At 46.1% G+C, this 144,179-nt stretch overlaps 1 protein-coding gene across 1 annotated transcript; it reads right to left on the reverse strand.

Annotated features, from left to right (window-relative positions):
* Positions 1–12,380: 12,380 nt before the first annotated feature.
* COQ8B (coenzyme Q8B) lies at positions 12,381–102,638 on the reverse strand. The gene is made up of 20 exons (XM_068250785.1): positions 102,293–102,638; positions 97,921–98,104; positions 96,689–96,970; positions 89,396–89,462; positions 89,221–89,298; positions 84,003–84,125; positions 77,532–77,617; positions 77,303–77,443; positions 73,054–73,135; positions 68,877–68,970; positions 68,054–68,195; positions 66,182–66,289; positions 55,254–55,319; positions 53,943–54,029; positions 52,116–52,987; positions 33,134–33,240; positions 29,814–29,984; positions 14,695–14,741; positions 13,258–13,333; positions 12,381–12,615 (listed from the first exon to the last, which is right to left on the reverse strand). The coding sequence occupies exons 2-15, from the start codon at positions 98,095–98,097 to the stop codon at positions 52,682–52,684; spliced, it is 1,839 nt and encodes a 612-aa protein (XP_068106886.1). The 5' UTR covers positions 98,098–98,104; positions 102,293–102,638; the 3' UTR covers positions 12,381–12,615; positions 13,258–13,333; positions 14,695–14,741; positions 29,814–29,984; positions 33,134–33,240; positions 52,116–52,681.
* Between the last annotated feature and the right edge of the window lie 41,541 nt (positions 102,639–144,179).

The raw sequence follows: 144,179 nt of genomic DNA on the forward strand, positions 1-144,179 counted from the left end.
GTGAACTTTTAATGTAATTAGCGCCACCTGCCGGTTGCGCTCGGCTAACAGAAAAGTACCGAAAACTCATACAAAACCGATGCCAACTGACAGGACAGGACTGGGCACCTTTTTGTGTGAACCGACCTTACTGGTGGTACACCTGTTTCTGTCTAAATACATTTGTGCAAAAATTTGCTAAATCAATGCTGTGGATTGCAGAGGTTGCAAAGTCACAGAAAAAAACCCTCACACTTTATTTGCTAAACAGTGGTAAGTGATTTCAGCTGCGTCAGTGCCAAATTTTTAAACTTAACTGCTCAATAAATCTCCCCAAATTCTGAGGAGAATCTGATATATGGAAAACAGTCACGCAAAAGCTGGCTGAGGCCGCATGCCAGACACACAGAGAAACTTTATATCAGAACTGCTGACGGTGCAAAGAAAGGTTTGTGACAAGTCAGTTACATAAATTGGTTTAGAACAAAGACACAAAAGTGCGCTAGCAAAGAAAAATGAAACTATTTCTCTGACGGTTGTCATAAGAATTCTGAAATATTGCGCTTATTTGCTATACTGTCTGTACACAGATAAGAAAGCAAGCCAGTATGGGGACACAGAGGAAAGAAAACATAGAATTGGGAGAGAGAAGCTCTTGTTGTGAAATGACACCAGATGGGAACAGGTGGACAGATATTGTAATTAGCATCACAGCGGTCACTAAAGTTACAACAAACATGAGATGCCCCCTGCCGTATCCGACAATATTATAGTGAGTCAGGCAACAGTCCCATGTCTATGCCAACCTATACTAAGCTCTGGAGCTGGCCGTGGATGTATTTTAAATCTGCCAGGCTGTACAAATACTGTATTCCATAGTTATAGGTGTTCTAGGTTGCAATGATGTAACTACAATTCATTCCCCTCCCCCCAGCAAATCCTTGATAGGGCCGCCTCAACGTTCACACCCCATCTCTTGCCTTCCCTTGGTGCCCTGCATGGCCTTGGAGCCCATCTCACAAGGGTCATAAAAAGTGTGGCCATCATAATCTTAACACCCATAACCAGTGCACCCACAAAAACACCTGGTCTGACGTATATCGGAGGAAGGGAAGGATAGTAGTTGGGCCCCCACCCCGCAGCTCTGGGCCCCCCTGCGATCGCAGAGGCTGCTGCCCTCTAGTTATGCCCCTGCCAGTGTTGTAACTACAATTCAATCTCCCCCCACCCCCCACTGGTGCACACCATTAGGTTGATTCACTATCACTATACAGTAGCTCCCCTTACTGCGTGTGCTTATTATTTATTATTATTATTTAGTATTCATATAGCGCCAACATATTATGCAGCGCTGTACAGTGTGTATATATATATATATATATATATATATATATATATATATATATATATATATAGCTCACAATCTAATCCCTACCATTGCCATATATCTATATTATGTAGTGTAAGTACTGTAGTCTAGGGCCAATTTTAGGGGGAGCCAATTAACTTATCCGTATGTTTTTGGAAAGTGGGAGGAAACCGGAGTGCCCGGAGGAAACCCACGCAGACACGGAGAGAACATACATACTCTTTGCAGATAGTGCCCTGGCTGTGATTCGAACCAGGGACCCAGCACTGCAAGGCGAGAGAGCTAACCACTACGCCACCGTGCTGCCCTCTGATAAGGCTTAGCGTGCCTTATCAGAGTAAAATCCAATGGGAACCGCTCATTAAAAAAAAAAGAAAAGAAAACAGATACTTACCTAAGAGGAGGGAAGGCTCTGGGTCCTAATGAGCCTTCCCTCTTCTCTCCCGGTGCCCGTGGTGCTGCGCTGTCCCCGGGAGCAGTATTTGACTAAATTGGTCAAATACTGCTCCTTCCACCGGCAAAAGGTGACTTCAGAAAGTCTTCGGGAGCCCGAGCACTCCCGAAGACGGGCTGCTCCATGTTGCGCATGCGCGAGCGCCCTCTATCGTGCAATCGTGCATGCGCAGTATGGAGCCTCCTGGCTTCGGGAGGACTCGGCTCCCTAAGATTTCTGATGTCCCCCTCAATGGGGGATTTGAACGGGGGAGCCAGCGCTGCACCGAGGGCATCGGCAGAGGAGAGGGAAGGCGCATTAGGACCTAGAGCCTTCCTCGCCTTAGGCAAGTATCTGGGTTCTTCTTTTAATGTGCGGTTCCCATTGGCTTTAACATGCCTCATCAGAGTAGCATAGCAAGTGCTACGAACTTATGCCTGCTAATTGGCAATCACAAGAGCGCCACTCGTCCTGCCCTGAGCCCCTGCGGGTCCAATCACTTTAAAGGACATTATCCCCGCACTTTGATTGGCCCAATAGGCTGCCTGCCAAGTTTCCTGTCAAGTGACAGGCAGCCTGTGACTCTGATAAGGCATGTTAACTCTGATAAGGCACATGAACTCTGTAAAGGCACGCTAAGCGTGCAGTAAGGGGAGCTATAGTGATAGTGAATCAACCCCCATGTATTGGTGGTAAGGAGGTTCAACTCTCCTTCACCTGCAGATGAAAGGAAATCAAAACCAGGCTCAACTCTTAAATAAATCTCCAAAAATTTAATTTTAAAGGTGATGCGGTCATACAGCATAAGTGGAACAGCACTGTTGCACCAGTTCAGAACAAACAGGTCTGTAGACTATGGCCTCAATTCACTAAGATCATGCTGGAGATAATAAGGCAAGAGAAAACGTACCTCCACACAGTAAGAGAGTTATCTTATCTCTTCATTCCTTAATTTACCTCCTCTGTAGTTAATTTACCTCCTCTGTAGTTATTTTCACATGCAGTTAATGAACAGCCTGTCTTTAACTCTGGAGTCATTTTAAGGATTGGAGAGTTAACTTAAAGACAGGAGAGTTAACTTTAGGTTTGCCTCAGGTAAAATGTTTCCTGAATACTACATGCCTTATCACCATGGTGATAACTCTAGAAACGTTATTAAAGACAGGAGATAAGCTTAGTGAATTGAGGCCTATGTCATTAACATCGGCCTGGACTACATCCTTCCTCATCTAGGCAAACCGAACACCTATGCCAGGATTCTCCTCCTCGACTTCAGCTCTGCCTTCAGTACTACCAGCCCCAACATTCTCCACGGCAAGCTGAGACAGCTTAATGTGCATCCTTCCCTCTGCGTGTGGCTGAAGGATTTCCTCACAAACTGAACCCAAGTAGTAAAACTCAGCACTGTCACCTCAAAGGTGCAATCCAACACAACCTGACATACCACTGGTATGCTGACGACACACAACTATATCTTTCGTTCAAGGCAGGTATGACAGGCCCAACTCCAACTATAAACGCCTGCTTAGCCGAACTACAGCAATGGATGAGTGACACCTGGCTGAGACTAAATGCAGATAAAACTGAAGTACTTCTGATCGGAGAGCAGCGCATGACAACAAAACAACTTCACTTGTAGTCTTCACCACTGGGAATATGAGACATATATCTACAAAGCTCTTGGCATGTGCGTAGCCTGGGAGCTCTAATTGATGGGGATTCACAACTCACATCTTTGCTGTGGTGAAATCATCCTATTTTCACCTGAAGAACATTGCAAAAATCAAGCACCTCATCCTCTCAGAAGATCTGCCAACCTTACATCCCGACTGGACTACTGAATGCTCTCTACTCCGGCCTTCCAAAAAAAGGCTCAACCAGCCTACAGCTGATACAGAATACTGCTGCCAGACTGTTAACCAACTAACAAACCCCGTCATTGCCACTTAACACCAGTCTAGCATTCCCTTCACTGGCTACCTATAAAATGGAGGATCCCATTCAAGATCGGCCTACTGACATTTAAGTCTCCACATAATATGGGCCCTGGATACTTGAAAGAAATGTTGCAGCTGTGTTGCAATCCTTGCAATCTCAGATCCACACTCCACAGGTTCTAATAATCTAGTCATACCCAGAGTCCACCTAAAAACGTTTGGTCCCAGAGCCTTCTGTCATGCCGCTCCTACATTATGCAACTCCTTACCTCAGCAGATCAGGACAGCTCTATCTCTGGACGTGTTTAAATCCAGACTGAAAACCCACCTGTTCAGTTTGGCATTTGCAGAAATATAATTTTTGATGTGTTAACACTTCATCCTACTACCAATTATTGAATCTGAGAAAGCCTAAGCGCTTTGAGTCCTATGGGAGAAAAGTGCTATAGAAATGTTATTGTTAGTAATGTGACTTGACCATGTAGATAAGAATTCTAACATTCTAGGACTATTTTTTTAATCATATACTACAAATATTCACTTTCAACCTCACATGGAATCTTTTATAAAACTGACTTGCTTGTTCTGATATCAGAATATGATGAGCAAGATTTGGGAGTATCCAGGCGGGGGCTGCGCTGATAGAGTGGAGCCATCTAAAAGGACACAAAGCAGATATTTTTTCCACATTAGAATGACAAAACTAAAACCACAAGATGAGCCATTAATATTACAGTATGTGACTGGCTCCAACATTCCGTCTCTTCCACACTGCAGATATTAATATGGAGATTACTTAGCTAGATTGTTCAGCCTGCAGAAAGCATTAGTAAGAAATCTATATAGAATACAACTGAAAAAAAACCGTATTAGAGAATAGTAACCATAACTTGCAAAGGTTTCTTATGATTAAATATGAATTTAATGGAGTTCTGTGGATTATAAACCACCATGGGCCTGATTCAATTAGAACAACCACCAGAATTAAAGAGAACCCGAGATGAAAAGAACATAAGGATTTATAGTTATCTGGGGCATCCTCCAGCCCTCTGTAGCCCTGGGGGCTCCCTCTGTGTCTGTCTGCTCTCCAGCTGTAAGCCCTGGTAGTCAGAGACTACTGCGCATGCGGGGTCCTGGCCATGTGATCGCTTGGTCGTGCTCCCGTAGCTATGAGCATTCTGTGTTTGCAAAGTTAGTTAAGGGTTGTAATTGCGCAGGGGCAGAATGCTCCCGGCTATAGCATGACCATGAGGCGTGCGACCAGGGCTGCACATGCGCAGTAGTCCCCAACTGGTTCAATCTGGGGCGGAAGGCTGGAGAACGGAGGGCAAAAGATGGATTCCAAATGAGCCCATGGCCTACAGAGGGCTGGAGGAAGCCCCAGGTAACGATGCGATCGATTGGGCAACCTGCATTTTTTACTTGCTGCGATTGCGCCATGAACCTTCGAGAACTGAGCACAACACCAAAAACCGTGCAGCCCAACAATTGCCATTCATGAAAAATCCAAACAAGCTAATGGAAAATGATATGTAAAACAAAGCACAAGAAGAAACAGACGGGAGCCCCCAATAGTGTATTACTGATGGTATTTTGGGATCAATTGTGATTAACAGATAGAGATATACTCACAAACATGGGTTGCCAGGTGTCAAGCAACCACTCTTTGCACATATGGGGATATTAGGCCTGTCTCCACTCAGGCTAAGAAGTCGCTCTCTGTAGTAGGAAAAGAAGGGGTGTTCACACCCATCCACCAGGTGGATAACAGTATGCAGTAATTACAGAGGCGCCAGCAGAATAAAACAAGGACCAATATAAAAACAATAAAATCAGGCGGGTAAGGGTGGGCTTACCTCGCCAGAAGCCAAACACAACCACTGTGATTAGTATAAACAAAAATTTAATCTGTACTCCAGTAAAACAATTGCAACGCGTTTCGCTGGTCTCAAGCCCGCTTCCTCAGGCAAAATACAAGAAAGGAGCAGCTGTAATACACAAATAAAAATAAATGAGTCCAGTGATTTACATGAGAGGAAATCGGGAAGAGACAGCCAAGTCCACCTGAATGGAGAAGAGCCCATACATAAAACTCTGAGCCGTTTTACAAATTATTTTATGTGACTGCAATACTCTTTTATACCTAAATGTTTTGCGTGCAACAAAAAGTGGGCGTAACCATACACTAGAAAGTGGCTATCATTACCGGTCATGGGCAGGCAAAATAAACAATAAGGAGCTGTGTTATTCAAGCACAATGGGCTTTCCCAGCAAAACTTTGGATGAAGTCCTTCTCTTGTAATAAAAAGTAATGCCATAGTTACCATACATATGGCAGGGATTATATTCATTCAATAAGATTTCATGGGGTGCTTTGCAACTTGGGGGATGCTCCAGTACCGGCAAGTTCCCCCCCCTGAAGCCGCCGCTGACCTGAATTAACCCAAATACCTTCTGTTTTATAAAGGAAAAAATAATTTTAGCATTGATTTTTAATAGAGGGCTTTTTGGTCTCTAATACCTTTATACCTTCCAGGTGGTTCTAGGTCACCACAAGCTGTCTGCATATTCTTTAGTACTGGTCCAAGCCCTATCCCATAGAGACACATTAACCCATGCCATGTACAGAAGAGGACCATTAAGTCCAAAACTGGCTGTATGTATGATGGACGGATGTGGCTCTGTAAAAAAAAAAAATAGCCACAGGTTCACTATACAACAGCAGTTCTGGATGTGCAGCCTTGCTTTTAAGTGCATAAAGAGATGATTTGCATATTCTGAAGTGATGCATCATGGGAAACTATAGTTGCTCACTTACAGCTGAATTATCGTAAATACCTTCTATTTTAACAAGGCAAAATTACATCATTACCCTTCTCTCAGCAAGTGAGATTTTGAGAGGAACAAGGACTGCAGCACGAATTCTGAGCAGCAAAACCTCTCACAGTGATTTTGTGGCATCACAGTGTAAGCATTTCACTGTGCAGCAACTCCTCACAACTAGAGATGTCGCGAACCTCCGATTTTCGGTTCGCGAACCTTCGCGGAAGGTTCGGTTTGCGGAAAAGTTCGCAAACCGCAATAATGGGGAGGCGAACTTTGAAAAATAGAAAAAATTATGCTGGCCACAAAAGTGATGGAAAAGATGTTTCAAGGGGTCTAACACCTGGAGGGGGGCATGGCGGAGTGGGATACATGCCCAAAGTCCCGGGGAAAAATCTGGATTTGACGCAAAGCAGCGTTTTAAGGGCAGAAATCACATTGAATGCTAAATTGCAGGCCTAACGAGCTTTCAAACATCTTGCATGGGTATACATCAATTAGGGAGTGTAATTAGAGTTCTGCTTCACACTGACACACCAAACTCACTGTGTAACGCACCGCAAACAGTTGTTTGCGTAGTGGCGACCGTGCTGGACTGGTGCGCACCGTGGCCAGAGTGTAGGCCGTGGCGTTTTTAAAGCCCATATGGTCGCCGGGCTGTGGTAGCTCAATGATAGAACAACAGTGACTGTCCAGCTGATCAAATTTGGTCTGACCACCATGAAGCAACGACCTTATTATCTTTTGTGTGCCACCCCCACCCGAGACACTCAAATAGCCGGCGGTCATTGCTTCATTGTGATACGCAAGCCCCTTCACCGCGGCAAGGTAATGATCACGAAGGGGGATGGGCACATGTACATGTCTTGTTTTTTTGTTGCAGCCGCCCGCAGTGCAGCCAGAAAAATTAGGCAGGCATGTACACGCACCAGAAAAATTCGTGTAGCGGCCTTAAAAATTCAGGAATCCGCCTAGAGTCCTGGACCCTGTTGGTGGTGGCGGAGAAGGCAAGCGGCCTGCAGGCAGAGATGCTGTGTGTGGGGACTGACTTAGTCTTCGGTCGTGCAGTAGCCCTCCGGGATCCATTCCTCATTCATTTTGATAAAGGTCAGGTACTGAACACTGTCGTGACTTAGGCGACTTCTCTTCTCAGTAACTATGCCTCCAGCTGCACTGAAGGTCCTTTCTGACAGGACGCTTGCGGCAGTGCAAGAGAGAAGTTGTATGGCAAATTGGGACAGCTCTGGCCACAGGTCAAGCCTGCGCAACCAGTAGTCCAAGGGTTCATCGTTGCTTTTCGCAGTGTCTACATCCACACTCAAGGCCAGGTAGTCGGCTACCTGCCGGTCCAGGCGTTGGTGGAGAGTGGATCCGGAAGGACTATAGCGAGGAGTTGGACTAAAGAACATCCGCATGTCCGACATCACCCTGAGATCGCTGGAGCGTCCTGTCCTTGCCTGCGTGGACTTGGGAGGAGGAGGGTTACTGCCAGTGGTACCTTGATTGCGTTGTGCAGCCACATCACCCTTAAACGCATTGTAAAGCATCATCGACAGCTTGTTCTGCAAGTGCTGCATCCTTTCCGCCTTGTGTTGAGTTGTTAACAGGTCCGCCACTTTGTGCCTGTACCGAGGGTCTAGTAGCGTGGCCACCCAGTACAGGTCATTCGACTTGAGTTTTTTGATACGGGGGTCCCTCAACAGGCTGGACAACATGAAAGAGGCCATCTGCACAAAGCTGGATGCAGACGTACTCTCCATTCCTCTTGCTCTTCCTCAGTGACGGGATGCAACTCCTCTTCCTCCTCCCAGCCACGAACAATACCACGGGAACGTGGAGCAGCAGAAGCCCTCTGTGACGGCTGCCGCGGTTGTTCTTCTTCCGCCGCCTCTTCCTCCTCCAAAGAAACACCTTCCTCATCATCACCATCATCAGAGTCTGACTCCTCTCCTTCCCCACACGACTCCTCCTCTTCCTCCTCCTCCTCCTCCCCCCTCTGTGCTGCCACAGGTGTTGTGGGAACATCGGGTTCGGGTGTAAATGGCTCCCACGACTCCTGCTGCCGTAACTCTTCTCGTTCACGCTCCTCCACAGCTGTATCCACCACTCTACGCACGGCACGCTCCAGGAAGTAGGCGTAGGGGATCAAGTCGCTGATGGTGCCCACATCGCGAATCACCAGTTTGGTCACCTCCTCAAAGGGCTCCATGACCCTGCATGCATTTCGCATCAGTGTCCAGTTGTTGGGCCACAACATCCCCATCCTCCCAGATTGTGTCCTTGTACTGTAATGATACAGGTACCGGGTGACGGCTTTCTCCTGGTCTAGCAGGCGAGAGAACATCAGCAGGGTGGAATTCCAGCGAGTCAGGCGTCTCACCGGCAAGTTGTTTCTACGCTGAATGTCCGCAAAGCGTGCCATGGCCTTGTAAGAGCGCCTGAAATGCCCACACAACTTCCTGGCCTGCTTCAGGACGTCCTCTAAGCCTGGGTACTTGGACACAAATCTTTGCACGACCAGATTCAGCACATGTGCCATGCAGGGTATGTGTGTCAGCTTTCCCAAATTCAACGCAGCAATGAGATTGCTGCCGTTGTCACACACCACGTTGCCGATCTCAAGCTTGTGCGGGGTCAGCCATTGCTCCACCTGTTTGTTAAGAGCAGCAAGGAGAGCTGCTCCAGTGACTCTCCGCTTTCAGGCAAGACATGTCTAACACTGCGTGACACCGTCGTACCTGGCATGTAGCATAGGCCCTGGGGAGCTGGGGCTGTGTAGCTGGACAGGAGATCACGGCACCAGCCAAGGAGGAGGAGGATGATGACAGCGAAGCGGTGGTAGCAGGTGGAGAGGTGGTAGCTGGAGGCCTGCCTGCAAGCCGTGGAGGTGTGACAAGTCGGTCCGCTGCACAGCCAGGTACTCCCTGCTTGCTGCCATCGGTCACCAGGTTGACCCAATGGGCTGTGTATGTAATGTAGTGGCCCTGCCCGTGCTTGGCAGACCAGGCATCCGTGGTCACTTGGACCCTTGACCCAACGCTGTGTGCCAGAGATGACACCACTTGCCTCTCAACTGCACGGTACAGTTTGGGTATGGCCTTTTGTGAAAAATAATTGTGGCCTGGTATCTTCCACTGCGGTGTACCAATGGCCACAGACTTACGGAAAACCTCCGACTCCACCAGCTTGTATGGTAATAGCTGGCGAGCTAATAGTTCCGCCACGCCAGCTGTCAGACGCTGGGCAAGAGGGTGACTGGCAGACATTTGCTTCTTACGCTCAAATACTTCCTTCACGGACAGCAGGGTACTGCTGTGGGCAGAGGAGAAGGAACCGCTGAAGGGAAGAGGCGGTGTGGAGGAGGGTGGCTGTGAAGGTGCAAGGGAGAAAGTAGATGAAGACTATACACCTGAAGGAGGAAGAGGAGAAGGAGGGTGGCTTGTCTTTTGAGGGGTGCTGCTTTTCCTCAGGTGTTCTTGCCATAGCTGTTTGTGCCTTCTCTCCAGGTGCCTTCGTAAGGCACCTGTCCCTACGTGAGAGTTGGCCTTTCCACGGCTCAATTTTTGCTGGCAGAGACAACAGATGGCTTTGCACACGTGAAAAAATTTCCAAACCGCTGAGCCACCCTGGGTTAATGGCGCTACGGTGGCATCAGCAGCTGACGTTGAAGGGCATGTTGGCTGGCTGGCCATAGCTGGCAATACATGGCGCCGGACACTGCCCCCAGCTGTTTCTGAGGACGAGCTCCCTCTGCTTCTATCATGGAGTCGTCTCCTCCTACTCCTCTCTGACTCCTCCTCTGAACTGTCCCCCTGGTCATCTCCTCTACCGGGAACATATGTGGTATCCGTATAATCGTCATCATAATCCTCCTGGCCAGCTGCGCTTTCCTCAGACACCTCCTCAACTGCACCAACTTCAGGTGGTTCATCATCCCCCTCCTCCATACTATCGCCACCTAACTCAGACGTATGAGGTGGTGTACCTGTGCCTTCTTGTTGTTGTTGCAGTAGTGGCTGGGAATCAGTGATTTCACCACCACCACCAAATAACTCCTGCGAAGTGTCAAATGCAGCGGATGTGGTGCTTGTTGTAGCTCTAGTGGTTGCAGGAGATGAGGTGTTCTGTGTTAAATACTCAAGCACCTCCTAACGATTTTGGGAAGTGATGGCACGTGCCTTCTTCTGAGCACTGTATTTTGGGCCAGGTCCGCACGAAATCACAGCAACACCACCTCGCACAGCCACAGACCTGCCGATGCCTGGTGGCCTTCCTCTGGGTCTACCTCTACCTCTTCCTCTACCTGGTTTGTCCATTTTGTCCATCACGGGGGGATACTAGGTATATGCAGTGAGGTGGGTTCACTCAACACAACAGGTAGTTAGATGCAGTGAGCTGGGTTCACTGAACAGTAAAGGTACTTAAGATGCAGTGAGGTGGGTTCTCACTCAACACCACAGGTAGTTAGATGCAGTGAGCTGGGTTCACTGAACAGCAAAGGTACTTAAGATGCAGTGAGGTGGGTTCTCACTCAACACAACAGGTAGTTAGATGCAGTGAGGTGGCCAGGTGGGTTCACTCAACACAACAGGTAGTTAGATGCAGTGAGCTGGGTTCACTCAACACAAAGCTAGGTATATGCAGTGATGAGGTGGGTTAAAGGGAACCTAAACTGAATGGGGGGTAAAGAGTTTCACTTACCTGGGGCTATTACCAGCCCCCTGCAGCAGTCCTGTGCCCTCGGCACCGCTCTGGAATCCTCTGGTCCCCCGCTGTCACTTAGTTTCGTTTTTGACGACTCACCAGTCGCCGGCCACCATGCGTATTATTGGACGCATTCACCAATGCAATTAGTGCTATTGCGTACCGCAACGCGTACAAAAGTGACAGCGGGGGACCAGAGGATTCCAGAGCGGCGCCGAGGGCACAGGACTGCTGCAGGGGGCTGGTAATAGCCCCAGGTAAGTGAAACTCTTTACCCCCCGTTCAGTTAAGGTTCCCTTTAAGTAAACATAACAGGTACTGGGGTATATGCAGTACTGGGTAGTACAATGTGCAGCTCCCTGTCACACACACACAGGTAGTCACTGAATGTGCTGGGTTGCTGGCAGTGGCACACACACTATCAATTAGCAAGGCTGTGCATGCAACAAAAGTGTCAGTTTGACACACAGAAAAAAAAAATGTACAGGATGAGCTCTGAAAAGAGCTTTTGCTGTTGATGGGTGCTTTAAAAGCAATACTAATCAGTCAGGAGCAAGCAAAGCAGCCTAGAACCTAACTAATCTGTCCCTAGGAGAAAAAGTCTGCAGCAGCTGTCCCTTTCCTCTCTCTAGCAGGCACACGAGTGAGTGTAATGGCCGCCAGACGCTGCCTTATATAAGGGGGGGTGGGGCTCCAGGGCTTAGTGTAGCCTGAATGGCTACAATGTGCCTGTTGACTGTGATGCTGAGCGTCAAAGTTGACCCTCATAGTGCATTATGGGGCGAATCGAACTTCCGCAAAAGTTCGCCTGGGGCAGGCGAACGCGAACCCCCTAAGTTCGCCTGGAACCGTTCGCCTGGAACCGTTCGCCGGCGAACCGTTCGCTACATCTCTGCTCACAACACAAATCAAAGCTTTTGCATAGACAAGGCCCAAGAACATACCCTAATCTAAGTAGCGTGTGAAGGGTTAGGCTAACCACATCTTCTATAAGCCAGCTGTATGCTGGGAATAAAGCCCACAATTCCATGTTTACTTGAGAAACACCGGCATCCGAGGGCTATTAAAATATGAATGGACAGAGTTTAAAGAACATTTGGGGAAAGGGTCAAGTTCTATGAATTATAAACGTACGTCATGAACTGGGTGTGGTTTATTTTTGTTTGTTTGTTGTTTTTTTTACAGGCAAGGCAGACAAAGTCATCAAATGTACCAAAAAAAACACCCCATACTCCTTACTGACAGTCATGGAGGGGTTAAAGGATATTCCAGACACCACCGAAGTCCGCCAGAGAGCAAACGAAGGACACGCTATGTGCTTTTGTCAGGGTGTGTACCCCATGACTCACCTCTCCGGCTTGTGCTTAGTTCTGTGGAATGGATACAAGGGAACAGTATGAAAAGCAGGGCAAACTGAATTAAAGGGAAACAAAACAAAGAAACTATTAAACAATCTAATAAACTTTTTCTCTTCACATGATTGAAGCTGAATAGTTTAAGAAAGGCCTTAAAGTGACCCTGGCCATTGTAAATTAAAGCAAGCCTGAACTAAAAATTAAAAGTCAAATTAAACAAACACATCATACTTACCTCCTGTGTAGTCTACTCATCAATCTCTTTCTCCTCTCCTGCGTCCTGTTTGTCCACTGTGATCACTGGGATTCTCCATCCTCCATTTTAAAAATGGCAATGACCCTGTAACAGCTTCTGGGTCAGCACACTGTTAAACTATAATATTGCCCACTTGATCCATAGGGAAACATGGACATTACCTTGCACAGCAGTTGCCTTTTCAGCTATGACACAACTGATCTATTTCAGTTCTGATAAATTAGACAGCGGATTAGACCGAGACCGGCGGCGGGGAACGGAGCACGGTTGGAGGACGGTGTGGGACATTACAGCTGCAGGGGGCCGATAGAAGACCCAGGTAAGTGTCAGTTTTTATTTTCAAACACCTCCCCCCAGAACTCCTTTAAGCATATGATGAGGAAGAATAAACTGGGGTTTACCATTTTCCTTTGAGTATAGGTTATGGTTTGTTTCTTTCTCTTTGGGGACATTTCACCTTGGTAAGTTAAAGAGGACCTGAAACCAAATGAACATAATGAATAAAATTACTTATTTTTTTACAATATTCATTTTTTACATTATTTAGTCAGTGTTTACCCGTTGTAAAATCTTTACTCTCCCTGATGTACTTTCTGAAATATATGACAGGTGGCAACATTTTAGTAATGTCAGGTGATCTCTGCAGAATGTTTGTTTACTGAGACATGTAAAGCCTTAGTGGGAGGGCGGGGCAACATACTAATATACAGCAATATATGCTATAGGAAGTGTTTCTGATGCTAAAACCTGGAAAATTACCTTAAAAGGGGGTATCCTGAATAATTTACTGCATTCTACTTATAGGTCGTTACAGTGCCTCTAACATTTTCATTGGCCAAAATGTTTCTTACCCCGACATAGAGGGCTCGTTCACACTGTAGGCATTTGTGGCTTTTTTTTTTTTACACGCAGGCGATTTTTAAAATTGCCCACCAAACGCTTGTGCGATGCAGGTATATGAGAAGGTTCATATCAGCGCGGGTCGTGCGCTGTGCGGTCGGCAAAGTGGTGCGTGGGCCAGTTTTGGGGAGATTCCGCCTCAATGGAAAGTACAGGAGAAACGCAAAATGCTCACAAAATTGCTTTGTGTAGCGATTGCGTTCACATTTTTGAGAATAAATACATTGTATTTATTGTTTTCCGGGTCAAAGAGTTCACTTCCTGACTTGCGTCATGAAGTGAATTAAAAAAAAAATATCTCTCGGGAAAAGCGCGTAGAAATGCGCTTTGCACAAAAACGAATCACCCACCCGAGCGCCGGGAGAAGAAAAAAAAAATAGACTCCTTTCAAAAATGGCCAACGCGAACAGCCTTGCGAGTGGAACGCAATGTGAACGAGGCCCAAGAGCTGCTTTTTTCCATAATCTACCAGGGCAGTTTTGCCATCCAGCTGTCATTTCTCGCTGCAGGAAATTCGCACAGGATTTTCCCACAGGATTAGTGCAGTTTCCACCCCTCCCCATTCATAATGTAGATCTTGCTGCTCAACCGGGTGCCCCCCCAAAAAATCAGAAATGCTTGTTTTGTGAAAATTGTCTAAATTTATAGCTAACTTTAGTAATCTCAAAATATGACAGTTGTCACAGAAAAAGAAATTGGTAATAACGCTGCAGAGGAAAACACGCTTTCAGTGACGAGCTATGACTCGCCCTGTCCTGAAGGGGGCGCTTACCTCTCACTTCTTGAGCTATGACTCCCCTGTCATGAAGGGGGAGCTAAACTCTCACTTCCTGTCACAAGTCTGAGAATCTCCAGAAGGAGCAAAGCATACCCTTCCAATTGTACATTTGTATATTGCTCTACTAAAAATAATAATAATAATGTAACTTTAACATTACCTTAACAGATATAGGAGTAGCCAAAGAAAGTGCAAATTGGAGCGTAGCTAAAAATAAATAAATACGAAAAGAAAGACCGGTCACTTTGCTGTACCATCTCTCCTCCTATCCCTGCGACTACTGTACTACTGTACTGCGACTACTGCAGGTGGTATAAGTGTATGTTTTCTGACCAACCAAGCTTAGATCCAAAATAGTGGGAAAGGCTCAAGATAACCAGAGAAATTGGGGAAAACCATTCCCAGAGCAAATAGGGAGCGGAGACCGGGGCGGACTGACCATTAGGGCACTCGAGCATGGACCGAGGGCCCGTGGTCAGTGAGGGACCTGCTCCTGGTGTGATTGAGAGGCGGGGGGAGCGGGCATAGTAGTTACAACTCACCTTCCGCCGCCGATCCCCACCGCAGCCTTTGTCTCCCTTCCTCTCTCCCAGGCGTCCATCGTGTTGGGAACAGCACCTCCTTGTGATGAGGTGATATAGCATGTCATCACAGGGGGCGCTGTTACCAATGCGACAGACGCCGGGAGAGGAAGGAGATAGGTGCTGCGAGGGATCAGCGACGGAAGGCGAATTGTAACTACTATGCCCACTCCTCCCGCCACTGCGGGACACCTACCTATCTAACCTATACTGCAGGCACCTACCTATCTAACCTATACTAGCGGCTCCTATCTATCATATACATGGGGCACCTACCCATCTAACCTATACTCAAGGCACCTACCCATCTAACCTATACTCAAGGCACCTACCTATCTAACCTATACTGCGGTCACCTACCTAACTTATACTGGGGGAACCTACCTATCTAACCTACACTGTGGACACCTACCTATCTAACCTATGCTGGGGGAACCTACCTAACTAACCTATACTGTGGGCACCTACCTATCTAGCCTATACTGCCGGACACCTACTCTTATCTAACCTATACTGGGCGAACCTACCTAACATATACTGGGGCAACTGTACTGGCTACCTATATTGGAGGCACCTACGCCTCCGCTGCGCAAGCAGGTGTGGCTTGCAGGTGTATGGGGCCCCATAATCTCCTATTGCCCGGGGGCTCCATGAGCTGTCAGCCCGTCCCTGGCTGTGATATTACTAATGGTGGTAACTCCTCCAGGAAACTTTGTTGTGATGATGGAGCAAACTTCAGGGAGCCACACAGAGGAATGACCAGCGGAGAGGAGCAGCCTCCTAATTATTATATGTGTATTATCAAAATCATTTCGCCAAGTACATTTTTGTTTGTACAAAAAAAAAAAAAACATGATGATTCCACATATTTTGACTTTGAAAATTAAAATCTTGCCTGGAGTAAGACTTAAAAGCTTTTACCCCAGTTCAGGGGTACTTTATTTAATTAAAGCCCATGGTGCGTTAGATTACCTTAGACCAGGCATGTCCAAAGTCCATCCCGGGGGCTAAATGCGTCCCTCCGAGCCTTTTCTGGTGGCCCCAAAAGCTCTCTACAGTTGTTAATTCCATGCAGCCCGTAGCTGCTGTGCCACATGCAGGGGCCACTTTGTGTTGCTGCTCTGCCTCCCCCTTTGCTTACCTGTAGGTTATCAGCCACCACAGTAGTAGCCACTGATTAGCAGCTGCCCTTATGCCAGCAACACTAACAGCCACTGATTAGCAGCTGCTACTATGCCAGCAACAGTAACAGCCACTGATTAGCAACTGCCACTCTGCCAGCTGCAGTAACAGCCACTGATTAGCAGCTGCCACTGCGCCAGCAGCAATAACAGCCACTGATTAGCAGCTGCCATTATGCCGGCAACAGTAACAGCCACTGATTAGCAGCTGCCACTGTGCCGGCAGCAGTAACAGCCACTGATTAGCAGCTGCCACTGTCAGCAGCAGTAACAGCCACCGATTAGCAGCCGCCACTATGCCAGCAACAGTAACAGCCACTGATTAGCAACTGCCACTATGCCAGCAGCAGTAACAGCCACTGATTAGCAGCTGCCACTGTGCCAGCAGCAGTAACAGCCACTGATTAGCAGCTGCCACTGTGTCAGCAGCAGTAACATCCACTGATTAGCAGCTGCCATTATGCCAGCAACAGTAACATCCACTGATTAGCAACTGCCACCGTCTTAACTGCACGCAGTATATGGGTTATTTCTCATTGAAATATTTTATTTGACAGAATGTCACAGGCATATAGTGTACCTAACGGTATCAGCAAATATTTAATCGTGCTAGAGATGGCACTTGGTTCAGCAAAGCGCTCATTCAGGAACCAGAGCAAAGGCAGTGTGAAAGCAGCCATGCGTGGTAAAACTAAAGCCTTCAGTTTTTATGTTTATTTAATAAAATGATTAATGGTGTAGAAAAAAAAAAGTGGTAAAACTTAATTTTGCTCAACTGATTTAGTTCCACAAAACTTATCTAGTTCTGATTGTGTATGACAAATAAAATAGTGACAAATTGAACAGTGTGCAGTTACCTTCAGTCATGTCTTATTAAAATGTCACTCTTCATTTTTACGCTTCTTCCCTTTTTTAGTATTATTGCTAGTACAGTACTACAACAAGCTGTATTACACAGCTGTACTGGAGTTTCCTCTAGTGACAGCTCTAGAGCTCTGCATGCCTTCATTGCAATAGCTGCTTAGCATCCCCAACAGATGGTATTGAGATGGCAGCGATTACTCCAACTGACATGTACACATCCCCAGCACACTCGTGGGCGAGCAGCATCCCTCCACCGGCTAATGAATGTGTCATTGCAGGAAAAGTAGACTGTATGAGCGGGATTTGTGAAATGTTACTTATTAATTAGAATTCTGGATGTCATTTACTGTTGCCATGCATTTCCAGCAAGTTTACTGGGAAGTTTAGTGATGGCACATTATATGTATTTTTGTACTGAAGGGATATTCTTGGTGGAGAATGTTAGGAAAGGGAGTTTGTTAACTAACTAATTGCTGAAAGAGGAACTTTAATATAAACTTGAACTTTATCCCAATCAGTAGCCGAGACTCCCTTTCTCACAAGAAATATTTACCTTTTCCCTAAAGGCCCTTTTCCACTAGCGGCGTTTGTGATGCTGAATCGCAAAATCACAAACCGCTAGTGATTTTTTTAAAATCGCTACGGTTTGCTAAATAACATAGGAATCGCGGTAGGTTATTTCTACTACCGCAATTCGTTTTTGCCTCAAACGCGATATTTGCCGCGGTTTTGCTATGCACACTACAGCATAGCAAAATCGTGAACGCAATCGCCGGAACTTTCATGCATTTTGCGATTCAGCAATCGCTAGCGTTCAGCGTGAACGCTAGCGATTGCTAGTAGAAAAGGGCCCTAAGATTTCATCAGGGACTGCTGTGTGACTGATATTGAAGTGAAACCCCTCCCACAGTGTGATGTCAGTGCCATGGGTAAAAGCAGTTGGTGCTCCCCCTTTTTTTTTTTCATGCCTGCAAACAATATAGATGCTGACTTGCAGGCTCACAGAAGACCAAACAATGTAAACAAATTACACGGATAAATCATTTCTTGAGCCATCTTCCATTTTTTTAGCTTCTCATTTTGTAATGACTTGATTTTTTCCCCCTGCTACTATCATTCAGTAAAGTCTTTATTTTACTGCTTCCAGACCTTGGTAATTGAAATCTACACCGTTTGGGAGCAGTTATCCCTGCCAGGGCGTATATTTCAATTATCCCTGCCACGTGCGCCATTGACTCTCGCTGTTCCCGCTGCTGTCTGTGTCGTTGTACCTGCTTGCTCTGCTGTCACACAGACAGCAGAGCTTCTGTATATCGGGCAAGAGCCAATTTCATTCCTGTGATTGCTGAGTCAATAACTGCACTTAAAAGGGCATGGCCATCTCTGGTCTTAACCACTTGCCGACCGCCCACAGCCGTTAAGTGGCGGCAAAGTGGAGCGCAGAACGACAGCAATACACCCATCGGCAGCGGCTCGTTCTGCGCTGTCTGGTCGAGAATCGCGCGCAACGAGCATCCGCCGGCAATAGGCTCCGCCCACCCGCGACATCAACCCGCCAGCCGTTTGGAAGCGCCGGCGGGTTGTTAACCCACAGATCGCTGCACAGTAAGCGTATAATACGCTTTGTAATGTATACAAAGCATATTATACAGGCTGCCTCCTGCCCTGGTTGTCCCAGTGATCGAGGGACCACCAGGGCAGGCTGCAGCCCTCCTTGCCTGCGCACACACACACACACACACACACACACACACACACACACACATCTGCCCCCCCCCCCCTGATTGCCCACAGCACTCCTCAGACCCCCCTGCCCACCCCCCAGACCCATGTTTGCACCCAATCACCCCCCTAATCACCCATCAATCACTCCCTGTCACTATCTGTCAACACTATTTGTTAGGTTAAGTCCTAAACTGCCCCCTGGGGGCTCCTGATCACCCCCCCACACACACACACACGCTCAGATCATCCCCAGACACCCCCCCCCCCCCCGTGTACTGCATACATCTATTCTTCCATGTAATCACCCGCTGATCACCTGTCAATCACCCATCAATCACCCCCTGTCACCACCTGTCAATAACACCCATCAGATCAGACCCTAACCTGCCCCTTGCGGGCACCTGATCACCCGCCCACACCCTCAGAACGCCCGCAGACCGTCCTCAGATTGCCTCCGAAGTGCATTGTTAACATCTGTTCTCCCCTCTAATCACCCACTAATCCCCCATCAATCACCCCGTCACCACCTGTCACTGCTACCCATCAGATCAGACCCTCATCTGCCCCTTGGGGGCACCCAATCACCCGCCCACACCCTCAGAACGCCCTCAGACCCCAGCCCTGATCACCTCGCCAGTGCATTTCTTGCATCTATCCTCCCCTCTAATCACCTATCAATCACCCCGTCACCACCTGTCACTGCTATCCATCAAATCGGACCCTAAACTGCCCCCTGCGGGCACCCAAACACCCGCCCACACTCTCAGACCCCGCCTGAACACCTCTCCAGTGCATTATTTACATCTGTTCTCCCCTCTAATCACTCATCAATCACCCCGTTACTGCTACCCATCAGATCAGACCCTCATCTGCCCCTTTGCGGGCACCCAATCACCCGTCCACACCCTCGGATCGTCCTCAGCCCCCCCCCCCCCCGATCACCTCCCCAGTGCATTGCTTGCATCTATTCCCTCCTCTAATCACACCTTGAGACACCCATCAATCACCTCCTGTCACCACCTGTCACCCCCTAGCATACCTACCCATCAGATCAGGCCCTAATTTGCCCCGTGTGGGCTCCTGACCACTCGGCCAAACCCTCAGATCCACCTCAGACCCCCTTCCGATCACCTCCCCACAATGCATTGATTGCAGCTATTCTCCCCTCTAATCACCCCCTGAGACACCCATCAATCACCTCCTGTCACCCCCTAGCACTCCTATCCATCAGATCAGGCCCTAATCTGCCCCCTGCGGGCTTCTGATCACCCGGCCAAATCCTCACCCGCCCCACCGCAGTGACAAATTTTTTTTTTCCTGATCACTGCTGGTCTCTACAACTTAATTGTCGCTAAGACCAACAGTTATGCCACACAATATGCAACCGCCAATCCGAGAAGCTACCATGCCCAGCTTTTTCGGTGGAAACCACTCCAAGTCTCCGAACGTAACATTTTTTGGGGCCTTCTCCTTAACATGGGTCTAGTCAAATAGAATGTATTGCGGTCTTATTGGTCTACGCACCCAATACATCACATGCCCATGTTCTCTGCTGCCATGTCCAGGTCACGATTTGAGAACATCCTGCGCTTCCTGCACTTCAGTGCCAATACAACCTGTCATCTAAGAGGCCACCCTGCTTATGACTGGTTCCACAAAATTCGGCCCCTCATAGACCACCGGTCATCAAAATTTGCAAATGCTTATACCCCTGAACAGCCATTTTGAGGCATTTGGTTTCCAGACAACTACTCACGGTTTTGGGTCCCTAAAATGCTAGGGCAGTATAGGAACCCCACCAAGTGACCCCATTTTAGAAAGAAGACACCCCAAGGTATTCCGTTAGGTGTATGATGAGTTCATAGAAGATTTAATTTTTTTGTCACAAGTTAGTGGAAAATGACACTTTGTGGAAAAAAAATAAAAAATAAAAATCAATTTCCGCTAAGTTTCCGCTGGTAACCGAGACACACTTGGGCTTTCTGAGTCACAGAGCACATCGGGGTACACTAGCACAAGAGAAACCTCAGGACATGTCGAGGAACTGCCAACCTCAGAGTCCGACACGACAAGACCAAAACCAGGACCGGGCAAAGAATCATCACGAGTAGTGGTCACAAGCACTGGTCTTTCAAAAGCAGACTTGGACTCAGACTTAGAAGTCTCTATGACTGTACTGGTATCTAACCAACACTCATTATTGACTACGCATGACTGAAGCTCCACAAGAGCTGCAAAAGTAGTCAGTATAGCAGCGATGCCTACTGAAGTGGGCAATACTTCAGACAGCCCTGCGGGACAGGAGGCACCTCCTAAAAGTTCTGCACCCTTTGGGAGGAACTCGGAGACCTCCAGACCATCAAACCAAAGCTCAGGAGCATGGTTTCCCAAGTTTTCTGACAAAGAAATGAAGGATTCTGAACTATCCATGCTACAGGGCAAAATATCAAATACATTTTGCGGACAGAGCAAATGTCCCAGGGATGGTTCTACAATCCGCTGAGACTGAATTTTATCTTCATGAACAGGATGCACAGGAATATTTATTGGAACACACACTGACTCCCTAACTCTAATCTCACTGCACGCAGAATTCTGCATAGCAGTCAAACTAGACTGCAAATCCAAAATAGCAGAAAGACAGGTGAGAATAGTATCAATACCTAGACGAGCCTCTAGGGTCACTGCAGGTGATTTTATGCAAGGCAATATTGACTCATCCAGATTAAAGGGTGGAGAGTCAGTACTAGCTTCTGAGCAAGAAAGGGACTCACAAATGTCAGTGCAAGTGGACAACATGGTTTTATTCATGGTACAGGGCAGGCACACAGAGATCTTCTCTGGACAAGGCAAAGATTCCCCAGTAACAGATTCGCAAAACCAAAGCGCTGTCTCACCCTTAGACTCGGCTAACAATGTCGAATCCGAGGAGTCAGAATGCAAAATTTGCGAATCCAAGATCGCTTTAGGTTGCGAAACTGATGCTTCCAAAGCGCAAAGCTCCGCAATCTGTGGGCTAGACTGCAAGGTGTTCAGGACAGAAACACTGGAGCAACTGTCATCAGGCAACGGGCCTTTACAGGTGTGAACAGAGTGAGACAGATTCATTCGCAGAAGAAGTTGCGACAACAACAGGAGAAACTTTATTAGACAAATTAATATTACTTTTGATGCTGCATAGTTTAGGAATTTTCCCCATAGCAGGATCATAGATGGAAAGTCTTAAAGAATTACTGAGAGAAAAAGATCTGTTTTTAATTGACAAGGAATCCCACATATCTTTGACAAAACTGACACATTTATGTTGCTCACAATCTGCAGAAACGCCTGAGATACAGGCATTAGATCGCACTAATTCACATTCCACAGAAACAGGAGAGAATCTTTCAGAATTCACACAGGTGTCCACCACCGTAGTACACCCATTCATTTCAGATCGCAGTGTCTAAACTCACTTGCTTTACCCCAGAAAGACAGGAACAATCATTCGATAATAGTGTCAGTTTATTGGAGTCAATTGGTTGGTGTGTGTGCAATTCATCCAAAATCGTCTGCCACACACAAATCACCGGATCCACAAAACATTCATCACACTCATCAGAATCAACCAAAGTGTACAGAGAATTAACACAAGCATTAAGAATCTCTTCGCTTTCTGCGATGTAAAAATCGCTAAACGCCTTCCAATCAATCTCAAACTCCTCCATCAAAGCCCCAATTTCCCATGAAGCAAATGGAGGCTCAAACAAGCCTGTATCAAGGTAAGATTCATACGGGTTGGGATCAGGAATATGCATAGATTTTCTTGCACCTTTAATATACTGAATAATTTTGCCTATCATAGGATCCACATATGCTTTAGCTTGGGGCAAGAAAACCTGAGACTGAAAAGTCTCTCTGGATTCATCATATTCAAGTGTTTTCCACATTTCAGACTTTACAGAAATAATTTCTTTATTAGTAGTTGCTATGGGCAACGGATCTTTCAGCTGGGTAACCTTCCTAGATTCTTTCCTGTTCATCTTCACAGCATTGGATTGCATCTGATCAGATGAAAAAGAACCTTGGAGCTGAATAAATCTACAGGGAATTACTGAATCATCAGAGTGGGCTACAACCAACAACTCATTAGCATATGGTAATGACTGAGAGGTGCTGCATAAACCAATCTGATCAGCATCTTGCACTGCAGGAAAAAAAAAACTCATAGAAATAGCAGGGCATGGGAATTCCAAGCTTACGAGAAAAAAAAGTGACCAAGAAATCTGCGAGGGTTAGGTCTCAGATTCTTGTGTCTGGCATACTCAGCAGCTCACACAAACAGATCTCCTTGGAGAAGATTGTAAGCAATCTGAGCACTCCAAGTGGAAATTTTGGTGGCCTGGAATTCAGGATTTGCCAAGAATCTGGAACACTCTGATATAAAGTCATCTCTGGTTTCAGAGTTCAGTATCTTAAACCTCTTAAAGATACAAGAACCATATTCGACAAAATCATACAAATCAGAAATTCCCTCTACACTGGGAATTTCGGTTTGGCTGGTCATACTGTAACGATTGTGTAATTATTTCCGTGGTCAGCGCACACGATGCGCGCTGACCCTGCAGAAATCTTCCACAAGCGTATAATCGGAGAGAACCCATCAATGGTGCTATGCACCTGTAGAGGGGAATTCCTGCCGGCAGATGGAGCTGTGGAGAACAGAGGAACAACCCCTCTGTACTGCCACAGATGCCAGATAGGAATTGTACGAGGGGAAGCAATGCAGGGCAAGATAGCCCTTAAAAAGAGAGAGCACAGAGACAGGATGTATGTGTGTCCACCAATCTAGTCGCCACCCAGCGACGATGAACACACAACAGTGAAGACCAAGTGTGAAAGCAATCACAAGAGATGGCGATTGCTAACAGCGACACAAGACTGAATAAGCACAGAGAAGGAATGTATGTATGTCCACCAATCTAGTCGCCACCCAGCGACGGTGAACACACAACAGCGGAAACCAAGTGAGAACGCAATCGCAAGTGTAGCGATTGCCAACAGTGACACAAGACTGAACTAGACCAAGCACACGTATAAAGAAAGAGCACAGGGACAGAATGAATGTGTGTCCACCAATCTACTCGCCACCCAGTGACAGTGAACACGCATCAGCAGAAACAAAGTATGAATGCAATCACCAGACTAGCGATTGCCAACAGACACAAGACTGAGCAGGACAGAGCACAAGAGTAGCAAAAGGCACAGCAAGCAACAACAATAAGAACATCAAGGAAAATAAACGCTAGCTAAACGCGAACGCCACACTCATTCGCAACAGCGAACGCGTTTAAAGAGAATCTGTATTGTTAAAATCGCACAAAAGTAAACATACCAGTGCGTTAGAGGACATCTCCTTTTACCCTCTGTCACAATTTCGCTGCTGCCCGCCGCATTAAAAGTGGTTAAAAACAGTTTTAAAAAGTTTGTTTATAAACAAACAAAATGGCCACCAAAACAGGAAGTAGGTTGATGTACAGTATGTCCGCACATAGAAAATACATCCATACACAAGCAGGCTGTATACAGCCTTCCTTTTTAATCTCAAGAGATCACTTGTGTGTTTCTTTCCCCCTGCAGCTATCTTCCACTGAAGTGTCAGGCTGTTTCTTCCTGCAGAGCGCAGACAGCTCTGCCTGTATGTAATTCCTCAGTATGTGAAAGCCCAGCCAGCTCAGAGGAGGATTTATCCAGCTTGTAAAAGATAATAGAGCAGAGAGAATCTGCACTAATCTAAATAACACACAGGCAGTGTGCAGAGAGGGGCCTGGAGGGGGGAGATGCATCACAGAACCACAACACTGAAGAACTTGGCAGCCTTCCAGACACAGGCCGACAAGTCTGACAAGAGAAAGATAAGTTGATTTATTACAGAGATGGTGATAGTAGAACGTGCTGCAGTAAGCCAGAGGACATTAGAATAGATTTTGGAACTTGTAGGATGGAAGAAAACCGGATGAAATTTTTGTTACGGAGTCTCTAAGCATGATCACCGCGCGTTAGGCGCCCAGTGATAAGCGTGCCACCCTAACTAACCAAAGTACACAAACACGAAATAGAGAACGCGAACGCTTGCTAAACGGATACCTCACCGATCCTACAGCAAGCATTCGTACCAGACAAGACAGACAGGTTTCAAAACAAAGCATTATCTCCTTCCCCTCGCTAGTAGATACGTCTCCTGCATTTACCCCTCATCATTTTCGTTATGTACAACTTGTGCATACATTCCGTGCCCAGCTTAACCTTTTCGGGACCACGTGCATTAGATTCTACGCCGCACTTGTGGCTGTTCTAGCCTGATGCGGCGTAGGATCTACGCCGGCCCGCAATTTCTGCTCCCGACGCGATCGTGCGCACCCGGAGGGGGAGATTAAGCTGTCATATGACAGCCGACATCTCCCCCGAGTAATCAGCAGCCATCGCGTATGGCTGCTGATCACGTGATCACTACGATCGCCGTCTGATCGTAGTGATCAGTTTGACAGCTGCGGCGGCAGGGGGGAAAAGAAGAGGATCCACTTACCTCCCTGCCGTTCCCGCGACGATCGGCACCCCCCTCCGCTCTAGCCTGCATCTCCGCTCCGTCTGACGTCAGCGCCGGGTCCCGGCTTGATGATGTCATCAAGCCGCGACCCGGAACTGATCGCCAGACAGAACGGAGATGCCGGCCGGAGAAGAGGGTCCCGTGCGGCTCATCGCTGGAGCCTGGAAGGTGAGTGAAGCAGAAGGGGGAGGCACAGGCCACCATAGGGGGACACAAATCCAGCCAGCCACAGACGGGATCCGGCCGCCTGACCCCCCCAAACGTGCGCACCCCCCTCCCGCGCAAAATACCTGGTCCTTAAGGGGGGGGGTAGGCGGCCGGTCCCGAAAAGGTTAAAGGCAACAAGGTTGATATTCAGCCACACCCAATCTTACAATTAATTGAGCGAGGCCCCCAAAAACATCTGATAGGGGACATTTACAAGGAGCTGGTAGAGAGTAATGCACTTGACAGAATGCTTGACTCTAAGAATAGATGGGAAACTGCTGGCCTCTCTTTGAGTGAAGAGGACTGGGATGATGCACTGGAGGCGGTAAAAAGGGTTTCTTTATGTGTTAAGGATCGTGCCACTCAACTTTACATTCTTCATCAAACTTACTTACTACCTAAGCAAGTTGCCAAATACAATCCTAACGCTCAATATGTATGCCCTAAATGTGCTATACCCTCCCCCTCCTTCCTTCACCTTATTTGGAGCTGTCCACAGGTTGATTCCTTTTGGAAGCAAGTCATCAGCTTCCTCCATGACAAAATGGGATGTCCTGTAACCTCTGACCCAGGACTATGTGTACTTGGAATAATACGAGATGAGGATTTAAGAGCTGCCACCAAAACCTTTATTAGAGAGAAGTTATTTGCTGCCAGGCAGGAAATTGCCCTTCACTGGCTATCGCCAAACTCACCCCAACTTGCTTGCTGGATCAAACGTCTTGACAATGGTATCGCCTTTAAGAAACTTGTCTACACTCACAGGGAACGGTTACAACAATTCCATTTAGTGTGGGATAAATGGATTGATCGATAATGTGCCGGTTGCTAAGCGCACTGTTCTTTGGTGCATTCTGCACTGGTCTCTCTATACTTCTGTGCCCCCTTCTTAATATTCTTAATTGTTGAATACAACCCCAACCCCGTCACTGCCACAACGCCAGTCCTGCATTCCCTTCACTGGCTACCTATAGAATGGAGGGTCCTATTCAAGATCGGCCTACTGACATTTAAATCCCTGAATAATCTAGGCCCTGGATACATGAAAGATATGTTACAGCTGCGTAGCAATCCCCGCATTCTCAGATCCACAGGTTCTAATAATCTAGTCATACCCAGAGTCCACTTGGAAACTTTTGGTCCCAGAGCCTTCTGTCATGCTGCCCCTACGTTTTGGAACTCCTTACCTCAACAGATCAGGACAGCCCCATCCCTGGACGTGTTTAAATCCAAACTGAAAACCCACCTGTTCAGTCTGGCATTTGCAGAAATATAACTTTTGTTGTGTGAATACTTCATCCTACTAATTACTGAATCTGAGAGAGCCTAAGCGCTTTGAGTCCTATGGGAGAAAAGCGCTATAGAAATGTTATTGTATTGTATTGTATTGTATAATACCAGACCACGTAATTAATAATGGAGGCACACTCTATATTTGTGTTAAATACCCCACCAATATTTACTCCTGTATGATATTATGTGAAGGATCTCTGACACTAATGTTAACCACTTGAGGACCCACCCTTTACCCCCCCTTAAGGACCAGCGTTATTTTTTGTAATCTGTGCTGGGTGGGCTCTGCAGCCCCCAGCACAGATCATGTTTCATGCAGAGCGATCAGATCGCCCCCCTTTTTCCCCCCCTATGGGGATGGTGTGCAGGGGGGGTCTGATCACTCTGGTGGGCAGGCTTGTTGCGGGGGGGGGCACCTCAAAGCCCCCCTCCGCGGAGAAATTCCCCCCTCCCTCTCCTACCTGCTCATCCCCGGTGATCGGGGCTGCACAGGACGCTATCCGTCCTGTGCAGCCAGTGACAGGCTGTCCCCTGTCACATGGCGGCGATCCCCGGCCGCTGATTGGCCGGGGATCGCCGATCTGCCTTACGGCGCTGCTGCGCAGCAGCGCCGTACAATGTAAACAAAGCGGATTATTTCCGCTTGTGTTTACATTTAGCCTGCGAGCTGCGATCGGCGGCCCGCAGGCTATTCACGGAGCCCCCCGCCGTGAATTGACAGGAAGCAGCCGCTCGCGCGAGCGGCTGCTTCCTGATTAATTAGCCTGCAGCCGGCGACGCAGAACTGCGTCGCTGGTCCTGCAGCTGCCACTTTGCCGACGCACGGTATAAGCGTGCGGTCGGCAAGTGGTTAAATGTCTCTCATATTTACTTACAAAGATTAATATGTTTACTTAGCTATTTATTGCACTGTACAGTTGTTTTGTAACCCCTGACATGTTATCCTTTTCATGCTGTTTTGCTCAATGTAGTGCCTGTGTACACTTTTCTACTGCTTTTTCAAATAAACTCGTTTTGGTTAAAAAAAAGAAGACAAGACAGACACACAGATAGATGGGGCTACCAGTAGCAACCGCTGCTCTGGCTAGCACCCCTAAGGCATAATATAGAAGGAACCACCGCTGCTACCGCTAGAGCGGATGCGATCCAGACAGACAAACAGATGGGACTACCAGTAGCAACCGCTGCTCTGGTTAGCACCCCTAAGGCAGAATACAGAAGGAAGCACTGTCACTACCACTAGGGCGAATGCAATCCAGACAGATGGAGCAGCCAGCAGCAACCGCAGCTCTGGCCTACACTCCTAGACAGAACGATTTTCTGTCGACCGCTGCTGGCGACAAGACAATCGAGGCAGAGAAACAGAACAAGGCAATACAAGTAATACAACCTGACTGCACTAGAAAGAATTCCTAGTGCAGTCCCAGGGAACTACTCTAAAATATCTTTAGCAAAAAATAGCAAGGCTGACACTCCAGGAGTGTTTTAGCAGTAACAAACCATCATGACCAACAAAGGATCCTGGGAGAACATGGTATTTATACTGCAAGCCTTCAAAGGAGGCAGCTAGGCAAGACAGGTAAGTAAAGTCAGGTCTCTTTTCCAGAGACCTGCAGCCCTCAGACTTAAGGAATGGTCAAACAGCTGTCTGCCTGTGCAGACAGCTGAGCTGATCATTACAAAAACAATAAAAATCAATTTCCGCTAACTTGTGACAAAAAATAAAACCTTTATTTATTTACTTTACAGAGATATTTCTCCCACCCAGCAGGAGTATGTGTAAAATACACCCCAAAACACATTATACTATTTCTCTAGAGTACGGCGATACCACATGTGTGACCCCTTTTTGCAGCCTAGGTGCGCTAAGGGGCCCAAAGTCCTATGAGCACCTTTAGGCTTTACACGGGTGCTTACAATTTAGCACCCCCCAAAATGCCAGGACAGTAAACACACACCACAAATGACCCCATTTTGGAAAGTAGACACCCCAAAGTATTCAAAGAGGGGCATGGTGAGTCCGTAGCAGATTTTAAAAAAATTTGTCACAAAGTGTCATTTTCCGCTAACTTGTGACAAAAAAAAATCTTCTATGAACTCACCATGCCTCTCAGTGAATACTTTGGGATGTCTTCTTTCCAAAATGGGGTCATTTGGGGGGTATTTATACTATCCTGGAATTTTAGCACCTCATGAAACATGACAGGTGCTCAGAAAAGTCAGAGATGCTCCAAAATGGGAAAATTCACTTTTGGCACCATAGTTTGTAAACGCTATAACTTTTACTCAAACCAATAAATATACACTGAATGTTTTGTTTTTTTTTATCAAAGACGTGTAGCAGAATAAATTTGGACAAAAATGAATATAGAAATTTTACTTTATTTGAAAAATGTCAGCACAAAAAGTTAAAAAAAATAAATCATTTTTTTGACAAAATTCATGTCTTTTTTGATGAATATAATGAAAACTAAAAATCGCAGCAGCAATCAAATATCACCAAAAAAAAAGCTGTATTAGTGACAAGAAAAGGAGGTAAAATGATAAGACCAATAGGAGCCTTTCACATTTGTCATGCTGCAAAGCAAGGAATCCATGCAATCCACTGCAGTAAGTGGACAGCACTTCCGTGCAGTCTGCTATAATCCCAGACAGGTCGATGCGTTCACCCATATAATATGTATGGGGAACCGCATCCGCCCCGGCTTTTGACAGGACATAAACATACAAACATACTCAATTAGCAGACAGAGCTCCACTTTAACTTGACTTAAAGGGAACCTGAACTGATAAAAGTTTTTAAAATACATGATGTAGCTGCAAATTATTATTACATATTTACCTCAGCTACAGTTCCTCTCAGAAGCTCATCATTTTCTTCTTACAGTGATCCCTTCCAGTTCTGACAATATTTTCATAGACCGTTTAGCGAGGAGTGAAGAATGGACTAAAAATGGCTGTTCTCATCTCTATTGGGAATAGGGATTTATTCATACTGATCTGTACATAAGGGCTAAATAAAAAGCAAAAAACAACAACATTCTAATCGAACCTACATGCAGGAAAGTGACCTGAACTAGTGGCTCGGGCAATGCTAACATTTCATGAGTCAGATGGGACATTAAATACAGAGGGGGTGAAAGGAGAGGGGACAGAAAAAAGCAGCATGCTCAGTAAAATGAGTACAGACTCTCTTCAGTGACTCAACGCTGACCCCAAACTCCCCTTTGCTTAGTCAGTTCTTTTTTCTTATAGTTAAATAGGTTTTCAAACCTTTTTCATAAAGTTAGCTTCTGGGAATTCAGTTACAGTAAAACCATTGTGCCTTGGTCATTGACCCTTGCCAAGTGAACTTCACTACCCTGCAGGGTTTTGTGTGCGGCGTTACACACTGCCAGAGAGAGGCGGCACAGCGGCGATCCTAAATCACCCTCCTCCACAAAGTCATCCAACTCACACACTAAAAGGAAGATGCAGAGAGATTCCCATTTCACTTTACTTCAGTAAAAATAGTGAAATTCATTTTTCAATGCAATTGTCCAGCTTGCAATGGACATTACAGGGTAGCCAGGCATGAACTGACAGTATTCTAAAGCCACAGGTATCAAACTCCAGTCCCTGAGGGCCACATCCATGTCAGTGTTTAGCATGGACAGAGAAATTGAAAAACACGTGACCTGATTCATTCCCATCAATTCATTTGAGCTGTGCCAAAAAGGTGTGAAGACCTCAGCCCCTGAGTACTGGAGTTAGACATCCTTGTTTTGAAGCTCATGTGAACCAAAAAACTAAAACTTACCTATGGAAGGGGGGGGGGGGGGTTCTCTGGGTCCTATAGAGCCTTTGTGCTCCTCTTAGGTTTCCACTAGAGCGAATCTGCATGCGTTTCCTGCATGAAGATTCGCATAACCAATACAAGTGGATGGGGCCGTTTCCACTTGTCAGGAATTCTGTGCGGTCTGAAAAATCTGCACGGCAGAGCTGTCGCAATTCGCATGCCACACACCCGCACGCGAATCGTCGCTAATGTACTGTAATAGAAAAACCGCAAGCATGTTAGTCTTGCGTTTTTCCCGGCGTTTCCGCGTGTTTCCACGTGAAAACCCATTTCAATGCTTGCCGGCATTGACATGGTTAATATCGCATAGCGCAAACCGCGAGCGATTCCGTGTGAAAACGCGAACGAATCCGCACCCGCATGCGGATTCATTGACGTGTTTTCCGCAACGGGATCGGAACGCACAAGTGGAAACGGGCCCTAACAGTCCCCTCATTTCAGCACTGTCACCCCTGATTGGTCGAATACTGCTCTCTGCCACTGCAGGAGGCTTCTGAAGTCTTCACGAGCACAAGTGCTTCCGAAGACGGGCAACTCCATACTGCCCCTGCGCTAGCACGCTCTCTCCTGCGCTCACGCATGCACATTACAGAGCTGACCGTCTTCAGGAGCACTTAGGCTCCGAAAGACTTCCGAAGCCTCCCGCAGCAGGGGGTTCAAATGGTGGTGAGATTGCTGCAATGAGGGGACCGTGAGAAGAATGGGAAGGCTCTATAGAACCCAGAGCCTTCCCTCTCCTTAGGCAAGTATCTTTTTGGTTCTCAGCTCTCATTAGCTCTAAGCAATCTATTGGCAAAGAGCTCATAGTAACATGTATGCAACAATGTTTAGAATCAGGATGATGCTATTTATTTGCCAGCTAGCCAAAGATATAATGTCCACCATAGACGCCCATCCTGTTACTGATCCTGATAGCACAACTACTATAAATATTTGGAAATCAGGAAGCACAGACATGGTTTTGCTAGTGCAGATTAATGTCATGAACAGGTTATTTACAAATGCCTGATAAATTCCCCTTAGGAAGTCAGGCATGTCTTGGAATGTATTCAGGATTAACATTTGTGGCACCGGTTCTCAAAGTGGGTGTCGCAGTGCCCTGGTGGGCTGCAAGCACTTCCATGGTGTGCTGCACCTTGTAATTAATTAGGGTAGGAAGTGTGATTGAGATTGCGTGGTTGGAGTGCAGCCAGGTAAGTCGCTTCCCCGCAGACTCCACTAGACACTTGCCTTCCTATACAGGGGGGCAGGTCTGGTGACCTAATAATGTGTGGCACCTTTGGCTACCTAATACGGTGTAGTACCCTTGACTACTTAATACTGACGGGGACCTTTGGCTACCCACTCGAGCACTGCCTTCCATAATTGACAGAGAAGCACAGCAGAACGTTACCTGCAGTGCTGAGTAAGCATACCTCTGCTCTGTACAGTGACTATGCTTTTCTGTAGTTTGCCAAGGTGTTCACTGAAAAAAATTATTCACTAGTTTAAAGTGGAAATAAATTCAGAACTTCCTCTATGCTCAACATAGAAGTACTTAAAGGGTTAAGTCTGTGTTTACTGTAGGGAAGAGAGCTGCTGCACAGAGTGGGATGATGCAATGCAGGCAGCTACAGCAGCCACACCCAAAGAGCCCAAAAACTGATTTCCTGAAATAATATGCGTCTGGCAATAGTCAAACTACTTGAGTACAGCGGGTCGTGCTAACAGAGTAACTTGCGGTACTTGCTGATGGAAGCATGAGACATGATGTGCGCTGTCTGTGCACGTCAAGATTAAACGCAGTTACATGCATCAGGCCCTGTATTAGTTGGATGTAGCTCTATATACACACACGCACCATTAAAGCACTCCAATTACTGGGCAATTAGATGGTATTTTTAGATTTTTACCTGTAGTTGGGTTTTTAAGTGTTCAGGCTTTACTTGTTTCCTGGAGATTTAAAGTAAACCAGAGGTGAGAGGGATATGGAGGCCGCCATATTTATTTCATTTTAAGCAATACCAGTTCCCTGACTGTCCTGCTGATTCTCTGCTTCTAATACTTTCAGCCATAAAACCTGAACAAGCATATGCAGATCAGGTGTTTCTGACATTATTGTCAGATCTGACAAGATTAGCTGCATGCTTGTTTCTGGTGTGATTCAGACAATACTTTAGACAAATAGATCAGCAGGGCTGCCAGGCAACTGGTATTGCTTACAAGGAAATAAATATGGCAGCCTCCATATCACTCACCTCATGCTCACTTTAAGTCAGCCACGCACACCATATATTTATATATGTAACCAAGCTACCTCATGTAGAGCACAGCTGACAACTTACCGCCGGGGATGATTCTACTCTGTAAGGTGAATTCTGCAAGACCTCCTAGAATTCTGTGTATGTTAAATCTACTTGTCTACATTCAGTTGTTTAACTTGGTCTTTCAGCTGTTTGGTAAATAAAATGAAAGTTAGTTTGCACATACGCAACAAGGCAAATAAATGAGCAATGCAAAGGGATCTGTGTGAATTATTTATTAAAGTACATTCATGTTACACAAAACGTGTCACGGAGCGTAAGGTGAATGGTCTCTTTACAGAACACATAAGTATAATTCAGTCAGATGAGAGAGAGGTGCAGTTCCTTATCTGGAACCGTTTACACGATTGGAAAATGGACATTTTCTGGGCTGATCTCTACTGTACTCCACCACTGCAGGAGGCATCCTGCTTTTTTCTTTTCAGCAAGAGAGAAGTGCATGTATTTGTGTATACAAACTGTCATTGAGATAAAGGCAGATCATGCTTACTTGGAATTTTCAACTACCACTGAGTCTATTGGCAGCTTTACCAGCAGCTGTGTTTTATGTGAGACTAACAAAGAATCTCTTCACCTTACAGTATATTCAGTCCAGTGCACCTTGTACTACAAAGATGGTCTGAAGAAGACCGCTCATTGACACATACAGTACATTGGAGCAAACTGCCAGTTTATGTCAAGATGAAGGCAGGTCTTTGGAGATAATTTACACAAGATAAGCATTACATTAATCAACTATAACTACCACATACAAAAAAATTGTAGGCTTTTCAAATAAGCATAGCTGTCAAACAATACACCAATGTGTAGGACCACTGGATAAAAGCATCAGATGTTCCAATGTGTAGGACCACTGGATAAAACCACCAGATGTTCCAACATGTAGGACCTCTAGCTGCAGGCAGCAGTATTGTTAGAAGATTGTTCCTGTTCCCTGTGGCCGCCAGAGGTCAGTGCCGGGAGACACTGTTTGTCTAGAATAGAGGGGTTTTTTTTTTATTCTGGGAAGAGCTACAAGCAGGATTTTATGGCTAGTTTACACAAACACTTGCAGTGAGCTTTAAACACACAATTGATACAAATCACAGGTGAAGGGGTCTTCCACGTTTAGCTAGGATCAGTTTACAATTTTAACAGAAAGCTTTTTCACACGGCTGCATGCAAAATATACAAACTTGCATGAAAAACGCATAGCAACTGATGGAGAAGCTCAGAGCAACTCATGAGTTACAATGGGCATGGTTCACAAAGCTTTTTGACAGGTTTCCCTCTGTTTTCACCATATCTATGTTATATTTTTTGCTCTTTGGGAGCTTAAAAATTAATATTGAAATGAATTTAACCAGGAACAACTTAAGGTGCCCATACACTCGTCAGATTGGCAGCAGATAGATAAGAAATGCATCTGATGATCTATCTGATGCGTTTTTAGAACATTTTTTACCAGGATAGAATTCCAATAGATTTCAGTTTGAAATCTATTGAAATTCGATCTGATTGCATTTTTTTGCCATCAGATTTCCATTAAGGCCAATGCAAACTGATAAGCAATCTCATCAGATCGACCTAAATTTTCCACCCTGCCAGTTCGATGGAAATTCATCGAAATCGATCGAAATCGCCCATCGATCGGTCGATTGGCCAACCGATTTGCGATCGATCGGTCGGCCAGAAAATCGGCTGAGTGTATGGGCCCCTTTACTTTGAGTGATTATTTTGATTGTAAAATTGCTGAAAGGTTACTTTTTATTAATCACATGATAAATACGTAATTTATGAAAAGTTTTGTGAATAGAGCCCAATGTATCAGTTTTTATGGGCCTTCAGTGCAAACCAAGTTGCAGGCTGACTCAGGCCCAGCCTTCTGCAAGAAAAAGGTGCATGGTCCTACTGATTGCTCTCAAGGTGCCACAGAGCTGATTAAAAGCTAATATTTTTGTTTGCACACTTATTTTTCCAAGTACATTCTTATATAGAACTTGAGACTTCTGGCATTGCTTTAGTGCAAGTTTACAGGTCAAGAAGTTGGTTTTGTGAATCAACATTTCTCCAGGGCACATTTGGAACCTTTCTCATCTATAGGACCACAGTAACAAGTATATCAGTAGTGTGCAAAGTTACACATGGTTTCACATAGCTGTAAGAAGTGTTCGCTCACCACCGTAAGGCATGTTATAGCGTGTTTTCAAACAGTGTTCATTCATTACCACCTGGATGTAAGAAGAGGATTTTCTTTACCACGCAATATAGCATAAATAAAAAAAAAAAAACTACCCAATGCTGTCCAATATTTATAACATTTCTAGGCCCCAATACACACAAAACGGAAGCAATGCAGATCAGTGTGCACAGCCTACAAAGGAGGCAAACTGTCCTGAATAGTCCATCTCTTCATTAAAAACTATGCCTTATGTCACAGGTCACATGGCCTAGATCAGGTATGTTGAAGTCCAGTCCTCAAAGGCTGAGGTCCTCAAACATTTTTAGCGAAGATTGATGTAAATTAAATTGATGGGACTCAATCAGGAAAGGTGAGGTTTCTTAGGAAGAACACATTTTTTCATTTCTTTGTCCATCCTAAACAAGATATGGCCAACAAGTTCCACCAAACAGAAAACACGGGGTTTTATATAAACAGTTTCTCTATTCATTCTTCAATTGAACGGTCTTCAAGATTGCGGACAAGACGTATGTGTACAATTTCAGAGTTCCAATTCACATCAACAGTGGTGCTCAAATACCCCTTTTTAAAATTCGAGTTTGGTCGAATTCGAATAGTAAATTATTCGAGGTCAGTCGAATATTCGAGTCGAATAAATTTTACTATTCGATTCGACCTCGGACTTCGAGCTCACTATTCGAGTCGGTATTCGAGCTCATTATTCGAGCTGACTATTCGAATTGGCCTTAAATAGCTTCCCAACACTTGTTTTGAGGGTTAATGATGCAAGAAACATATTTTTTTCCAAGTGACAACAGCAAGTGATTATGTGGGGATGTTCCTTTAAAAAAAAAAAAAAGGTGAAAAGAGAAGTTGTGTCCAGAATTTTGTTCAGTACTGTATATACTTCTTCTTCTTCTTCTTCTTTATCTTCTATATCTTCTTCTTCTTCTTCTTCTATATCTTCTTCTTCTTCTTCTTCATCTTCTTCTTCTTCTTCTTCTTCTTCTTCTTCATCTTCTTCATCTTCATCTTCATCTTCTTCATCTTCTTCATCTTCATCTTCTTCATCTTCATCTTCTTCATCTTCTTCATCTTCTTCATCTTCTTCTTCTTCATCTTCTTCATCTTCTTCATCTTCATCTTCTTCATCTTCTTCTTCATCTTCTTCATCTTCTTCTTCATCTTCTTCATCTTCTTCTTCATCTTCTTCATCTTCTTCTTCATCTTCTTCATCTTCTTCATCTTCATCTTCTTCATCTTCTTCATCTTCTTCATCTTCTTCATCTTCTTCATCTTCATCTTCATCTTCTTCATCTTCTTCTTCATCTTCTTCATCTTCATCTTCTTCATCTTCTTCTTCATCTTCTTCATCTTCTTCTTCTTCTTCTTCTTATTCATCTTCTTCATCTTCTTCATCTTCATCTTCTTCATCTTCTTCTTCATCTTCTTCATCTTCTTCATCTTCATCTTCTTCATCTTCTTCTTCATCTTCTTCATCTTCTTCATCTTCATCTTCTTCATCTTCTTCTTCATCTTCTTCATCTTCTTCATCTTCTTCTTCTTCATCTTCATCTTCTTCATCTTCTTCTTCATCTTCTTCATCTTCTTCTTCATCTTCTTCATCTTCATCTTCTTCATCTTCTTCTTCATCTTCTTCATCTTCTTCATCTTCATCTTCTTCATCTTCTTCTTCATCTTCTTCATCTTCTTCTTCATCTTCTTCATCTTCATCTTCTTCATCTTCTTCTTCATCTTCTTCATCTTCTTCTTCTTCTTCTTATTCATCTTCTTCATCTTCTTCTTCTTCTTCTTCTTCTTCATCTTCTTCATCTTCTTCATCTTCATCACTTATTTCTCTTTTCATTTTTTTTTTTTTAAAGAAATGCAGCTATTTTTGAGCGTAACAACAAATAGCTGGTGGCGCACGCATGTTGGAAGCGCCATTGTATGTGCTCCCTGGCAGTGGAAACACACAGACAGCAGGAGGTAAATTTAGCAGCAGGAGGAGGAGGATGAGTGTGTGGCAGCATGCAGTCAATGAGGCAGGCAGCGTGACATAATAGCCCTGGTACCTAGCGGTGATACCATGGCTGTAAATAAACACAACAGGAGGTCCCAGACAGCGGTCGTGCAGCCCACATTGTGTCCAATACACAACTGGGACAACACAGTTTTCAACCCGGGCACCTCAGAAAAATTAAACCTTTTTTTGTAATGGTTTTGTAGTTTTGGTTTTACAACCAATTACACAGATATATAGCTATTTTTTGACGTAATAGCTGGTGGCAGAGTGACAGCAGAAGGTAAATCTGTGTACCCTGGCGGTGGGAAACACAGACAGACAGCAGCAGCAGCAGGAGGAGGAATGGAGGAGAGTAATTATGTGAGCAGCTATTGTTTGACGTAATAGCTGGTGGCAGTGTGGCAGCAGAAGGTAATTCTGTGTACCCTGGCAGTGGGAAACACAGACAGACAGCAGCAGCAGGAGGAATGGAGGAGTAGTGTGAGTGTGGCAGCAGGTAGGCAGCGTGACATAATAGCCCTGGTACCTAGCGGTGATACCAGGGCCGTAAATAAACACAACAGGAGGTCCCAGACAGCGGTCGTGCAGCCCACATTGTGTCCAATACACAACTGGGACAACACAGTTTTCAACCCGGGCACCTCAGAAAAATTAAACTTTTTTTTTTTTTAATGGTTTTTTGGTTTTTGGTTTTACAACCAATTTAGCTATTTTTGGACGTAATAGCTGGTGGCAGAGTGGCAGCAGAAGAAGGTAATTCTGTGTACCCTGGCAGTGGGAAACACAGACAGACAGCAGCAGCAGGAGGAGGAATGGAGGAGTAGGCGAGCAGCTATTGTTTGACGTAATAGCTGGTGGCAGAGTGGCAGCAGAAGGTAAATCATCTGTGTACCCTGGCAGTGGGAAACACAGACAGACAGCAGCAGCAGCAGCAGGAGGAGGTATGGAGGAGCAGTGTGAGTGTGGCAGCAGGTAGGCAGCGTGACATAATAGCCCTGGTACCTAGCGGTGATACCAGGGCCGTAAATAAACACAACAGGAGGTCCCAGACAGCGGTCGTGCAGCCCACATTGTGTCCAATACACAACTGGAACAACACAGTTTTCAACCCGGGCACCTCAGAAAAATTAAACCTTTTTTTTTTTTAATGGTTTGTTTGGTTTCGGTTTTGCAACCAATATAGCTATTGTTTGACGTAATAGCTGGTGGCAGAGTGGCAGCAGAAGAAGGTCATTCTGTGTACCCTGGCAGTGGGAAACACAGACAGACAGCAGAAGGGCAGTACACAGCAGCCCACTGTAGGTGTAAAATGTGTGGCTGCAGGCGACGTAATAGTCAAAGTGAACCAGGCTGGCTTAGTGAGCAGGAGCCAGGAGGTGGTAAAGGGTGGTAAGGCACATTAACGATGGTTCCGGCAGCCAGTTCATGTCCCCCTCTCGCCGACAACAGGGGCCAGGAACTCGCCTTCCACCCACGCCTGGTTCATCTTGAGAAACGTCAGTCTGTCCACAGACTTGTGAGACAGACGTGAGCGTTTCTCGGTGACCACGCCACCAGCTGCACTGAAGCAGCGCTCGGACAGCACGCTGGAAGGGGGGCAGGACAGCACTTCCAGGGCGTACTGCGCTAGCTCGCTCCAGATCTCCATGCGCTTGACCCAATACTCCATGGGATCAACAGGGGCATCGCTGTCAAGCCCGCTGTACGACCCCATGTAGTCAGCCACCATGCGGGTCAGGCGCTGGCTGTGACCGGAGGAGGATGCTGCTGCATGCATCTCCTCTCTAGTCACTGCTGCCGGAGCCTCTACAGTCCTGTAGAGCTCGTGGCTGAGAGACAGCAGGTCTGTGGGGCGCTTGCTGCTGCTGGATGCAGGCACCTGCTGCTGCCTCTGTGCTGGCTGCTGGACAGTGGGGGTGGAAGGCTGGGGGAAGGCTTCCTCCAAGCGCTCAACAAGGGCCTGCTGCAAGCTCCTTATTTGTTGCGCTGGGTCTCCTCCTGCAGGCGGCAGGAACTGGCTCAACTTTCCCTTGAGGCGTGGGTCCAACATCATGCTGATCCAGATGTCCTCCCTCTGCTTCATCTGGATCACCCTGGGGTCCCTGCGCAGGCACGCCAGCATGTGCGCTGCCATTGGGAAGAGGCGGGCCACGTCTGCTGGCACATCGACGTCAGTGCTGTCCTCATCCTCCTCCTCTGCCGCCTCATCCTCTCTCCACCCCCGCACCAACTCAGCTGCGCTGTGCTGATCCCCCTCATCAGCAGCCAGGTCAGGGACCTCCACCAAGTCCTCCTCCTCCTCCCCCTCAGAGGTGGACTGCGCAGCTGGTTGCCGCTCCTGCTGGTCCAAGGCTGCCGCTCCCTGTTCCAGCAAACCATCGAGGGCCCTGTTCAGCAGAGAAACCAGGGGCACCCACTCGCAGACCATAGCATGGTCCCTGCTCACCATGTTTGTGGCCTGCAGGAAGGGAGCCAGCACAAAGCACACCTGCTGCATGTGCCTCCAGTCATCATCGGGGACGATGGACGGGATGTTGCTGGTCTTGTCCCTTCTCCGAGCTGCGGAAACAGTGGCCAGGGCAAGGTACTGGTTGACAGCGTGCCTCTGTTCAACCAGACGCTCCAACATCGCCAGGGTGGAGTTCCAGCGAGTCGGAACGTCAATGATCAGCCGATGGCGTGGCAGATCCAGCTCCTTTTGCACGTCTTCCAGGCTCGCACAGGCTGCAGCCGAGCGCCGGAAGTGACGCACAACATTCCTTGCCGTTTCCAGCAGTTCGCCCATCCCCTGGTAGGTGCGCAGGAACTTCTGCACCACCAGGTTCAGCACGTGGGCAAGACAGGGGATGTGGGTCAGGTTTCCCCTGTCTATGGCAGCAACCAGATTGGCCCCATTGTCGGACACCACCTCTCCGACTCTGAGGCCTCTGGGGGTCAGCCAAATCCTCTCCTGCTCCTGGAGTTTGGCCAACACGTGGGCTGCCGTCAGCTTGGTCTTGCCAAGGCTGACCAAGTGCAGCAGCGCTTGGCAGTGGCGGGCCTTCACGCTGCTGCTGAGGCGGGGGGTTTGGCCAGGTGTGGCGGAGGATGGCAGAGGATCGGAGGAACCCGCTGCAGTTCCCCTGACCCTGCGGGGTGGCACCACCCACTGTGTTGCTGCTGCTGCTGTGCCCGCTGCTGCTCTCCCATCCTCACCCCCTTCCACCAAGCTGACCCAGTGGACAGTGAAGGACAGGTAGCGGCCTGTCCCGAAGCGGCTGCTCCAGGAGTCCATGGTGACGTGGACCCTTTCACCAACCGCGTGCTCCAGCCCTCGCTCCACATTGGCCATCACAAAGCGGTGCAGTGCTGGAATGGCCTTGCGGGAGAAAAAGTGTCTGCTGGGGAGCTGCCAGTCTGGGGCTGCACAAGCAAGCAGCGCCCGCATGTCGCTCCCCTCCTGCACGAGCGTGTACGGCAGGAGTTGGGAGCACATGGCCCGTGCCAGCAAGCCGTTCAGCTGCCGCACGCGACGGCTGCTGGGAGGCAGAGCCCTAACCACCCCCTGGAAGGACTCGCTCAAAAGGCTCTGGCGTGGCCTTTTGCTGACACGGGAATCACCAGACACAGCGGAGGAGGCCACTGAGGACTGGCTGCCAGAACAGGCCTCAGTGTCAGCGGCAGGAGTTGCAGAGGGGGGAGGAGCAGTGCGTTTCCGCACTCCTGCTGGTGCTGCTGGAGGAGCAGGAGGGCGGGTGGCTGCTGTTGCTGCTGCTGAAGGCTGTGCAGTGATGGGTGTGGTGCCACTGCCAGCACCAGATGCCTTCAGCCTCTGGAACTCCTCATGCTGGTGGAAATGTTTAGCCGCAAGGTGGTTGATCAGCGAGCTGGTGCTGAACTTTAAGGGGTCTGCACCTCTGCTCAACTTCCGCTGACAGTGGTTGCAAGTGGCGTACTTGCTGTACACAGTGGGCATGGTGAAAAAGCGCCAGATTGGTGACAGAAACATCCCCCTACGGCATGGAAGCGCTGCTGCCTGTCTCCCTGTGGTGGTTGGGGGGGGGCTTGGGTGCGGCTGGTGGTGGTACTGGCTGATGCTGCTGCTGCTGCTGCTGAGCCTGAGACACCAGCAGGCTGTGGGTCGCTGCCAATGCTTGCAATGATGCGCCTCCTTGCAAGGCCCACAAGCGCATCCTCCTCCTCCTCCGAGCTGCTGAGGACGACATCCCCTGGAGGTGGTGGCACCCAGTCTCTGTCTGTCACCGGGTCATCAACATCATCCTCCCCCTCCTCAAACATGTCCTGCTGGGATGATGACCCCCCAAACTCCTCTCCTGATGCATGGATGGGCTGCTTGACTGTCGCCACAGTCTTGCTGTCCAATCCCTCATCCCCCAAAGTGCCCATCAGCATCTCCTCCTCAAAATCGCCAACAACAGCAGACAATTGACTCATCATGCCTGGGGTCAAAAGAGTGCTGAATGAGAGGTCGGCGACTGACGGTGAACTGGCCTCCTCCCCAGACCCTGCTGGGCGGCTGCTGCGAACAGGGGTGGTGGTGGTGGTGGTGGTGAGGGTGGAGGCCTCGGATGCAGAGCTGATGGCGGGCTGCTCATCCTCCGTCATGAGTTGCACCACAGTGTCTGCATCCTTTTCCTCAATGGGACGTTTCCGACCCGGCTGGAGGAAAATCGGAGCAGGTGCTACACGCTGCTGCTGCTGCTGTGTCTCTGCAGCGTGAGTTGCAGATGCTCCTGCTGGGCGGCGCCCAAGGCGTCCACGGCCAGTGGCTATGGGAGGAATGTTAGCCACTGACGCTGCTGCTGCTGCTGCTGCGGAACTGTGCATGGTGGCGCGCCCGCGGCTTGCCACAATGCTGCTCCCTCTCCTCCTGATTCCCTTGCTGCCCTTCCCCTTGCCCAAACCGCGCTGGCTGCCACTTCCAGACATCTTCAATGTTTTGGGCGTATAGACAAAAGTTTTTTAAAAGGGCGGGTGAAAAGTGGGGTACTTTAATGGAGTGGGTTGGTTGGTGAGGTGACTGAGTGAGTGTCCCCTAGTACAGTAAGTAAGTAAGTAGTAACAGTCAGGAAGTACAACTAGCAGTTACAATAATCAGTAGTAATCACAAGTAAATTTAGTGTGTGTACACTCAGACAGTGAGTGCACGCAGGCAGGAGCTAGTAGCCTATGAACACAGTGACTGAGTGTCCTAGACTCCTAGTACAGTAAGAGTAAGTAGTAGCAGTAAGAAGAACTAAATAATTACAATAATCAATCAGCGATCAGAAGGAAATGGAGTGTGGGTGTGTGTACACTCAGACAGTGAGTGCACGCACGCAGGAGCTAGTAGCCTATGAACACAGTGACTGAGTGTCCTAGACTCCTAGTACAGTAAGAGTAAGTAATAACAGTAAGTAGAACTAACTAATTACAATAATCAATCAGCGATCAGAAGGAAATGGAGTGTGGGTGTGTGTACACTCAGACAGTGAGTGCACGCACGCAGCAGCTAGTAGCCTATGAACACAGTGACTGAGTGTCCTAGACTCCTAGTACAGTAAGAGTAAGTAATAACAGTAAGTAGAACTAACTAATTACAATAATCAATCAGCGATCAGAAGGAAATGGAGTGTGGGTGTGTGTACACTCAGACAGTGAGTGCACGCACGCAGGAGCTAGTAGCCTATGAACACAGTGACTGAGTGTCCTAGACTCCTAGTACAGTAAGAGTAAGTAGTAACAGTAAGAAGAACTAACTAATTACAATAATCAATCAGCGATCAGAAGGAAATGGAGTGTGGGTGTGTGAACACTCAGACAGTGAGTGCACGCAGGCAGGAGCTAGTAGCCTATGAACACAGTGACTCAGTGTCCTAGACTCCTAGTACAGTAAGAGTGAGTAAGTACAAGTAGTAACAGTAAGTAGAACTAACTAATTACAATAATCAATCAGCGATCAGAAGGAAATAGAGTGTGTGTTGTGTGTGTACACTCAGACAGTGAGTGCGCACACGCAGGAGGTAGTAGTAGCCTATATGAACAGTGACAGTGAGTGTCCCTACGGGTACAGTAAGAGTAAGTAGTAAGTAAGTACAACTAACAATAATCAAACAGTAATGAGAAGGAAATAGAGTGTGTGTACACACAGACAGTGAGTGAGTGCACACACGCAGGAGCTAGCTAGTAGCCTATAAACAGTGACAGTCAGTGAGTGTCCTACTCCTAGTACAGTATAACTACAATACTATTAGTAAAGGACAGCAGAAATACTGGTATAGAATATGAGAGAAATAAACAGAGGACAGCTGCCCACAGAGGCAAGGCCCCCCTGAGGCCTAAACCTGTAAGCTTGCAGCAGCTGCCTGCAGTTCTCTAATGTAACACACAAGCTACTAACTAAAATACAATGTCTATCTAACTAACAACAATATAGGTGTATATGGCAGGTGTAGGTGAGCAAAAACGCTAGGTAAATGACCACAATAGAGCACTTGCTAAGCCAAAGCACAAAGGAGCAACTCTCTCTCTGTACAAGTCTCAGGCAAGCATGGAAAAACCGAACATGGCGGCCGCTATTTATAGGGTAGGGGCTGGCCAGGGTCCCCCTCTGTGATTGGCTGCCGTCAGAGGGCCTGGGAGCCCTCTGATTGGCTCTAAGGACATCAATCTGGGCTATGACGCTATTCGAGCTCGGTACCGAGCTCGAATAGCGCCGGGTGGCTCGAATAGCTCGAATAGTGAATGGGCTATTCGAGTGTACTCGGATAGCCCATTCGAATAGCTCCAGCTATTCGGAGCTCGAATACCGAGCTCGAATAGCTGAAAAAGAGCTCGAATATTCGAACTACTCGAATATTCGAGCTCTGCTGAGCACCACTGCACATCAAAGACTGCCTGACACGTTTTTCACGGCCAAAAGCCGCTTCCTCAGATACACACTGTATACAAACATCAACTGAGGAACAAAAGGCCTGGGAAAACCGCAATCTGTGTTCCATAGAGAAGACTTATAATGACAATTCCATGAGCGGCATCCGCCTTCATGGACTAAAGGAAGCTTCGTATTCAATGACAATTCCATGAGCAGCATCCGCCTTCATTGACTAAAGGAAGCTTCCTTTACTCCATGAAGGCGGATGCCGCTCATGGAATCGTTGAATAAGTCTTCTCTATAGAACACAGATTGCAGTTACTCAGGTCTTTTGGTCCTCAGTAGATGTTTGTATACAGTGTGTCTCTGAGGAAGCGGCTTTTGGCCGTGAAACATGTGTCAGGCAGTCTTTGATGTGAATTGGAACTCGGAAATTGTATCCGTATGTCTTGTCCGCAATCTTGAAGACCATTTGATTGAAGAATAAATAGAGAAACTGTTCATATAAAATCCCGTGTTTTCTGTTTGGTGGAACTTGTTGGCTATAATATTTAGGGGTGGAACAGAACTACGGTACTTATTTTTACAGTGTTTATAGTGCTCAAGATATGGCTATGGCCTTTCAAGGACTGGATTTTGACACCTGTGATCAAGATACTCAGTCTGATCCCTTCCATCTCATGTAAGTAGGTAGCCGCAGACCTCACCAGCTTGAAGGAAACAGGAATATGCAAGCAGTAGAGTATTAACAACTTGACAGCATTCAGGATTCAAGTCTAATGAAGGAACAATAACCAAAAGCTAACACTTATATTATTTTTAAAATTAGCCAATAAATGGTATTATGATATCCCAATTAAAAACCATCTTGCTTCTTAGGAATACACAAGTTATTGAAAATCTTGACTTGTCCATAGCAGACTTCACATAGTCAGTCCACCCCTCGGAAGTTTATGGCCTGCATCAACAAACCATACTTTCAGTTACACCTTGGTGTCAGTCAACATTGTATTGAATAGTTCGGCTAGATATTCTAACCAAACCAAAAACCCACAACTCTCAAACATGTCCTGTAGTGGAAAACAGAAACAGCTTCTCAAGAGGTACATATGGTATATGTACAGCACATTCCAATCAGCTTACACAGGGTTGAAGTTACTCCTCTACAGTAACCAGCACTTGTACTGTATGCTATGGGACCTTTAGCCAAAAGATTCTTTGTCTGATTGAAATATCCAATCAATTGCAAACCAAGTTCTAGATTTTGCATTCAACAGTATGTAAAAAGAACCTACTTTGTGTTCTCACTCTGCAAGAAACTGGTAAAACTAACATATACGGAAGGCTCGGTTGATGCGGACGCTTGGAGAGCGGCAGACAGCCGTAGCACTGGTAGTTTAAGCGCTGTCCATTCAAATTAATGCAAAGCAGTCGGTACAATAGTTTACCGTCATTTGAACAGATGCAACATTTTTCCGATTTTCCCCATCATCGGAAGCTTCCAGGATCATTTACCGCCACGCTTCCATGTGGGGGTCAAAAACAACAATCGCCGGGAAGCGTCGCGAAAAGCCACCAAATGCTTCTCTGCACACTTGCAAAAAAAGCATTTGAAACAAGATGCCAGGCTGCTGACTCAGATGTCTGTCTGAACCAGCCCCAAGTCTGATTTATAAATATTACTTTAAAGAGGAGCTGTTAGGTATAAGGTCTCAGAGAAAATAAACACATATATCAGTAGCTAAAGATTGGCTGTACTTACATTACATATGCATTTCACTGTCCACGTTTGGATTTCACAGAATTTGTATATAGTATATGCAGAGATAGATGCTCCTGACAGCTCATGGCAGGCTCCATGTTTTTCTGTCAAATGTGTCGTCATGTCCTGCCTGCTTCCTGATCACAGAAAAGCTGGTACTAAATAACACAGTGTGCAGTGAATATTAATGAGCCATGTGGCTAGGAACAATAGCTGACTCCTGCAGTGTACTCTGCCCCGAGATTTATCAGTGCTACGCGCTGGACTGATTAGAAGCTGCTGTAACGTCTCATTAGCAGCCGAGGGGAGGGCCCCAGAATGCTTTGCAGTTTAGTATGCGGCTTGCGTCCTTATGGGTCTATAACAGCCTTTAAGATAAGCACACATCAAAGGTAACTGAGATTTTTATCTTCACTAATGGCTTTTGGGCTTCCTTCTAAACTGTTTAACACAGGAGAATAGAGGTTTAACTTAGCTTCTGCAGCCTGACAGTTACTCTTTATATTGATCAGTCTGTAATAAGCTCTATCCACATATCAACTGCAACTTACACATACTCACAGGGCTAAGTGAAATGAGTGTTTTCTCTATCCATGCACAAGTGCCCCCTATACACAAGAGCATTTGTAGGGCATCACAAGTGCCTGGGAAGCAATAAACAATGAGTGAAGGCCTCCAATGCACATCTAACACGTTTTATCGGGGTTAAAGCAAACCTAAACTGGAATGCAATGATGTGTCAGCTTGTTAATTTGTACAGAGCCAGAATAATCCAACATGCATACAGACTGTTTCGGATTGTTTGATCCTCATCAGTGCATGGCATGGATTAATTTGGCTCTATGGAGTAGGGCTTGTAAAACCGAGAGGTACAGACTAACCAGCAAGCTCATGGTGAACCAGAACTCATTGGAGTGTGTAATGGACTACAATGGTCCTAAAAGCCCCCGTACTAAAATGCTAAGAAAAACAAAAGTTTGCTTTCTTAAAACAGAAAGAATTTGCGATAATTCAGGTTGGAGTGAGCTTGAGATGTCTCCCAGCGCATCACTGCTGAATATATGCAAATTAACCACTGTTAGCCTTAGAAGCTTAACACACCTCCAGAACCGCAGTCATGACAGTCTGCTGTAAAATCTGCTTCATTCTGCTGTAGAAAAAAAAAAACAAAAGTAGTAAACCTTTGAATTTTTTAGCACTAAATGTTATCAGCTTGGGCTGAAATTTGGGCCTTGTTTCACAATATTACTCTAATAACGGTTTCTAGCTCTTCGGCCCAAGCTTTGTTATATGCTAATGCCCCTACTATCCCTAAGACTTTCAGACGGTTATATAGTGCTTGCCTGTTAGCCGCCCAATAGGTTATCGCATATAATTGGAAGCAAAATACTTTACCTTTTTCATTATTTGAACAAAGATTGGATCTTATTATGGAATCTGATAGATTGGCTAGTGTTATCTCCTCTTCCTATGATAACTTTCAAAAAAGGTGGTCTGCCTGGTTGGAGTATAAGTCCAATTCTTCTCCTGCTTAATTTTATATGTGCTGCATTTTGTGCCAATGTTTCGGCAATGTCTTATTTAAAGAGTAACTGTCAGGCTGCAGAAGCTAATTTAAACCTCTATTCTCCTGTGTTAAACAGTTTAGACAGAAGCCAAAAAGACATTACTAAAGATAAAAATCTCTCTTACATTTAATGTGTGCTTATCAGCACAGCTAAGCTCCTAAGGAGGACGCAAGCCGCATTCCATACTGCAAAGCATTCTGGGGCCCTCCCCTCGGCTGCTAAGTAGAAGACGGGATCAAGTTTCAGCAGCTTCTAACTCAGTCCAGCCACAGCACAGATAAATCTCCGGGAAGAGTACTCTGCAGGAGTCCGCTATTGTTCCTAGCCACATGGCTCATTAATATTCACTGCACACTGTGTTATTCTGTACGAGCTCCTCTGTGAATAGGGAAGCAGGCAGGACATGACGACACATTTGGCTTCACAAACATGGAACCTGCCATGGGCTGTCAGGAGCATCATTCTCTGCATATACTATATAAAAATTCTGTGAAATCCAAACGTGGACAGTGAAATGCATATGTAATGTAAGTACAGCCAATCTTTAGCTACTGATATATGTGTTTATTTTCTCTGAGACCTTATACCTAACAGCTCCTCTTTAATGTGTACCTTTTTGTACTATGGAGCAAAAAATTGTTACAGGTTTTGTTTGTTTCACTGTTCTATTGTCATCTTATCATATTGTAAGTGACTGCTGCATATAATCCTGCTATTTTAAAAGTCATATATTGCATTGTGCTCTGTTGATGACTTTGTTTATTCTAATAAAGGTTTTTCGTAAACTAAATGTTATCAGCTGTGTTTTCTCTGCCAGATAAAAGTGTTTTGCCTTCTTTTTACTTTTCAGGACAGGGAGCTGTTCTACTAGCTCATTTGCATGGATATAGTAACAGCACAGAGGTTTCTTTATTTATTTTTTTCTACACTTGCACTATAGAAAGGGACTTCAGACAATTTCTTAGTAGTACTACATGTACCTATGTTTATCTCATCATGTCATGTCACCTGTAAGTTTAGGTTCACTTTCAAACACCAGTTTTAGGAAAAAAATGTTACAGGAAAACATTTGGAAAATGCCTGGATAAACACATACAAAAGAATGCACTCTTCTAGGCATTTTAAAAGCATCCATATATAAAGTCATAAAGTTCAGTTAGACTAGAAAAGGCTGTAACAGTTAATTGTTGATCCCTGTGAACAATTAAGTGGTACCCAGGAAGAATGGAATGGAACAGAACTTAAGTTAGGCACCTGTGCTCTATTGCACACCCATGGCTCTATGGAAGCAATAAGCATATACCAGCAGATTATAAAGTGCACAAGAGTATCATCCTAGCCACAGATGTGTCCTTCACGTCTTAGCACCCATATAACATTAAATAGAAATAAAGTGCAACTTCAGTTTAAAAGGCACTCATCTGAGCAGACCAGTTGCTGCTGAATGAATTGCAGCAGGAAACCATTTAGGCGAGCAGTGCCCAGCACCCACCGTCACCACCACACCTCCGAGCACTGGTATGTCCATGGTATGTATTTATGCATCCGGACTGTGCCTCACTTTTTGAAAAATAAATGTACATTGCAGTGCCGATCATTCCTTCTCCTTCCATGTATGAAACCATGTGGGCATGAAGATGTCTACAATGTAGAAGGCTGGCAACCATTTCCTACAAGAAGGTACGCTGCCATCAATTTATTTCTTTAATCTCCTTCTGTATATTTTGGCTCAGCAATACAAAGCCTGGATCCGCTTTCCTGGAGACATATCAGTGCCCAGAACCCAGCTGACCTATTTTACATTGTTCCCAGAGTCCTCCTGTCAGGAGGGAAATGTCATGGGGAATGCTATCTTCCCGAACAACCAGGCAGCTTCAAAGGACACTGAACTGCGGATTATGTGATTAATAAAAGAAAAAAAAAAAAAAAAAAAAAGGAAGGAAAATGACAAGTCAGTGAAAGTCAATTTTGGGACAGGCCTAACTTCTCCAAGCTCCCTGAAATACACTGAATGAGTCAGACTACTAGTACATATAGTGGCTCCAGTCCTCAAAGCAAAATGATCCAGGTCTGAGGTCTTCTTGCGATGTACTCACCTTGTGGTGCAGGGAGATGGATCCAGCGATTTCTCCCCAACGGCGAGGGCTGTGTTGATCCATCTTCCGGCCGGTGGGTATGTGCGATGTTACTATTTTTAATATACGACGTGTCGTGACGTCGTGTGCAACAATACTTCAAGTGATCGCGGTACTTTGTGCAGGAGTCCACAGTGTCCATCACTTAACGTTGAGCATTTGCCGCAGGGGGCAACATCGTTTAACATGCTTGTGTTAAACGATGTTGCCCGACGTTAGGTACCATCGCCGCAGGTATCAAGGCATCCCATTCATTTAAGTGGGGCATTAAAAATAGTCACACCTAAACCACTATGAAGCTGAAGCAGCAGGTGCAGAGATTACACAGCAGTCAGTGGCATCTCACCCTTGGTCATCTGAGTGCAAATTTCAGGTAATCTTAGTACAAGAGATTTCAACTCTGCCCTTCTGCATTAAGTGAGTAGGAGCTTTTCTCCCTCACTAAAACAGGAGTCCAGAGCTCAACATTTTTGAATGTTTTAACAACATGTGTGGCTTTAGAATCTTGAATAAAAAGAAACAATAATTAAAAGAAAAACAAAAAACTGGAGGAACTTTATTATCACTTGCATCTGGTACTGTAAACATAACACAAAAAGCAGATGTACAATTAGCTGCCTGTTTGGTATCAGAACAGACTGATGATATTTAAGTTCTATAAAAGGTCCCAGCAAACTAAGGGGTTGATTCACCAATTGTAGCGCTGCGTAACAGCGAGAGCTATCAGCTGTTTCAAGGGCAGTATAAGGCTGTAAAAACAAGCTTGCTTTAATTCCTATCACTGCATCATAGCGCACGTAATGGGGAACGGGGCAGTCAGCGTATGCTCTGCTCCTGAATTGCAGCACAGTGAACGCTATGAACTAACGTGGCTCCGATCCTCCTGGCATCATCACTACCGCGGCTCCAGTCAGATTAAAGGACTTGATCCCCGCACTCTGATTGGCTCAATAGGCTGCCTGTCAAGTGATGGCTTACGCTGAATGCCCGGTCCCCCATTAGGCATGCTATGATGCTAATACGGCTCATAGTGTGCAATGATAGGAATTAAAGCACACTTGTTTTTACAGCCTTAGGGCCTGTACACACGGCTGCGCTTTTAAAATCACATGCGTTTTTTAATCGAAAGGTCTTTTGAAAAATCATGAAAATCGTGAAGACCTGTATACACTGGTGCAAAGCGGTTTTTCTATTTTCATGAAGGCTTTGAGATAAACAAAAAAAACAAAACAAAAACGCAGCATTGTGTACAGGCCCTTATACGGCGCACGTAACAGCTGATAGCTCTTGCTGATAGCTCTTGCTGTTACGCAGCGCTACAATTAGTGAACCAACCCCTAAATCTCATACGGGCTTCTTAGAACCCCTAGGGGGTTTATTCACACTATGGGAATCTAGTGGCCGTGCGTTGCCACCTGTTGTGCTTGCCAGTGTAACGCTGACTCCATTAATTACACCAGATGGGTCTGCAAACAGAAATGGGGGATATTTATCTATTCGAGAAAGGTCACTTCACAGGTGTGGGTGTATGAGCGGTGACATCACGCAGTGGGCAGGGGCCAAGCAGAAACAACGGAATCGTGACGCTGGGGTTGAGTAGATCCGCCCAGTGGATCGATTGCGGGTTGGGGGTCGCCGACTGCCATACACACGCCTGATTGTCGGCTGAGCCTGTTATCGGTCGCCTCAGCAGACTTAAAGGGAACCTAAACTGAGAAGATTATGGATTATTCCTTTTAGAATAATACCAGTTGCCTGGCTCTCCTGCTGATCCAGTCTCTCTAATACTTTTAGCCACAGCCCCTGAACAAGCATGCAGATCAGATGCTCCGACTGAAGTCAGACTGGATTAGCTGCATGCTTGTTTCAGGTGTGTGATTCAGCCACTACTGCATCCAAAGATATCAGTAGGACAGCCAGGCAACTGATTTTATTTAAAAGGAAACATCCACATCCCTCTCAGTTTAGGTTCCCTTTAAGTCCGGTGTGTAAGAGGCTTTAGTTTGTGTTATAAATCATTGGAAAGATCTGAGCCCTGTGCCCCCTTGAAACATTAGAAGAAACTGACATTTAAAATACCCTCTATACTGATTGGTTGAAGTTTCTTAGAGCATTAAAGCGTATCATAGCTGATTAAAAATAAAAGATTTATACATACCTGGTGCTTCTTCCAGCCCCATCCACACGGATCGCTTCCACGCTGCCGTCCTCAGCCTTCTCTGTTGCCGGTACTGGGTCCCATAACTTCCTCCAGTCACGCCAGTCTGACGCAAGGTAAGTGCGCTCTTTATGTATCTTTCCAGAAGCCACCAGAGAGATACATAGAGGGTGCACTTCTCTTGCGCAGACTGGCCATGACTGGAGGAAGTTACGGGACCCGGTAGCGGTGCAGGAGACACAGCGGCGTGGGAGCAATCCATGCGGATGGGGCTGGAGGAAGCCCCAGGTATGTATACCTTTAAGCCCACTGTTACAGATGATGAAACTGCATGACTCACCTCAAAAGTCTCAGTAACATTTCCAGCTGATGCACTTTGGTATTTGGTAATGGGAAGACACAATGAAATCAAGAACATAAAAGGAACAGAGATCATTTGTTTTAAAAACCGGATGTAGCCACAACATGTCAAAGCCCTCCATCTTTTCACGAAGGCAAATGTAAGGTAGGTGGACACAGGGCAGGACCAATACCCGTTAAATAGCAGCAACATGGCGTTCATTTAGAAGTCTCTTCTTATATTGGCAGTGGTAGCATATTTTCCTTGGATGCTGGAGTGCCTCCTAGGTTATGGCCTAAACTGACTAACAAACATGTTCATCCATGCATACAACCACCCTTTAACCCTTCAGCCAACCATGACCAATAGTCAATCAATAGTGCAGATGCTTTACAAACAAGGTGCTCATTGAACTCAACTTAGAAATCTTCCTACTTGAGGAATCCTCTAATCTGTGGCCAAATGCATTGCCATTCAACGTGATTTATTTTGCCAGATTTTCCTTATTCTTCCTGTCCTAGAATCATAAGTTTCTCTTCATTGGTCAGACAAGGTGGTAGAGATGTTTAACCAATGGTTGTCTGCCTATCCCGGCTTACACGGTTTGCCCAATACTGTTGGTACATCCCATCAAAGAGCTCCTTGCATGGGATGACAGCCTTAAGCTTAGCACAAATTAGAAAGGAGCCAGCCATTTTCCTATGCAAGGAGTAGGTTTCTTCAGGTGGAGGGGTAAGGCGGTGCTTCAATAGGACTGGGATAAAATTGTGGATCCTTTTGGTTGTGTTCTGCGTGCCAAAATTGAATGGCTCCTCCGAGGCAAAGGCCTCTCCTAGAATCATCACTGCATCAATATGTGCTTCTTCAAACACCTGCAAACCAGCACAAAACCAACATCAGTCAGTTACTTATGTATGGAGTCACACAGGTGAATGTAGCAATGTATCATTGGAGCAGCACCCATCCTGAGCAATACAGGTGAACCAGGGATGGGATGCGCTTAGCTAACTGAGCAAACTGCTCTGTGCTTATTTCATTAACTATTTCCACTGAACCGAAGAAAAAAAAATTGAATCCGAACTTGCCTAGGGCTTCCTCCAGCCCCCGTAGCACATGAGGTCTTCGTCCTACGAGTCCCCTCCGTTTCGCACTGGCGGCTCCGGTAGTGCGTGACTTCACCGGGAGTCATGCGCACGCCCGGCTCAATCATGCACCATTGCCACAAGCATTCTGCACGGTTCTTGAAAGAATGAACCATGCATGCACAAAACTATAACGGCAATGGGCTTATGATCGAGCCGGACGTGCAGATGGGCCACGCATGCCCAAAACTCCCAGACCCGTCAATGGGAGACCAGAGGGGACACAGAGGAATCACCCGGGCTATGGGATTATATAGTATAGCAAAAAATTACATAGTATATTTTTTATTATATATATATCAGTTTGGAAATCCGAATTGAGTTAAAAAGGCAAGATTCATATTCCTGTTCGACCAGTGATCTTTTGGATCGAAAAAAGTCTAAGGCTCCTTTTCCACTTGCAAGTGCAATGCAAATGCGTTTGCAAAGGCTTATTTTTCCACTCTACATAATTACTAAGTTCATCGTCGTGAGCGAAAAGCAAAACGCGGCAATAATCGTGCAGAACTACAATTGTGCTTGGGGAAAAATCAAAATGCACTAATGGAAAAAGTGCACCACGATTTACATGTAAATCACGGTGCACTATCGATCGGCAAAACGCCAGCAATCTGCTTGTTTAAGCAGATCGCGGCTAGTGGAAAAGGGCCCTAACCGGTAGCCTAGACAATTTTATATCGCTTACCTTTGTTTCATATCCGGTTAGATATTTCAGATCTCTAGATTTTTGTAGCACTTTGGCACGATCTCCCTCAGCTGCTGCTTTCACCACCTGTTTGGATTACAAATTCTACTCAATCACCAAAATATTTAAAAATCAGCATCACATTGAGGATATTTAGATCTAGTTTATCCTATGGTTTCCCTGACAACTATAAATCATAAATGCTGAGAGTGTAACAATAAGAGAAAGAGAGGCAAACTTCATATACCAATCTTTGCTGCCATCTAGTGGTTTACATGTCCAACACTAGAAAAGAACTGGAAAATGGCGGCACAGGGCGGGTTGATGCACGAAGCAGCGATAATATTGCGGTGCGCAGACAGCACATGGCAATATAACCGTTACTACGGCCAGCAGTATATCACAAGTAATGCTATTAGCATGATCTGCGCTACCAGAGTACAGCAAGCTTTGCTATGCTAATGCGCATTACTAACGTGTTTTACTGTAATAAGGCTTGCAGTACTCAAGTATTAATTTGCTATGGCAACACCTGCTATAGAAACAGGGCCATCGCCACTGTACGAGCTGCTATGGAAACAGGACCATCTCCATAGTAACAGTTGTTAGGGATACAGGCCCACTGCTATAGTAGTAGTTCCTATCAAAACAGAACCACTCCTATGGTATGCAACTAACACCTTTCTATAGCACTATGCTGTTTACCCCAGCACCGCACAGCTTTCCATAGCACCACAGCAGCGTGCCCCTTTCCATAGCAATGCACCTTTCCATAGCAACAGGCATATGACCAAGGCATGTGACCAAGACCAGTGGTGCTACTAGGTTAAAGTGCATTTCCATGGCAACGGGTCTATTACCATGGCAGTTCACTCATAACATCTATGGCACCATTAGGTTAATAATAACACTCTCGTAACACACAGAGCATAAATAGGTTAGAACTTATTTCAATGGCTACAGGAGCATAATTATGGCAGTGGCTGTGAAACCGGTGCTAACCTATTAGCATCACAGTTACATCGCCATTTCTATGGCAACGTGTCCCTAACAGTTTAGCACATATTTCTATGGCAACACCTTTTTTCAGTAGCAACACTCGTCACCATAACATAGCAACATGCGCGTTACCACAGTAAGAAGCGTGACGCTAATAGGTGCTACCTCAGCATTAGTACTGGTAAAACTGCCATGCCCTACCTGGGTGCAAAAATTAAACAGTCATTCCTAAAATAAAGAACTGCAGAGATAAAACTTATGCTGCAGGACTTCACATTAGTGATGTCACTGAAGACCTACTAAACGACTTACCTCAATATAATCATCAGTAAAACTCTCACTAAATCCTCGACTGGCTCCAAAGTCCAACAGCATCACCTGGAAAATAGGAAAAAAAAAAAAAAAGTTTCCAGCCAATACCTACCCAGTACATCTATGCAGTTCTGTATTCATACAATAAAATGTGAGCATCATATCTAACACTTAGACAGGGGTCACACTTGTCTGCTTTCTTTCGCACACACAGAAAAACTGATTTCAAATAAGTACTCATGTTAATCAATGGGCTAGGTCACAGTTGAATGCAGATTTCGCACACAGGAAAAAAACAAAACACTTTTTCTGCATACAAAAGCAGAAAAAAAAAAAAAAAACGGCAGGGGTCACACTTGTCTTTCAGTTTCCTACACTTTTCAGGTACAGACTAACCAGCAAGCTCATGGTGACCCAGAACTCATTGGAGTGTGTTTTCAGAAAGCTGAAAGACAAGTGTGACCACTGCCATAGTATTCCAGTGAACATGCTAATAATGCAGGAGAACAGAGGCGCCAATAGGATAAAAAGTAAAACGTTATAACAAGAAATTTTCATACACTCCACAATATTGCAACGCGTTTCACGGGTCGTGACCCCGCTTCCTCAGGCAATTAAGATGGGAGTATACAGTGATCGTTGTCCAGGTCTGTACTAAGCGCCTCTGTTACAGAGGTGCTTAGTACAGACCAGGACAACGATTGCTGTATACTCCCATCTTAGCTGCTTGAGGAAGCGGGGTCACGCCGTGAAACGTGTTGCAATATTGTCAAGTGTATGAATTAAAATTTTTGTTGTTATACGTTTAATACGCGTCTATTGTTGTGTCCTTTGGAGTGGTCAAAAATCCACCTCGACCACATCCATGTTTTAAACTTTTTACATCATTTTATCTTATTGGCGCCTCTGTTCCCCGGGATCATATACCAGTCCACCCTTGGTGGAAGGGCGGAAAGCTCTATCTTTTTTTCTATCTACAGAGAGCGACTTCTTCATCCTGAGTGGGGACAGGTTTATTCTCCCCACCTGCTGTTACAGTAGTTGCCTACTAGGTAATCCTGGTTTGTGAGTATATTGTACTTACCTTTACATCCTTCCTCCCCTAATCCAGTGCATACTACACTATACTGGGCTCTCGGTGTCCCTGTCTTTTTCTCTTTCATGCTAATAATGCAGATCAATCAACCTTGCCCCTAAACTGGAGTATAAGGGAGCACCCGAATGCACATCCAAACCTATAATCCTTGCAAAGAAAAAAAAAAAAAAAAGCAACCCGCTGCTCTACGATTGTTGCAAAAGTGAAAAAACCTTATTGGCACATGACATGATCTGCTCACTCGCTGTCCTCCTGGTCCCCTCTGTGCACAGCAGTCTCCTTGAGGACTACTGACACCACCACCCCTTTCCCCATTGTACTCTGTGACCAGCAGCATTCTGCACAGGGTCAGTTTGTTAAGACTATAAGAACACAGAATGCGCCCAGCCCCGGGAGTGCATGGAGGGAGGGAGGGACTGGTGTGCATGGCTGTGACTGCGCTTGCACAGTGGTCTGCAACTCAGGTTGGATTTTGGACTCCACAGCAGCACAACGGGGTGGGGGGGGGGGGGGGGGGTGTCTGATGTGCACTGTGACGATTTGCTCATTATTTATGTCTTTATGATACTGTTGTACATGATGTCTGAACTTTTGTGCATATAGTAGTTGTACATGTGTACTTTTTGCACAATAAACTTTCCATATGTTTGTTGAAAAAAAGGGGACATTCAGTTGTGCATTGTTTTCCCAAGCAGTGGGCTCCTTCTGTTGTGAAGCACATGAAGATATGCAAGTGCAATTTATTGTGTCATTATGTTTTAGCACTGCTTATGCAGTTACGTACTACTGAACACAAGATTGGTTGGTTGTCTTATCAGACATAAGTTGTGTTCAGTACGGAGTCCCCCTTTAGCTAAGGTCTTTTCTGGGACTCAGAGGTACAGGAAGTCAAGCTCTCTATAGAAAGAATAGAGTCCCTTATGGCATGCAAACAGACCAGCAAAAGAGTGTAGTAAAGAACAGTTGGAGTCCGAGCTTCACAGAGAAAGCTCAAACAAATTGACAACTGGAATACACAACCTGGGATGAACATCCGTGATGCAGGGAATTCCTGCTTATGTATTATAGAATAATCCATATAGATTGCCATTTTCAAGGGTAAAATGGACCAAAATACCCAGGGAAATGTCATACATGAATCAAACTACAAATATACTGGTTTTGGCAATGTTCAATTAATTTTGGCAAATGTGGGAGATTAATGATTGTATTTTTCGGACTATAAGACACTCCGGACCATAAGACACACCTAGGTTTAGAGGGCAAAAACCAGCGGGAAAAATATAGTAAACCGGGTGCATCCATGGTCCAGGGGCATCTAGTAGATGTTCCTCCCCCAATTATTGTGTTCCCCTCCTCTCCCCCAGTGTCCTCCTGTCCCCCTCATCTCCCCCAGTGTCATCCAGAGTCCTCCTCCTGTCCCCCACTGTGCTCCTCCTGTCCCCCAGTGTCATCCTCCTCTCCCCCAATAGCCAGAGTCCTCCTCCTCCTGTCCCCCGGTGTCATACAGCATCCTCCTCCTTTCCCCCAGTGTCATCCTCCTCTCCCCCAGTGTCCTCCTGTCCTCCAGCATCCTGCTCCTTTCCCCCAGTGTCCTCCTCCTGTCCCCTAGTGTCATCCAGCGTCCTCCTCCTGTCCCCCAGTGTCATCCAGCGTCGTCCAGCGTGCTCCTCCTGTCCCCCAGTGTCATCCTCCTCTCCCCCAGTGTCCTCCTCCTGTCCCCCAGCATCCTCCTCCTGTCCCCCAGTGTCATCCAGCATTGTCCTCTTGTTACGCATCCTCCTCCTCCGTGTCTCCCTTTGTGTGAGCTTCCGTGTCCCTCTTTATATCTGCTTCCATATCCCTTAGTATCCACTCCCTGCGTGTGTTTTTAACCACTTCCCGACCGCCGTATTGACAATTGGCGGCCGGGAAGTGGACCCCGCAAGGACCGCCGTATTGACAAATGGCGGCAGTCCTTGTAGGGGCATGGGCGGAGCGATCGCGTCATCCGTGACGCGATCCTCCGCCGGCGCTTGTCTCCGCTCACCCGCCGCAACATCCCGCCGGCCATACGGAAGCGCCGGCGGGATGTTAACCCGACGATCGCCGCATACAAAGTGTATAATACACTTTGTAATGTTCACAAAGTGTATTATACAGGCTGCCTTCTGCCCTGGTGGTCCCAGTGTCCGAGAGACCACCAGGGCAGGCTGCAGCCACCCTATGTCGCACCCAAGCACACTAATTTCACCCCCCCCCCCCGCCCCAGATCGCCCACAGCACCCCTCAGACCCCCCCCCCTGCCCACCCCCCAGACCCCTGTTTGCACCCAATCACCCCCCTAATCACCCATCAATCCCTCCCTGTCACTATCTGTCAACGCTTTTTTTTACCCCCCCCCCCTGATCACCCCCCCACCCCTCAGATTCTCCCCAGACCCCTCCCCTGTGTACTGTATGCATCTATCCCCCCTGATCACCTGTCAATCACCCATCAATCACCCATCAATCACCCCCTGTCACTGCCACCAATCAATCAGCCCCTAACCTGCCCCTTGCGGGCAATCTGATCACCCACCCACACCGATAGATCGCCCGCAGATCCGACATCAGATCACCACCCAAGCGCAGTGTTTACATCTATTGTCTCCTCTAAACACCCACTAATTACCCATCAATCACCCCCTATCACCACCTGTCACTTTTACCCATCAGATCAGACCCTAATCTGCCCCTTGCGGGCACCCAATCACCCGCCTACACGCTCAGATTGCCCTCAGACCCCCCCTTATCAATTCGCCAGGGCATTATTTACATCTGTCCTTCCCTGTAATAACCCACGGATCACCCATCAATCACCCCCTGTCACTGCCACCCATCAATCACCCCCTGTCACTGCCACCCATCAATCAGCCCCTAACTTGCCCCTTGCGGGCAATCTGATCACCCACCCACACCAATAGATTGCCCGCAGATCCGACATCAGATCACCTCCCAAGTGCAGTGTTTACATCTGTTCTCTCCTCCAAACACCCACTAATTACCCATCAATCACCCCCTGTCACTGCTACCCATCAGATTAGACCCCCATCTGCCCCTAGGGCACTCAATCACCCGCCCATACCCTCAGAACGCCCTCAGACCCCAGCCCTGATCACCTCGCCAGTGCATTGCTTGCATCTATTCCCCCCTCTAAGTCACACCTTGAGACACCCATCAATCACCTCCTGTCACCCCCTAGCACACCTACCCATCAGATCAGGCCCTAATTTGCCCCGTGTGGGCTCCTGATCACTCGGCCAAACCCTCAGATCCCCCTCAGACCCCCTTCCGATCACCTCCCCAGTGCATTGATCGCATCTATTTTCCCCTCTAACCACCCCCTGAGACACCCATCAATCACCTCCTGTCACCCCCTAGCACTCCTATCCATCAGATCAGGCCCAATACAACCTGTCATCTAAAAGGCCACCCTGCTTATGACCGGTTCCACAAAATTCGCCCCCTCATAGACCACCTGTCATCAAAATTTTCAGATGCTTATACCCCTGAACAGTCATTTTGAGACATTTGGTTTCCAGACTACTCACGGTTTTGGGCCCGTAAAATGCCAGGGCGGTATAGGAACCCCACAAACTGACCCCATTTTAAAAAAAAAAGACACCCCAATGTATTCTGTTAGGTGTATGACGAGTTCATAGAAGATTTTATTTTTTTGTCAAAAGTCAGCGGAAATGGATTTTTGTTTTTTTTTCACAAAGTGTCATTTTTCACTAACTTGTGACAAAAAATAAAATCTTCTATGAACTCGCCATACACCTAACGGAATACCTTGGGGTGTCTTCTTTCTAAAATGGGGTCATTTGTGGGGTTCCTATACTGCCCTGGCATTTTAGGGGCCCTAAACCGTGAGGAGTAGTCTAGAAAACAAATTCCTCAAAATGACTTGTGATTAGGACGTTGGGCCCCTTAGCGCACCTAGGCTGCAAAAAAGTGTCACACATGTGGTATCGCCGTACTCAGGAGTAGTAGTATAATGTGTTTTGGGGTGTATTTTTACACATACCCATGCTGGGTGGGAGAAATCTCTCTGTAAATGGACAATTGTGTGTAAAAAAAAAAATCAAACAATTGTCCATTTACAGAGATATTTCTCCCACCCAGCATGGGTATGTGTAAAAATACACCCCAAAACACATTATACTACTTCTCCTGAGTACGGCGGTACCACATATGTGGCACTTTTTTACACGCTAAGTACGCTAAGGGGTCCAAAGTCCAATGAGTACCTTTAGGATTTCACAGGTCATTTTGCGACATTGTTGGTTTCAAGACTACTCCTCACGGTTTAGGGCCCCTAAAATGCCAGGGCAGTATAGGAACCCCACAAATGACCCCATTCTAGAAAGAAGACACCCAAAGGTATTCCGTTAGGAGTATGGTGAGTTCATAGAAGATTTTATTTTTTGTCACAAGTTAGCGGAAAATGACACTTTGTGAAAAAAAACAATTAAAATCAATTTCCGCTAACTTGTGACAAAAAAATAAAAACTTCTATGAACTCACCATACTACTAACAAAATACCTTGGGGTGTCTTCTTTCTAAAATGGGGTTATTAGTGGGGTTCCTATACTGCCCTGGCATTTTAGGGGCCCTAAACCGTGAGGAGTAGTCTTGAAACAAAAATGACCTGTGAAATCCTAAAGGTACTCATTGGACTTTGGGCCCCTTAGCGCAGTTAGGCTGCAAAAAAGTGCCAATCATGTGGTATCGCCGTACTCGGGAGAAGTAGTATAATGTGTTTTGGGGTGTATTTTTACACATACCCATGCTGGGTGGGAGAAATACCTCTGTAAATGACAATCTTTTGATTTTTTTACACACAATTGTCCATTTACAGAGTTATTTCTCCCACCCAGCATGGGTATGTGTAAAAATACACCCCAAAACACATTGTACTACTTCTCCCGAGTACGGCGATACCACATGTGTGGCACTTTTTTGCACCCTAACTGCGCTAAAGGGCCCAAAGTCCAATGAGTACCTTTAGGATTTCACAGGTCATTTTGAGAAATTTTGTTTCAAGACTACTCCTCACGATTTAGGGCCCCTAAAATGCCAGGACAGTATAGGAACCCCACAAATGACTCCATTTTAGAAAGAAGACACCCCAAAGTATTCTGTTAGTAGTACGTGAGTTCATAGAAGATTTTATTTTTTGTCACAAGTTAGCGGAAATTGATTTTTATTGGTTTTTTTCACAAAGTGTAATTTTCCGCTAACTTGCGACAAAAAATAAAATCTTCTATGAACTCACCGTACTACTAACGGAATACCTTGGGGTGTCTTTCTAAAATGGGGTCATTTGTGGGGTTCCTATACTGTCCTGGCATTTTAGGGGCCCTAAACCGTGAGGAGTAGTCTTGAAACGAAATTTCTCAAAATGACCTGTGAAATCCTAAAGGTACTCATTGGACTTTGGGCCCCTTAGCGCAGTTAGGGTGCAAAAAAGTGCCACACATGTGGTATCGCCGTACTCAGGAGAAGTAGTATAATGTGTTTTGGGGTGTATTTTTACACATATCCATGCTGAGTGGGAGAAAGATCTATGTAAATGGACAATTGTGTGTAAAAAAAATCAAAAGATTGTCATTTACAGAGGTATTTCTCCCACCCAGCATCGGTATGTGTAAAAATACACCCCAAAACACATTATACTACTTCTCCTGAGTACGGCAATACCACATGTGTGGCACTTTTTTGCAGCCTAACTGCGCTAAGGGGCCCAAAGTCCAATGAGCACCTTTAGGCTTTACAGGGGTGCTTACAAATTAGCACCCCCCAAAATGCGAGGACAGTAAACACACCCCACAAATGACCCCATTTTGGAAAGTAGACACTTCAAGGTAATCAGAGAGGGGCATGGTGAGTCCGTGGCAGATTTAATTTTTTTTTTGTCACAAAGTGTCATTTTCCGCTTACTTGTGACAAAAATTAATATCTTCTATGAACTCACTATGCCTCTCAGTGAATACTTTGGGGTGTCTTCTTTCCAAAATGGGGTCATTTGGGGGGTATTTATACTATCCTGGAATTCTAGCCCCTCATGAAACATGTCAGGTGGTCAGAAAAGTCATAGATGCTTGAAAATGGGAAAATTCACTTTTTGCACCATAGTTTGTAAACGCTATAACTTTTACCCAAACCAATAAATATACACTGAATGGGTTTTTTTTAATCAAAAACATGTTTGTCCACATTTTTCGCGCTGCATGTATACAGAAATTTTACTTTATTTGAAAAATGTCAGCACAGAAAGTTAAAAAAATAATTTTTTTGCCAAAATTCATGTCTTTTTTGATGAATATAATAAAAAGTAAAAATCGCAGGAGCAATCAAATAGCACCAAAAGAAAGCTTTATTAGTGACAAGAAAAGGAGCCAAAATTCATTTAGGTGGTAGGTTGTATGAGCGAGCAATAAACCGTGAAAGCTGCAGTGGTCTGAATGGAAAAAAAGTGTCCGGTCCTTAAGGGGGGTAAAGCCCACGGTCCTCAAGTGGTTAATTAGCACCAGTAGCCACTTGTATCACTCACCAGATTAAACGTGCCCGCTGGGAACAGCGACTCCTCTAGAGGGAAGGAGCGAGAGAGGAGCCGCTGTTTCCCGTGGGCACAATCGATCTGGTGAGTGAAACAAGCGGCTACTGCCACTAATTACAACACATACAGGGAGTGGACACTGGGGTCATGGAGGCATTATTCTGGAATGGAGTCATTATAGTCGTGTATGCCATCTACACATGCAAGGAGATGAGGTAGTCATGATTTTACTAAAATAAAGCTGGTAAATCCAAGTCAAGGAAGACAGGCACAGCTGTCACCACTACATACCTCTCCCCATTAGTCATCACCACTACGTACCTCTCCACTCATAGCTGGAGGAGGGGCAAAGCCTCACTCACCGTGTGTGACTCGAGCGTAAGAGCTGACCTCCCCCCACACCCACACACTTTGGGGCCACATTTTTGGTCCCAAAATGTCAGCTTCTACTCAAGTATATAAGGTAAATGTCATTCAGATGCCTTAATTACAAGAGCACATCAAACGGGATGTTTGGTAATTTATGACATATAGATACCTAAGACCCTTTGTTTACTAAACCCTCACCTACCTAGAGGCTTACATTGAGAGATTGTAAATTCCGAGTTCAAAGTTCAAAAGTTAGAGAACCAGAGACTAAGCACCCTCATGTAATAAATAAATATATACATACACACACACACATATATACATGCATACAGTGGCATACAAAAGTATTCGGCCCCCTTGATTTTTTTCCACATTTTGCCACAAACATGAATCAATTTTATTGGAATTTCACATGAAAGACCAATACAAAGTGCTGTACACATGATAAGTGGAATGAAAATCATACATGATTCCAGACATTTTTTACTAATAATTAACTGCAAAGTGGGGTGTGCGTAATTATTCAGCCCCCTTTGATCTGAGTGCAGTCAGTTGCCCGTAGACATTGTCTGATGAGTGCTAATGACTAAATAGAGTGCACCTGTGTGTAATCTAATGTCAGTACAAATATAGCTGCTCTGTGATGGCCTCAGAGGTTGTCTAAGAGAATATTAGGAGCAACAACACCATGAAGTCCAAAGCAACAACACCATGAAGTCCAAAGAACACACCAGACAGGTGAGGGATAAAGTTATTGAGAAATTTAAAGCAGGCTTAGGATACAAAAAGGATTTCCAAAACCTTGAACATCCCACGGAGCACTGTTCAAGCGATCATTCAGAAATGGAAGGAGTATGGCACAACCGTAAACCTACCAAGACAAGGCCGTCCACCTAAACTCACAGGCCGAACAAGGGGAGCGCTGAGCATAAATGCAATCAAGAGACCCATGGTGACTTTGGATGAGCTGCAGAGATCTACAGCTCAGGTGGGGGAATCAGTCCATAGGACAACTATTAGTCGTGCACTGCACAAAGTTGGCGTTTATGGAAGAGTGGAAAGAAGAAAGCCATTGTTAACAGAAAAGCATAAGAAGTCCCATTTGCAGTTTGCCACAAGCCATGTGGGGGATACAGCAAACATGTGGAAGAAGGCGCTCTGGTCAGATGAGACCAAAAAGGAACTTTTTGGACAAAATGCAAAACGCTATGTGTGGCGGAAAACTAACACTGCACATCACTCTGAACACACTATCCCCACTGTCAAATATGTTGGTGGCAGCATCATGCTCTGGGGGTGCTTCTCTTCAGCAGGGACAGGGAAGCTGGTCAGAGTTGATGGGAAGATGGATGGAGCCAAATACAGGGCAATCTTGGCAGAAAACCTCTTGGAGACTGCAAAAGACTTGAGACTGGGGTGGAGGTTCACCTACCAGCAGGACAACGACCCTAAACATAAAGCCAGAGCAGCAATGGAATGGTTTAAAACAAAACATATCCATGTGTTAGAATGGCCCAGTCAAAGTCCAGATATAAATCCAATCGAGAATCTGTGGCAAGATCTGAAAACTGCTGTTCACAAACACTGCCCATCTAATCTGACTGAGCTGGAGCTGTTTTGCAACGAAGAATGGGCACGAATTTCAGTCTCTAGATGTGCAAAGCAGGTAGAGACATACTGTAAAAGACTAGCAGTTGTAATTGCAGCAAAAGGTGGTTCTACAAAGTATCGACTCAGGGGGCCGAATAATTACGCACACCCCACTTTGCAGTTATTGATTTGTAAAAAATGTTTGGAATAATGTATGATTTTTGATCCACTTCTCACGTGTACACCACTTTGTATTGGTCTTTCACGTGGAATTCCAATAAAATTGATTCATGTTTGTGACAGTAATGTGAAAAAATGTGGAAAACTTCAAGGGGGCTGAATACTTTTGCAAGCGTGTGCGTGTGTGTGTGTGTATTTTTTTTTCTATCAATGGGAACAGTGACAGTAAACGCCTACTCTGCATTTTGTTTCATTTTTCACTGCTCAGTCTTCTTGTTATCAGCTCTGATAAAATCTCGGACTGACCATTCAGTCTAGCTTTGCCCCGTAATTATAGCTGAGTCAGTCTTCTGTGATGTCTTTTTCAAGCCCAAGCCCGCCCCCTTGTGGCTCTGATTTCCTGCTATGTATCCTCATAGCAGGAAAGCAGAGCCACAAGGGGGTGGGTTTGAAAAGACATCACAGAAGACTGACTCAGCTATAATCATTACGGGGCAAAGCTAGACTGAATGCTCAGTCTTAGATTTAGGTGTGTATGGTCATGTTCCCATTGATATATATGGTAAAATACATGAGGGTGCTATGTCTCTGGTTCTCTTTAACTTAGACAAAGAGTGGATAAAATATTTGTTATAGACTGAAAAAAAAAATATAAATACCATCAACACTATACCAGCATTAAACCAATGTATACATTTCCTCTTTCCTATTAGTCTCTCTGTATGTGACTTGAAGCCACCCATAAGTACCCAATACTATAAATGTATTAGTACTAGACTATCAGTACTAATACTATAAGTCACTGGCCCAGAATAAGCATGCAGATCGGATGCCTTCACTGTGGTGTGACTCCACTGGCCACATGCTAGTTGCAGGTGTGCAACTCAAAAACAACATTATTTATAAGTGAATAAAGATGGCAGCTTCTGTATTCCTTTCACTTCAGGGTTTCCTTAAAAAAAAATTATTAATATTTATAAACAGGAAGAGGGGACTAAAGCTTCCTCTTCCTACGCCAGTTAAAAATGAGCTCAGTTTTGTAAAAAAAAAACACACAAAAAAAACGGAAGAGGTAAAGCTCATCTTCTTGACTCTGGCATCACCACTCACCTTGTTCAGGTCCGCATCATAGAAGAAGTTAGCCCAATTAGGGTCAGTTTGCATGAAGCGGAATTCAAATACTTCACGCAGGCAGAGGCTTAGGATGTTGTATGAGATCTGAAAAAGTAAAAAGTATGCATTATATATGATAAACATTAGACTTCCATATATTTTAGATTTATTATAGACAACTGAAGTAGTTCAAGCCTTTTATTGTTTTAATATTGATGATTTTGGCATACAGCTCATGAAAACCCCAAATTCCTATCTCAAAAAAATTTGCATATTTCATCCGACCAATAAATGAAAAGTGTTTTTAAAACAAAAAAGTCAACCTTCAAATAATTATGTTCAGTTATGCACTCAATACTTGGTCGGGAATCCTTTTGCAGAAATGACTGCTTCAATGCGGAGTGGCATGGAGGCAATCAGCCTGTGGCACTGCTCAGGTGTTATGGAGGCCCAGGATGCTTCGATAGCGGCCTTAAGCTCATCCAGAGTGTTGGGTCTTGCGTCTCTCAACTTTCTCTTCACAATATCCCACAGATTCTCTATGGGGTTCAGGTCAGGAGAGTTGGCAGGCCAATTGAGCACAGTAATACCATGGTCAGTAAACCATTCACAGGTGGTTTTGGCACTTTGAGCAGGTGCCAGGTCGCGCTGAAAAATGACATCTTCATCTCCATAAAGCTTTTCAGCAGATGGAAGCATGAAGTGCTCCAAAATCTGATAGCTAGCTGTATTGACCCTGCCCTTGATAAAACACAGTGGACCAACACCAGCAGCTGACATGGCACCCCAGACCATCACTGACTCTGGGTACTTGACACTGGGCTTCAGGCATTTTGGCATTTCCCTCTCACCAGTCTTCCTCCAGACTCCTTGACACCTTGATTTCTGAATGATATGCAAAAGTTGCTTTTATCCGAAAAAAGTACTTTGGACCACTGAGCAACAGTCCAGTGCTGCTTCTCTATAGCCCAGGTCAGGCGCTTCTGTCGCTGTTTCTGGTTCAAAAGTGGCTTGACCTGGGGAATGCGACACCTGTAGCCAATTCCCTGCACACGTCTGTACACGGTGGCTCTGGATGTTTCTACTCCACACTCAGTCCACTGCTTCCGCAGGTCCCCTAAGGTCTGGAATCGGTCCTTCTCCACAATCTTCCTCAGGGTCCGGTCACCTCTTCTCGTTGTGCAGTGTTTTCTGCCACACTTTTTCCTTCCCACAGACTTCCCACTGAGGTGCCTTGATACAGCACTCTGGGAACAGCCTATTATTTCAGACATTTCTTTCTGTGTCTTACCCTCTTGTTTGAGGGTGTCAATGATGGCCTTCTGGACTGCAGTCAGGTCGGCAGTCTTAACATTGATTGCGGTTTTGAGTAATGAACCAGGCTAGGAGTTTTAAAAGCCTCATGAATCTTTTGCAGGTGTTTAGAGTTAATTAGTTGATTCAGATGATTAGGTCAATAGCTCGTTCAGAGAACCTTTTCAAGATATGCTAGTTTTTTGAGATAGGATTTTGGGGTTTTCATGAGCTGTATGCCCAAAATCATCAATATTGAAACAATAAAAGGCTTGAACTACTTTAGTTGTGTGTAATGAATCTAAAATATATGAAAGTCTAATGTTTATCAGTACATTACAGAAAATAATGAACTTTATCACAATATGCTAATTTTTTTTAGAAGGACCTGTACATACAGACTAAGACAACATAACATACCTAAAAATGTGTACAATCACTAACAAACAGGAACGTGCACATAAAAGTCTGTATGCACCCATACATGCAATTGGTCTTCTGCAGAGGGGGGGGTGGAAGCTATACTTATCCCATACACAAGAGTGGGCTGTATCAAAGTATGCCTGCTTCTCTCACCTGGTTCCGAATATCTTGGTCCATCTCAGCACACTGGTCCAGAGGCACCCCAGACACCAGTTCAACAGTCAGCACCCTATTAGTAGTTAGGTCATCTATGACTTGAGGGACTTTTAAGAAAGGATCATCACTCAGGAGCTGCCTGAAAAGACGCATACAGTAAAGTTCCAGTTATTTGGAACTCAACTAACCAGAGGTAACAACCAACCAGCACAAATCACTGGCAATAGTCAATATAGAGGTGGGCTCTGCTGTGCTTTAAAGGGAACACAACGTGAGAGGGATATGGTTGCTGCTATATTTATTTCCTTCTAAACAATATCAGTTGCCTGGCAGTCCTCCTAATACTCTGTCTCTAATACATTTAGGCATAGACCCTGAACAAGCATGCAGCAGATCAGGTACTCTGACTCAGGTTTTACTGGATTAGCCATATGCTTGTTCCAGGGTTATGACTCAGACACCACTTATGCCAGAAGATCAGCAGAGCTGCCAGGTAACTGGCATGGTTCACAAGCAAATAAATAGGGCAGCCTCCATATCCCTCTCACCGTGGGGTTCATTTAAGATTGGGTTCCAGAGATCCACCATGGTTAATATACTTTCAGTTACTGTGTTTTAACATTTAATACAGAATTCATGGTATTTATATAGAGTGGGGTATAGTGCTGAATTAGCTGGGCCTATTCTTAACATGGAGTCTAACCGAAATCTACACCCCGGCATTAAACAGTGTAGATTTCAATTACCTGCATCTGGAAAAATTAATGAAAAATGCATGCAATCAGTACATTTAAAATCTATATAAAATAATCAGTCTCACCTGAACTTTTTAGCACACTCTGCTTCACGTAGGTAGTCGCATTCCCAGGCCAGCTCTTTCTGCAAGATCTGAACGCCATGTTCTGCAAACAAACCTGCAGCAGAGATGGGAGAAAGTGTGCTGACTTCTTATGTGAAAAATCTGCCGACATACACAGCGAAGGTGGTGGATCCAATAAAAACTAAAAGATCAAGCACGGCGCATGTGGGGCGAGGGAGGGTTGCCTAATTAATGCTAAATGGAGTGATCGAATGTGTGGATTTTTTCATAATGTTAACATATCCTAATTATATATTGAACAACAGGTCCTAAAGTGTTATACAGTACTAGTAAGGAGTTTTGAGTCAGGATGATACCATTTATTGGCCAACTAAGGGCCTTTTTCAACTAGCCTGCGATTTGCTTCTGATCGCAAATCGCAAGGTACATTAAACTAATGGAAACTGCAGCAGCAATTTCCATTAGTGCGATCCGATTGCGATGCGATTTTGGTCAAAGCGCAATCTTCGTCCTGCCGCGTTTTGTATGCGATTGAGCTGGACTATAATGAATATAGTAGCTCAATCGCAAATCGCAATCGCATGGTGGAAATTGAAACGCGATTGCGATCGGAATCGCGATCGCAACCGCGATCGCATTTCATAGTGGAAAAGAGCCCTTAGAGATGAAGCTAGCGCAGGAACCAAGTCCGACGAAGGCTTATTATTACCCAAAAGCTTACTCATCTCCAAGTTAGGCAATAAATGGTATCATCCTGATTCAATACAGTACTAGTCAAACACTTAAACTGGTATAGTTCAATAGCACTTTTGATCTGATCAATGACAGCGCCTAAACAAAATTTAAATGGAGAGTTGAAGCACACCTAAACTCAACAAGCCATCATCCCTTACTGATTTATGTGGATGTCTTATAACTTTATGTATACTGCAGTATCTGTATGTGACTTCATACATGGTGCAAACACTGCCTTACTACTCGGTCCCTCACACACTGCACCATCCTCACACCTGTAACACTAGTAGCAGCTTTACTGATCAGGTACTCATTCTTAGAGCATTCAAATATCAGTACACTAATGTAAGTACACTAATCTTACAAGAAATGGATGTTGGACTGGCTGCTCTGGGTTACTAATCTTTACAGATAGTCACTGTGCTGCTTTATCTAACATATCATTAAGTGTGTATTTGAATTAGTAAAACCCAGCAGTAGGCTTTTCAGTGCTACAAAAAAAGGCCCATTTCCAATGGGGTGCCGCGCCCAGCTATATGGATTCAGATACATGCTGCGGTAAACTGCAGCATGCCGTCTGAATCAAACTGGCATATAATTTGGGCGGCAACCCTACTGACTGAATTGGCAACATTTCCCGATGGGAAACATTGCGAATTTGGATGCAGTGGAAACGGGCTCTAAATGTAAATATGCATCTGCAGATCAAAAACAGAGTACCAGGAATGAGTGGGTCAGAATCCAGAGACAGGAGTGGATCAACAAACCATTATATTAACCACTTTCAGACCGCATTGATAGAGGTCTACGTCCTGAAGGTGGCTGCGTGGCTCTGACAGGACATAGTTTTCACCTTCCCCGCCGCGCGCTCCTGCCGCTCTGCATCTGCCCTACCATCTATAAGGCGGCAGAGCTCTGTGAGAAAGTCAGGAGCTGCTTTCATTGGCTCCTGACTATGTTATCACTGTGAACCAATCACATTGTCTTACATTAATGGACGGCATAAGGAGCCAATGAAAGCCAATTAAATAATTGTGTTCCTTTCATTTAGTTTATAGGGCATTCCTCAAGCCAAATCCTTTTTTTGTTTTGTTTTAACCACTTCCGGATTCTCGGAGCGTATATACACGCCCCTGAATCCTGAAGTGTTTTCCATGGAAACGGCCGCTCGTATGAGCGGCCGTTCCATGTCAGTTCACGGAGGGTGTCTCCGTGAACACCCTGCGAGCCGATCGGCGGCTCGCAGGGTAAATGTAAACACACGGGGAAGACCTTCCCCGGTGTTTACATGTATACGGCGCTGCAGCGCAGCAGCGCCGTAGAGGAGATCGGTGATCCCCGGCCTCTGATTGGCCGGGGATCACTGGCATCTGATAGGCTAAAGCCTATCCCATCAGGCGCAGGACGGAAATCCGTCCTGCGCCGCTCACAGGGGGAGGGAGAGGGAGGGAAGGGGAAGGAGGCCAGGAAGCACTGCGGAGGGGGGCTTTGAAGAGCCCCCCCCCGCAAGCGCAAGCAGCCAGCGGCGATCAGACCCCCCCAGCAGGACATCCCCCTAGTGGGGAAAAAAGGGGGGAAGTCTGATCGGCCTGGCTGCTAGCTGATCGGTGCTGCGGGCTGGAGAGCCCACGCAGCACCGATCAGCACAAAATAGCGTGGTAGGGAAGTGGTTAATACTCTAATTCCCTATAAACTAAACAAGCCTTGCCCACAGCTCCTTTTGTGCCTTGGCACTGTAGCAAGGGCTTATTGGAGCTTAGTCTGGGCAGGAGGAGGTTACTAGCCCTTGATTTCAGAAGCAGAGGGGAGGAGGGAGGAGGAGATGGGGACTGAATCACACAGGCAAGCTGATAGCATCTCCAGCCCTCAGCCTGTAACAATGTGACAAACAGAACATGGCTGCCCTCATTGTATCACACGAATAAATAATCAAACTTTTGAAGCTGCTTGCAGCTAGATATGCTGTGTAAACATATCTAAACTTTAGATAAGATATATGGACAAGTTACTTGTTATAGTTAGTCTTTCATCTCGGATCTGCTTTAACAGTTCACAAATACTCTCCAAGACTATGGTATCTTCCAAATTTGATAAATAATTATTCCAAATCAGTTTAGACATAGGTTGATTGTTGACAAGCACTCACTACATGAATGGAATTAAGTGAAGTTCTTGAGTGCAGACATGCCAGATTGGACACGCATGAGCCATAGCATAAACAAGAAGTGCATGAATCTTTGTGGGGTATACGTATATGCTCCACACTACATAGAGAAATTATTTTTTTTAAAGAGTCAGGTAGGCAGGGCGTCACTCAATGATTCTCCAGTCCCCCACCACAGCTCAGTTGAAGGCCACTACGCCTGCGAGGCACTGGCATCGTGCATCTTTGGTCACGCTCACCTTGCCGGGAGATGCGCATGCACAGGACTCTCCTGGCGGCGGGAGCGTGGACGACGCACGTGGCCAGGGCTGAGCAGGAGCAGTGGCCATAGACTAGCCAGTCGCTCTAAAACGAAATTGAGCTGCGGCAGGGTGCCGGAGGATCGCTGAGTGACACAGCACAGGGCGGCTGTAGGGATTTGGTAGAAGCCCCAGGCAAGTGAAACTTTTTTCTTACTTCGGTTTAGGGTCACTTTGAGTCAAAAGTCTGCCATGACAGTCAGGGAACTGGGTTTGTTAATAAGGGAATGGAGATGGTTGCTCCTCTCGCTGCAAGTTCCTTTTAATACTGTAAATACTGGAGCAACCACTATCTCCATATTAATTAACATGTATAAATACATCAGAGGGCAATATAATACCTTGGCGGATGAGCTTTTTGTCCCTAGGCCTTCTCAAAGGACTAGAGGACATGATCTGCGCATGGAGGAAAAACGTTTTAGCCATTTATTTAGGAAAGGGTTCTTTACAGTTAGAGTGATTAAGATGTGGAATGCATTGCCACAGGAAGTCGTTATGGCAAACTCTATACCTGCATTTAAAGGGGGCTTAGATGCTTTCCTTGCGTTGAAAGACATCCATGGCTACAATTACTAGGTAATGCCTAATGATGTTGATCCAGAGATTTTATCTGATTGCCATCTGGAGTCGGGAAGGAATTTTTCCCTTTAGGGGCTAATTGGACCATGCCTTGTAAGGGTTTTTTCGCCTTCCTCTGGATCAACAGGGATATGTGAGGGAGCAGGCTGGTGTTGTACTTTATACTGGTTGAACTCGATGGACGTATGTCTTTTTTCAACCAAAATAACTATGTAACTATGTAACTATGATGAAGAAAAATACCTTTCTGTAATCTGGAGGGAATGCTGGATGATGTGTATGCATAACATCCTCAATGGCCAGCAGAATCATTTTGGGAGATTCTAAAGCATTCTTGCTCAGAGCTTTATGAATAAATAGCTGTGACATCACAACAGTGTTCTACTGAAACAAAACCTACCCTCAGGGATGGCGACGCTCATCTTCAGAATGGACAGCAGATTTTCCACATCACTTTTAATGCTCTGAGCAATCCCTGGATACTGGATAGGAAGACAAAAAAAAGATAGAACCTGAGCTGCACAGCTTTTATAAAAAAGGCTTTGCAAGGAATAGTTTACAGATGTGTAAAACAGAGGCGCCAACTAGGATAAAAACCTTTATAGAGAATCTGTATTGTTAAAATCACACAAAAGTAAACATACCAGTGTGTTAGGGGACATCTCCTATTACCCTCTGTCACAATTTCGCCGCTCCCCGCCACATTAAAAGTGGTTAAAAACAGTTTTCAAAAGTTTGTTTATAAACAAACAAAATGGCCACCAAAACAGGAAGTAGGTTGATGTACAGTATGTCCACACATAGAAAATACATCCATACATAATCAGGCTGTATACAGCCTTCCTTTTGAATCTCAAGAGATCATTGTGTGTTTCTTTCCCCCTGCATCTCTCATGCACTGAAGTTTCAGGCTGCTCTTTTCTTCCTGCAAACAGCTTTGCCCTTGTCTGTAATTCCTCACTATGTGAAAGCCCAGCCAGCTCAGAGGACGATTTATCTAGCTTGTAAGAGAGAAGCTGCTCTAATCTAAATAACACACAGGCAGTGTGCATAGAGGGGCCTGGAAGGGGGAGTTCATAGCAGAACCACAACACTGAAGAACTTGGCAGCCTTCCAGACACAGGCTGACAAGAGAGAGATAAGTTGATTTATTACAGAGACTGTGATAGTACAAAGTGCTGCAGTAAGCCAGAACACATTAGAATAGCTTTTGGAACTTGTAGGATGATAAAAAACAGGATGCAATTTTTGTTACGGAGTCTCTTTAAAATCCATTTAAAAAGGGGGAAGTAGGTGGCTCATAGAAAAAAAGAACGGACTATGAGACGTTACTATAAAATCACAGTAACATCTAATAGATACTCCAAAAGTGCAATGCATTTCGCAGGTCACTATCCCGCTTCATCAGGCAATAGATTAGATGATGCAGTGTCGGGTCTGTAGCGTGGCCGAGCACTCAATCTGCTGCCGCTCAAATCCCCGGCAGAGCTAAATACTATTCCCCCTCTGAGCTGTAGAGGGAAGAGTAATTCGGCATCTAGTGATCACTGGATCGCCGAATTACCCTTGTGCGAGGCACGCAGCATAGCACTAGTGCAGTGGTGGCGCCAAGTGCAGGTCCCGAATAAACCTGCTATCTTCTGGATTCTTAGATCAATGTCCTGGCCAAGGTTTTAAATAATCTTCAATAAGTCGTAGTGTCTTATAGCAGGTGATAGATTTTACATCTGTAACACTCAAGAACCACGAGAAATACATAGGGAGTATGATCTGGAACCCCTTATTTAATTATTGCTGGGGGATGATTTTCATTTAATTTCTGTTTTGTTGTTTCAGAGGGTATTTCATTAAGTTTTTTGTTTCATTTTTATAATTTCTGTTATTTATTTTTTACTTAAGTTTTTGACTATTATTTACCATACTTTTCAATATTCTTTATTTATCCTTTCAGCTTTAGCCATTTTTCAATTTTGATGGTATATACCATATGTAATTTTCATACAGTGTTTGTCCCAATGTTGTATTTATGTGTGTTATTTTTGTAGGTTGAGGTTCCACACTTAACTCTGGTATGTGCCAACTATTGCACTGTATAGATTAGTATAACTTATGTTTTGAACATAAGTGATAGACTTCGCCTTCTCTTTCTCCTAGTGTGGAGCCGGCTGGGGCGCCACACTAGGAGATTGTACACTAGCATTGTGTACTACACTAGATTGTGTACTAGCCTGCCTGGCGTTCTATTAAGATCGCCAGGCAGGCTGCGGGAGGGTTTTTTTTTAATAAAAAAAAAACTATTTCATGCAGCCAACTGAAAGTTGGCAGCATGAAAGCCCACTAGAGGGCGCTCCGAAGGCGTTCTTCCGATCGCCTCCGGCGCCCAGAATAAACAAGGAAGGCCGCAATGAGCAGCCTTCCTTGTTTTGCTTACATCGTCGCCATAGCGACGAGCGGAGTGACGTCCTGACGTCAGCCGCCTCCGATCCAGCCCTTAGCGCTGGCCGGAACTTTTTGTTCCGGCTACGCTGGGCTCAGGCGGCTGCAGGGACCCTCTTTCGCCGCTGCTCGCGGCGGATCGCCGCAGAGCGGCGGCGATCAGGCAGCACACGCGGCTGGCAAAGTGCCGGCTGCGTGTGCTGCTTTTTATTTGAGCCAAATCGGCCCAGCAGGGCCTGAGCAGCAGGCTCCGGCGGTACTGGACGAGCTGAGCTCGTCCAGACCGCCCAGCAGGCTAGGATTGTACACTAGCAGGTCCAGGCTTGAATTTAAAGGGACCCTGAGCTCTAAAAATAAATGAAATTGGTACTTACCTGGAACTTCCTCCAGCCCACCGTAGGTTGGGAGGTCCCTCTGCATCATCTTGGCTCCTCTCCCGGTCCCTCTGCTGGCTCCCATTTCCTTAACGGTGACGCTCTTCGTCATTACGCCAGCCGGCGTGACAGTACTGTGCATGCGTGGTTTAAGACACCCGGCTCGGGTGTCGCCGGTGCGATATGCGGCAGAGGGATCGGGAGAGGAGCCAGGAGGACGCCGGGGACCTCCCGACCTACGGTGGGCTGGAGAAAGCCCCAGATGGGTACCAATTTTGTTTATTTTTAGAGGTCAGGGTCCCTTTAATCTGACAGTGCCTCTCTTCAGGCCAGAAACCCACTAGGAGCGATTTTCTGAGCACTTTGCAATTTGAAAACTCTTGCTAATGTAATGCTATGGGTGTGATCCCACTTGAGCGATGTGATTTTATAGAAATCCCCCATAGCATTCCATTAGCAAGAGCTTTTTCAAATCACTAGTGATTAGAAATCGCTCCTAGTGGGTTTCTGGCCTTACTTTCACTACTGATGTCTCATTCTTGGGGTGGTCAATGAGACGCAAACAACAACACCCTCAGATGTTTGTACCAGTTTTGGGATACAGAGATAAAAGAAGGTCCTCTCAACCTCAACAGGTTACAGTTCACTGAGAAATTGCAAGGTGCAGTTAAGGAATTTGACTTATCTAACACTTGGATTTAAGTTCTGGGCACCACATTACAGGAAAGATATTGCAGTTTTAGAGCAGGTGCAGAGACGAGCAACAAAATGAATATGAGGGATGGAAGGTCTCACTTACCAAGAAAGGTTAGATAAACTGGTTTTATTTAGTCTAGAGAAAAGACGCCTTAGAGGGGATCTAATTAACATGTATAAATACATCAGAGGGCAATATAAAAGCGTGGCAGATGAGCTTTTTGTCCCTAGGCCTTTACAAAGGACTAGAAGACATGATCTGCACATGGTGGAAAAACATTTTAGCCATTTATTTAGGAAAGGGTTCTTTACAATAAGAGTGATTAAGATGTGGAATGCATTGACCAGAGGCGTATCTAGAGGGGTGCAGACATGGCTCGTGCCATGGGCACCACAGCAACATGGGCGCCATGCCTGCTCCTGAGCTGCGCCCCATGCCTCCCTGTCACTCAGTTTACTTCTGTTATCTGGGGAACATTGCTACTTAATCTATGTATGTAGGGTGCACTTGGCTTAGTGTTAGAAAAGAGGACAGAGAGGAAATAAGAGATATTTCCAAAACTTCAGCAATATTCCGAGCCAAGAAATATAGGCAACCAAAACCCATGTACAGTACTCGAGAAAGGATGCAGTTTTTAGAGGGGAAGGGGGCTCTGACCGGGAGAGGGGGGGCACATTTTCATTGTTTGCCATAGGCTCTATATTACCCAGGTACGCCCCTGGCATTGACATATGAAGTAGTTATGGCAAATTCTATATCTGCATTTAAAGGAGGACTAAATGCTTTCCTTGTGATGAAAGGCATCCATGGCTATAATTACTAGGTAACGCCCAGTTGATCCAGGGATTTTATCTTATGGCCATCTGGAGTCGGGAAGGAATTTTTTCCCTTTTGGGGCTAATTGGACCATGCCTTGTAAAGGGTTGTTTAGCCTTCCTCTGGATCAAGATATGTGAGGAAATATGTGAGGGAGCAGGCTGCTGTTGTACTTTGTTTTCTGGTTGAACTCGATGGACGTATGTCTTTTTTCAACCCAAATAACTATGTAACTTGTTTATCTAAAAGTATAAATCAGAGTTCTAATAACAAATGTTAAGGTCGAAACTGAATAAGCCTGTGAAAACAGTAAAAAATGACCTCACCTGGATCTTCATGGCCACCTCTCGACCATCTAGCAGCCTGGCAAGGTGTACCTGGCCAATAGAAGCTGCAGCAAAAGGCTTCTCTTCAAAGTAAGCAAGTTTGTCTCTCCAACCAGGTCCCAACTCCTCATCCAGTACTTTCTGTGGACACAAGAACATAAACAGCCAATTCAGTCATCTGGTGACTGTTAACCTACATCAAAATCAGACCGGGCTCCCAAATACTGACCGACATTTGCCAGGATGGCATATAATCCGCACTCTGCCTCACCCTCTCAAATATCTTCTGTAGCTGAGGACTAATAAAGCTGTTATCTGTAGGTACAAAAAGGCAGAGTTAGAAAACTTGCACAGGCATTTCACTACCAAATCGTACAGAGATAAACCTAAAGTGCCGTAGACATGCAAGATAAAACTCGGCTGAAGTGGCTACAAACTATCTCCTCTGTCGAGAATCTAGTGTGCGTGTATCCGCCACCCCCAATGACTCAAACAACAATCTACCAATCACTGCCTGAGAGCACCGCTCTTTACATTTACCCTGTCCGCCGCATGACATCACTTACGCGCTGCCTCCGTCGCCACTCCCCCCCCACCTCGAATAGCAACATAGGCTAGCGAAGCCTCTATAGTTTTGACCTTGCACTGTCACCTGAGGGATTGAGTAATAACCCCTTGCTGGCGACATTCCTCAAAAGGATTATGAAGATTGGAACAGACAGATGAGTAGTTCAGCTTTCATTGAAGTGTACCAGAGAGGGGCCCCGCCATAATACATACCTAGGGGTTCCTACAGCACCCTCCGGCCTAATTTCTCCCACGGCGTCCTCTTCTCGCTCTCCCTTTCTCCGCAATTGGCCCTGGACAGTCCTTCGGCCCAGGGGCCAACTGCGCATGCACGGCACGGCCGCGCACTCCTGTTGCCTTGAGCATTCTGCACTTGCGCAGAACACACCTGGCAATGGAAGTGAGACAGAGAAGCACACCTGGCCTTACTGCGCCTGCGCCAGTTGCAGGCGAACAGAGAGCAAAAAAAGGACACAGTGGGATCGATCAGGCTGGAGGGGCCTGGAGGAAGCCCCAGGTCGGTTTATTTTATGGCTGGAGGCCCATTTCTGGTACTCTTTAAAGCATGTTTGTGGCACAATATGCACATTGCTCCAAGAGCTGTTGCCAAGCAAAAAAATTCTTGATAGCATAAATGGCTGGGCAAACAATTGCACAGGCAATAAGGAAAATTGGCACAGACACAATCTGATAAGCTTTATGCCATTCTATGTGCTGCACCACTAGCGTCGTAAGGGGGGTGCGACCCACACAGGGTGGGGTGATAGATTGGCAGAGCAGGGGTGATGTCTGCCATGGGGGCCAGCAGGCAGTTCAGTGCTGCTTTGTGCATTTACTTAATGTGTGTGCACTTTTGCCCGCTGCTGCTAAGTTCCGAGCCCGGCCCTCTGCTTGTTTACATTGGGTAGCGTGCATCACGCACCCGGCTCTGCTGCCTCAGTGCCTCCACTGGGACCTCACGCTGGGTCGCAGAGAATAGCGCCGCCCTCCAAGTCTAGCATCTGCGGCACATGATGTGCCCACAGGGCGCTCTAATTGGCGAAGCATCGGCTGCCTGCAGTGTCACTCACAGGCAACTTTGTACTGGCTGCCTAACCTGTGAGTGACCTGGTGTGTGTGTGAGAGTGCCGTGGATCCTTGCTGGCTGCCCGCTCAGTGAACATAACACACTAGATGCCACATTGAGGGATGTCCACTTCAGCAGGAGCAGGTTATATTATCAATGTGAGTGTTTTTTTTTGTTTTTTCTTTTTAACCACCTCATCACCTTTTTTTTTTGCCACCTCATCACCTCATCTGGCTATTTGTCCCACCCAGTGTCACCCTCCTTCTGTACCCTGCCCAGTGTTACGCACTACTTCCCACCCTGTGGCACCCTCCCCCGGACCCCTACCCAGTGTCACCAACCTCCTGCACAGTGTCCCCCTCCACATGTACCCTGCCCAGTGTCACACACTACCTCCCCCCCTAGTGTCACCTTACCCACAGACCCCATCCAGTGTCACCTACTTCCTGCCTAGTGTCACCCTCACCATGTACCCCACCCAGCATCACCCACTTCCCGCCCAGTGTCACCCTCACCATGTACCCCACCCAGCATCACCCACTTCCCGCCCAGTGTCACCCTCACCACGTACCCCACCCAATGTCACCAACTTCCCGCCCAGTGTCACCCACTTCCCACCCACTGTCACCCTCACCACGTACCCCACCCGGTGTCATCCACTTCCCGCCCAGTGTCACCCTCACTACGTACCTCACCCAGTGTCACCCACTTCCCACACAATGTAATCCTTCCCTCATGTACTGCCCTGTCTCACCTACCTCCCGCCCAGTGTCACCATCCGCACGTACCTTGCCCTGTTTCCAGGGCTGTAGAGTTGGTACAAAAATCACTCGACCCCAACTCCGACTCCTCAGTTTATGAAACCTCCAACTCTGACTTCACAGCCCACGCAGGGCTATGGAGTGGGTACAAAAATCATCCGACTTCGACTCCTCTGTTTATGCAACCACCGACTCCATCTCCACAACCCTGCCTGTGTCACAGACCTTCCACCCATTGTTACCCTCCTCACGGACCCCACCCAGTGTTACCAACTTCCCACCCAGTGTCCCACTCCCCACAAACCCCACCCAGTGTTGCCCTTCCCACCCAGTGTCACCCCCCCTAATCAGCGTCACCCTCCTCCCATCACCCTCCCCACCAATTGTCACCTTCCCAGCAGCATCCAGTGTCCACAGCATCCACTATCCCACCCATTGTTGGAGGTATTGCTGCATTTCACATGTAGAAGGCAACGGTTGCTGCATTTCATGTGTGGGAAATAACATTTGTCTCATTGCATGTGTCCGAGATAACGTTTGCCTCATTTCATTGCCAGAAGTATCTTTGCTGCATTTCATGCGTCAGAGGTAGAGTTTGCCTCATTGCACGTGTCCGAAGTAGCGTTTGCCTCATTGCACGTGTCGGAGGTAGCGTTTGCCTCACTGCACGTGTCGGAGGTAGCGTTTGCCTCACTGCACGTGTCGGAGGTAGCGTTTGCCTCACTGCACGTGTCGGAGGTAGCGTTTGCCTCACTGCACGTGTCGGAGGTAGCGTTTGCCTCACTGCACGTGTCGGAGGTAGCGTTTGCCTCACTGCACGTGTCGGAGGTAGCGTTTGCCTCACTGCACGTGTCGGAGGTAGCGTTTGCCTCACTGCACGTGTCGGAGGTAGCGTTTGCCTCACTGCACGTGTCGGAGGTAGCGTTTGCCTCACTGCACGTGTCGGAGGTAGCGTTTGCCTCACTGCACGTGTCGGAGGTAGCGTTTGCCTCACTGCACGTGTCGGAGGTAGCGTTTGCCTCACTGCACGTGTCGGAGGTAGCGTTTGCCTCACTGCACGTGTCGGAGGTAGCGTTTGCCTCACTGCACGTGTCGGAGGTAGCGTTTGCCTCACTGCACGTGTCGGAGGTAGCGTTTGCCTCACTGCACGTGTCGGAGGTAGCGTTTGCCTCACTGCACGTGTCGGAGGTAGCGTTTGCCTCACTGCACGTGTCGGAGGTAGCGTTTGCCTCACTGCACGTGTCGGAGGTAGCGTTTGCCTCATTGCACGTGTCGGAGGTAGCGTTTGCCTCACTGCATGTGTCGGAGGTAGCGTTTGCCTCAATGCTTTTCTCAGAGGTACTGTTTGCTGCATTTATTATTTGATGGCCATAGTCCCTGCATTTGTTACTTTGGGGTTATTGTTGCAGAATTTGGCATTTGGGGGCTCATGATTACTAAATGTTATGCTAATAACCAAAAGAAATATAAATGACAGAAAAATGTATATATTTTGCTGGCCACTTTATGAGGTACATCTTTCTAATACTGAGTTTGACCCCTTTAAAACTGCCTTTTTCTTCATGGCATTACTCAAGAGATTTTGGTCCACATTGACATGATAGCATCAAACATTTTCTGCAGATTTATAGTCTGCACATCCGTGATGGGAATCTTCCGTTTCACCACAACATGGTGGAGACACTGCTTTCTTATGTGTGTGGGGAACATCGTCCAACTATCTTTAGGGTAATTTTGTTGTGTATTGGGAACAAACTTGGGGCTCTGCCGAAGGGCTCGTTTCCATAGCAACGCAGTTGGCCATGCGTGAGCGAGTCTCTGTGCTGCATCACGTGATTCTCTGAGGCAGTGCTTGCATTATAATTGCGCAAAAAAAGTGGGATCAGCGCATCACCAGGCCGCCTCTGAATGGCCTCAGCTCAGAGATGCGCTGAGCCCCCCCAGAAACTGCAAACGCACCTTGAACCCAAACAGAGGCTCTGCATATACACCAAAGGAAAACTATTAAGTGGGAGCAGCTGACCAGAAATAAATCAATCAAACATAGCAAAGAAATGAACAGCGCTACTTAAAAACAGATGAGTGCTTACCTGCAAAAAAGTGCACACCCCACTCATGGGATTCAAATACACAATGAGCATACACATGACCTGTCTACCACTTGGAGGATGTTAGTTTCACTAACAATTTGCAATTTGTTAGGTACTCGTCCCTCCCACTGTCGAAGAAGTCTTTCCTCCATGGGAGGGGACCTAACACTAACTAAATTCTACCTATGCATATGCATAGCCTGGGCGCGCTACCAGTAAAATTGAGAATTGCGCAAAAAAAGTGGGATCAGCGCATCACCAGGCCGCCTCTGAGTGGGGTGTGCACTTTTTTGCAGGTAAGCACTCATCTGTTTTTAAGTAGCGCTGTTCATTTCTTTGCTATGTTTGATTGATTTATTTCTGGTCAGCTGCTCCCACTTAATAGTTTTCCTTTGGTGTATATGCAGAGCCTCTGTTTGGGTTCAAGGTGCGTTTGCAGTTTCTGGGGGGGCTCAGCGCATCTCTGAGCTCAGGCCATTCAGAGGCGGCCTGGTGATGCGCTGATCCCACTTTTTTTGCGCAATTCTCAATTTTACTGGTAGCGCGCCCAGGCTATGCATATGCATAGGTAGAATTTAGTTAGTGTTAGGTCCCCTCCCATGGAGGAAAGACTTCTTCGACAGTGGGAGGGACGAGTACCTAACAAATTGCAAATTGTTAGTGAAACTAACATCCTCCAAGTGGTAGACAGGTCATGTGGATGCTCATTGTGTATTTGAATCCCATGAGTGGGGTTTGCACTTTTTTGCAGGTAAGCACTCATCTGTTTTTAAGTAGCGCTGTTCATTTCTTTGCTATGTTTGCTTGCATTATAATGAATGGGATCGCGGGTGCATTCACTCCAAAATGCTTGCAACCATAAGCTGCGATTCAGTGGTGAATTGCAGTGCATGTATGGTAACATCAGACAGTGCAGTCTATGCACCCTGTGATCGTGTTTCCATAAGCATGGCTAGACGCGTGCATATGAAAATGAGCCCTTAGAATTAGATCATTACGTCGCAGCTCCGCCCACATCATGTCATGGCTACACTCTTTTTTTATTTTTCTTGCAGTGGTGTGCTTCGTGCACCGCACTCACTCCTTTCCTTTTTATTGGGGGGGGGGTCGGTAAATTATCCGCAGCGGGTGTCAAATACCCTAGCTACGCCACTGTGCTGCACTGACAGCTTTGCACTTGAACAATGAAGAGAAAGGTTCAGGACCTGATCCCCCTGGTCAACATCGCTGGGTGTAGCTGACAATGCATAATGTTGCTATGCAGAAGGGCGCCGAGAGAGAGACGACAAGCGGCGCATGCATAACGTCACATGGCAGGTGGTGAAGCGGTGCGAACAACGGGATTGGTGTCACTGGTGAGTAGATCTGCCCAGCAGATCGCTCGTCGGTTGGGGGTCACCGGCTGCCGTACACACGCCTCATTATTGGCTGAGGCGGTCTGTTGGGTCTTGGAAAGAATGTCTTAAGTCAAAGCAGCCCACGGGTCCAAAAAGTTTGGGGACCCCCTGCAGTATCTAACTTTTTATTTTTAAATAACGAGTTTGCTATAAGACCTCTCCTTGTGTGCACATAAAGAACACAACGTTTTACGGCTTTACGCAAACCTACATAGTTTGTTATGAAAATATTCTCTCGTTATAAAAGCAATACCTACTTACTGTATAATAACAAGCATTGTAGGTGCTGCAATGTACAACACAACTTACGCTAATTTTTTTTAATGCATTATACAGACTGCACCCACTACTCTTTACGTGCATTCTACCAAGGTTTTGTAGTGTTGGAGTATACCAAGTGGTATGTAGACCAGCAACGCTTAGTTCTTCCTACTTTGGGTGTCATCTGGCCACACCCAACTGACCCACCCACAAGCTGAATGAAGAGAGAAAAAGAAACAAGCTGTATTGTAGTGAGAAGTACATTTGGCCCATGAAACCAATATTCTGTCCACCGCTCCCTCGGAATTAAACACCATGAGTAAGCAGATGTTGTTAATTAACTTATCACACCTGATAAAAGGACTCATTTGGTTGACCGTAGCTTTATGAAGTAGTGGTTATGTAGAGTCATGAAATCCTTGGTAAGCGAGAAAAAGATGTGGCATTGGGAGCAGGCAATACATCTATGAACAGTTCTGCAGTACCGTCTCTGCATAGCAGATGAGCATTGCCTCACATATTCACTTTACCTCCATTCCCTAATCCCTCTCGTGTTACCTTGTATGCTCAGCATCTGACCAAGCTTCAGTGCAGCCCCTCGTACTTTACACAGAGTGTCCACAATCTTCTCTGCATTTGCATCGCTCAGGAAGGCGTTGCTCTCAAGCACAGCATCGCTCTCTAGGAAAAAAAAAAAAAAAAAAAATTATTTGATCACAAAAGTGAGACAATTTTATACATCACTTTCCCACAACAATGCAGTCCAAGTCTATCAGTTCAACATATGGACTTACAATACAATAACATTTCTATAGCGCTTTTCTCCCATAGAGGAAGCACTCCTGAGTCGAGTGCGAAACAGCTGTAGATCATCTTTACTCTGCTTGTCCCCTCTCTCCTGGCTGACTACTGCTGTGTCTGCATGCATTGCATTTTAATGGATTTTTGAATAAAGGTCTGGTTTTACTGGATGTGCCCAGCCGCTTGGATCTCTACAGTATTTCTTTTCTCCCATAGGACTCAAAGCGCTTAGGCTCTCCCAGATTCAGGAATTGGTAGTAGGATGAAGTATTCACACAACAAAAGATATATTTCTGCAAATGCCAAACTGAACAGGTGGGTTTCAGTCTGGATTTAAACACGTCCAGGGATGGAGCTGTCCTGATCTGCTGGGGTAAGGAGTTCCAAAACGTAGGAGCAGCATGACAGAGGGCTGTGGGACCAAAAGTTTCCATGTGGACTCTGGGTATGACTAGAATATTAGAACCTGTTGATCTGAGATTGCAGGGATTGCTATGCAGCTGTAACATTTCTTTCATGTATCCAGGGCCCAGATTAGTGATTTAAATGTCAGTAGGCCGATCTTGAATAGGACCCTCCATTTTATAGGTAGCCAGTGAAGGGAGTGCAGGACTGGTGTTATGTGGCAGTGACGGGGTTGGTTAACAGTCTGGCAGCAGTATTCTGTATCAGCTGTAGGCGGTACAAGTCCTTTTTTGGAAGGCCAGTGTAGAGAGCATTGCAGTAGTCCAGTCGGGATGTAATGAAGGCATGAACTAAGGTTGGCAGATCTTCTGGGGGGATGAGGTGCTTAATTTTTGCAATATTCTTCAGGTGAAAATAGGATGATTTCACCACAGCAGAGATGTGAGTTCTGAAATTGAAATCCCCATCAATTAGAACTCTCAGGCTACGAACATGATCAGAGCTTTGTAGATCCGTGCCTCCTATTCCCAATGGTGAAGACTGCAAGTTAAGTTGTTTTGTTGTCATGCGCTGCCCTCCGATCAGAAGGACTTCAGTTTTGTCTGCATTTAGTTTCAGACAGTTGTCACTCTTGGACCACAACTGACAACTACAGTATAAGAATACGTCCATGGAAGCCTTTGGAGTCACAAACTTTCAGATATTGCTTGACATTATGACTTTGAAGAACATTCAGATCCGTACTGGTGTGTGTAAGTATTCTAGCTGTTCAGTAGTAAAAAGGTTTAACCACTTGAGGACTGTGGTGTTAAACCCCAACCCCCCCCCCCCCCCCCCCAAGCCATTTTTACTTAATTGGGCCACTGCAGCTTTAAGGCAAAGCTGCAGGGCCGCACAACACAGCACACAAGTGATTCCCCCCTCCTTTTCTCCCCATCAACAGAGCTCTCTGTTGGTGGGGTCTGATCGGCCCCACATTGTTTTTTTTATTTTGTTATAAATATTTATGTCTTATTTTTAAATACATTTTACTTTTTTTTTTTTTTTTTTTTTTTAACTTCATACTCCCTCCTTCCCTCTCCCCTGCCGGCCAATCACGCAATCAGCTGTCATAGGCTTCTGCCTATGAGAGCCGATCGCTCTCTTGTCTCCCAGGGGGACAGCCGATCGCAGCGCTGTACAAAGTAATTAGACGGCGAAACAGCCGCCTAACAGTCTCCCGAGCGGCAAGACTGAAGGCGGGACAGAGTTCCGCCCCGCCAAGCAGAAGATGCGCACGCAATCTCCTGCTAGCCCCATAGAAGACCGTTCATGCCAATGGGCGTGGAGCGGTCCTGGGGCTAGTCGGCAAGTAGTTAAACTGCTAGCGTTCAAAAATAGAGAGTTTTTGAAAGGGTCAGACTGTTAACCAACCAGGCCCGTCACTGCCACATAACACCAGTCCTGCACACCCTTCATTGGGTACTTATAAAATGGAGGATCCTATTCAAGATCGGCCTTCTGACATTTAAATCACAACATAATCTGGGCCCTGAAAATATGAAAGAAATGTTGCAGCTGCGCAGCAATCCCTGCAATCTCAGATCCACAGGTTCTAATAATCTAATCATCCCCAGAGTCCACCTGGAAACTTTTGGTCCCAGGGCCTTCTGTCATGCCCTCTCCTACATTATGGAACTCCTTACCTCAGCAGATCAGGACAGCTCCATCTCTGGACGTGTTTAAATCCAGACTGAAAACGCACCTGTTCAGTTTGGCATTTGCTGAAATATAATTTTTGTTGTGTTAATACTTCATCCTACTACCAATTTCTGAATCTGAGAGTCCAGTGGGAGAAAAGTGCTATAGAAATGTTATTGTTAAAATTGGCTTGTTTCTGTCTGCAAAATCAAAGCCACGACCAGTTGATTGATTAACCAGCAGTTGTATACATTTATCAGTTGCTGAATGATTGACAGTTTGCCGTTGTGACAACCTGTGGCCGCTTCCAGTTCCTGTTAAGCAAAGATTTCTATATATGATACATTTCCAGCTTATTGCCAATTCAGAATTACATGTAACCTAGGGAGCAGACTGCAAAAAACGTACTGTTCTCCATAGATATTTTGTATCCTGAATTCTCTTTATTTCAGATCTGCAGCAGCCCCTGCACTTACTCACCACCAGGATGGAGAGTGGCCGCCGCCGTATGGATCCCCTGGGAGGTAAGTGTAAACACTCGCTGCGCGCTGTGCTCTGCACAGTGCTGCCCAGCGGCTACCATGAGTCACGCTCAGGGTTACTGCTCCTGGCTTTTTTTTTCCACCCCAAGCCTGACTCATGATAACCGCCAAGGAGGTTATTTAACATAGTAGCAGCTGCTCTAGTGTAATATCACGATAGCGATACATCACTGCCACACAGCTTTTGTAAGCAGCGGCCATTGTTTAGTTACACATACTACACTGCACTAGTAGTGCACATAGAGTGCAGGTAAACAAAATTACGTTGTGCTGATTTATGAGCGTGAGCAACAGGAGGTTGCTTGTGCTATTTACTCTGATGAATCAACCCCTATGTCCCTCACTGCAGTTCCGCTGTAGGATGCTTGCAAGTGCTGGGCACAGGTAGTGTGGCTGAACATCTGAGCTTGGCAGTAGCCGCGCCCAGACTTGATATGAAGTGATGCTGTGTAACCACACTATATATAAATCGATTAAACAAATGTGGTTACAAACACTAGAATGGAGTCCACAGGAATCAAGATGCAGAGGACAGCTTTGATAGTCATGGAGAAGATCAGTGGAAGGAGAAATCAGAAAGATGGGACTACATACTATGAAAAAAAACAAAAACAAAAAAAAACTACCTTAATGCCACTCACAAAAATACAAGTCTAATGCATTGCAGAGATATGAGAATCCCCCTACGATTACTTACTGTTTACATTAGCTCCCCATTTACCAGCACTCTATCCATACACAGGCTGTGTATGACTCCATGATCTAACAGCTTTCTCTAGACTAGAGCATCCCCTCCCTCAATTTGCATTAAATACCATACATATGTATACATGCTTTCTGCATATCAGGTCTGATTTTTGCTCTTGGTAGGCAGGAAAAGATTTTACTGGTCAGACCTGTTATGCAGAGCACAAATCACAGATAATTAGATGTAACTCACAGTGCTGGGCAATAGTGACTTACTAAATAATCCATGAATACATTTTGTAAACAATAAGCAATTTTATTGTTTTTTTCACTACAGTTCCTCTTTAAGTGGGTGTTGTTACTCTGACATACCACAGCCAGGGGTTCATCAGATCTTAGAGTGTGTTGCAACATTTATCCTTTAAAATCCACCCTGAATTTAAAGCCTGACCTAAAGCTGGGGAGAGAAAAGGTTTCTGCTAAGTGGACAGAGCAAACCGTTTAGGTGGACTGGTAATGGATTTGAAGATCAGAAGATCCTAAACACCTGGACAGCGGCCAACCATAGGATTCCGGATGTAAAGACTTTTCATGGTCGGGAATAGCACAAGAAAAATTATTGGCATCCCACGTCATTTTCTGTGCTATTTCTAAACATGAAAGGTTTTCACTTCCAAGGTCATAACATAGGCAGCTCCTATCTAGGTAACTTGTGAACTTAGGATTCAGAGGATCCATATTTCAAATCTAATTTCAGGGCGGTATGACCCGAGGATCTTGCTTAGAGATATAGGATGATAGCATTAAGTTACCAGACTAATAATGGATACAAATGACTGCTTGTTAGAGTATGCAGATACCTACTAGTGGCTAGAAATAAAAAGTAGTCATGCATTGCTCAATGCATGGGCAGATCAACCATGAGAAAAATTCCACTCTAATTGAATCTGATCAGAGAGGGAAAATGTTGCCTGCCCATACACTGCACAGGGATTTCCGATAAGTTTCAGCAAGAAAGCTATTGAAAATTGTCCTTACACCGCCGCCTGTCAGACCGACCAAGTGTCCCACCCATCTCAGTGTTTTAAAAGGCAACTGAAGTGAGAGGTATATGGAGGCTGCCATATTTATTTCCTTTTAAACAATACCAGTTGCCTGGCAGCCCTACTAATCATCTGCCTCTAATACTTTTAGCCATAAACCCTGAACAAGCATGCAGCAGATCAGGCGTTTCTGACATTGTCATATCTGACAGGATTAGCTGCATGCTTGTTGCTGGTGTTATTAAGACACTACAGCAGCCAAATAGATCAGCAGGGCTGCCAGGCAACTGGTATTGTTTAAAAGGAAATAAATATGGGTGGGAAACATTTCAATTGGGGGAAGGGGGCAAGGACCGTCCAGGGTCAGTGGATCATTGCGATATTGAATGCTTTTATCACCTTACAGCTGATTGGGCCCTTGTGACTGAGATTTTCCAGCCTGCCTAATTGATCTTTTTGACCAATTTTGGCTCAAAATCAATTTGAAAGGTCATTCGCGCAGCCATGCGGCAGCAATGATTCACCTCCGATTCCATAAAATTATTGAATCTTAAGGCAGATCAGGGCGCAATATTGAGAAAAGTTGTTCCTGTAGAGAAAGGAGAAGCTCACACTCACCTCCTGCTGTCTTCTCTCCTCTCAGAGACTGTTTTGCTGCCTCTGTTAGAGCACCAATTCCCAGACTGACAGCGAGGCCTGCAAGGTGCGAGTCAGAAAAAGGAGTATAAATTCAACTATACTGCATAACTGAGGGAAGATGTGAAAATATTATCATCGATAAGTAACGGGTTACCTCCAAAGTTTGCCATGCGGCTGATCCGAGTGGCAGGCACTTTCCTTTCCCGGGCTCTCTCGCTGAGCTGGAAATAAACAAAATGTTCTTTTTATTAAGTATACTCTTACTGCAATCAGTCACTTATGCTGGGCATACACGGTCCCTTTTTGCGCCGGTATCGAGCCAGCGGCTCGATGCCGGCGCGTCACCACTCGTCCGCGCGGATCGATTGCCGCTTGTCCCCGCGGGGGCGGCTAGTAAGCCGCTCGTTTCTTGCCATTGTTCTCCCCGCCGGTATCGAGCGCAGTATCGATCCGGCGGGGTATCGGACACGTCGGATGTTATCAATCGAGCCATCAGGCTCGATTGATAAGCCTCCCTCCTGTCCGTGTATGCCCAGCATTAGAGCTGTTTTACATCATGTATTTTCTGTATTTTGTGGATGGTTTGCGATGCAAAAATGCAAAGACATCTGCTGAAAAACTGGAAAAATCACTGGAATCCTTAAGGATTCACACTGAGGGCTGGTGCACACCAGAGCAGTTCTGAAGCGTTTTTTAAAACGCTTGCAGGGGGAGGGAAAAAAAAAAACCCGCTTGGCTAATGAAAGTGAATGGGCTGGTGCACACCAGAGCGGCTCGTTTTTTCCACAAACGCAAATTCGGGGGCTGCAGCATTTTTTAGATTTCTGAGGAGTTTCCGCCTCAATGTTACAGTATAGGAAAGTGAAAAACCGGTCTGAAAAAAAACGCCAGATCAGAGCGGTTTTCCAGGCATTTTTTTTTTTTTTACAGAAGCTGTTCAGTAACAGCTTTTACTGTAACAATATTTGTAATCTGCTACACAAAAACGCTCCAAAAAACGTTAGGCATGTTTAGGAAACGTCTCTAAACATGCCTAGAATTGCTCTGAAATCTGCTTCAAAAACCTCTAGCTGTTTGCGGATCTGCTAGAGGTTTTTGTTGCGCACTGGGCCTGAGATTGGTGGTGAGGTGACCGCACCGCCAAAAACAGGCCTTTGGGGATTACTACGTGAGTACGCAACAATCCTCGTCTGGCATGTGGCCAAGTAGGAAGTGACGCTCACTTCCTGTTGGGCAATCGATGATGTGCGCAGAAGCATCTTGCTAAAAAACGATTCTGCGCATGCGAGACGCTAAAATCTGTGGCGTTTCTTTAAGTACACGTGCGTTACCATAGCCTTACATGACTTCCAATCCAATGCAATGCAGATTGCCACAGGAGCCACGAGGTAACGTAGGTATGGATGCGCGTTAGATAGGGCATTTCTAGCAAAGCATACCCCAACGTGGGGAGTGTCAATTGCCCCATTCACTTTCATTAGGCTGTGGTGGGGTGCAGTAAATTTCCTGTAAGTTTACCACACCGCCCCAGTGTGAAAGGGCCCCCAAGGTGGCCACAATACAATGAAATAATCTGATTTTACATCAATTGGAAAAAAAGGATCAGATTTCCCGAAAAATCAAAAAAAAAATTTCCAGTCAGTGCTGGATCTTTCTGATCAATTTTTGTGAAAATGTAAGGGTGTAGGGCAGGGGTAGGGAACCTATGGCTCGGGAGCCAGATGTGGCTCTTTTGATGGCTACATCTGGCTCACGTACAGATCAGTAGGGGTTGATTCACTAAGCTACACTGCGCAAGCAGCTCAGCATAGTGTGGCAGTGCAAGTAACATTTTCAAAGTAAGCACGCTACTGCTGTAGCATGCACTGCTAACTTACTCACATTCCCCCTAAAACTAACGGCCGCTCCAATTGTCCCACTCTGGACCCTGTCAGGTCCACTGACTTTGTAGGACAAGATCCCTGTACTTTCAATGGCCCAATATGCTGCCAGTCTCTTCACATGCAGCATATTGGGCAAAAGTGCTGGGATCTCGTCCTACAAAGTGAATCAACCCCCAAGTCAGCTAGGTAATTGTACAAGCTGTTAGTTGGTATGTCTCCTGTCTGGCTTTCGGGGAAATTGCTGATGTGGCTGAAACTCAAGAGAGGCTGAGGATGTGTCTGACACTTCCGCTGCTCGCCGGATCAACTGTATACACATCACCATGGCAACAGGGACATGAGCCCTCTGCGGCACATGCGCACTGTCCCAGTTTGAAACATATGGTATGGCTCTCACGGAAATAAGTTTTAAAATATGTGGTGTTTATGGCTCTCTCAGCCAAAAAGGTTCCTGACCCCTGGTGTAGGGTATATTGTCAATTTCTTATATATACACACCAATCAGTTTTCAAACATTTTTATTTCATAATTGGAGAAAAACTAAAACGTGTGTGGTACATTGGTCAGATTTTTCAAATGTCAATGTGAAAAACTGAGTGTAATCCTTGAATTGAACAGAAATGTAAAAAAAAAATAAAAAGATTGTATGGTGTGTGGTCAGTGGTCACTTTTAAAAGTAGCCATACATCAGGCGACTTGGCGGCCGATCGAAAATCTGATTCAATTAATATAGTCGGATGAATATTGGTGCCGCCAAATGCATGCCCGACCATGTGACCAATTTTGGACCGAGCGATATGAGGACAAGCGACGAACCCCCGGCGCTGTTCCCGTAATATGTGTGTAATGTGCTGTAATGTACATTAATACATTACCTGTCCTGTGTCACGGTGGCCGTCCGTCTTCCGCCTCTCTTCAATTACCCGTATACATGCTGGCGGCGTATAGCACGTTGGCACGTAAGGTCACACATGCGCCACGCCGGCAGCGTGTATGCGGATGATTGAAAAGAGATGGAAGATGACCGGCCACCGTGACACAGGACAGGTAATGTATGAATGCGCATTACAGCATGTCTATACATCTCTCTCACACACACAGCGGAGGATGCGGCGTGCTCGTCCGATTCCCAAGATATTTCACACTGAAATTGATCGGGAATTGATCTATGGTGTATGGGCAGCTGACAGATTTCTCAGATCAGAGAGAGATTTGTCTCTTGGTCAAATCTGCCCATGATTGCTAGATGTATGGCTACCTTTACCCTAGTGCTATCTGATTTTACCTGATCACAAATCTCAGTCCTGCTGCATTCTATGAGTACTTGCATTCCTAGCCAGTCCAGGGATAATTGCAAAATACAAAAATACAAAAAATTGCATTGTAAAAATTGTAATGAAATCACACTGCATTTTCATTTTGTGATTTACATTGCAGTACAGCGCTTATAAGGCAACACATTTCTCATACAAAATGTACACAGTGGGTCATAGAAGCCTTTCTGCTAACGAATATATTGCTAAATGACACCTGTGAGAGGGATGTGGAGGCTGAAATTGTTCCATGCAGATTTGCCTGAGTGTCCTGCTGAGCCGCTCAAAGGTACATACACATGTCGGATTTTTCCAAACGACCGGTCATTTGGACGTTTGAACGGCCAGTCGCTTGGATGTCAAATCGGGCGATTGTGTACGATCGGTCGTTCAGCTGATAAGACTGGATTTGACCGATCCGCCAAGCAGATCCGTCAAAACCTTATCAGCCGGTCGTTTTGGAAAAATCTGACTTGTGTACAAGCCTTAAAGCCACAGACCCTGAGGGCTTGTTTCCACTGTTGCGACGCGATTCACCGGCATTCCGACGCTTGTAAAAACGCATGCGGATGCGTTTCTGCATGCGTTTTTACCCGCGATTTCGCATGGCTGGGTGCCATGCGAAATTAACCATGACACTGCCAGGGCAAAATAAAATTGAAAAAGGTGCGAAATCGCGGGTAAAAACGCATGTAACAAACGCATGCGTTTTTACTATTAAATACATTAGCGGCGATTCGCACGGATTCCCGACGCAGGCGAAATCGTTGCCTCTTTTGTGCGTTTTTTCTCCGCAACAAAAAACGCACAACGCCACCGCAGGAGTGGAAACAGCCCCATCCACTCACATTACATGTGCGAATCCGCATGCGTTGGACGCATGCGGATTCGCGATAGTGGGAACGAGCCCTGAACAGGCATGTAGATCAGGTGCTCTAAATGAATCTGACTGGACACAGGCACATGCTTGTTTTAGATGTGTGAAGGATGTTTTAGAATTGGCAGGATACCAGGCAGCTTGTAATTTTTTTTTTCTTTAAATAAATATGGCATCCTCCATATTACTCGCACTTCAGTTGTATATAATAAAAAAAAAAAAAAAAAAAAAAAAAGTTGTATAAATACTGCCTCAGGCCTGGTGCACACCAGAGGAGTTTTTCTGAGCTTTTTGAGTTTTTAAATCTGCTGCTAATGTTATCCTATGTGTCTGTGCACACTGGAGCAATGAGGTTTTGTAAAAAAAACCCATAGCATTACATTGGGAAGAGCTTTTGAAACCTCTAAAAGCTCTTCCCAATGTAATGCTATGGTTTTTTTTTACAAAACCTCATTGCTCCAGTGTGCACAGACACATAGGATAACATTAGCAGCAGATTTAAAAACTCAAAAAGCTCAGAAAAACTCCTCTGGTGTGCACCAGGCCTCAGATGATTTTTCTGTTTGTACTTCCCTCCTCAACCGCACAAGCAAAATCAATCTGCAATAAACTGATCAGACCCAGTCTTGTAGGACAAAAGCCATAACTTTTGGTTTCAGTAGGTTTCAAAAACTACCGAGAGTGACTGTGCTTTATTCTCCTGTCCTCTGAACTGACTGCTAGGGTCAGGGCTGTGGAGTCGGTACAAAAATAATCCGACTCCAACTCCTCTGTTTATGGAATCAATCACCCCAGGTACCTAAAATTGCTCTGACTTCGACTCTTTAGTCTAATACTTACCAGGGCTGTGGAGTCAGCACAAAAATCATCCGACTCCTAAGTTTATGAAACCACCGACTGACTCCAACTCCAGGTACCCAAAATTGCTCCGACTCCACAGCCCTTGCTAGGGCACTGTATATCAGTTTTCCAAAACAGTCACAGTACTTGTCACAGGCACAGCAGTTGAGAGGCTGATAAAGTTGCTTATGGTAGATAAAAAGTAATGCTCATCAATGAGGCCAACAGTACATTCCTCTGACTCTGCTCTTTTGTATATGATAAGATGAGATATGACGAGGCAGAGACAAACTAGCCATAGACCAGAGCTTCCTGGCTTTCAGCAGAGCTTGGTTAGAGGTAGTAGCCAATGTATAGTATCAGCCTTGTCACTACTTTTCCTATAATGTAATACATTTCTTTAAATACTATTTTCATACCGCAGATGCTATAACATTCTAATAACTAAAATAGAATGCAGAGTACACTTTGCTAGAAATCATGACAAGGTTTGGTATACATGACATCCAAAAAGTCATCGATTCAGTAGAGCACAAGAAATCAGGAAATAAAGTATCACATAGCCTTTCGCAATCATACATTGTCCAATTTTACTGCAGTGACACCTTACTTAGGAAGACTACCCAAGGAAGATAATGGGAGTGTGTATTTTTAATGGGAACCAGGAGCTAGCGGGATATGGAGGCTGCCATACTCATTTTCTTTTAGGGCACTTTTGCACTATGTCCGCTGCATTGCAGAATAACTCTGCATGCCAATTACCTTCCCATACAATACATCTCTGGCTGCTTATACTTAGTGGTATGAATCTTTCTAGAGAAAGAATTGTACCGATTTTAGAAACTAAAGCTGGAAAGAATAATACAGCTAAGGAGGTTAAAAGGAACCAGAGGTGAAAGACATATGGAGGCTACCATATTTATTTCCTCTTAGACAATACCAGTTGCCTGGCAGCCCTGCTGATCTATTTGGCTGCAGTAGTGTCTGAATCTCACACAGGAAACAAGCAGGCACCTAACTTTGTCAGAAACACCTGATCTGCTGCATGCTTGTTCAGGGTCTATGGCTAAAAGTATTAGAGGAAGAGGATCAGCAGGATAGCCAGGCAACTGGTATTGCTTAATAGGCAATAAATATGGCAGCCTCCAGATCCCTCTCACTTTAGTTGTCATGTAAATGACAGTAGTGTGATCTCTCACACTCAACCTCCAAGAAAGAGCAGAAATGCAACTGCAGGGAACACATGAGTAGCTACAAAGATACAGAGTTCCACAGAGACCGCTGCCTAGGTATGTTACAGGTAGGTAGGGTGATCTGAGAGCACCCTGGACTGAAAACAAAACACACACAGAGACACAGGGAGCCTCAATAGTGTATGTCAAACAACTGAAGAAAATGGTGGAGAGGAATGGGTACTCACAAAGGGAGGTTTCAGGGGGGCAACCAACCACTGTAGGCGGGTGGTGATGCACAAACCCAACTCCACTCGGGCGTCCACTTGGACTGGACATGGTCGCTCTCTTGTTACAAAATAGCTCTAGATGGATGTAGGGGTAGAAAGCCCTAACCAAAAAAAAAAAACTACACCTTCCAAATGAGGGTGTGTGACACAAAGGGGGATAAGAGGCGCCCAGATGATGATAAAACTGTGTTAAAATAGAAGGGGTGAGGTGGCTTATCTCAATGATGACAAAGTCAGATAATGACAAAGAACTTTGATATGCATTTTTCAACGCGTTTCGTTGGTCTCAGCCCACTTCCTCAGGCCAAATACAGTGCCAGAGTTCTTTGTAGAGTTGTAGGCACCTACAATTCTGCTACAGAGAACTCTTGCACTGAATTAAGCCTGAGGAGGTGGGCTGAGACCCACAAAACACATTGCCAAATGTATATCAATGTATATCAAAGTTCTTTGTCATTATCTGACTGTCATCATTGAGGTAAGTCACCTCACCTCTTCTATTTTAAAGAGAACCCGAGGCGGGGTTCTTCCATCGCAATCCATATACAGAGGCTGGGTCTGTCTATAGAGCCCAGCCTCTGTTGCTAGTTCGTTTCCTTCAAAGCCCCCTCTGCGCGCTGTCAGACCCCATAAAACACAGCCGCGCTGGCGACACGCAGCGTGTCGCAGCCGGCTGTGTTTACCTCACTAATGCCAGTCTCGCCGCTACCCCGCCTCCTGAATCGCTCCGGTCCCTGCCCACGTCCCTTCCCTTGCCGCTGATTGGAGGGAAGGGACGCGGGCGGGGACCGGAGCGATTCAGCAGGCGGGGGAGCAGCCGATACTGACGTTAGTGAGGTAAGCTGTGTTTTATGGGGTCTGACAGCGCGCGGGGGGGGGGGGGGGCTTTGGAGGGAACTAACTAGCAACAGAGGCTGGGCTCTATAGACAGACCCAGCCTCTGTATATGGATTGCGATGGAAGAACCCCACCTCGGGTTCTCTTTAACGGTTCTCTTAGAGAAAGTGGAGTTACACAGTGAAATCTTTTCAGAATAGTTTAATATCAGGTTTACAGAAAGCTGGTTCCCCACCTTCTGTCTCTTGGGCTTCCCATGGTCCTCAGATACGTTCTGAGCTCTGGCTTCCCGAGCTCTCTGGAGTTCTTCAGCAGTGAGACCTCTAACTGTGCTATAACTTCTCACTTGCCCCATACCAGAGCCCGATACTCCTGGACCTGTCTTCTGGAACGGCTGACCAAAGGTTGTCCTAGGAGGTGGCTCCTCCTCTGCGGGAGGAAACTCTGCCATCATGCTCCAATCATCCGCACTGAAGTCAGAGGATGGAGGGCGCACTCTAGAATCTGTCTGGCGAACCTATAAAGAAATACACACAAGTCAAGGTGGGTATAAACAGGCCGTCACTGCTGACTGCTGATATGAAGAGTATAATATAGTACATTCCATATTAGGCTTCAGGCATCATCATTGGATAATGAATATGTAATGAAATTCGACAAGACAACTTCTCTCGCTCCGCACAGAACATGAAATCCCCTTGACTAAACTAGAACCCAACACACGACTTATCAGTGTTACCTTACTAAGAAGGCCTAATAATTAATGCCCATCAGCTTCACTAATTAATCAGCTGTCATTATCAGTCATTGCTTTCCAAATATTAGCCCTATGAAAAAGTTTCTATGCAAGCTAATTCCACTTAATAAAAAAAAAAAAAAAAATGACTGGAAAACCACCTTAGGGCCCAGTCACACTAGGGTGATTAGCGGGCGATTCCTGCTAATCACCAAAGCGCCAGTGCCATTCTAACCTATGGCAGTGTTCTCACTGCTGCGATTAGCACCAATTGCTTTACCTGCAACATTTTTGCCGCAATTCTGGAGCGATCATTGGTACAGTGCTTAGTAAAGCACTGATCGCGATCGCTCTGAATCACAGAAGTGTCCAGTGACTTTTACCGTGCTAATCGCTGTAAAAATCACTTGCCCAAAACGCTAGCGCTAAGCACTAGCGTTTTGCGATTGCAGATGTGAACGGGGCCTAAAGGCCATATTTTCAATTCATTCCTCGTGGCAAGTGGAGAAGGAGCAGAGGGCTTCCCCATGGAATGCTGGGACAAGACAATTGCCTAAAAAAAAAAAAAAATCCTGCACAGCCTATTGCTAGCAGTCTGTGTTCTGGTTCAAGAACATTTTTAGTTAAATAACTTCAGCTTGAGGTTGTACGGTTTCTCGGAGTTGAGCAAAAAGTTTGAGAAATGCCATTAACTTATTTACGCTAAGTAACATGATTTTGTGCTCTCTCACCTGCAGGTTAGTGAATGCTGTACCCACACATCGCTCAGCTGTTGCCTGTACCGATTTCAGTCCACCTCCAATGGAGGAGGTTGTAGCAGCCATCCGCAGCTCTTCACACCCCATCCTCGCTACAGCCTGAGCCACACGAGACGCTCCCTTTAACACCATGACCAGATCGCCCAACATCGTTCAACTGCGAGATGTAACATGTGAACGTTAGAACATTTATGTGCCTTGTAAGGTGTAACACAGCAATCACATGCACAGGATTTATGAGGGTTTCTAAGCAACACAGATTCAAGATCACAAAGATGATGCATTTACAGTGAAATACCACATTTGTTGAGAAATAAGCAATCCCTCCAGTTCAGCCCTACAAGTTGCTAGGATGAATGCCAAACGTCAGTGGGCATACCTTAATTCTCATCCTCAAATCAATCCATAGCTCCTCCATTGTGATCTTATGCTGAGTACACACACAATGCAATTTCCCATCAGATTGATGGGTGATATGACAGGAAGTTGCATCATGTGTACATGTCTAAACTACTTCCAATTGATAACGGGATCGATTTTCCCAGAGATCTGTTCGCAGCCATAAACCGTAGGTAAATTCCCGACCGATTAAAACAGTAGGCGGGGGTGGAGGGAGGACAGTGGCCGGGGGATTCCTTCACGTTCGTGATTTATCGCACGCCATTACCGCCACGCATCAGATCGAGCATGTCAGCCTGAGATTTTCCAGCATGTCTGATACATGTGACCAATTTCAACCTGAAATTGGTCATATTGTCAATCGGGCTAGCTCTTGGTAGCCCATTTTCATCACATTCGATAATATTCCAATCTGATGGTCGATCGGCCACCAAGTCTATAGATGTATGGCCAACTTTAAGTAACCAGAAAAGATGCCCCGAGATATTTACAGGTGCCTTTTCCAAGTGGGTACAAGTATCCACTGATGATCACCAACAGCCTATTACACTAGTGAATGGACATATTGGAAAACTTTCACCATTGTTATGTAGCACCCCCAGCACCAGCACCTTGTTCACACACATCCACCCGCTCCCACCATTATAAGCAGAACACACCAATCAGCAGATAGTCGTACAGAGAGTTTGTACTGGGGGAAAAAAATCTTAAACACTCAAGTACAATCCTTTTGGATAAGCACTATTGCAAGTGTGTCAGTTTGTCAGGCTGGAAGTTTCCATGTCTCTGCTACTCACTCACTCCTGCTTTGTGGATGAGTAAATGGCTGCACAAAGTGCAAATATCTGAGCTGTCTGTGCTGAGTACAGACTCAAGTCAAGAAAAGGAGTGGAGTTCTTGCTGATCACAATCAGCAGCAAAATAAAAAATGAAAGATTACTAAATTACAAAAATATCTGATTCCAGCAAATTTTAGGGAGAGGAAGGTCACAAATTTTAAGGACTGTATAACAAGTGGACTGTGCTTGCAAAGCATGTGATAAGTTACATGACGTTACATCATACAGTGCTATGTGATTGTTACTTACTTCCTGGTTAAAGGACACCTGAACTGAGAGGGATATTAACCTCCCTGGCGTTCTATTAAGATCGCCAGGGAGGCAGCGCAGCGCTATTTTTTAATATTTTTTTTTCAATCATGTAGCTAGCCTAGCGCTAGCTACATGATGCCCTCCTCCCTTTCGCATCCCTCCCACTCCTCCGATTGGCGCCGGCGCTATTACACGTAAGGAAATCCCGTTCTGAACGGGATTTCCTTTAGGGCTTCCCCGTCGCCATGACGACGACCGTGATGACGTCATCAACGCCGTGACGTCATCCGGGGTCCCGATCCACCCCTCAGCGCTGCCTGGCACTGATTGGCCAGGCTGCGCAGGGGTATCTGGAGGGGGGCCTTACGCGGCGGGTAGCGGCGCATCGGCGGCGATCATCCACAACACGCAGCAAGCAAAGTGCTTTCTGCATGTTTTAAAAAAAAATTATGAAAATCAGCCCAGCGGGGCCTGAGCGGCGTCCTCCGGCGGTCATGGACGAAAAAAACTCGTCCATACCGCCAAGGAGGTTAAGGCTGCCATATTTATTCCCTGTTAAACAATGCAAATTGCCTGGCTGTCCTGCTGATTCTCTTCCGCTAATGCCTTTAGCCATAAACCCTGAACAATCTTACACATAAGGTGTTTGACTGAAGTTTGACTGGATTTGCCCCATTTGTTTCATGTGTGTCATTCACACTACTGATACATGAGAGAGCAACAGGACTGTCAGAAAACTTGTATTTTTTTTTTTAAGGAAATATATATGGCTGCCTCCATATGCCTCTCACTTCAGGTGTCCTATAAAAGCAAAGGTTTCTACTTTTCAGCTTAAAGAGAACCTGTAACAAAAAAAAAAAGTTCCCCAGGGGGGTACTCACCTCAGGAGGGGGAAGCCTCAGGGTCCCAATGAGGCTTCCCCCTCCCCTGTAGCTGCAGGCAGTCCAGCCCTGGCTCCCCCGAAGTCTCCCCGGAATCCTTCCTCGACAAGCCTGACAAGTGCTGATAAGCGCGGATTTATTTACCTTTCCTGGCTCCAGCGAGGGCGCTGTTGCGACTCTGTACGGAGATAGGCAAAAATAGCCGTTCTCTGTAGGTTCCGCTCTACAGCGCAGGCGACTTGCACCTGCGCAGTAGAGGGGCCTGACAGAGATCGGCTATTTCCGCCTATCTCCGAGCAGAGAGCCGATACTGCGCCTGCGCTGGAGTCAGGAAGGTAAATATTTACATCTCCGCTGTTCGGGAGATTTATGCCGCCGCAGGACCGAGGAGGACGGGGGAAGTCTCAATAGGATGCGGAGGCTTCCCCCACCAGAGGTGAGCACCCCCCCAGGGGAGTTTTTTTTCGTTACAGGTTTTCTTTAAAGGCCAGTTCATAATAGAAGCAATGGTGATTAAAGCCTGGAATCCACTAGGAGCACTTTTCTGAGTGCTTTGTGATTTGAAAAGCTCTAGCTAAAGTAATGCTATGTGTGTGATCCCACTTGAGCTATGTGATTTTATAAATCCACCATAGCATTGTATTGCATTAGCAAGAGCTTTTTTCAAATCACTAGCGCTTAGAAAAAGCTGCTAGTGGTTTTGAGCCCTTATAAACACCCTTGGAAATAACCCTGGTGCTACTGCTTGCTGGAGTTTTCAAATGTATCAATAGCACCCATCCAAACCAATGAAGCGCAGTGAGCAAAGTCTTAAAAAACACTAACTACAGCTTTTAGTGTGAGCGATAACCCAATTCAGTTATGATAAACGGTAAGGGACAAATAAGACAGCATAGTCCAGGCCCGCTGCTTGAGCTTGGCGCCAGCCGTCCGTGCAGTGCTTGCTCCGTTGACAAGCCCTTGTTGATGGGCTTGTAGGGGTCTCAGCGCTGGAACTGTCTGGAGGATCCAGGGGCTTTATTCTCCTGAGGTAAATACCCAAATTGGGCTGTTTTTTTCCCTCCAGGTATCCTTTAAGAGGAGTCATGTGCATATCCACAACCTGACATGCTTAAGTCTAAATTACAACAACAAGGTCTTGTAAACATTGTGTGTCGCAGGGATTGTGACTCAATCCCTCAGGTGACTATTCGGGGCCAGAGTGCCACACAGGGTTTTCTTACTAGGAAAGGGGTGAGAAAAGATCAGTGCACAACAGAGCAGCTTCCAGCAGAAGTGGTGCGGAGGGGAGCAACGCCCACAGCCGAGACAATCTAGCGCTCCAGATCTCTTGGTGATGCATTTTGGGTGGCTGCACAGGAACTACATAACGCACAAAACAGTTATATCGCGATTTTGCCCTAGCGGACTCAAAGCGCCAGAGCTGCAGCTACAGGATGTGCCAAGGGCAACCAGGATCATTAGGGAACCTTGCCCAAAGTCTCCTTACTGTTTACGTATTAGCATTGGAACCCTTGTCAAAGGGCTCAAATCCTACACCAAAGGCAATAGCCCTACCAGCATGCTATCCAGCTGCCCCACTAGACTCTTGGTCTGATGCAAATCGATCAGCCTCTATCACTTCACGACCAATAAAACAATGGCCTAATCAGTAATTTCAAATCAGTCGGCAGAAGAATTCAGTTCTGATTCTCAGACATTCCGCTCATTCTAACTGGTTCATTCAGTAAATATTGGAAAAGTGTAATGAAAATTTTACAGCATCAATATTTAGTGGCATCAAAAATAAATCCAATATTTTACTTTAAGCAATACCCTGAGGTCTGATAAAATACTGTAACAAAGATAGGAGGGGATTTACAGAAACAAACCAGATCTAGCAAGGATTCTATTCCCCATACTTCCTTCCACACTGTATCCAGAATTTACAAAAGGAAGCAGCCTGTGAAAGGAATGCAATGTATGAATGTTTACCTTACAGTTTGTGGGATGCCACGAAGATTTGAGAATCCACCACCAGCAGCCTCTGGCTTATATATTCCACACCGTTCTCTCTTTTGCCTTTACTATGTAACTTCGATCGTCATATTAGGTTGAAGAAGCTGCTACATAGACTTGCAAACACAGCGGATCCGAAATAACTATAATTACAATATGACCATCCTAAACAGCCTCAGAAAAACTAGTAACTAGTAATTTCACTGATCTCCTAGTGCGCATGCACAGGCTTCTGCGGGCGGCTGAAGGTGACGAGACTGAACGTAGGGTGATGACGCGAACTTACACAACTCTTCTCCAGTTCCCGCCCCCTTTTTCCCATGGGTGTAATGTCTGATTACTGCCACTGTAATGTCAGATATTGCAGCCCGGAAGCAGCCTTCCTCACTGAGTATCGCGCATGCTCAGTGGGAAGTTAGACATTATTTAGCTGAAATATCTCCGCTTCCGCACCACGTACACTCCCGAAATTTTCAGGGGAGGGAGGGGACCCACAGATCCAGCTCTGTGTCGAATTGCAGCCCCCTAGCCCCGGTAGTTCCCGAGATAGGTTTGCTGCAATCAGTCTCGGGAACCAGCGGGGCTCGGCGGCTGCAATTCGGCACAGAGCTAGATGTGGGGGTCCCCTCCCTCCCCTGCAAATTTCGGGGGTGTACGTGGTGCGGAAGTGGAGATATTTAGGATGTTTCACACGTGGCTGCACAATGTAATGGGGCGCAGGCTCCTACTGCGCATGCGGGGCTGCAAAATCTGAGAGGCTGCAATAGCTGACATGACACCTCAAAGCTGCTCTCCATGGCAGACGTTACTTCCTCATTCTGCGGCGATTGCTTCCTCATTTCCACAGAGAGAAGGCAGCACGATCAGACATAGCATAGCTCAGATTGTGCTTCTGCAGAGCTGCCCTCCAATAGTAATTAATCCTCAGCACTTCCGTGCTGTGAATGGGGTCTATTGTAGTACGCTGAAGGTGGCTGATTGTAGGAGAAGATTACTGTCAGGAGGACAGGACGTTAGGTTAATTTGCAGGGTAGACAGCAGTCAGAGGTGCTTGATTAGAATACTGAGAGTGTAATCCAATCAGCTGTCTAGCTGCTGTTCAGTTTCGACATTAACCACTTCCACACCATGAAATTTTATGCTGATCTGTGCAGCGTGGGCTCTCCAGCCCACAGCACAGATCAGCTAGCAGCCAGGGCGATCAGACTTCCCCCCCTTTTTTCCCCACTAGGGGGATGTCCTGCTGGGGGGGTCTGATCGCCGCCGGCTGCTTGCGGGGGGGGGCTCTTCAAAGCCCCCCTCCGCAGCGCTTCCTGGCCTCCTTCCCCTTCCCTCCCTCTCCCTCCCCCTGTGAGCGGCGCAGGACGGAAATCCGTCCTGCGCCTGATGGGATAGGCTTTAGCCTATCAGATGCCGGTGATCCCCGGCCAATCAGAGGCCGGGGATCGCCGATCTCCTCTACGGCGCTGCTGCGCAGCAGCGCCGTATGCATGTAAACACCGGGGAAGATCTTCCCCGTGTGTTTACATTTACCCTGCGAGCCGCCGATCGGCTCGCAGGGTGTTCACGGAGACACCCTCCGGGAACTGACATGGAACGGTTTCCATGGTATACACTTCTGGATTCAGGGGCGTGTATATACGCTCCGAGAATCCGGAAGTGGTTAATACAATCACTGCACTTTTTTTTTTTTTTTTTTTTTTTTACAGGAGAGACCTATTTTATGTCACATAACTACCAATAGCAAACACACTTTTTAGTTGGGATATATTCGTTATTTAGTATTTATATAGCGCCAACATTTTACACATCGTATATATTGTCTTGACACTATGGGCTCTATTCATAAAACTTTACCGCAAGTTTTCCACACAAAACAGCTGACTTTTCCGACCATTTAGCAAAGTGGGCATTTATAAAGGCTGTTTCCGCATGAAAATCTGACATTCCTTTGCAGTGCTGGAAATTACCGCCTTGTGCGGAGATTATCACAACACAGGCTCCACTCATAAAACATTTGCGGTAAAAAAAATCTTGGAGGGAAAACACTGCATCGGTATTTTACACTTTTGTGTGCTAATTCATATAAATGTTTACACTTGTTTACACTTGCGATAATAGGTTGGGGAATTCCCGCACTAAACTGGAGGTGCTGCTGAGTTGTTACATTTGCTGGCTGAGTTGATACATTTTCTCCAGCAGAGACAGCGTTAGTATAAAGGAGGCAGCCCCAGCATCCCTTTACATGTGCATTTTTCTGTCTCTCCTGAATCTGCACAAAGGGCTGGTGCACACCCAGCGGCTTTTTCAGCGTTTCTGCAGCCGCTTGCCGCATTGTCAATGTATCTCAATGGGGTGGTTCACACCAGAGCGGGAGGCGTTTTGCAGAAACGCATACTCCCGGGGTGAGGCACTTTTTGGATTGCGGATGCGTTTCTGCCTTTCTGCCTCAATGTTAAGTATAGGAAAAACACAAACCGCTCTGAAAAACGCCTGTTCAGAGCGGTTTTGCCGGCGTTTTTGTTACAGAAGCTGTTTAGTAACAGCTTTACTGTAACAATATATGAAATCTACTACACCAAAACCGCAAAATGCTAGCTGAAACGCTACAGAAAAATAACAAAAAGCGTTTCAAAATCTGCTAGCATTTTGCAGATCTGCTAGCGTTTTTTGATGTGCACCAGGCCTGAATCTGTCTATTAGGGCCCTTTTCCACCTGCAATCGCTAGTGTTCATGCTGAACGCTAGCGATTGCTGAATCGCAAAACCGGCGATTCCCCCGACGTTTGCGGCCGCGATTTTGCTATGCTATGCACTGCATAGCAAAATCGCGGCAATTATCGCTCCGCCGCGCGTTCGCGTTCCCGACAAAAGCGAATCGCGGTAGTGGAAATGACCTACCGCGATTCCTATGTTAAAAAGCAAACCGTAGCGATTATAAAATCGCTAGCGGTTTGCGGTTTTGCGATTCAGCCAGCGCAAACGCGCTCGTGGAAAAGGGCCCTTAGTCTTCCTAAACAATCTATTTAATTGCTGCAGCTTAGAAGCAGTTCCAGAAATATTACACATGCAGGCTTTCTGATGTGAAATTTATCTGCAAACAGGTACCCATGGGGTTAAAAAAACACAGCCTTGGTATTCCGGAATGCCTTGTCTGCTGATTTTCATGCGGAAACAGGAAAATTGATACTTACCTTGTAATTTTCCTTTCCTGGTGCATCTCCATGTCGGCATACTACTGGGTTAGCTCCGCCCCTCTAACCCCTATAGGACCAATTAAAATTGATATATATATGGTCCCTGCCCCTGCCACCGTATTCTAATAATTTAGATCTCAGACACGATGGACCAGGGTGGGCCGTATGCCGACATGGAGATGCACCAGGAAAGGAAAATTACAAGGTAAGTATCAATTTTCCTGTTTCCCTGGTGCCTCCATGTCGGCATACTACTGGGATTTTCATAGTAGAAAAAAAGAGACCAAACGGGTGGGTGCTATTACCAATTATTTATGTGCTGCAGATAAAACACTCTTTCCGAATTTTACTGATGTTAACAGAGCTGGATTCACTCTGTAATGGTTTATAAAAGTGTTAGGCGATGACCAATTTGCTGCTTTACAAATCTCTAGTAGCGAGACTCCCGATATCGCTGCCCAGGAAGATGAAATACTCCTTGTTGAATGGGCTGAGGTAGATGAAGGTGCTTCTGACCCTCTGGCTCTATAGGCTTCCTTGATCAAACGTACCAGCCATGCTGCTATGGTTCTAATGGCGACCTCCTTGCCTTTCCTTGGACCTGCTGGATTCACCAGTAGATGGTCTGAGTTCCGAAATGAACTGGTTATTTGCAGATACCATTGTAGCCATCTAGCTACATCTAATGGATGACCATTAGGAAATTTTTCCTCTGTCGGAAAAGTTGGCAGTGTCCACTCCTGATTCAGGTGCTGTACTGACACAACTTTGGGGAGAAACCCAGGCATTGGTCTTAGAACCACTCTGTCCTGAAAGAAGTCTAGGAAGGGTTCTTTACACCCCAAGGCCCTTATTTCTGACACTCTTCTCCCTGATGATATTGCAATCAGGAAAGCCATTTTTAGTGTCGTATTCCATATTGAGCAGCTCTCTGGGGGCTCAAATGTTTCTGACGATAAGTACTCGAGCACCATGGGAAGGTCCCAGCTTGGACATATCTTCTGTAGTGGAGGTCTCAACCTCATGATGGCCTGAAAGAACTGCTGTACCAGCCTGTGTGATGCCAGTTGGGATCCTATCAAGGCTGATATTGCCGATACTTGTACTCTGAGCGTTCTGACCTTTAATCCTATGTCAAAACCTGTTTGTAGGAATTCCAGAACGTGCGGAACTGAGGGAACAAGATAGTCCACCTTCTTCTGCAACGAGAAGTCAATGAATCTTCTCCACACCCTATAATAGGTCTTATTTGTGGAAGATCTTCTTGCCTTCAGTAATGTTTCTGTTACAGTACTTGAGAATCCAGCTTTCAGTAGATTCTCCCTCTCAATCTCCACGCAGTTAAGGACATTCTCTGAAGGTGTTGATGTTTCAGGTCGCCTTGTGATAATAGGTCTGGTAGCAGAGGAAGTTTCCAATGTGGTGCCACCGACATCTTGAGTAGTAGTGGAAACCATGGTCTTTTCGGCCAAAACGGAGTGATTACTATCGCTTCTACTCTCTCTCCCTGTAATCTGTTCAGAAACCGTAAGATAAGAGGTGTTGGAGGAAAGGCATAGATCATATTCGCTTTCCATGTCTGGGTCATCGCATCCACTCCCTCCGCCTTCTTGGACGAGAATCTGGAGAAGAACCTGGGTAACTGGAAATTCATATCTGAGGCGAATAGGTCCAGTTGCGGCAGCCCCCATCTCTGTACCAACATCTGGAAGATCTTTTTGTTCAACATCCATTCGTTGCTCTTGACCATGTTCCTGGATAGAAAGTCTGCTCGGGCATTCAGGGTTCCTGGTATATAAACTGCTCTCAATGATAGCAGATTCATCTCTGCCCACTTCATGAGTGGTTCCAATTCCTTCATCAGGGATCTGCTCCTGGTTCCCCCTTGCTTCTGTACATAAGCCACTGCTGCCTTGTTGTCCATTTGAATGCACACTGCTTGTACTTTCAATAGATGGGCAAAGGCTTGCGTTGCTCTGTATGCTGCTCTTAATTCCAAAATGTTGGACACTACATTTGTCTGTAGAGAATTCCATTGGCCTTGAGCCCAACTGTCCATACAATGTGCTCCCCAGCCCATCCTGCTGGCGTCCGATGTAACAGTGATCCAGTGATATGGAGATAATTGATTGGCATTGGACAGATTCTGACTCTGCATCCACCATAGGAGAGACATTCTGACCTGATGTGATATTTTGATTGATTGAGTCATCGAGTGATGGTTCCATTGACTCAAGAACAGTTCTTGTAGAGGTCTCATGTGCCATCTGCTCCACTTTACCATCACTATGGCTGAAGACATTAGACCTAGTACATGCAGACATGTCCTTGCTGTTACTGAGTGCTGGTGAAACAACCATGTTACTTTGTAAATCAGGTCGCGAACTTTTGCTTCTGGTAGAGACACAGAGTCTTCCACTGTGTTGAAGACTGCTCCTAAGTAGGTCAGTATTCTGCTTGGCTGGAACTGACTTTTTTTGATGTTGATTACCCAGCCCAAACTGCAAAGAAAGGTCGCTACTTTTCTTGAGTCTTCTATTAAATCTTGTCTGGATCTTGCCACTACCAAGATGTCGTCTAAATAGTGATGGATTTTTATTCCCTGTGTTCTCAAGTTGGCTATTGCAGATACTAGGATCTTTGTGAATGTTCGTGGTGATGTTGAAAGTCCGAATGGCAGCGAACAGAACTGTAGATGGATTTTTCCTAGAGAAAATCTTAGGAATTTTTGATATTGGTGATGAATGGGTACATGGTAATATGCATCCTGGAGGTCTATGGACATTAGCCAGTCTCCCGGGGATACTGCTAGAATCACTGATTGTAAGGACTCCATCTTGAACCTGGGTAGATGTATTGATTTGTTCAGATACTTTAGATCTATCACTGGTCTGAAACCTCCTGATTTTTTCTTTACCATGAACAGAGGAGAATAGACACCCTTGAATCTTTCTGAAACTGGGACTGGTAGTACCACCTTCTGAGAAATAAGGGATTGCACATATTGTGTCAATACTTGTCTCTTCTGTTGATCTGTGGGGATTCTTGTCGGCATCCATCTGTCCTGTGGAATACTTCGAAATGTCCATTTGTGTCCATTCTTTATCACTGCATATACCCACGGATCCTGGATCTTTTCCACCCAGACCTTGACGAAAGTTCTTAACCTTGATCCCTCCGTCACTGTCTGGGCGGGCGCACCTTCAAAAAGGCTGCTTCTGCTGTCCCCCAGGTTTGGTTGCTGTCTTTAGGGATCTTGCCAAATTTGCCTGGGTACTCTTCCAATTTTTCCTGAACGCTCTTCCAGGTCTATAACTTTTGGCTTCTGAGAACTTGCTTGTTGCCTGTCTCCTTTTGTCTGGATAGTTTTTTCTTGCTGGTCTGTCTTGCGGTAGAAGCCCTGATTTACCGCCTGTTACTCTCGAAATGGCCTTATCCATCTCTTTACCAAACAAGGAAGCACCATCAAAGGGAATCTTCACCCAACTCTGCTTTGAGCTGATATCCGCATTCCAATGCTTCAGCCATAAAGCTCTCTTGGCCGTCACCGAGCTTAGCATCACTCTTGCGGCTGCCCTTAATGTGTCCATTGCAGCTTCACTGATAAAATCGGCTGAAAGCTTAAAGTCGTCTAGGGCTGAAATAATTTCTGCTCCATTTACTCCTTTCTCAATAGCTTCCTCTATGTTGGTAATCCATACATTCAATGCTCTTCCCACTGAAGTTAAGGCTATGGCAGGCTTACATATTTGTCCTGTTGTAAGATATATCTTTTTCAGATCGCTATCGATTCTTCTGTCTAGAACATCTTGGAATGCTTCCTCTCTTACTACTCTTCTTATGACATCAACCAGATCCTCAGTTTTTGACTCATTTTCCTTTGCTAATTGCCCCAGGCATGAGGCACACAAAGTCTTCCCTTGCATCGCAGTATTAGGACATGCCCAGCATTGTCCTTTATTAGGAACTGAACGTCTACGTGGAGACCTAGATCTAGACCTTGAGCGCCTTGAAGATCCATAGTATTGCCTGTTGCGGTAAGAAGAGGATCCATTTCGTGAACTTGAGCGATGTTCCTGGTACGTTTCACTTCTGCGCCTTGAAGGGGAACGAGGGCCTTTAGCACCTCCTTGTCCAGGCGGTATCACATACGAGCTGTAAAACATAATTTATATATTTATTAGCTCAGTGACAGGAAAGCTTTTTTTTTTTTTTTTTTTTTTTTTTTTTTTTTCCTTTTTCCCCTTACCCAGAGGGTCCATATTGATCGCCAGCCTCAGAGGGAATGTCCGCTATAAAGAAACATAACAGAGAAAGAAATTCTTAAAATACTTTCCTAATAACACCTTAAAGATCTTTGAAAAGAAAAAAGAGGTTTAGTCATTCAAACCTACATCCAGAAGCATCAGAGGCTTCTCCTTCCTCCATGCCGGATCAAGAGCCTTGCTGAGTAGTCTGGCAGCCGATTCTCGGGTGCAGCCGCACTAGAGCAGGTCAGCCTTACACTGAGGCATTCCATCCTGCTCTAAATAGCCTGCCCCCGACGTCTGTACGCCTCCACGCTCTAGCTAGGGCATTCTGCCCTCAATAAACATGTCCGCCGCAATGCCCGACCTCAGCAGTGCACTGAATGCGGAGGTCGCGCATGCGCAGACGCTACTTCCGCCCGCCGGGGAGTCACGAGGCAGAGACCTCCGCCGCCATTACCACTCACCTGCCGGCTCCCACTGAACCGAGGGGAGAAGACAACTCACCATTTTCCTGCCTTCTTCGCCTCGCAGCGCTGCGGCTGATGAGAACTCCACGTCCCAACAATTCCCCCAGCATTTAGCTGGAACTGGGTCGGCGTTTCCTGGCTAAGCAGGTACTGGGAACCAATGGGCGCATTTAGCAGCCCAAGCACAGGAAGGTTAACCTGTGCCGTGGGTAAGGGGATATTCGAGCTGAAAGAAAATATATTTTAAATTAAGATATAAGCTAAATAAATAATTCTAACAGACACAGGTCCTATAGTGTCTGAGGACGGAAAAAAGAATACGGTGGCAGGGGCAGGGACCATATATATATCAATTTTAATTGGTCCTATAGGGGTTAGAGGGGCGGAGCTAACCCAGTAGTATGCCGACATGGAGGCACCAGGGAAACAGCCTTTATGAATGCCCACTTTGCTAAATGGTCGGGAAAGTCAGCTGTTTTGAGCGGAAAACTTGCCGTAAAGTTTTATGAATAGAGCCCACTTGTCACTGAAGGTTACTTCATAAAGATTAGAGCAGATGGAATGTGTGCAGAGAAACCCAGCTGTTTAGATAAGCCAGGGGTAACAGTCAAGATAACAGCAAGTGAATGAGAAAGACCTCCCAAGCAGCTGCAGTGAGAGGAGAGCAGACAAGGCATTCCGGAATACCAAGGCTGTGTTTTTTTTTACCCCTTGGGTACCTGTTTGCAGATAACTTTCACATCAGAAAGCCTGCATGTGTAACATTTCTGGAACTTCTTCTAAGCTGCAGCAATTAAATAGATTGTTTAGGAAGACTAATAGACAGATTCAGTGCAGATTCAGGAGGAGAGGCAGAAAATGCACATGTAAAGGGATGCTGGGGCTGCCTCCTTTATACTAACGCTGTCTCTGCAGGAGAAAATGGCTATCATTCATAAAGGAGCTGTCGGTAAGGGGAATCAATGCGGGAAAACACCGCTGCCGGTATTTTAGACTTCTGGGTGGGCATTCATAAAAATATATCCATGTGCGGTAGCAGTGCGGAGATTCCCCGAACTAGGCTGGCGGTAGGCAGGCGGTAGGCTTGTGGAGACACGGAAGCTGCCGAGTTGATACATTTCTCCATGTTCCACTCTGCTGCAGCTGCCTGGGAGGTCTGTGTGTCTCCATTCACTTACATTGGTATCGCCACATCAGTGGGAGCGGTACACCCCGACCTCACACCGCTTGCGGTGATCTTCATGAATTAACATTTTGCTACATTTGTTCCGGTAATCACCGCACAAGGCGGTGATTTATCACTCTGCTCGGTAGTGTCATTTTTTCATGCGGAAAGAGCCTTTATGAATGCTGACTTTGCCGAGTGTTCGGTAAAGTCAGCTGTTTTAAGCATTTCCGCATGCGGAAATGCTTTATGAATGATAGTGAATGTATCAACTCAGCCAGCAAATGTAACAACTCAGCCAGTACAGCCAGTTTAGTGCGGGAATTCCCCGACCTATTATCGCAAGTGTAAACATTTATATGAATTAGCACACAAAAGTGTAAAATACCGATGCGGTGTTTTCCCTCCAAGATTTTTTTTACCGCAAATGTTTTATGAATAGAGCCCTATCTGTCCCGATGACCTGTTACCATGGAGTTTAAGTATGTGTCCAGTCACAGAGTAAAGTATTGTTTTCCGTGCAGTCAGGGCCCTTTTCCACCAGCGCGTTTGCGCTGGCTGAATCGCAAAGTCGCAAACCGCTAGCGATTTTACAATCGCTACGGTTTGCTTTTTAACATAGGAATCGCGGTTGGTCATTTCCACTACCGCGATTCGTTTTTTACCCGAACGCGAACGCGCGGCGGAGCGATATTTGCCGCGATTTTGCTATGCAGTGCATAGCATAGCAAAATCGCGGCCGCAAAACGTCGGGGAATCGCCGGTTTTGCGATTCAGCAATCGCTAGTGTTCAGCGTGAACGCTAGCGACTGCAGGTGGAAAAGGGCCCTCAGGGTGAATTCCAAGAGCAAATCACCATAAAGGGCTCTATTCATAAAAAAGTTGTGGCGAAAAAACTCCTGGAGGGAAAATACCGCAGCAGTATTTTAGACTTCTGGGTGGTCATTCAAAAAAATGTTGCCAGCTGCGATGCAAGTGCAGAGATCTCCCGCTGAAGGCTAGCGGTAAGCTGTCGGAAGGCATGCGAAAACACTTCAGCCGGCAGAGTCCCTCCGTGCACTGCTCTCTCTGGGAGGTCTGTCCCATTCACTTGTATGTAATCCGCAAAATCAGAGGAAGCGGTATTTCCCGTCCACATACCGCTTCCTCTAAACTTTATGAAGGGCCATTTTGTTACTTTTTTTCTAGATAAATCTAGAAAAACACTGGAGAAGGCAGAAATTTCTCGCTCTGCTATGGGATTGTAGATTTTTATGCGGGAACAGCTTTTATGAATGCCCACTTTGCTAAATGGACGGGAAAATCCGCTGTTTTAAGCGGAAAACTTGCGGTAACCTTTTATGAATAGAGCCCAAAGGATACCGGAGCCAACTCGCTTATTAGAAATGTGGGGGGACAGGCATGTACAATGAGCTCTCCTGATAACCACCGCTCCCCCGTTCCCCTCCTTTGCCTGCTAAGTTCCCCCCGGCTCGCTGAAGATGGGCAGCACCGCGCCTACCCTGGCCCACCTGCGCGCATCATACAGCACACAATTTCGGCCAGGAGTGCACTGCGCCTGATGTCATCTTGACGTCATGCGCAGAGAGTTCCTAGTTGGGTTCGAGTACTGTCGGGTGTACGCAGCCGGTCCAGCGTAGGCGTAGTGCTGCCCGGCTCCGGCGACCCAGAAGAGGTTGCCGGTATTAATTTATCAGGCAAAGGAGGAGAATGGGAGAGTGGTGGGCATCTGGACAGCTCATCGTACATGCCATCTCCCTCAGTTTCTCATCTTTTTGGCTCTGGCCTCTTGCACACTATATGCGTTTGCGATTTTGATGTGGTGGTACATGCAATTCCGATTTGCGATTTTTAATCGGTACTGCATGCTGAGTTTTTCTTTGGAACGTAGCCTTTGGAAGCCTGAGTGCTCTTGAAGATGGGCCTCTATACACTGCGCATGCGCGAGCAGCCACTCACATGCACTCGTGTGTGCGCGGTTTGGAGCCGCCTGTCTTCGGGAGGACTCGGCTCCTGAAGACTTCTGAAGTCCGGCGCAGCAGGGGATTTGAATGAATGGAGGAGCTGCCGCCTGAACGAGAGGACTGGGAGAGAAGAGGGAAAGCTCATTAGGACCCAGAGCCTTCCCTCTCCTGGGGTAAGTATCCGGCTTTGTATTTTATGCTGCATACACACTTGAGATAAAAGTCTCTGGAAAAGGCAAGATCACAGACCAATTTTACCCCATTCCATGTAGTATGAGAACCATACTCTACACAGTCTATTCTATGGAGCTGCACTCCCCATCAGATAAAATTTTTGCAAGATGCTGCACACAACGATGCCCTTACACATTCAAAAGATCATTATCTGCAAAAGATCTCTTCCTGCAATAGATCCATTTCTGCAAAATGCATTCATAGTCTATGAGATCTGCAGATCCTCATACACACCTTGTTTAACAGACTTCATCTGCATATCTGGCAATCATCCGCAGATCTGAAAATCCATCCTGGTGGATCTGATCTGCAGATGATTGCCTGCTAAACAAGGTGTGTATGATGATCTGCAGATCTCATAGACTATGAATGCATTTTGAAGGAATGGATCTATTGCAGGAAGAGATCTTTTGCAGATAATGATCTTTTGAATGTGTACGGGCATCTTTGTGTGCAGCATCTTGCAAAGATTTTATCTGATGGGGAGTGCAGCTCCATAGAATAGACTGTGTAGAGTATGGCTCTCATACTACATGGAATGGGGTATAATTGGTCTGTGAACTTGCCTTTTCCAGAGACTTTTATCTCAAGTGTGTATGCAGCATTAGGGTGGCCACTAACCATCCAATCTTTTTCATCCAATCTTACCATTTCTATGTAATAGAAGGGCCTGCCTATAGTATCTGTTCAAGTATAATCACTCAGTTTACTCTTCTACTACATAGATTTGGTAAGATTGGATGAAAGAGACTGGATCGTCAGTGGCCACCCTTAACCCCCGATTCCCACTGGCTTTAAGTAGATGCCCACCTCGCCATCACACTTACGTAGTCTAGAGTGTTCTGTGCAGGTGCAGTAGTTCTTCACCTGCGCAGATCATTCCAGATTATGCGAGCGCAATTGTGAGTGACACAGACACGTGCTTGCGCAGGCGATGACGACCTGGCAAGATGGGCATCTGCAATGGAGGGGATCCTGTTGCATCCATGGTCACAGCCACGGCGTTCCGCTTCTGTTCTCCCCTACCATTCCAAGTCGTTCCCCTTTTGGTTTTCCCTCTTGACCATAACAAGTAGTTATTCCACAGTTGTTGTAGTGCTCTCAGCTGGTGTTTGTACACATACCCTGAGTTCGCTGTCAGACATATTCTAATGTTGCAAACAGGTTACTTGTCCCTTCAAAAGGCCACAAAACAATGGCTACTTGTTATCGGTTCTAGCATTTTCATAACAATGACTTTTTTGTGTACAATGTTCATTGAGGCTCCAAAGGTGTGTGAAAATGTAATTGCTGGCTAGACAGTACTTGCAACCTCAAAATACTTTCAAACAATAGTTATGAGAACACTGTAATTGTTCCTTTGAAGTCTTGTAATTTGAATGTGGAATACACTTATCACCACCTGTAGCAATGCCTTGTGCACAAGTGGAGTAAAGGTAACCATACATCAGATGACTTGGTGGATGAGCGACCATCCAATTATATTATTATAATCGAATTGTATAAAAATCTGTGGCGACAAGTGCATGCACGACTGACAATGCGACTGGCGTATTCTCCCCTAATGTTAAATGTTCCCCCACTGCCCAGTGCAAGTGAAACATTACCTGTCCGTATCCTCCACTGGCTCCGTTCTCCTGACAATTGCGACCCACGTGGTTGCCTAGTAAGGACGCGCGTGTAATGTCAGATGTCACACACGCGGGCATGTTACTAGGCAACCACATAGAGCGTGCGTGTACGGAGAATGGAGGAAGCCAGGAGCCAGCAGAGGACAAGCGGCGGGCACGGCGGAGAGGTAATGTATAACTTGCAATGGGGGGGGGGGGGCATTTAATATTACGGGGGATATAGTATCACAAGTGAGGTGGCCAGATGCAGTGTCACAAGGTCAATTCGTGATCAATTTCAGCAATGTTTCAGTGGCATTTCAGCATGAAATTGACCGGTGATCGGCCTCAGTGTATGGCCAGCTGATCAATCTCTCTCTAATCCCGGCATGCACACGCCAGTCACTCACATAACATCCTCCTGTTTCACACACTAGTCCTTCCATTCTCTTTGGCTGCTTGCAGGAGATTACCACATGTGGGGGCGGGGCCAATACAGAGGGAAAAAGAAACTGGTGACATCATTGGCCAATGGGAGGGACAAAGGCTGAGGCTAGGCTGCGGTGATTGGTTTAGCAGGGCCGAGGGGCGGGACTGTCTTGTCTGCAGGCATATTTATGGGCATTGCAGCCATTCATACAGAAATCCCAGTGTGGGCGGGGTTTGGCACTTACATCATCATCTAGCTCAGCCTGCAGCTATCCTTATAGGCTGAGGCTGAGCCTGTCACACGAAACCCTGCCCCTGACCAATCACTGGCAGGGGGCGTGGATTTGATGTGAAAAGGAGGGAGCTTTGAGTAGTACTTCCATACTATGCATGGGTATCAGCTGATCCAGTCTGGCGTGGAGCGCTCACAGCCTGCCTCCCTCCATCCATTCTGCTTGCCTGCCATCCTTTGCCTCCTCCACCAGGACCAGCCTCATGCCTCCCGCCTCATCCCTCCTCCTCCACCAGGGCCAGCAGCAGAAGCCAGCCTCATGCCTCCTCCTCCACCAGGGCCAGCAGCAGAAGCCAGCCTCATGCCTCCTCCTCCACCAGGGCCAGCAGCAGAAGCCAGCCTCATGCCTCCTCCTCCACCAGGGCCAGCAGCAGAAGCCAGCCTCATGCCTCCTCCTCCACCAGGGCCAGCAGCAGAAGCCAGCCTCATGCCTCCTCCTCCACCAGGGCCAGCAGCAGAAGCCAGCCTCATGCCTCCTCCTCCACCAGGGCCAGCAGCAGAAGCCATCCTCCTGCCCCAGCTGTCCTCACAGTAAGTAGCTGAGCGCACTCACTTGCTTTTAAAGGGAAACTTAACTGAGAGGGATATGGATGTTTCCTTTTAAACAATACCAGTTGCCTGGCAGTCCTGCTGATCTTTGGCTGCAGTAGTGTCTGAATTACACACCTGAAACAAGCTTGCAGCTAATCTAGTCTGACTTCAGTCAGAGCACCTGATCTGCATGCTTGTTGAGGGGCTGTGGCTAACAGTATTAGAGATACAGGATCATCAGGAGAGGTAGGCAACTGGTATTATTTTAAAAGAAAAAATCCATATCCTTATCAGTTTAGGTTCCCTTTAAACAATACCAGTTTCTTGGCTATCCTGCTTATCCTCTGCCTGTAATCTTTTTAGCTATTGACCCTGAACAAGCATGCAGCATATTGGGTGTCACTTGTGACAAGATTATGTGATGCTTGTTTCTGGTGTGATTCAGTCACTACTGCAACCAAATAGATGAGCTGTATAGCAAAGCAAATGGTATTGTTTAAAGGGAAAATACTTTTTGCAGCCTCCATATCTCTTGTTGCAGTTGTCCTTTTAAATTATAGATGAGGCAAAGCCAAGGTGAGCGGGATATGGAGGCGGACCTGTTTATTTCCTTTTAAATAATGCATATTGCCTGGCTGTCCTGCTGTCTCTCTGACTGATATTGTGGTTTCACCCCTCCCACAGTGTGATGCCATCCTGATATGGTCCTGACAGTTTGCTGTCTGTGATCCCCATTGCATTGAGGGAAATAATGGCTTCCTATTGCCATGCAAGCAATATCTCCCTCTGTGCATAGAACTCTCATTCCATACAGATCACCTGGCAGACCTAAAGCCTCCAGTGATAAATTTCAGAATAAAAATCAGAGAGGAAAGATTTTATCATGGGCAGACGCTGACTAAATATTCTATAATAAATGAATGTTGTAAACCATAAGCAATTTTATTCATTTGTTGTTTACAGTTCATTTAAATCAGTTTAGCTTTACTTACCTGGAGCCTCCTTCAGTGCTGAAATTCTGTGTAGTCCTCCCTGCAGTTCTGCTGTCACCCATTCTTCTGTTGTCCCCTCCATAGCGGTGGCTTTTGTGCAAGCATGGGTGTGTGTGTGTGATGCTTGTGCTGCCTTGCCTGGGAGCATTCTATGCAGTACTATTGTGCAGAACACTCCTGGCCACAAGCGTGACCATGAGCGTTGCATGCACCCATACATGCGCAGAAGCCGCTGACCCATACGGAGTGGATGAATGGGTGACAGCAGAACTGCGGCGAGGGACACAACTTCTCGGGACTGCAGGAAGTCCCAGGTAAATAAAGCTACACTGACTTCATTTGCCTCATGTTTCCTTCACGTGCACCTGTAGAATTTCTATTCTTTGCCAAATTGAACCTCCCCATAATGCTCAACACACACCACACAATCTTGGTTGGTCAATCTTACCACTTTCATGTAGTACAAGAGCTTATCCAATCAATCATTCAAGGTATTTTCAATCTGTTGGCCCTTATACTACATAGATTTGGTAAATCTGTACAACCAAGATTGTATGGTGTGTGTTGAGCTTAAGAGAGATTTGGAACTCAGTATGCTGATGGGGGTTAAGGGAGCACAATTTCTTACCTGTAGTACTGTTCATGTAGCCCCTTGTCCCTGTGATGGTTGCCAGCCTTACCTGGCCGCACCTAAAATAATCCTGCTGTAGAGTGTGCTCCTGGCCGCAATGCATACTACAGCTCCCAGTATATATTGCTGCTTGCATCTCCTGGCATGCATTGTGGCCGGGACTGTGCTTTTACAGTAGGATTCTGGTTGGTTGGGATAGTGAACATCACATGGAATGGGGGCTTTACGAGTAGCCCCCAGTAGGTAAGCAATGGTGTAACCCCTGGCTTCCCAACAGCATACAGAGTTGCAAACGTCCCTTATGGCGGGGTTCATTAAAAAACATTTTTTTTCTTCTGTACTGATGCTCTGTGTACTTTCAAGTGTACAACCATTTATACTTGGGGCTTCCTCTGGCCCCTTGAAGCTTGTGGGCTCCCTCGCTCACCTCCTGGGCTGCTTTGTTCCTCCGCTGGCAGGAATGGGTAAAGCCATGACTGGGTGCAGTCATGATCCCCATAACCCCCCCCCCCCCCCCCCCCCAATGGTGCTTCTGTGGCCAGTAGCACACTGTACCTGCACAGAATGCTCCTAGCCACAGGAGTATGATCAAGAATGTGCATAGCTGCAGATTTCCAGCACTCCCAGACTACTGAGCTAGACAGTGGAAAAAATGGGTGGGACTGGGAGGATGAGGAAGCCCACAGCCTACAGAGGCGCGCTGGAGGAAGTACTCAGGTAAGTATAAATGCTTGTAGTTCTTTGGGTTCCTTTGGGGCTCTTTCAGACAGGAGGCTGAACTGTGCGCTTGTTGGGTAGTTCAGTCTCCCATCTGCTGCCTGTCAGTGCATTTCAGGTGCAATTTAAACACAGAATTGCTCCGGTTCTTAGATGACGTTTGTCAAGCGCTAACATGCAATGGTGTTACACAGCAGAGCCCCGTGACATGTCGAGTCTGAGCATGGCTGTGCCCACGCTTAGATCTGACTCCAGTGCTGATACCGAGGCGCTAACAGGTGCCCAGCTGGTGCTGGAGAGTAGCTGACAGGCAGTGAATGAAACGTCTGTCTGAAAGTGGCCGTTTATGGTATTTCTGTGGGGGAACACAACTGCCGCTATTTAGTGGTAATCCGCTGCAGAGTGGCTCCTGATCTTCTAGGACCCTAACAACTCCCCTGGTCAATGAAATTGTAACCATTCTCTGATGTCAATTTTATGCTAATTGTATGCAATGTTTGCTGCTTAGAATTGGAACAATAAAATATAGCCAGTTTTTGTTGAAGAGCCCCTGACTAGGGATCATCAATGATAAGCAAATAATTCCAAGCTGGTGCAGGATTATGCAAGTTTTACATACAAATGTATGCAGCTTGAAAATGGCCCATGACCTTGGCAGAGTTCATTTGTCCCATTTCCAAGCTGCATATATTTGCATATAAAATTGCATGATTCTGCTTTAACTTGGTAGTATTTGCATCTCATTGCCCCTCCCTACTACTGCATTATGGGAGTTCCTGCCCCCTGCACACTGGTGGGTGGGCTCCTTAGCTCAGCCTGTAAGCTGTTTTATGACTACAAACCATCAGTCTGTCAGTGTGTAAGTTCTTGGGATTGTTTGGAAGGGGTAGGTTATCAAAAAGAATACATTGTGGATAACCACAGGTCAGATAGATATCCTATATAATAAAACGTGTGTTTGTTTGTTTCCAGACCTGACAGTTTGCTGTCGGAGAACCTCATTGCAATGTGGGAAATAACAGCCTTTTCCAACTGCCAAGCATGCAACTTCTCCCTGTGTGCATATACTGCAGACAGCGGTGGAGGACTGTCGAGCAGAACACGTCTGTGCTCGCATTGCTCGGGGAGGGAGAGCGCCTGTAGCTTAGCGCCCATTTTTGGGCGGCTTTTTTACTAGTAGATATATAATCCACTTTATATTGGTTTTAGATATTCCAGGCTTGCATATTTGTATGTAGGGATGAGCAGGAAAATTTCTGTAACTTGATTTTGTAATTTTTTTTTCTTCTCCAATACCAGGTACTTGGCAGAGCTGCTAATTAGGGGTGGTCAATCAGATGCAAATCAGTTTGAGTTGGTGCAGTGTTTGTTTTTTGTTTTTACCCCTGTAATATCTATATCTGTTAATAAATCTTTAATGACTGCCGCCTGTAGTGATCAGTAGTTATTGCTAAGGTAATAGTTTTGGGACCCAGTGCTCTACAGATGCATTGCTCTGCTATTACCTAGTGATGCATATGTACAGCACTGGGGCCCCTGACCTGTTACCCTAGCAATCACATCCGATCATTACTGACATGTATGCTTGGGATAATGGTCTGCTGCTAGTAGTGAAATAAGGTATCACTGTAATCGGGAACGGCCAAACTGTGGCACTTGTCATGTGGAAACTGAAAAAGTGTTTTCTGCATCCCCTGCACACCCCCCCCCCCCCCAATCAATACTGTTCACAGCATGTTATGTATTGACGTGTATAACCGTCAATACCGCTAGGGAGGTTAACAAATATATATTATCTCTATCTGGAAATTGATTGTTTGGGACCATTGATGGACAAAAATCTCCTAACCAATCTGATCAGGTTAATTAAATCTCTATCTGATTTTTTTTTTTTGATCCATTCGACTGGTCTGATTGAATTGGTTAGGAGATTTTTGTCTTAGTGGTCCCAAACCAGCATTCCTGAATGCTTATGGGAAGAATTGTTTGTAAACAATTGTCTGGCAAATTGTACCATAGTTGGTCACCTTTTTAAAGACTTGCTCATCCTCACTTTAAGTTAGATAGGGGTCTAAAACAATTTTTAATTCCTTTGGGTGCCAATGTTTCAATTTTGAGCTATATTTTGTCTCCTAGTTGCACCCCATCCAATTGGGGTAGAAATGTTTCAAGTGCGCAATTTGACATGTATTTTGGTTTGCAGTCATGTCTTGCCATAAACTAAATGTTTAAGCTACTGTATATACCTTGCATGTACTTGCATGTAAGACTTTATGCATCTTTTTTTGATGACGTGATATGTTTATGCTGCCGCTGGCAGTCCTAGCACTTGCTTGTGATGTTTTGGTGTGATTTGCATGCATATGTTTTATAAAAGGGAAATGTAATAGGCCATTAAAGACACTGAGGCGAAAAAAGATATAATTAATTGGTTGTGTACTATGAATAATTACTAGAAGATTAGCAGCAAAGAAAATATTCTCATTTTTATTTTCAGGTATATAGTGTGTTTTCTAACATTGCATCATTCTCTAATATGTGCAGATTACACAACACTCAGCATTCAAAATGATTCTTTCAGAGCAGTCTGTGCACTAATGACCTCTCCTCTGGCAGATAAAAAGAAAACTGTTCACTTACAGTTGAGATAATAAAAGTCAGAAGACAGCCCTCTCCACGACTTTGAAAGTCATAGAGATTAATGGCTTTTTTTTGCATAGAGATAACTGGAGTTTCTTAAAGGTCCGTACACACGCCGGACTGGAAGCAACGACGGGTCCGTCGCTGCCTCCCACTGGGTGGGCGTTCCAACGACAGTCCGGCATGTGTACGCACTGTCGGCGGACGAATACGGCTGTTTCTGAGCGATCCGCCCGGCGGTTTTTACTGTTTCATTGTCTCTGCTCAATGGCACCTTCATTGAAGTATGCTAGAGCTCAAATCTATAAAATCTCGCCAAAGGACCGGCACCACTCGATGTATTTAGAAGCTCTTTATAACTTTATTGGCATCAATCTGATAGCAACGACAGACGCTGTTTCGACACCCATGGGCCTTTTATCAAGTTGCACAGGATCATCCTGTGCAACTTGATAAAGGCCCATGGGGGCCGAAACAGTGTCTGTCATTGCTATCATATTGATGCCAATAAAGTTATAAAGAGCTTCTAAATACATCGAGTGGTGTCGGTCCTTTGGCGAGATTCTATGTTGTGACCCCTTGGTACTGGGGTGAGGACCTAGGCACACTTTCCTGCATTAAAGCCACTGTGAGGTGCTCCTGGGCACTTGGGAGAGCTCAAATCTATGAATTATTGACCCTTTTTTATCTCTTTCCTGCTCCGAAAAGAAATTACAGCAATAAAACCCTTTCCTATCAGCGTGGGTTATGCTATAGTCTGAGCCAGTCTGACGCGGTCCCGACCCGGACAGAAAGTGTCACTTGCATACCTGATGTTTAACTCTTTCAGGCAGAGAAGGGGGGGAAAAAAAGGAACATAGCCTAGTTATTTGTGGGCTTGGCACTGTACATACACATGTCCATCTCATCATGTCACATGTCACCTCGGTTGTCCTTTAAGGGGTGAAGCAAGTACAAATGGCGCCTGAGGTTTTGGCGTTGCCATAGGCCGTAACAGGAATTACAGCTAAAGCGGCACTCAGACAGTAATTTGGGTGCCGTCAAGACGCAGGCCAAATGACTTTGATAACTGTGTAATAAAACTTGGCTGTCAGCAGTAGCTTGCAGCCGGGTTGCGTATTTCCTCACTGTCCACGGCGACTTGGAGGGGGAATAATGCTGCCAGAATGTTTGCAGTAGGCGAGTGAGCAGTTTCTTTACCCTGCGCCCAAATTACCTGCTGGCTTAATTTATGTGTGTTAAGGGGTCCACCTGACACCACCTCACTCCCCCTCTCTCCACTACAGCTTATCATAAAGGCCACAAGGGGGTGCTAAATGTAATGAGGCCCTAGGCAAGGTGGTACATCTTAATCTGATTCTATGTAGTAGTGAATGTGTAGATTCAATGTAACTTTAAAGGCCCAGTGTCACAAACAATACTGTCAAGCAGTGAAGTGTACAAGTGCAATTCACCAGGATTTTTTCATTTGTGGACAGAAAATGTATATACTTCTTGAAATCAATTCTGTACCTGTACTGGTGTTGGGATGCACTACTGCTGTGTAGGGGGAGCATAATCACCCAGCTGATTCATGTATGCTCCCTAGCATACATAGACCGTTCTTAACCAGCGCTGCACTTGGAGACTCCTAAGTGACCTAGCTGGGTGAGAGGCTGGCTATGCTCCCTCTACACAGTGGGAGTGTGTCCCGACGCCAGAACAGGCACAGGATTGATTTCATGAAGGTTATTTTCCGCACCACAAGTTTAAAAAAATAAATAAATAAAAATCCTGGTGACTTGCATTGAACATTCATCAGCAGTAAACATCACTACTTGGCACACATTTGTTATTGACATTGGTCCTTAAAGTAAACCAAAGACTAACAAATAGAGGGAATTGATACTTGCCTGGGACTTCCTCCAGCCCCATAAGCACATGTGAGTCCCTTGCCGTCCTCCCCGCAGTCTGCTGTTCAGCCCCAATCAGCCCCGGTAAGAGGCTCAGTCGTGTCAGTCCGGATCTATTGCACATGTGTGGAAGACCCACACTGGACCTGACTGAGCCAGTTACCGGGACTGAATGGCAGACTGCGGGAGGACGGCGAGAGACTCAGATGCGTTTATTGGGCTGGGGGAAGCCAAGGGTGTGTATAGATTTGTTCTATTTGTTAGTCTCTGGTATACTTCAAGGAAAGGGACACACTTGTCTTTCAGTTTTCTGAGCATGTTTTTCTGCATGCCATGTGTGTTTGTATGCAGGAAAAGTTTTTTTTTTTTTGGTTTGTTTTTTTTCGCGCGAAAAGCACATTGTGTACTAGCCATTGATTAACAAGTTCCTCAGAACTCCTTCCGAAAACCTGCATGAAAACAGTTGTGTCCCCTGCCTCAAGGCTACTCACACTAAGGCATTGTGACATACATTTAGGCTCGGTTCACATTGAGTTACGTTGCGCTCCGATGAGCAGCAATGCTTTCCCGATGGGAAAGATCACATTGCTCCGGGCCACTCCTGTTCAGTTTCCTGCGTTCCGCTCATCAGAGCGGACGTTCCCGACATGTCGAGACCTTGCGTTCCCGCTCCGCTAATGGAACGGCAGCGCCGGAGCGGATGCTCTCCAATGTGAACCTGCCCTTACAGTTGCACTGAAGCATACTTTTAACTGCATCAAATTGAATGTCACACCGCATGTAATATGTGCAATGGAGCTTTCCCTCAATTGGTGGTATGATTTAACCAGGGCCGTAGAGTCGGTACAAAAATCCATCAACTCCTCAGTTTAGGATTCCTCTGACTTCTCTAATTTGCATATTACAATCTTGTTGATTGCAAGTATGTAAAATGAAATTAGTCCATTAACTACCAACACTTAGGAATTTTAAAAAAACAACTGAAGTGAGAAGGATATGTAGACTGCTATATGTATTCCCTTTAGTCATAGACTAAAACTTGTACTTGTAAAAGGTACAGACCGGAACAAAGAACATCTATTAGGCCCTAGGCAATGTAATTGTGGGTACATGTAAGAGTGATGTGCAGGTACTCTACAGGCGAATGAGAGGATTCTTCCTCTATTACACATTCTTCATGCACAATATGAACCAGGTTTATGGGTGATAGACAACACCTCTGTGTTCAATGTGCACAACATTCTCAGCGGATTCCCTGCAGCTCTGTGGGTGAGAGACAGATGAAAATAAAGTTTTATACATACCTGGGGCTTCCTCCAGCCCCCTTCAGGCTGATCAGTCCCTCGCTGTTCTCCTCCGCCACCTGGATCTTTTTCTATGGGTCTAGGTACTTGAGCCAGTCTGGCGTAGATATAGATATATATTTTTCAAAATCAGATATCATATATCTGACTTAAAAATATGGGAGAGATGAGGGTAGTGAAAACCCTCTGGTGCGATCAGGCCCCCACACTCCTATGCTCGGCGGCTCCCAATTGATCACTGCAGGATAAGAAAAAAAGAGAGAAGGGGCGCTCTGAGCCTTCCGTCTTCCACAAGTAAATCCCCCAAAGGACAGGTCTCACCTGAGTTCGCAGGGCTGGCACAGCGTACACAGCCTCGATTCGCCTTGTCCCCCTTAGCCGAGCTGGGGACTGAGCTCTCCACAGTAGTGGGTCGGAAGTGACGTCATTCACTCTGGGAACTCCTGTGATCATCGCCCAGAGATGCCAGGACACAAAACTAAGCGTCCTGGGCGGCGTATAGTATTGCAAAATCCCCGTGGGGATAAGGGAGGACTAGGTAAACTATAAAGGTATACATTTATTAAAACACAACGCGTTTCGCGGAAAAACAGTCTCCGCTTTCTCAAGTTAATATACAAATGTACAAGCAGTCAATGTGTGTATAAATACCCCTCCCACCCTATACAGACAATTCAAGGTGGCCAATCTGCTTTGCATAGGCGGGGTCCAAAACACCATATTGCTCCTAAAACATGCAACATAGCTTAAACCATCTAATAGAAGGGGAGCATATATAAAATATAACACAATTGTGAGGAAACGCGGAAAAGCCGCCGCAAGGGCTCAGAGTGAGGCGGCTGTTTCCGCGTCCAACATGGCGGCACAACGCGGAGAAACCGCCGCATGGACAGAGCGGTGGAGTCCGCGTTGGAGGCGGCAGATTGCACGGATGGCAGAGCAACTGACAGTGCAGCCGGACGCAGGGAAACCGCCGCTCCCTTAGAGAGCGGGCGGCGGTCCCCGCGCTTGAATCAAGGGTTACATTGCAAGACATGTCTGGTGTGGCTGGGACTGCTAGTCCACACAGATTCAGAAGGACGCGCGCGCTGAGAGGCAGAGCTTATATGACAGCCAGAGAAGGGTCAGCTGACCAGGCTGGTCAGCTGACATTTTCACCACTTGCCATTGGTCCAGCACTTAAGGGAGGCGCTGGAGAGCACCTTACTATATATACTGGGTGCTGGGCATTCTCTGGTTGTCTGCCGTTGCGATCACAACGTGGTAGCACTCAGACCCTGTTTGTATCTGTGTTCTAGCATAGTTTCCAAAGGTGTTGACATCAAGGCGTTCACACCTTCGCTTTAGGAACATTGCATTGTATTATTTGTTATGACCTTCCGCCTGTCTGACTATCCCTCTGAACTCTGATCTTGTACCTTGCTATTTCTGATAGCCTGTTGCCAAACCCTGTTCGTTCCTGGACTCTGTATTTGCATCCTGATTCTGTACCTTATCTGTCTGTGTGTTAAAGACCTGGCTGACCGACCTCGAGAACTAGCCTTACTGTTAGAGGCAGTTCCCAGACCTGTTAGTGACGCCCTCCCTCTCGGGTGTCACTCACGCTCTGACCTTCCTATCCCCAGCCTAGCTCCTCCCTCCTGGAGAGTCTAGGCCATAGGAAGGAACATACTTCTGGAGAAGTACTCAAAGTATACTGTTGCATGAACACTCACTTGTTCTCCCTGGTATCCAGAGGTTAGTAGAAATATCTGATTATCGGTGATACTGCAGATCACCAATAATCGGGTATATTCTGTATTCCTGGTGTGACTGCAGTTCACCGGTAAGCAGACCCTCTCTGTGTTACACCGATCATTTTGTACTGTGACCATTTTGGGCTAATGTAAATGGAATTAACATTATGTATCCCTATTTCTTTCCCCATCCTTTTATCCCCATCCTTTTTCCTTTATTTCTTTTTTTATTCTGTTCTTTTCACTTTTCCCTTCCCTCCTCTCCCATTCTCCCCCTCCTCCCTTTCTTGTTCCTTGCCCTAGTCTTCCCCCCCCCCCCCCATTCCCTTTTTTTTTTTTTTTCCCTTCCCCCATATGCTGAGGGTTGTTTATCGTTATGATTATGACTGACAGATATGTAAGGCCAATCGGCATTGCATGTGTATAGGTTCCTGAACCCTATGGGTATCTACATTGGTCCTTTTATAGATATGACATATGCATGGGTCTGCTTTAGATCTATGCTCCTTGCTCTGTATTGTATATTTCCCTTTTTCCCCTCTCTTTTGCATGCAGTGGTTTGCAGGGTCAGATGGTTCCTCTTACACATAGGATTTTCATGGATTGTGTTATATTTTATATATACTCCCCTTCTATTAGATGGTTTAAGCGATGTTGCACGTTTTAGGAGCAATATGGTGTTTTGGACCCCGCCTATGCAAAGCGGATTGGCCACCTTGAATTTTCTGTATAGGGTGGGAGGGGTATTTATACACACTAACTGCTTGTACATTTGTATATTAACTTTAGAAAGCGGAGACTGTTTTTCCGCGAAACGCGTTGTTTTAATAAATGTATACCTTTTTTATAGTTTACCTATAGTCCGTTATCCCCACGGGATTTTGCAATACTATACGCCACCCAGGAAGCTTAGTTTTGTGTCCTGGCGTCTCTGGGCGACGATCACAGGAGTTCCCAGAGAGAGTGACGTCCCTTCCGCCCCGCTACTGTGGAGAGCTCAGTCCCCGACTCTGCTAAGGGGGACAAGGCAAACCGAGGCTGTGTACGCTGTGCCAGCCCTGTGAACTCAGGTGAGACCTGTCCTTTGGGGGATTTACTTGTGGAAGACGGAAGGCTCAGAGCGCCCCTTCTCTCTTTTTTTTTTTTTTTTTTTTCTTTTTTTTTTTCTTCTTCTTAATATGGGGACTGCTTTGTTGAAGCAGCACAAGTAACTAATTTTGATTGGTTTATGGCATTTTTGTGGACTAAGCACAGCTATTACAGTATATATGAATTATTTAAGAGGACTGTTATCTGATAGCAGATTTTATCATATTTTCTATTTTAATTACAGTTTAAATTCATTAGGAGTCGGTGCATCTTCACGACTCTGCCTCCAGACACCCAAAAATACTCCAACTCCACAGCCCTGGTTTTATCCGGATACACAATGCGAGTCTTAAAGGGCAACTGAAGTAAGGATATGGAGGCCAATACCAGTTGCCAATACCAGTTTCTTGGTAGCCTTGCTGATCTATATGGCTGCAGTGGTGTCTGAATAACACCAGGAACAAGCATGCAATGTCAGAAACATCTAATCTGCTGCATGCTTGTTCAGAGTCTATGGTTAAAACTATTAGAGGCAGAGGGTCAGCAGGACAGCCAAGCAACTGGTATTGTATAAAAGGAAATGCAAATGGCAGCCCCCATATCCTTCATACTTCAGTTGCCCTTTAAAGGGAAGGTTCAGGGAGTGGGGGGAAAAAAATCCATATCCACTTACCTGGGGCTTCCAGCCCGTGGCAGGCAGGAGGTGCCCTCGCCGCCACTCCGCAGGCTCCCGGTGGCCGACCTAGCCAGGCCGGCTGCCAGGTCGGGCTCTTTGCGTCCCACGTGGGCGCTGACGTCATCGGACGTCCTCCGGGCTGTACTGCGCCTGCGCAGTACAGCCCGGAGGACGTCCGATGACGTCAGCGTGCCCCCGTGAGGCGCAGATTGGAGCGCATAAGAGCCCGACCTGGCCAGGTCAGGTCGGCCACCGGAGACGACCGGGAACCTCTGGAGCGGCGGCGAGGGCACCTCCTCCCTGCCACAGGCTGGAGGAAGCCCCAGGTAAGTGGATATGGATATTTTTTTTTCACACACCCTAAACCTTCCCTTTTTAAAAGATACCCGAAGTGAGATGATGAGATAGAAAAGGGTATGTACAGTGCCTTGCATGCAAATAATTATGCTGTGCTTCTTTTTTTTTTTTTTTTTCTCTTCTTCTGCCTAAAAGAGTTAAATATCAGGTATATAAGTGGCTGACTCAGTCCTGACTCAGACAGGAAGTGACTACAGTGTAAGCCTCGCTGATAAGAAATTCCAACTATAAAACACTTTCCTAGCAGAAAATGGCTTCTGAGAGCAAGAAAGAGATATAGGGGAATTTCTTATCAGTGAGGGTCACACTGTAGAGAGAGGAAGAAAAAGGAACACCGCATAGTTATTTGTGTGCTAGCTAGGCACTGTACATACACATGTCTATCTCATCATGTCACATGTTACTTCGGGTATTATTTAAAGGGAACCTAAACTAAGAGGTATATGGACTTTTCCTTTTTCAACTAATACCAGTTGCCTGAGTCTCCTGCTGATTCTGTGTCTCTAATTCTTTGTCACAACCCCTCAACAAGCATGCAGATCAGGTGCTCTGACTGAAGTCAGACTGGATTAGCTGCATGCTTGTTTCAGGTGTGTGATACAATCACTGCTGCAGCCAAAGAGATCAGCAGGACCAACAAGCAACTGGTATTGTTTAAAAGGAAACATTCATATCCTACCCAGTTTAGGTTCTCTTTAAGCTTGACCTGGCATGGAGAGGAAGGAGTTAATGTTTAGGTAAGGGTGGAGTTAACTAGGGATGATCAATGAGATGCAAATTTCTCTTAACCCTCCTGGCGGTCTATTAAAAACCGCCAGGGGGCAGCGCAGCAGGTTTTTTTTTTTTCTTTACCTCTTGAGGACCATGGTGGTAAACCCCCCTAGTGACCAGCCTAATTTTACATTAATTTGCCACTGCAGCTTTAAGGCCAAGCTGCAGGGCCGTATACCTCTGCACACAAGTGATCCCCCCCCCCCCCCCTTTTCTCCCCACCAACAGAGCTCTCTGTTGGTGAGGTCTGATCGCCCCCCCGTGTTTATTTTTTTTTTTTTTATAAATATTTGTTTGTTTTTTTAAAATAATTTTTTGACATTTTCTTTTTATTTTCTAAATCCCCTCCCCCCAGCCGGCCAATCACGGCGATCGGCTGTCATAGGCTTCTGCCTATGAGAGCCAATCGCTCTTGTCCCCCATGGGGACAGCCGTGTCACACGGCTGTCCCCAGTGCAGCGCTGCTGCTGATCGCAGCGCTGCACATGTAAATACATGGCGGTTTCGCCGTGTAACAGTCTCCAGAGCGGCAATCGCCGCTCGGAGACTGAAGGCGGAGCTCAGCTCCGCCCACTAAGCGGGAGATGCGCACGCACAGTGCGCGCGATCTCCCGTAAACTGCTGCCCCAGGACTTTCCGCCAATTGGCGTTAGCTGGTCCTGGGGCTGCCGCCGCGGCCACGCCTACTGGCATGATGCGGGCGGCAAGCGGTTAAATCCTGTAGCGAGCCCAGGGCTCGCTACATGATAGCCGCTGTGCAGCGGCATTCCCCCCCCCCCCCCCCCCCACCCGCTTTGATCGCCTCCGGCGAACTCCGATCAGGAAATCCTGTTCAAAGAACGGGATTTCCTGTAGGCGATGGGCGGGATGACGTCACCGATGTTGTGAAGTCATTGGGAGTCCCGATCCACCCCTCAGCGCTGCCTGGCACTGATTGGCCAGCCAGCGCACGGGGTCTGGGGGGGTGGTGAGGCGAGCGGCGGCTAATCGGCGCGGAGCAGCGGCGATCGGAGTGCACACGCAACTAGCAAAGTGCTAGCTGCGTGTTGCAAAAATTATGAAAATCGGGGTTACCGCCAGGAAGGTTAACAGTCAAATGTCCTGTACATTTTATATGCAGCTTGAATTTGGACCAATGAGAATAACTGTCGATTTTTGTGGTTTGTGGTTTTGCATCACATTACGGTAATCATCCCCAGAGTTCACAGCGGGGCCAAAACAACACTGCTGGTGAGTCTTGAGAGGTCGGGGTGAGTAAGTGAGATTGACAAACTAGATCTTATGAAACACAGATCTGTGGTGAGAATACTGTAGCCAGACATTCAGGGCCCGTTTCCACTATCGCGAATCCGCATGCGTTGCCCGCATGCGGATTCGCACAGTCAGTACAAGTGGATGGGACTGTTTCCACTTGTGCGTTTCCCCGCACGTTTTACTGTGCAGAAAAAATCTGCAGGGTAGGGCCCTCAGAATTCGCCTGCGTGTGGAATGCAGGCGAATCACACGCAATGTATTTAATAGGGAAATCGCATGCGTTTTTGCCGCGATTTCGCATAGGTATTAATGTTAATTTACACAGGCAGTGACATGGTTAAATTCGCATACAGCCTTACCTATGCGAAATCGCATGCGAAATCGCGGCAAAAAACGCATGCGGAATCTCACCCGCATGCGATTTGCCTGCGGTGATTTGCCGGCGATTACGCAACGCTATAGTGGAAACAGGCCCTCAGTGATGAGCAGATTCCACCAAGAAACAAATCTCTCTGATTGAATCTTAAGGCTCATACACACATCAGACCATAGTCTTTTGAAAATGAAAGATCACAGACCAATTTTACCCCCTTCCATGTAGTATGAGAGCCATACCTACACAGTCTATTCTATGGAGCTGAACTCCCCATCAGACAGAAATCTTTGCAAGATGCTGCACACACAGATGCTGTAGACATTCAACAGATTAGTATCTGCAAATTGCATTCATAGTCTATGATATCTGCAGATCATCATACACACCTTGTTTAACAGACATTCATCTGCAGATCAGATCCACCAGGATGGATTTTCAGATCTGCAGATGAATGTCAGTTAAACAAGGTGTGTATGATGATCTGCAGATCTCATAGACTATGAATGCAATTTGCAGGAAAGGATCTTTGGCAGGAACAGATCTTTTGCAGATACTGATCTTTTGTGTCTGTACAGCATCTTTGTGTGCAGCATCTTGCAAAGATATTTTTTCTGATGTGGAGTTCAGTTCCATAGAAAAGACTGTGTAGAGCATGGCTCTCATACTACACGAAGGGTGGTAAGATTAGTCTGTGATCTTTCATTTTCCAAAGACTATGGTCTGATGTGTGTATGTGGCCTTAGAGAGCTCTGTTGGCTGCCCATACATCGCAGGTGGATTCCCAATCAATGTCAGCATAAAATCTCTCTGGAATTGTCCGGTGCCCAGTGTATAAATGTACCCCCCAGTGGCGGACATACGGCCGTGCAGCCGCACGAGGGCCCCTGAAGTTCCGTTTTCTTCAGGGGCCCATTAAGTATTTTTTTTTTTTTTAATATTTTTTTTTATTATTATTTTATTCCCCCAGGGCCCCCCGACTCCTATCCTCCCTCACCTCGGGGGGCCCCCCTCCCGATATGCGCGGCGGGAGAGCGAGCGAGCGGCAAATGCAGGAAGTCTTCAGGGCTCTCCAGGCATCCGCTAGAGGCCCAGCCGCTTAGTCTCCAATATGTCTCCAGTTGGAGACATATTGGAGACTCAGCGGCTGGGCCTCTAGCGGATGCCTGGAGAGCCCTGAAGACTTCCTGCATTTGCGGCTCGCTCTCCCGCCGCGCATATCGGGAGGGGGCCCCCCGAGGTGAGGAAGGGAGGGAGGATAGGAGTCGGGCCCCCCACCCGGATAGCTACCCACCAGGCTACCTACCCACCCACCAGGCTACCTACCTACCCACCCACCAGGCTACCTACCTACCCACCCACCAGGCTTCCTACCTACCCACCCACCAGGCTTCCTACCTACCCACCCGACTACCTAACCACCCACCAGGCTTCCTACCTACCTAACCACCCACCCGGCTACCTACCTAACCACCCACCCGGCTACCTACCTAACCACCCACCCGGCTACCTACCGGGCTAGTTACCAACCCACCCACCAGGCTACCTACCCACCCACCCACCAGGCTACCTACCTACCTACCGGGCTAGTTACCCACCCACCCACCAGGCTACCTACCCACCAACCCACCAGGCTACCAACCCACTCACCCACCCACTAGGCTACCTATCCACCCAACCACCCATGGGAGCTGCGTGCCGGATGGAGTCTGGGACAGGAGGTCTGCTGCTGCAGGTGAGTAAATGTTTTTGTTTTATTTATATTAGCAGGTGTATGTTCTGGGCAGGTCTGCCACATGATTGCATGTATTTTCTGGGCATATCTGCCGACTTGTTTCCACGTATTTTCTGGGCATATCTGCCGACTTGATTGCATGTATTTTCTGGGCATATCTGCCGACTTGATTGCACGTATTTTCTGGGCATATCTGCCGACTTGTTTCCACGTATTTTCTGGGCATATCTGCCGACTTGATTGCATGTATTTTCTGGGCATATCTGCCGACTTGATTGCACGTATTTTCTGGGCATATATGTGTATTTTCTTGAGAAAACCTGCACAATTATGTGAATTTTCTGGGGAAAGGGTCACCAAAACTTGGGCCCTCTGTCTTTGCGTTGCACTTTTCAAGGGAACCTGAGGTGAGAATAATATTGAGGCTGCCATATTTCTCTCCTTTTAAGCAATACCAGTTGCCTGGCTGCCGTGCTGGTCCTCTGCCTCTTATTCTTTCAACCATAGACCCTGAACAAGCATGCAGCAGGTCAGGGGTTTCTGACAATATTGTCAGAACTGAGAAGATTAGCTGCATGCTTGTTGCTGGTGTAATTCAGTTTATTACTGCAGCCAAATAGATCAGCAGGGCCGCCAGGCAACTAGTATTGTTTAAAAGGAAATAAACCCTCACCCCGGGTTCGCTTTAAGTTACAGTTAGCTCCGCCCTCATCCGGTCATTGCCACGCCCATTTTTTTGCCGCGCCGCTACGCGCCGCAGGTTCTATCCACTATTTTTGTAGCCACGCCCATATTTTGCCGCGGCGCGCGTTGGTCATAGGGGGCCCACAATTACAATTTTGCACAGGGGCCCACTGCTGACTGTGTCCGCCACTGGTACCCCCTGTGTGTGCATTTATACATGTCCTGTCCCGCCATGCGGTGCCCTTCCATCTTCCGGATGTGCTGCTCTTCCATACATACCACCGGTGCATGGCATGTGGTGTGTGATGGCAAGAATGGAAAAGCTGTGTATTCTGAAGACTGGCATCGTGTGGTGGGTGACACAGCACAGATCATGTATAAATGTACACTGGGGGATAGCGCTGTTGGTTTTGTTGTTCGTTGCTTGTCCCAATACCACTCGATGTTACTGCTGTGCACCCGATTAACCATTTCAGCCTGGCGTCTTGCAGCATGTTCAATTGGGAATGCAGTTGGCGGCACTTTTTTGTAATGTTTTTCTGATTTGATAATTATGGAACTGGATGGTCGATTGTTGCCAAGTCGTGTAATATATGGGCACCTTTACTATGTTGTAATCTCTCACTGACACAATACAGTTCTCTGACTGGCTCTGTCTACCTCCACTCGCATAAAGTGGGATGTGAAAATTTGGGCAATCTTGTTAATTGTCATGATTTTCCTGTATAAATCATTGGTTGATAAACACACACTCGCACTCACTCACACTCTATTGCATTTACAGAAAGCGTGCAATAATTGTTTAAAATTAGGCAGGTGCATACATTTGGGCACTGTTGTCATTTTATTGATTCCAAAACGTTTAAAACTAATTATTGGAACTCAAATTGGCTTGGTAAGCTCAGTGACCCCTGACCTACATACACATGTGAATCCAATTATGAGAAAGAATTTAGGGGGTAATTGTAAGCTTTCCTATTTAAAAAAAAAAATAAAAAAAAAATAAATAAACTGTCTCTGACGAATAGAAACATGGGAGTCTCAAAACCACTTTCAAATAACCTGAAGACAAAGATTGTTCCCCATCATGGTTTAGGGGAAGTATACAGAAAGCTGTCTTAGAGATTCCAGCTGTCTGTTTCCACAGTTAGGAACTTATTGAGGAAATGGAAGACTACAGGCTAAGTTCAAGTTAAGGCTCGACGTGGCACACAAGAAAAATCTCAGACAGAAGCAACGAATGGTGAGAAGAGTCAGTCAACCCACAGACCAACAACAGACCTGCAACATAATCTTGCTGCAGATGGAGATGATGTGCATCGTTCAACCATTCGGCGCACTTTACACAAGGAGATGCTGTAATGCGAGAGTGATGCAGAGGAAGCTGACACCGACAGCACAAACAGAGCCGCTTGAGATATATGTATGCTGTTGTTCCTATTCATTAGAGCGGCGTATGATTGGCCCCACATTTATTCTGCAGCAGGAAAATAACCCCAAAAACACAGCCAAAGTGATCTAAAACCATGTTTAGCATAAAGAAGTCTTTGGAAGTGATGGTTTGGCCCCCAAAGAGACCTGATCTCCACATGGAGTGTGTCTGGTATTACATGGAGACAGAAGGTTGTGAGAAAGCCTACAACTTCACATCTACAGACGATCTGAGGTGAATTCTCCATTGATGATTGGAACAACCTACCAGGTGAGTTCCTTCAAAAACTGCAAGTGTACCTAAAATAATTGATGCTGGTTTGAAGGTGAAGGGGGGTTACTCCAAATATTGTTGAAGATTTCTTGTTGGTTTGTTCACAGCATTATTTTACATAATGAAAAATAAACGCTACTTGGATGTATAAAAATGATTGTGAACAGAACAGAACAGAACAGAACAGAACAGAACAGAACAGAACAGAACAGAACAGAACAGAACAGAACAGAACAGAACAGAACAGAACAGAACAGAACAGAACAGAACAGAACAGAACAGAACAGAACAGAACAGAACAGAACAGAACAGAACAGAACAGAACAGAACAGAACAGAACAGAACAGAACAGAACAGAACAGAACAGAACAGAACAGAACAGAACAGAACAGAACAGAACAGAACAGAACAGAACAGAACAGAACAGAACAGAACAGAACAGAACAGAACAGAACAGAACAGAACAGAACAGAACAGAACAGAACAGAACAGAACAGAACAGAACAGAACAGAACAGAACAGAACAGAACAGAACAGAACAGAACAGAACAGAACAGAACAGAACAGAACAGAACAGAACAGAACAGAACAGAACAGAACAGAACAGAACAGAACAGAACAGAACAGAACAGAACAGAACAGAACAGAACAGAACAGAACAGAACAGAACAGAACAGAACAGAACAGAACAGAACAGAACAGAACAGAACAGAACAGAACAGAACAGAACAGAACAGAACAGAACAGAACAGAACAGAACAGAACAGAACAGAACAGAACAGAACAGAACAGAACAGAACAGAACAGAACAGAACAGAACAGAACAGAACAGAACAGAACAGAACAGAACAGAACAGAACAGAACAGAACAGAACAGAACAGAACAGAACAGAACAGAACAGAACAGAACAGAACAGAACAGAACAGAACAGAACAGAACAGAACAGAACAGAACAGAACAGAACAGAACAGAACAGAACAGAACAGAACAGAACAGAACAGAACAGAACAGAACAGAACAGAACAGAACAGAACAGAACAGAACAGAACAGAACAGAACAGAACAGAACAGAACAGAACAGAACAGAACAGAACAGAACAGAACAGAACAGAACAGAACAGAACAGAACAGAACAGAACAGAACAGAACAGAACAGAACAGAACAGAACAGAACAGAACAGAACAGAACAGAACAGAACAGAACAGAACAGAACAGAACAGAACAGAACAGAACAGAACAGAACAGAACAGAACAGAACAGAACAGAACAGAACAGAACAGAACAGAACAGAACAGAACAGAACAGAACAGAACAGAACAGAACAGAACAGAACAGAACAGAACAGAACAGAACAGAACAGAACAGAACAGAACAGAACAGAACAGAACAGAACAGAACAGAACAGAACAGAACAGAACAGAACAGAACAGAACAGAACAGAACAGAACAGAACAGAACAGAACAGAACAGAACAGAACAGAACAGAACAGAACAGAACAGAACAGAACAGAACAGAACAGAACAGAACAGAACAGAACAGAACAGAACAGAACAGAACAGAACAGAACAGAACAGAACAGAACAGAACAGAACAGAACAGAACAGAACAGAACAGAACAGAACCTTTGCGACCTATATATAAATCAATTTAGAAGGACGGCCTGGTGGCCCCTTGCAGGGCCCGACCCGCGGTCCGCTGCGTCGGGGCCCCAGGCCTCCGGCCTGGTGGCCCCTTGCAGGGCCCGACCCGCGGTCCGCTGCGTCGGGGCCCCAGGCCTCCGGCCTGGTGGCCCCTTGCAGGGCCCGACCCGCGGTCCGCTGCGTCGGGGCCCCAGGCCTCCGGCCTGGTGGCCCCTTGCAGGGCCCGACCCGCGGTCCGCTGCGTCGGGGCCCCAGGCCTCCGGCCTGGTGGCCCCTTGCAGGGCCCGACCCGCGGTCCGCTGCGTCGGGGCCCCAGGCCTCCGGCCTGGTGGCCCCTTGCAGGGCCCGACCCGCGGTCCGCTGCGTCGGGGCCCCAGGCCTCCGGCCTGGTGGCCCCTTGCAGGGCCCGACCCGCGGTCCGCTGCGTCGGGGCCCCAGGCCTCCGGCCTGGTGGCCCCTTGCAGGGCCCGACCCGCGGTCCGCTGCGTCGGGGCCCCAGGCCTCCGGCCTGGTGGCCCCTTGCAGGGCCCGACCCGCGGTCCGCTGCGTCGGGGCCCCAGGCCTCCGGCCTGGTGGCCCCTTGCAGGGCCCGACCCGCGGTCCGCTGCGTCGGGGCCCCAGGCCTCCGCTTTTAAATTAGCTAAAAATGTGTTGTGAAGAATTTCAGTGAGCTTCCTCAACTTTTGGAGCGATTGGATAAGTGTTTGAACTCTGGTATGTTTGTTAAAGGGAACCTGAAGCAAGTGGTATATTATGGCTGCCATATTTATTTATTTTTCTAAACTAAACCAGTTGCCTGGCTGTCTCTGCCCCAAGCACCTGGCAGAACACTAGCTGCGGGTATGTATGTATGTATGTATGTTTAAAAAAAATAAAAATTATTAATCAGTTGCCTTAGCGGTAGTGTTAATGCATGCTCATTTGGCTGTATACCAGTCTCTAGGTAAGTAATGCATATCTGTTGTTTTGCCTCTGTCTCAGGTCAGCAAAGGTGCAGGGTCTGGATCATGGGGGCACTCATTTATAGTGCAGACGGAACACCGGTCTCTGGGGCAGGTAAGAGAGGATCTGGAGGCACATTGGCTCGGGTTCCCGGGGTCAATGGCGGAGACACTGGGCAGAAAGTGTCTCACACAGCTAGCGAGAATAAAGGTAAAGCCAGAAGTTGCCCCATAGTACACATAGGAAACGACGTAGGGACCAAACCATTGCATCTACTGATGCTGGAAATAAAGGAATTACTGAAGCTCATTAGCAACACTCGTCCCCGAGCTGCCGTTATATGGTCCGTAATGATCCCTAGCTCCAAATGGGGTCCACGTGTCCCAGAAAGAGCCCTGAACCGGTCCAGCCTAAGAATCAACAAAGCCATTTCAAAATTCATGGCAAAAAGGGGGGTGGGGCATAGCCGTTCACCACAGATTGTTATCCGGGAGGGGCATTTCCTGGAAGATGGGGTGCACTTAAGCAGCCTGGGAAACTATATCTTCCTGTTTGGCTTGAGGGAAGCCCTGGAAGCCGCGCTCGGTTTGAGGGTGGGCATTTGTCCTTGAGGTTGCAAGCACGAATGCCGTGGCGGGTCCGTGACAATGCTGGCTACTGCTACATCGAAATGAGAAGCACAATGGTTTGTGGGTCATTAGGTTGATGGCTTTAGGGCGGGTCATCAATTAGCTAATGGCACCATGCCGTCACTGGCGAGGTCCAGTGGCGTAAATGTTATCCATGTCATCACTAGGCGAGGTCCAGTGGCATAAAGGTTAATCGAAGAGAAAAGCATTGTCACGGGACCTGTCTGAGCGCGGTTTATACAGTTTTCTTCTTATTGTTTAATGCATGGCAATGTTAACGTTGTGTTATATGGTTTTTCCTAATATCTGTATTAAAGCTGTGGCCTTTAAACACCAATTGGGTGTCAGTTTTATTTATGTAGATGGTAAGGTTCGTCCCATATGGGCCCTGCCCGGTCACGTAACCTGAGAGGTCAAGCAGGGCTGGAACGAGAAGAGCATGACTGGGACAGACTGACCACACACAATTGGGCTCCAGGTGCAAATTAAAGGTGGAGCGCCTGAGGTATTTAAAGTTCTCTCTCTTTGCCCAAAAAGGATACAGTGAACTCTTTGACCTGGAAAAGAATAAATACAATGTATTTATTCTTAAAAATGCAATCACTACACAAAGCAATTTTGTGAGCGATTTGCGTTTCTCCTATACTTTTGAACTGAGGCGGAATCGGCTCAAAAATGGTCCACGCGCCACTTTACTGAACGGACAGCGCACGACCCGCGCTGATATGAACATTCACACAGACATTCATTGCACAAGCGTTTGGTGGGCGATTTTAAAAATCGCCCCGCGTGTAAAAAATAAATAAATAAATCCAGAAAACGCCTACAGTGTGAACGAGCCCATACATCACTCGAACTGGCTGTCGATTGACCATCCGATTTGATAATTATCGAGTCGGATGAAAATCGGTACTGCTAGGAGCATGACTTATTGACTAGGCGACCAATTTTGGGCTGAAATTGGTTGCAAGTATGGATCGGACATTCTGGTAAATCTTGGGTGCATGGCGTTAATGGTGTGCAATATCAGGATGAGTGACAAACGCGATGGTACCCCTGGCGCTTTACTTCACCTGCCCGCTGTTGCCAGCCGCAGTGCCTATCCGTCTTTGGTTTCCTCTATTTGCACCGCTGCCAGTGTGAGGCGCAAATGGAAGCCGAAGATGGAGGGGCACTTTGGCGGGCGACAGACAGGTAAAGTATAAATGAACGCACTGGGGGCACATTTACACTAGGGAGACAGCAAATGCGGGGTCATGAGCCTTGTTCGCGAGAGATTTCATGCTGAAAATGGATTGGGAATTGGCCTGCGGTGTATGGCCAGCCAACAGATCTCTCTCATCAAATTCAATGAGAGGAATCTGTCTTTTGGTAGAATCTGCCCATCATCACTAGATGTATGGGCACCTTTATTGCGTATGCCATTTGTGAGTGTAGATAAGATTGTGATAAGCACGCATATCAGGAGGCTGTAGGGCGGGTATACAAAACAGACTACTAGTCACAAACGCCCTATGCTTACTTAACTTTTTGGGGGAAGTGAGGCTGGTTTTACACAGTGAAAATAGTGTAATCTGACAGGAAGAAAGCAGATAAACAGGAATACAAATTAATCATATGCTAAGCATAGGATCTGTTCACACATGTTCATTGCAAATGGATCTGTTCAGCTCTGCAAGCGGAACGCAAGTCTGTGCGGTACACGAGCATCCTGATCACCGTAGACTGCAGATGCCAATATAACTGGATGTACAGCATTCGATCTCACTAGACTTTTTATTTTATTTTTTTGTAAAAAATGTTGGTAGCGTGATTCCTTCCATCAGTGTTCTACTATAGTGTGCCCCCTCTGTGCCTGTTTGTTGCCCCTCTGTCCCCCTTACTCTTTGTGCCCCCATTGCCTCTGTATGCCTCCTCTGGGTCTCTCTCTTGACCCCTTTGTGTCTCTGTGTCCGTTCTGTTTCTCTTTGTGCCCCCTCTGTGTCTCCTCTGTCCCCCAAGCTGTATCAGTTCTGGACATAGCTTCCAGCACGAGTCCAGCGATGCCGTCTATCCACTTCGCCTCCTGCAGGTTCTAATGCACGGGATATTTCCTGTATGTCATGTGACATACAGGAACCCAGAGTTTTGACAAGCACAATAATAATAATAATTCGAACATTTATATAGCACTTTTGTCCTGTCGGACTCAAAGCGCTCGAAGCACAAGAGCCAGCAGACGTCGATAGAGGACAGACATCGTTGGACTGGTGCGGAAGGTATGTCCAACGCTGCAGGCCGCACACGCCGGGACTTTTGAAGTTTGAAGCGGCTTCTTCAAATTTCCCCATGTGGAAATTATGTGATCGCGATAATCGCCGCTTTGACGATTCCAAAATTGTGATCTTGCATTTCGGTTTAAATTTGATTTATATTTCGGGCCTAACCAGCAGTACATGTTCTTATTTGATAAACCAATCCTCTACCCTTAATACTTTTTTCTACTCCCCCCCCCCCCCCCCCTCCCCTTTTTTCCACGCTTCAAAATTGGGGTTATAGACCATATACTGTATAAGGTTGAAGCTGGCCATGCACTACAATGTTGCTTTCGACTTCCAATTGAAATTATGATTGTATGTCCATCTTGCCTTGTCAGCTATGTTATTGGGGTGGCTTTCCCCACCGTGTACAACCATGGCTGTACCACTCCTGCATGAGTACGGCCAAGCCTGCACAGTGGGCCAGAGCTGCTTGTCCACAAGTGGCTCTGTGTTACTGCCCAGCCATAGTAATGTGGGTGCACAAAGAGAATCGCTGATGTGAACTTCATGAGGATCCCGGGCAGGAGTGGTTGTCTGCAGGAGGACATGATGGATCACATCTAGAGGATCCAGAGGCTCCCCTCGTCCTGGCTGACTTGTTTCCACTACATGCAGATTATTGATTACTGTATGCCTATGGGCTTGTTTCCACTAAACGCAATTTTTCTGATACAGAAAAATTATGGATGGCATGTTGGAGATTTCGGCAACAGATTCTGGATGCAGAAAAACTGATTCCAATGAATGCCTATGGCCGCAATCAAAAAGTTGCATCCAAGAAAACTGATGCAGAACTAGTGGAAATAGGCATCTGTTTTGTATGTTACAATCTGCCTCTGCGGCGGCTCCCCCAGGACTGCGTAGCTCCAATTGGCGTTAAATCCGGGGGGCGTTTTTTTTCAGGGGATGTGTGCACATCCCTGCTTGAATGTGCAATCCCTACTTGAGCTCCGCTTCGTCATCAGTCTCCCAGCCGCAATTGCTGCTGGGAGACTGTTAGATGGCGAAAGAGCCATCTATTTACATTGTACATCGCTGTGATCTATGGCAGCACTGTACTGGGGACAGCCGTGTCACTTAGCTGTCCCCTGGGGAGGCACAAGAGTGATCGGCTGTCGTAGGCTGATGCCTATGGGACCCGGCACACACTGAATGTTATATGCTTTTGTCAATTCTTTTAAAAGAGCTTCAATAAATTTTGTTTTGAGACGGTGCGGATCTTCTCATCTGATACATAGGCTGATGCTTATGACAGCCGATCGCGGTCATTGGCTGGCGGGGGGATTAGATTAAGAAAAATAAAAAAAATTTATTCAAAAAAAATATATAAATACCAAAAAAAACAAAAAAAACTGCATGAGGCATCAGACCCCACCAACAGAGAGCTCTGTTGGTGGGCAGAAAAGGGGGAGAATCACTTGTGTGCTAAGTTGTACTGCCCTGCTGCAAGCACTTAAAGCTGCAGTGGCCTGAATTGTAATTGTAAAAATAGTCTGGTCACTAGGGTGGTGTAAGCCTACGGTCCTGAAATGGTTAAAGGACAGGTCCGAGTAAAAGGAAAAAAAAGATTTGCTTACCCGGGGCTTTCTCCAGCCCCTGGCAGCCGATATATCCCTCGCCGCAGCTCCGGTGTCCCCTCTGGTGCAGATGCCAACCTCACCAGGTCGGCATATGCTGCGCCTCTCGCAATCACGCTCATGTGGCCTGGCAGAACTAGTGCGCCTACGCAGAACGCTTCAGGCCACGTGATCGCAAGCTAACGCAGTCACAATAGAGGCCTGGAGAGGTCGGCATCTGCAATGGAGGAGGTCCTGGGACACCGGAGCTGCGGTGAGAGACCAATCGGCTGCCAGGGGCTGGAGGAAGCCCTGGGTAGGTAAAATCTATTTTTTTTTTTTTTTTTTGAATGTTTCCTTTAAGAAAAACTGTGTTGGTATTTACATTGATCAGTTTTAAGCCTAACCACAATGTCTTATGTGAGATTATTGTTGCAACAGTGGCTCATCATTTCCCACTGACGTAGACAATGCTGAGGAGTCTGATGAAAACGTCTGTCCACGAGTTCCACGGAATGTAGAAAACAAAATCTAAGGGAAGATGTTACAAAGAGTACACAGAAGACAGCAGGAAGAAATAAGAAACTGACCCTTGGACCCCCTGTTTACATTCTGTATTTACACAGCTGAGCATGCCAACCCACAGAATGAAAGCTGTTTGTATGTTCATCACACCTTTAAAATGGAAGGTTGACCTTTGAGATGAATTCCTATTAACATTGACATATCTTTATCGATGGAAAATGGTGCAATTTCCTCTTTTCATTGAGGAACCCAGATAACCATCTAGTATAATTTTTCTTTTTAATTCTGAACAACGAGGCGAGGAGGAATAGGGACAGAACTAGAGTCTGTAACTGTTTAATATAACATGTAAGGGTCTCCTTGTTAAAGGGTTACGGATTGCCCAGTAAGCACATGGTGAACCAGAACTCCTAGGAGTGTGTAAGGGGCTGAAAGAGACCGAAAAGCCTCCTTACTAAGATAATATGAAAAACTTCTGTTTTTTGTTAAAGTGAACCCGAGGTGAAAATAAACTGATGAGATAAACAATTATATTTATCCTCCTACTCCTAAAAATGACTTTTTAAGACATCCCAGGATTTTAGTTTATATTTAAACATTTAGAAAGTTGATTGAATGTTTTGTTGTCTCTGCTCAGTTGCAGTCTATTAAGTGTCCCTAAATGAAAATACATGAACTATATTGACCCTTTCACTCTCCATCTGCTCTCAGAAATATGTAGAAAATGTATTTTGTTACAAAAAACTTTTATGGCTGTAATTTGCTTATCAGTGATGTTTACTATATTCCTGACAAGCTCCTGACAAGACAGAAGCTGTCATTTCCAGCCTTAAAAATTAACTATTTCAGGCAGCAAAATAAAAAAAAGTAAAACTCCCTGGTTATTAATATGTTTAGTACTGTACATACACATGTTTATCTCATCATGTCACATGTCACCTCGGGTACACTTTAAAGGGTAAAAGATGGATCTGCTATTCAATTACATAATGGCAGGTTTCTGATCAATGCCCAAGACCTGTGTTACTAACTGCTTTGCTCCTGTAGCTATGTGCTTGACTTGGCCAGGATGAGCAGACATTTTGGGCAAATCACAGCAAAGCCCCCCCCCCCCACCGGCACCCCCCTCCTTACCTTTACAAATAAGGCAAAAAGTACCACCCCCAGATAGTATTGTCGCACCATGACCCCAGTCTCCCCAGTACTCAGTGGAGGGCACTCACTTTTCAGACCACACACCCCTCCTGTGTCCTTCCATCCCCATTGGTGTCTGTTCTCCATGACCTGGAGGTATATACGTACTCATGTAACATGGAGAATAGGCACTGGCGGGGATAGAGACAGAAGGACACAAGGGAGAGCGCCGGCTGGACAGGTGAGTGCGCTCTGCTGTGAGTACTCTGCAGCAAAACAGGGCCCTGGGGAACTTTAGTAAAGAGACCTGGAGGGTGCATCAGCTGGCTCTGGGCCACTGGGCAATTGGCCACTTTGCTCCTATGGAAGCTCCTGCCTTGGTATTGACATACAGTTTTAGCAATATGTGCAGTTTTTTAATTACTCACTTTAGGGTGTA

This window comes from Hyperolius riggenbachi, chromosome 8 (genome assembly GCF_040937935.1).
Source record: "Hyperolius riggenbachi isolate aHypRig1 chromosome 8, aHypRig1.pri, whole genome shotgun sequence".
Taxonomy (NCBI): Eukaryota; Metazoa; Chordata; class Amphibia; order Anura; family Hyperoliidae; genus Hyperolius; species Hyperolius riggenbachi.

Bases quoted from the DNA above. Each gene is read 5' to 3' on its own strand.
- COQ8B (XM_068250785.1), bottom strand. From the start codon at position 98,097: ATGTTGGGCGATCTGGTCATGGTGTTAAAGGGAGCGTCTCGTGTGGCT. The intron at 77,618-84,002 runs GTAACACGAGAG...TTGTACCTACAG, and splicing joins TCAGATGCTGAGCATACAAG to ATAACAGCTTTATTAGTCCT. The intron at 54,030-55,253 runs GTAAGTCGTTTA...TAATCCAAACAG, and splicing joins TTACTGATGATTATATTGAG to GTGGTGAAAGCAGCAGCTGA.